This window comes from Schistocerca americana, chromosome 1, assembly GCF_021461395.2.
Source record: "Schistocerca americana isolate TAMUIC-IGC-003095 chromosome 1, iqSchAmer2.1, whole genome shotgun sequence".
Classification (NCBI taxonomy): Eukaryota; Metazoa; Arthropoda; class Insecta; order Orthoptera; family Acrididae; genus Schistocerca; species Schistocerca americana.
Window position 1 is genome coordinate 766,462,377 of NC_060119.1, and position 144,179 is coordinate 766,606,555.

Sequence of the window (144,179 nt, forward strand, 5' to 3'; positions counted from 1 at the left end):
CATCGCCTGGGCTAGGTTAGATGGGCCCAGACCGCCGAACGACTGGGGGACCGACCCACCACCTGAGTAGGAGTGGGTCCTTGGCCTTCAGGTGGAAACTCGGGCTAGTAGGCGGCGAAGGGCGAGGGGTGCATCCGCCTCTCCGGAGTGCGGGGTGCACTTGCCGAGGAGCGTCGAGTGAAATCGTCGACGACGAGGCCTTCGACGGGGACCAGTGCGCTGGCAACGGCGCGCTGAGCCCTGCAGCTCTGGAGTGCCCTTGACCTAGGGGCGAGGTCGGTGGGCGAGCTGCAAGAGTCCCCCCCCATGCCAGAGGAGCCGGTCCGGGGCAAGAGACGGGCTCCCACTTCTTTTTATCACTCGTATACAATGGCGACACCAGAAACGAGTGATATTAGTGCGCCTTCGAGAGTTTCTGTTGTGTCTGATCCCTCTCAACAGGACGAGCTGGGACAGGCTGAGGAGGATTATACAGTAATGAGGAGACATTCAAAAATTACGTTGCTCCTGGAGCAAAGTATTAAAAATGGGAAGATAAGCCAGGCAGCAATATTGCAAATTAAAAACGAACTGGCAGCATGGGCAATTGCTCATGCCAAATTGGAAGGTAGAGTGGAAGAGTTGGAGAAAGAAAATACCAGGCTAAGACAACAGCAACAACAACCAAGCAAGACCTGGGCGGCGGTGGCTGCACAACCCCCCACCAGACAAAATAACACAAAAGAAGCAATTGACAGGGCAACTAAGAAACAGGAGACGGCGGTCTTCCTTAGGACCTTGCCTGGGAAAGACACGAGTGTTAAAATGATTCAGGAACTCCTGACTACCACAATTGACCCTGTCAGAGATAGAATCAAGATAAAACGTGTCAAACCCAGCCGCAATTCAGTGATAGTAGAAGTTGCGTCTGAAGAAGACAAAACTAAATTGCTTGAAAATCCAAAATTAAACACAGTTGTCAAATGTGAACCCCCCAAGAAAAGGAACCCCTTAATCATGTTATATGATGTCCCTACTATAATGACAAACGAGGAACTGTCTGAAGCAATAAGGAAACAAAATTTTGAGAATATTGATGAAAACAAATTCCAAAGCAGCTTCAAACTAAGGTTTAAAACGGGTCCTCGGGACCGGGATGTCGTACATCACGTTGCTGAGGTCTCCGCAGCAATGTGGAGGAAAATAACATCACTGGGCAGACTATACGTGGGTTTCCACGCAATTAATACTAGAGACTACATTGTGGTACCTCGTTGCCATAACTGCGGCGACCTGGACCACATACTGAGGCATTGCACCAGGGGGTCGGCCTGCTCCAAATGCGGTGATAATGGACATATCAGAAAAGATTGTAAGGCCACAGGTGTCTGCATCCCCTGTAAGAATCGTGGCAAGAAGTCTTGTGGAGCCACAGGACGGAACTGCCCTACCTACAGGATGCTCGAACAAAGATTGATCTCACGAATAGACTATGGCTGAAGAAGGCATACCATGCAGGATGCCAAAGCATAAATCCCCGAGCAAAAGGAGGAGGGATGCAATGGGAGCAAGTAGGTTCAGGAGCTTCCTGAAGTCGCTCGTCAGCCCAGACGTTCAAGCAGTTGACAAATCCATACAGACAGAGTCCCCCACCAGGGACATTGGTATTCAAACTGAGTTCCCCTCAGAGATCAGAGCACCCTCCTCCCAATGCCGGGGCACGCTGCCGATTAAAGATCCACAACGGCAAGAGCATCCTGTGGTAGTGGCGGATAAAATCACAAAACCCATACAAGATAACATAATAACAAGCTCCACCGCCAACTCTGACGCCAAAGATAATCCAGTGGTCAGATTGCCACCCGTAGACCCGGTGAGGGTGTACCCAAATCTAGAGTACACCATGCAACTAGCAAGACTGGAGCAGCCGGCTACCTTGACCACTGCCTTACGTCATGTGGTCCGGGTGGGACATGAGTACGGACGAAGGGTAACCTTTTCGGTGATGGAGGCTGTGGATAGGATACAATTAAAGTCGGTGAACCTCCCCACTGACTTCGGAGCACTGCGGGACTTACTTAAAAAAGTCTTTGAAAGACGAGGTGAGAAATTCGACCTGGACGACATTTACAATCAATCAGTAATAGCAAACGGCCGACTGGCTTATGACTGGAACAAAACCTGGCCGCATGACCATATACATACTTATTTTCCATGACGACTAGAATAAAAATCGGACAACTTAACACTCACAACAGTCGACTAGTAATGCAGGAGCTCCGAAAGGAAGTGGTGGAAAAGAGACTGGATGTACTCTGTCTACAGGAGCCGTACTCTCTGGCTGGAAAAATTGCGTTCACTGCCGCAACATGGCAAACTGTCAGCAGTGGGGATATCCCCAGAGCGGCTATTATAATAACAAACACGGCACTGCGTGCAACCCCCTTGTCACAGTTCTCCAACAGTCACTGCAACGTCGTGGAGATACAATCTCCTGCTGGAATTGTTATCATCATTAATATGTACTTCCAGTACGGAGAGAGAATTGAACAATATATAGACCATCTAGTGAGTGTGGCCACGGCATTGCGGGGACGCAAAATCATTATAACTGCCGACATAAATGCTAAATCCCCCCTGTGGTACAGTGGCACTAGGGACGAAAATGGAGCCAAAGCTGAAGAAATGATAATGGCTCTCCAACTAGTGGTGGCAAACAGACCAGGAAATCCCCCCACCTACGTGGCTGGAGGAGGACAGGGTACCAACATTGACGTGACGCTGGTCACGCCAAATACAGTGAATATACTTCAGGAGTGGAAAGTGGAAGACAATGCCACCACTAGTGATCACAATCTGATTACCTTCATGGTTGGAGACAGAGAGTGCCGCTGGGCCATGGGGTGGGAGGTGCAAAGGAACTTCAGGAAAACAGACTGGGAACGTCTAGCCAGAGAGTGTGACATCCCTCCATTACCGGAAGGAGACGAAGGACAAGACATGAATGTGGACGACAGAGCAGAAGGACTGGTGCGCGCAGTAACAAGAGCGATTGAGGTAGCCGTACCAACCAGGAGGAGGGCCGTGGCGGCCACACCGGCACCATGGTCAGCCGAACTGCAAGAGCTACGTCAGTGTCAGGAGACTGAGGAAGCACTACCAGCGCAGTGTCGTCTGGTGGGAGAAGCAAAGATGGCTGCAGTTATACCGGGAGGCAAAAGAGAATTTTCAAAAAGAACTACAAAAGACAAGAACAACTAGCTGGGAAAATTTCGTAACCAGTCAACTGGCCCTCGATCCTTGGGGTGTGCCATATAGACTGGTAAGGGAAAAGATTCGTTCCCCAACAATGATTTCTACGCCCAGGCGCGGGGACGGGATGACGGAATCTTGGCAGGAAACTGCCGAGGTCCTCCTCCAGTCGCTGTTGCCTGACGATGATAGAAATGAAGACACTGAAGAGCAGCGTCAACTACGCGAAGAAGACCTTCATAGGTATGAAAACGACGTGGCGGTCCTCCCCTTCTCTGAAGAGGAAGTTGCTGCTCTTATTAAGTCCCTAAAAAAGGGAAAAGCCCCCGGGCCAGATGGCATTGTGGCGGAGGTAGTGCAGTTCTTAGCCCCACAGTTAGTTGCGCCACTCACACACACTTTCAATGCATGCCTTAGGCAAGGCAAATTCCCAAAAATTTGGAAAACTGCGAACGTGGTGATCATTAAAAAGGGCCCCGAGAAGGACCCTGCAGAGGCCAAATCCTACAGGCCCATTTGCCTGCTGGACGGCTTCGGCAAACTACTTGAAAAGCTACTAGCGGATAGATTGACTGCTCACCGCATGCTGCACGGGGTGAGCGACAGGCAATTCGGTTTTAGGCCGGGTCGATCGGCATCTGATGCAATCGCCCTAGCGGCCGAGGTCTGTGGCTCAGCCCCGTGTAAGTATGTAGTTGGCATCATGGTGGATATCAGTGGCTCCTTTGACAACCTGTGGTGGCCTTCGCTCTTCTCCTGCTTACGGGAGAAGGAGTGTCCAGGGCTGCTATATGGGTGTCTGAGGAGCTATTGTGAAGACCGGGAGGTATGGCTATCGTCCCCTAGCGGGAAAGTCCGGAAAACTATCACTAAAGGTTGCCCCCAGGGCTCCATGCTGGGTCCCCTATTTTGGGACATCCACATGGAGCCTCTTCTGGAAAGTTTACAACAGAGTGATGATGTGCTAGAGGTGATAGCTTACGCCGACGACCTCCTCCTGCTGGTTGGCGGCCGAAGTCGCGAGGACATAGAGCCAAAAATACAGAGAGCAATAGACATACTGCAACTATGGTGCCACAGGACCAAAATGACTATTTCACCAACCAAGTCGACTTACTTATTACTCAAAGGACAACTGATAAGAAACCCGACTGTGAGAATTGACGGCACACCTGTTCTTAGGAGACGAGAGACACGATACTTAGGAATCATCATCGATGAAAGGTGGAATTTCGCAAGGCACATAGAAACCGTGACCCAGAAAGCACTACAATCACTAAATAATCTGATTACCATAGGACACAAGAGATTTCACCTTCCGCCTCAATTAATTAAACTCTATCACAACAGCATACTGACGTCAATAGTGGGTTACGGGTCAGGAGTCTGGGCTCACAGGCTCACGAGGGTGGTGCCTGCTATGACGGTGAGGAGAATACAAAGAAATATGATACTAAGGTCCGTGGGAGCTTACAGAACATCCCCAGGAGGAGCCCTGTTAATCATAATGGGACTCTGTCCCCTAGACATAAAGATTAGGGAACAGGCAGCTTGGTACTGGGTAAAAAAGGGGGTTATTACCAAGGTAGAAGAAATTATAGGAGCACCAGTTAGGGACAAAGGTGAGATTAGGGAAAGAGGGGTAAACCTATGGCAGGAAATATGGGAATCGGATGAAACTGGTAGAAGAACCTTTCAGTTCCTACCAGATGTAAGGGAAAGGTTGAAAATGAAGTACTTTAAGCCAACTCGGGGATTGTTCCACTTTCTCACCGGTCATGGCCCCTATCCGACATATCTTTGTCGGTTTGGGAAAAAGGCTACGCCTGCGTGTGACTGTGGCGCACTGGAGGGTACTCCTGACCATGTGGTTTATGAGTGCCCCCTTTTCGATGATGTAGCCGGGACATTGAGACAACAATTACCTAGCACAGACACCTATGACCTTTTAAGACAGGAGGAGACATTTCACAGACTAAATACATTGGTAAACGAGGTATCACAGAAAGTTCTGAGAACTTTTTTGAGAGACCTTCATTAAGTAAATAGACAACACTGAATGCGACCACCGCCCCAATCCCATACCGCCGGTTCGTGGACAGGTCGACTTATAGTCGGAATCCGCCACGACCAGGACCAGGGGGACTGGGGCAAATCCTGATCAAGACAACGCACCGATTATGACATAGATTAGAAAGTAGACGTAGTAATTAGAATAGGATAGTAAAGTAGGAACCTGCAGCGATAATTTAACCCTTGCCCGCCCTGTGCCAGGGGCTCGCTCATAGGGATTAGCTCTATGAGCAGGGCATCAAGTAGGTTTATATCATTAACTGGCACAATGTAACGCTGCAGGCAGTTAGTATTAACTAGTAGTAGTAATTAGAAATTATGCTAGATAGTAAACTAAGAAGTAGTCTGCCTAGTTGAAATTGTTGAACTGTCTGTAGAAGTCAAGAAAAATGTATAGCTGCTATTGTAAATCTAGGAATGTAGGACCCACTAATCATTAAGGTGGTGGGTCATTATTGTATAACTATTATGAAAGGAAATAAAGATTTAAAAAAAAAAAAAATGTTATCCCACTGCCAACTGCAATTGGGAGCAACCTTCAGGCGGCTTTTGGCTATTATCTCATGGCTGGTTCAATGTTTAAAGTCCGTTATGAGACACTTACCCTGCCCTCACGGTATGGTGGTGTCGGGCTCGTCAATGTCCGTATGCGAGCTGCAACCTTGTACATGAGTACCATGAGAAAACAGTGGCTGGGCCAGGGTACATCTCTAACACGCAGCTTGCCTGAGGTCCTCCTTCCTGCTTCCACCTCACCACCGGTGTCTGTCGAACATATCGTGCCTCGTTTGTCCCATATTTCGACCTTTTTCGTCGGCTACAGTTGCATACATACCAGTCTCCCAGATACACGCCCACCCAGGACTAAGGAATTTCATAGCCTGTTGCTACGCTGTGTTCCCCGGAATGTGATGGAGATCAAACATCCCTCCATCCAGTGGCCCATAGTGTGGACTACCGTCCACCAGCCCCTCCTCCCTACGAACGTCCGGGCACTGTGGTATCACATAGTCAACAGGAAATTTGCCACGAAGCAGCGCCTGCACAACATTGGCTTGTCAGAATCCCCTCTTTGTCTCCTTTGCCAGCAACTGGACACTGATGAACACCGTCTAACATGCGCCTCATCGCAAGATGTATGGCGCTTCGTGCAGCAAATCATTGCCTGCTATCTCCGGGTGCCACCAGACACAATCGAACCTCGAATGTTCCTATACCCGGAGTACAGACGTTTTCCGCCGCCAAATGTCATGCTATTACGTGGGTCAAAGGGTGGGCGGTCGCTTATCTCTTTCATGAGGGACCTAAATCCCGCCTCGACTTCTAGACCTATTTACGAACAGCCCATGCAGCTCTCGAAAACACGCCACGTTACCGAACATCATTTGCTAACTATCTTCGAGCGGTCTTTGTTAGACCTCCACTGAGTTGGGGGGTGCCTGGCTCAGAGGGCACCTACCCCTCCTCCCCCGGCGGTGTCTGAGTTTCAACAGCCTACGATCTATTCTATTTCTGACCTCCGCGGATGGGAGAGCGCGTCGCAAATTGCTCGGATTTTATTTCTTTTTGCTTTTCCTTTTTCCTTTCTTTTTCTTTAACCAGAATTTATATTTCTTTTCTCTTTCGCCGATGTGTTCACATAATTTCATGATATTTGTGAATATGACAAAAACACATGCAAATAAATAAATAACAACGCCTTCCACTACTGTTGCTTCCTGTGTCTCCCATTTCCCTAAGCACCACAGGCTCGGTGGTGGTGAGGAGGACACTGTGGCCAGGCCTCGGGTTTCGACCGCTGCCCACTTTGCCCCCCGAGCCCCCACCGGTACACTAAAAAAAAAAAGAAAATAATAATAGTAATAATAATAATAATAAAAAGGAGGTTCCTTTGTGCGTTGCAGTGCTCGTACTTTATGACATAGCAGTTCCAATCTCGGTGGAAGCCGCTGACTACAACCTTTTATTTTCCATTTTAATTAATGGAGTTGCAAAAAAAAAAAAAAAAAAAAAAAAAATAAATAAATAAATAAATAAATAAATAAATAAAGAAACAAAAACAAAAAACATGGATAGACTAAAAAAAAGGATAGTAGAGCACTTGCCCGCGATAGGCAAAGGTCCCGAGTTCGAGTCTTGGTCTGGCACACAGTTTTAATCTGCCAGGAAGTTTCAGCTTACTAGCTTTTTTTTCCCATGTCACTCGTTTTCTTTTGCCTTCCCCTTATGTTTGGTAACATCGTGGCTCTTGAGCTTGTAATCCCACACAGAACTATTTCACCTTCGGTTCTTTAGAAACTTACTGGAATAAATTGTTGTCGAAAAATCTGGTTGAACTGGCTTTCATTATGGAATAGGCCATACTGAAAATCATAGAACAGAAACAGTTACAGCGGCAATAACAGCAGAATAATTTTAAAAAAAGCAGCAGCAGAACCAGCAGGAACTCCGGCTGCTAAAGGAACGGGAAGAATAACAACAGATACAACGTCAGCGACAGCTTTAGCTGCTACACAAGCTTATCCAATCACATGTATCGCGACCACGTCATATTCCCCGTTCCCATCTTGGACGCCATCAACCTTGAAGTGCCCTCGTAGACTGGAACTGCTATTCCATAGGCATCCAGTTCCCTCTCCCCACTGACCTACTTACCCGCGAAGCATTTTGGGAGTTTGCACTATTCTTATTTTTATACTCGAAGGCGATGCAGCACCAGCATCGACATATCCAGGAACTAGGACACAGAAGGCACAGTACTGTCTATGTAAAAACGGACAAATCTGCTGATGAGATAAACGGCATCTAATGAAAGGAGAAATTTAGACAGATCATAACAAAATACACTCTGATTTAATGCACAGCTCACAGACTAATCGAAATGGATGAAAAACGGGAAAGATGACGACATGAAGACAATTGGGACATGCAGAAGAAGACCCTGCAAGGCTCTACTCTTCGCAAAAACGTTGGACGAATAGCGTCGACAGAAAGAGACTTCGGCAAATACAGTACCTTTTTGGACCCAAAAATCATAGTCGCTACTAGGCTGAGGTATTATTGCCGTTTGTCCTTGTATATGGGATTGTAATAGGTTGGACAACGGCAGCACGAGGTAGAAATCAAAGGAGACAACATTAGCCAGCAGCACGATACGAAAGGATAACGACTAAGACAAGAGGAGAATATGTTCCTACAACATGGAATGTCTTGCTGGAGGCTGGTAGAGTCCTACCGTGCTGTAACCGTTAAATTTCCGTATAAGAGATATCCAACGGTTGTGCGTCCATCGGATTAGTATAGCATTGTTCCACTTTGTTAAGTATGAGAATAACAGCAGATGAAATGTTGAACGTTTCCGTGTCACGTAAGCGTCTTGTATGCTACTCTGCGGCTCCTCTGTAAAACAGCTATGCAGAAAGCGCCAGTTGTTGCCGAGTCACGGTTCACCTGTCTCCTGCGTCAACTTGCGGAGTGTACCGGGAACACTTGGCAGAATTTGCCGTATGCTTAAAAGCGAAAGTGCAAATAGTGACGCGCGAGGAAATAAGATGTCTTTGTTTGTCATTCTGTGCACTCCAGCAATTCGCTGAAATGAATGATTTCTGGATACTCAGTGAGGGGATTTTTGTTGCTGCAGAACACTGCCCTATAGAATACGTCCAATGAATTCTTGAAATATACGTGTGCTTCGACTTCTGGGAAGGGAGATATATAGCAACAGTCGGCTTGTTTGTATCAAAAATTTTATCACAATCACGCGTCATTTCGAAATGTACACAGTCACGTCCTTCTACTGTTGCAAATCACTATTTTACCACTAGAAGCGTAGTACGGCTATGTATACTTATTCATTTAACCCTCTATGCGCATGGTGTTTACATTCGGCAACAAATTTTAAATCTACGAATAATGTTAAGAAAACTAATCGTGTATGCATGGTATTGCCGTGCAGCAACGCATACAGTCTGGCTGCGTGAAGCTAGATTGGGTTTAGCGTCATTATGTTGGCGGAACCGCCAAAACTCGATCATCTTTACCGAAGGTCGACGGCACGTAAACGCACATAGATGCAGCTGAAAGAACGAATTATTTCTGCCACACAGATCCATCTAATAAAATTATATTTGTACAATATGTGAAATGAGTTTAAAGGAAGAAAAGATTATGTTTTCATGTTTCTAGATATGAAAGATAAATAAGAAATCAATATTTTCTGTTTTTTGCCGTATGACAGTACTATGATCCTGCTGCCGTGAACGTAACGTTTTCCAGAACATGTTCAGTGTAATACTATTTATTACTTTTAGGTTGTTGACATAAGCTTCCTGAAGAAAATGACTATTCGGAATTGGATGACAGTAATAGCGAAAAAGTATCTGCAGATGACTAAGAGGATGAGAGTGCTGGGCCCGATATTGTAAATTCCATTATACTTGTTTCTCGGAGTGATGACGATAATGAAGAAGAACTAGAAGTAGGGTAATAAGAAGAAGAACAAGTTGAAAATGTGTATTCCACTGAAATATCATTCTTGCCGCAGTATAAGTTAGTGCTTCGAAGACAAAATGCCTGAACTTTCATGCAGTTAGAAGACATGTCAGAATGGACTGGTATACTTGACACACCTTCTCACAAATACTGTCCAAAAGAGTATTTTCAAACGTTTCTTTGAAACGAAATATTGAACATTATTGTCAAGAAATCAGACAGGGTATATGTTAAAAAAATCCTGATGAGAAAATCACGCAATTCAAAGGACATCACTGAATGAAGCAATGAAATCCTATAGAAACCAAGAGATGGGGCTACAAAATGTTGTACTATCTGATGTGAAATGCTTAGTATAGATCTTTGAACTATATGCTGGCAGGAATAGCCAAAAGGATCGTATTCCTCACGTAGATGCCAATGGAAATGTGCTAAAAATCACTAGTGTTATACAACAGAAAAAAATTGTAAAATGTTTTTTGACAATTGGTTCGATAGCTTAGATTTGCAAATTGAACTAGCAGAAATGGAACCTACTATTCGATTCCACCGTCTAAAGGGAAGTATGTTCGACTGTGTGACTGATACGAAAAATCTAGAATTGGTTGCAAAACATGAAAGATAATCTTCTGCTGACATGAGAAGAGCTTTGTGACATTACCCAGAAATTTTGTACGAGGAAACCCAATGGCTGAAGGAAAGATATGACACGAAGTTGAAAAAATCAGTCAAGGTAACTAACCCCAGGATGATTGTACAACACAGGGTGTCCCACTCAAACTTCCCTGATTTCAAGGACCCAGGAGAGAAAAACTACAGTAGATACGACGATGAAAAATGCGCCACATTGTAGAGCTTCTCAAAGAATTTATACTCCCACGTCAGAAGTGTGAAGTATCGTCGCCAGAGTGCAGCATGGTCGCATAAAGTGAAAATGGCGACTCCACAGCAGCACACGCAAGCAGTAGTGTGGTTTGCAGAAACAAAATCGCCGATTACTGTGCAAAGAAATTATCGTCGTGTGTATGAATGTGATCCACCTGATGTGAAAACAATTAAGGAATGGTATAGGAAGTTTCTGGCAACAGGAAGTGTTCTGAAACATTCTGACGGTGCACATTATGGAGTTTCAGAAGAGACAGTGGAGGACATCAGACAAACGTTTCGCAGAAGCCCACGTAACTCAATTTGTCAAGCATCCAGGCAACTTGATGTACCTCAATCGACATTGCATCGTGCAGTTCACCAGCATCTTCGTGTGTGTACCTACAAAGTGCAAATTCTGCATCTGACGCCAAACGACAAACCATGCTGACAACAATTTGCTGCGGATATGCTGCAGCATATTGACACGGATGCCAGCTTCCTGGAAAGATGGTTATTCTCAGATGAGGCAACCTTTCGTCCATCAGGAAGGGTTAATAGGCATAATGTTCGGATTTGGGTTTCGCAAAATCCGCACATTGTGATTGAACGTGTTCGTGATAGCCCTAAACTAAACGTCTGGTGCGGGCTAATGCATGACAGGATTGCTGGACCATGAATGGGTCAGTGTATCTGGACATGTTGGAGCAGTTTGTGTACCCTCAGATACAAGACTTGCAACCCAACATTATTTTTCAACAAGATATAGCTCCGCCGCAATGGTCAACAGTTGTTCACAAGTTCCTGGATAGGAAATTTCTTACTCGTTGGATCGGACGTGGAGGACCCATTGCCTGGCCACCACTTTCACCCGACATTACTCCGCTTGATTTCTTTATGTGAGGATTCGTGAAGGACCCTGAGTATGCGACCAAAGTGGACGATATTCCTACATTGCGACATCGCATCACTAATGTGATTGCTACAATAACAGAGGAAATGTTACAAAGAACTTGGCAAGAAATTAAATATAGACTCGATAGTCTTCGTGCTACAAATGGTTCACTTGTAGAGGTGTATTGATGATAAATAAATAAATTCTTTGAGATGCTCTACTATGGTTTTTTTCCTGTGCCTTTGAAATCAGGGAGGTTTGAGTGGGACACCCTGTATAATCAATTCATGGGAGGTGTAGAACCTGTGCCTTCTGTAGGAGTCCAGATATGTTAAAAATGATGTATTAGAGAATATTTTTTTCATATTCTTGATACGATGGTAGTGAATGCTTAGTTTCTTTACAGAAGAGATGCAACACCATGTGTGATGCATTGCTAAACCACATTTGTCGTAGCCGAGTTCAAGAAGGACACAGGTGGAGCTTTGCTGTTCCAGAGTAAAAGTGAAGCAAGAAAACAAGGCAGTCCTAGATGTAATTCTACTGAGAGATCTTCCGTCACAAAAAAGGATAAAGATGGCGCTGTAGTAATGTATGGAAAAGATGTGCAACAGGATGGCATAGTACATTTTCTTGAATGGATATGAAAGGATGATGCGAGGTTCCATCATGCTATTGAATAATTAGTATGAAGTGTGTGAAATGGAAAGTGCATTTTTGTTTCTCTGCAAATAAGAAATGTTTCTTGAAATTACAGTGTAACTGATGAGATGAGGTATAACACTGTTCAAGATTATAACTAAAAAGTTTTAGAAAATTGTAGATAAAATGAAAGAAAGAATATTTTTTATATAAAACTTTTCCTCTGGGTATTTAGGCGTACATTATTTTACGTCTTTGATAAAATTGTTTATACATATAAGAAAATAAAAAAAAGTTGTCATACTTATGTTGTTGCCATATGGCAGCAGACCTAAAATAATGAATAAGTAAAAATTAAATCAACATTTCTAATTTATGTTTTCATACAATTACATTCTAATTTGTGTTTAAGACCCTACCAGAGCCGTGCAGTTGAGAGTTAATGAAGTTTTTGCATGTGTCTTTTAGTTTATTGTCTTGGAGCTGTCTTTGTGATGTGACTTTAATTTGTTGTGTATCTATAACATATCACACTGGATTAGATACATCCTTTTCTACACTGCTCATCATTCAAACTGCAACGATTTAAACATATCATGCAGGAAGTTGGGATCAAACGTATGTGGAAATGACAAACATTCCAATGTAACTGTACACAAAAGGGAGGAAGAGAGATTAGTGTGTAACATCCCTTTGACAACGAGGTCATTAGAGAGTGAGCACAACCTCAGATTAGGGCGGGATCGGGAAGGAATTCGGCCGTGTTCTTTCAGAGGAACCATCTCCGCATTTCTCTTAAGTGAATTAGGGAAATCACGGAAAACCTAAACCCGGATAACCAAATGGTGATCTGAGCAGGCGTCCTCCTGAATGCGAGTCCAGTTTGCTAACGACTGCGCTACCTCGCTCGGTCGTGCACAGTAGGTAGGAGTAAGGCGATCTACATTCCGAATACAAGGAAGATTATGCAATGGGATAATAAATTAGAGATCGCGTCTGAACGGTGCTTGTATGTGAGATGGTCGTGTTATGCCTCATATGAGGAGGAAAACCGTCTACCAACACGTGTCGGAAAACGACAGCGGCTGGATCACGGACTTTCAACACTGTAGTTTATAGTTCAGTGATACTGCTGCTCGTCTGGTCATTATCCCACGACTGTCATGTGAATATGGAATCATTGAGTTTAGGAGGCCGTACCTCAACGCCACGCAGGATCTCACCTGTCCCATGCGACTAGTGCCAGGGAGGATACACAGATTGCCGTGCATGACGTAAGAGTCGCGTCACGCAGTAAGACAGGTGCCCACATGGATAGTACGACGGTGTCTGAAGTACCACGGACTGTCAACACGATGGCCATTGATGCCGCATCCCTTGTTGCGACACCAAGGCAATGGCGTGCGGACAGCGTTGCACCCGGCAACAACACTAAACACGGGCAGCACGTTGTCTTTTCAGTCGAGTCCCGTTCTCCGTACAGCACCACGATGGACATATCCACATACAGAGGCTCCGAGGAGAACGAACCTATCCAGATAGCATTCGTCATCGTCACACGGGTCAAGCACCTGGTGTGATCGTATGTGGTACCACTGTTCTACAGCCACGGGGGTAAGTCAATTAGTATCCGCAATTTAGTTATATTTTGGTAGTACTGTCGTTTTACGTTGATGACACATGCTTTGTTTATTTGTTGTAATATCTTTGCAATTTCCAAGCTTCTAGGTTAGTTTCATTATCGCTGCCGTGCTGTTAATCATAGCTGCTCCGCCGTCTATTTGCACCAAAGATGAGTAACGTTCAGTGATCCGTTTCTTGTGGTCAGAAGGCGTATCAGCGGCCGAAATTCGTCCAAGACTTTCGGTACAGTACGGGAACAGTGTTTTGCCACAACGGAGTGTCTACAAATGGATTGAAAAATTCCGAAATGATCGCACAAGTGTTACGCACGATGAAGGAGCCGGACGACCGTTTACCGCCACAAATGGAGAAACCATTGAGCGTTCACGTGAAATGATTCTCTTAGACAGGCGATTAACTATTAACGAAGTGTCATATCGTCTGCAAATTAGTCACGGTTCTGCCTACGAAATCATCCACAACAGACTTGGGTTTCATAAAGTTTGTGCAATATGGGTCCCAAAACAACTCACATAGCTGCACAAACAAACGCCTATGGGCATCTGCAAAAAACATTTGGATCGCTATGGTAACGAAGCGGACAACTTCTTAGACAGGATCATTACTGTGACGAAACATGGGTCCATCATTACGAGCCGGAGAGTAAACGGCAGAGTGTGGACTTTTGCCTCGGACGAAGCAGTGAAAGAAGCGGTGCATTCCTGGCTCGCAGCTCAACCGAGAACCTTCTTTTATGAGGGCATCAGGAAGCTTGTACAACGATGGACCAAGTGCGTTGAAACGCAAGGAGACTATGTCGAAAAATGATGTTCTTGTAAGTTACCTATTTGATTACAATAAAATTTTATAACTACTTTGCGGATAATAATTGACTTGCCTGTGAAGTGCATGGCAGAGGGTACGCCCCCCCTGTACCAGCTATTAGAGCTTTTCCCTGTTCCATTCAGGTATGAAGCACTAGAAGATTGATTTTTTTAAACGACTCTGTGCTTGCTGAAATTAATCTAATCATGTCCTCACGTTCCTTATGGGAGCGATATGCAAGGGGTTGAGTATATTCATAGAACCGTCATTTAAATCTGATTCTTGCAACTTCGTCAGTAGACTTTCTCGGGATGGTTTCCGTCTATCTTCAAGAGTCTACCAGTTCAGTTCTTTCGTCATCTCTGTGACATTCTCCCGTGGGTCAAACAAACCTGTAACCATCATCCTGCCGCTGTCTGTATACGTTCTATATCCCCTGCTAGTCCTACACTGATGAGTCAAAAAATTATGACTACCAGCTTAACAGCTTGTTTGTAAGTCTTTGGAACAAAGTATGTAACTGATTCTGCGTATCAGAGATCTGACAGTTTATTGGTGGGTTTTTGGAGGTCCGTGGCATTAGATGTCTATGCATAGATCACGTAATTCGCTTAAATAACGGGCCGCTGACATGCGTACGCGGTGACGGCGCCCGATAGCGACCCAGGTGAGTTTGACAGGATTTACATCAGGCGAATTTGGTCGCCGAGGAATCTCCTTGAGTTCACTATATTGCTCCTCCAACCACTGGAGCACGGTTCTGGCTCCGAGACACGGACAGTTATACTGCTGAAACATGACATCGGTCGTCGGTGGACACATCACGCATTAAGGAATGCACATGGTTCGCAATTGTCAACGTGTCTTCGTCTACTACCATAGGTCCCATGCAAGCGCAGGAGAATGTCTCCCACAGCATAATATTGCTCCTACCAGCCTGCGTCCATGGCACTTTGCATATTTCGAGCCGCCGTTCACCTCGATGACGGCGTTTGTGGAGGTGACCATGGACCTGCTGTAGCAAAAATGTGATTCACCCGAAGAGTAACAGTAACTAAAATTTAACATTTTTATAGCGTATAAATTCAAAATTTTATATGTACTCATAGAGCATAGTCTGTATGAATTCACACGCTGAATCTGCATAAAACAGCATAGGAGCAATAAATGAGTCAGACAGGTCATAGACTGAGCAATGCTCTATCTCGTGTGTTTTATGTAACACTCTTCCGCGGAAGTTCCCACCAACGACGTTAAAACAATTGCCACTGTGGGTCGTCGATCTCAAGAACGCAATATCAGCTTCTGATTGGGCTGTAATATCGGTTTCTGGGAGAAGAAATTTTCTAGACCGTAACATTTTGGCTTATACAGATGGCCTTAGAGAAAAGGGGGGGGGGGAGGTGGTCAGAGGGAGAAGGAGCAGTTGATGGACGAGAAGGGGGGAGGGGGGAGAAGCAGATGGTCAGAGAAGCGGGAAGGAGGAGGTGGACTAAAAGAAGAGTGGAATAAATACATACCCAGGCAATGCCGGGTACTCGTCTAATATGACTGTAAAATCATATAGGTAAAAGTGAACAACGGAAGGCAACGATTCCGTGAAAGATGATGTCAGTTCAGATGGCTGACAAATCCCAGTTCGGGTGTCTGACAAATAGGCCGGAATGACAAATGCAGTGACGATTAGATTTTTTACTTTGTTATATTTATCGGCAGAACTACCAAAGAGAACTTGTTTGCGTAATGCACATTCCATAAGAATGAGAGTTTCATTATTTTGCATGGAATTTTCGAAGCTTCTTAAGGGACGTGCCCGTTCCCGGAAAATGCGATATGTGTGAGTTGATGATAATTTGTAAAATTCCTGTGATCCGAGAACTGCAAAAAATAACGTGACATTATCCATTGCTTTTTCAGTAACATCTAACGAACGAGGTACATCTGACGACAGGTTTATATTTCTAGACATAAGTTTACATGATACTTTGTCCCTCATTTCACTGTAACGATCCTGTACCCAAAGTTTGTCGAAGTCTTTGTTCTGAATAAAACTGGGGAGAAAAGAGTTTTATGGCACCACTTGAATAAAAGACGGAATTAGTTGATAGGACACTTCCTGAAGAAACAAGAAATAGTTAAATATGATAATGGAGGCGTGTTCGGGATAGTGTACAGTAGAGAGAGACTAAGTGAACGTCCAGTAATTACATTCAAATACATAGGCTGCAGTAGTTACATAGAAATGAAGAGACTTGCACAGGAGAGACTAACTTGGAGAGATGCGTCAAATCAGTCTTCAGACTGAAGATAACAACTGCAGCAACAACAACAACATATATTCGTCCATTTGACAACATTCATACGCTAAGAGCGTGTAACAGGATATCTTTTCCAACTTGTGTATTACGTAGTACCTGACAAGCACCTAACGTAAATGACTTAGCTCATTATGGTGTTTCGTAACGATGTTCACTGGAAAGTTCTCAGCCTTGTATCAAAGCAACTCAAATATCAACAGCAACCGTAATTTTTCTGTTGATGTCGAAATGAATCAAGGCAAGAAACGTAGAACAGAAGTATACATTCTTTGGGGATTTGTGAATTAATCATTAACATAAATGTCTTTACGTTGAAACAAAATGGTAGTTATGAAACTCATGACTCATGTCGTAGAAGATTACAAGGAAAGAAATATTCCCTTTATCGAAGCGAGGTTTGTGAAAGTATAAAAGATAGACAACAACCATTGGGCAAGAAGTCTGTATAAGGAAGGATCTTCTTCGCGCTATACTCTGATGACGGTTCACGAATCTGTGCCCGGACTAGGAAGGCAAGAACTGGGGAGGGGGGGACGAGAGTCTAAAACGGAAATTTTTGCTTCAAATTAGTTAGTCAATTTCGAGACGTGTTATGCTGCAAAAACTAAAGTTTATAGGAGACAAAAATAACTTATTATATCCCAGATAATTGTGTCTATGCACTGACTTGTACAAGTTTATGAGAACTTTGATGTGCATGAAAACTCATTACTCCAGGTTTCAGGAGGAGAGGGAAAAGGGGGAGACGAGGGCCCTCTCTTGCACCCCATCTCCCCGTCCCCATAGCAGAAAGCTATGCCGTCTTTTGTGACAAAAAAGTACGGCAGGTTTCGGTCTGTGGCAGAACAATCAGTTCAACAAAATATCAGGGAGAAAAATAGAAATAAGACTTCACATGTTGAGCGCACGTGTAGTTTACTTCCTCACAACGTCGTCCGCGTATACTGACACAGAAATTTTGGGAAAATTGTCAAGTTTCAAATGTAAGTTGCTTGACTATTCCACTTACAGCTGTTACTGGACTTTCAGTGGTTACCACCTCTTCAAGAAAGAAGAAAATGATTATTGTCGGCCGGCCGGTGTGGCGAGCGGTTCTAGGCGCTTCAGCCTGGAACCGCGCGACCGCTACGTTCGAGCTTAGAATCCTGCCTCGGGAATGGATGTGTGTGATGTCCTTAGGTTGGTTATGTTTAAGTAGTTATAAGTTCTAGGGGACTGATGACCTCAGATATTAAGTCCCATAGTGCTCAGAACCATTCGAACCAATTTTGATTACAGTGTAGAGCTTCGTCTATTATCAATAGCTTCAAAACGCCATCTAAGTACCACGATGGGCGTACACAGAACAGTGTCCAGTGCTGCGTTAGGCGCAAGAAAGTCACACAATATAAAGCTGAAGGAAGACTATTATTTAACGTTCATTCGACGACGCGGTCAAGAGACAGGACACAAGCTCGGAGGAGACAAAAGGAACCAATACAGCACTCGCCTTAATCGATTTATAGAGTATACAGAAAACAATCTGTGTGACTGAACGGAGATATGAACCCATTCCTTCTAGTTGCGTAGCCACATTCTTAAACAATGCGACACCTGGCTCAATGATATTATGTTGAGAATTAAGGTGAAACGTAAGAATGTTCTAGTCCAATTTTACGCAACTCACAGTGCATACACATAACTAGAAAGCCTCTCTTTGCAGATAAAAGCGCTATAACGAGATGAGTGGAGCTAGCGGTAGAAGGTGACGGAAATCATCAACGCAATTCGTTATTCAGTACTGGGAATAAAACCAACTTATAAAACTATGACACACGCAGATAACATGTACGTTAGAACAGGAAAACCATTTTCATTGAGGATGCCAGTTAATGTGAAGCTATACGTGACATGTTATGTAGATAAATACCGGGTGATCAAAAAGTCAGTATAAATTTGAAAACTGAATAAATCAGGGAATAATGTAGATAGAGAGGTACAAATTGACACACGTGCTTGGAATGACATGGGGTTTTATTAGAACCAAAACAAAAAAAACAAAAAAAAAAAAAATACAAAAGTTCAAAAAATGTCCGACAGATGAAGCTTCTTCTGGTCAGAATAGCAATAATTAGCATAACAAAGTAAGACGAAGCAAAGATGATGTTCTTTAGAGGAAATGCTCAATATGTCCACCATCATTCCTCAACAATAGCTGTGGTCGAGGAATAATGTTGCGAACAGCACTGTAAAGCATGTCAGGAGTTATGGTGAGTCATTGGCGTCGGATGTTGTCTTTCAGCATCCCTAGAGATGTCGCTCGATCACGATACTCTTGCGACTTCAGGTAACCCCAAAGCCTATAATTGCACGGACTGAGGTCTGGGGACCTGGGAGGCTAAGCATGACGAAAGTGGCGGCTGAGCACACGATCATCACCAAACGACGCGCGCAAGAGATCTTTCACGCGTCTAGCAATATGGGGTGGTTCTAATAAAACCCCATGTCATTCCAAGCACGTGTGTCAATTTTTACCTCTCTATCTACATTATTCCGTGGTTTATTAAGTTTTCAAATTTATACTGACTTTTTGATCACCCGGTACTTAGCGACTGTGCAGCAATTTGACTGTCGTGGCATGTGTCTTATGATAAAACCATCGGAGAGCTTCGAAATCGATAATAATAAGTGAACATTATCAAACAAAGCTGCTTGGAATTAATTTCAAAGTGAGCAGAATAAATAGCTATTCTACACAAGAGACTGTAAAATTCGCTGTTCAGTTCGACAACCGTGTCGACTGGAGAGGTGTTCGCTTCGCTTTTGAGGGGAATACGAACCAAAGATTTTTTATTGGCAGAACACTTACAAGATGAACAGGCTTGCTAAAAGACTGGCTACACAACACCTGCCGTCCTCTTCTGAAATATTGCTGCTCGGTATGGAATCCGTAAGGGATAGGATTGACGGAGGACATCGAAAAAGTTCAAAGAAGGGCAACACATTTTGTAGTATCGCCAAATATCGGAGAGAGTGTCACAGATATGACACGCTAGATGGAGTGACAATCAAACCAAAGCGTTTTCGTTGCGGCGACATCTTTTCACGAAATGTCAATTACCAACTTTCTCCTCTGAATGCGATAGTATTTTGTTGACGCCAACCAAGACAGGGAGAAATGATCATTGAAATAAAATAGTGAAATTCGAGCACGTACGAAAAGATTTCAGTGTTCCTTTCTCCCACACGCTGCTCGAGAATGAAACGGTAGAGAAATACCCTGAAGGCGGTTCGATGAACCGTCTGATAGCACTTAATTGTGAATGGTGCAGTACGCATATAGATGTACATGTAGATGTAGATGCAGACCCCAGACAGAAAAATCCAGTCTAAAACAACAGTTTGCTGTGCGATAAGCTACAGAAGACGTCCTTGACAAACTTTGACACTGTCGACATCCTCGGATGTTTCAATCCTCCTCTAAGGACATTATGGGGCTTTGTCCATCTTGGATCATACTGACACGTTAGATGTTGTCTTACGTCAGTAGAAAAATGTGATGGTACCCCATCACGCATGTATCAGTTTCCCCAGCTATTGGCCGTGGGTGAAATTTGAGCACGATTATATGGGGACTTAATCGAAAAGTTGAAATTACGGTTCCATCTGCAGTAACTACGATAATATTTCATAGAGAAGTTGTAACTGCACATTCGCAGTCACCTCGCAAAGGACTCGTAAGAGGAGCCAAATTTACTGGAACGTTTTCGGTTTTGTTATCGTTGCTGTATATTATTGTTTATTTTCACCGTGTCAGTTTTAGCTGTTGATTATGTTACACCGTGTCAATCATAGTAAAGTTATTTTTATAATGTCATAAGATTCAACCTTTCATTTCATGCTGCTCTTGAATCTAAGCCCACACACATTTGCAGATGTACGGAAGGTGTGAAAGACTGTCGGCCCGAGTGGCCGAGCGGTTCTAGGCGCTACAGTCTGGAACCTCGCGACCTCTACGGTCGCAGGTTCGAATCCAGCCTCTGGCATGGATGTGTGTGATGTCCTTAGGTCAGTTAGGTTTAAATAGTTCTAAGTTCTAGGGCACAGATGACCTCAGAAGTTAAGTCCCATAGTGCTCAGAGCCATCTGAACCATTTATTTTGTGAAAGACTTTTTGAGGTGTTTATGTGTTTTTAATTTTTACGATCGTTTCAAGAGTTCATACGCATTGCAAATATTGAACAAACGATGATGGTTCCAGCACGCATCTCATTACATTATCCCGGATTAGAACGAGGGACTAATGTTTGTCAGAACTGTACTGAAAACACTGGTCTCGGTGAAGTGAGGTAGTACGGGGCGGATCTATTTCTAAATCGACAGTGTTTAACAAAAAGGTATGGTCAGACCTTCAGGAAACATTCCTCACTCATAGAGGAATAAAACGTGATACACAGACATGGGTCCGGGAACACTTTATTTCCATGTTATTTGACGCCCTGTATTTGACGTCCTGTATTTGACGCCAGCCACTTTCAGAATGTGAAAGAGAGTATTCCAGTCAACATTGTCAAAAGCTTTCTCTAAGTCTACAAATGATTAACCTATCTTCTAAGATAAGTCGTAGGTTCAGTATTGCCCCACGTGTTCCAACATTTCTACTGAATCCAAACTGATCTTCCCCGAGGTCGGCTTCTACCAGTATTTCCATTCGTCTGTAAAGAATTCATGTTAGTATTTTGCAGCCGTAACTTATTAAACTGATATTTGGGTAATTTTCACATCTTTCAACACTTGCTTTCTTTGGGATTGGAATTATTATGTTCTTCTTGAAGTCTGTGGGTATTTCGCCTGTCTCATACACCTTGCTCACTAGATGGTAGAGTTTTGTCAGGGCTGGCTCTCCCAAGGCTATCAGTAGTTCTAACAGAACGTTGACTACCCTCGGGGCCTTGTTTCGACGTAGGTCATTCAACGCTTTGTCGAATTCTTCACGGAGTATCATATCTCCCTTCTCATCTTCCTCTACGTCTTCTTCCATTTCCATAATATTGCCCGCAATTACATCCCACTTGTATAGCCCTTCTATATACTCCTTCCACCTTTCTGCTTCCCCTTCTGTGCTTAGGGCTGGTTTTCCATCTGAGCTCGTGATATTCATGCAAGTGGTTCTCTTTTCTCCAAAGATCTCTTTAATTTTTCTCTAGGCAGTATCTATCTTACCCCTAGTGGTATATGCCTCTACATCCTTACATTTGTCCTCTAGCCATCCCTGTTTAGTCATTTTGCACTTCCTGTCGATCTCATTTCTGAGACGTTTGTATTCCATTTCGCCTGCTTCATTTACTGCATTTTTATATTTTCTCCTTTCATCAATTAAATTCAAATCTTTTCTGTTACCCAAGTATTTCTACTAGCCTTCGTCTCTTTACCTACTTGATCCTCTGCTGCCTTCACTATTTCATCTCTCAAAGCTACCCATTCTTTTTCTAATGTATTTGTTTCCCCCATTCTTGTCAATCGTTCCCTAATGCTCTCTCTAAAACTCTCTACAACCTAGAAAATTTTAACAATTTTGATCATTTTCGCGTACGTCTCCCTTAAGAAGTACCATCATCGTTCTTTCGGACATGCAGGGCCATTGCATCGTGCAGGCACTGCTGTTCCGCGTTTCGTTATAATTATCCAGCCTTTACGATTTCTCTGTAGACAATAGCGTCAACACAGGTAGTGAAAAGTCATGAGTGCCACTGTTGGTAACCAAACCGAAGTTACTCTCGAGATAGCCGTCATGTTTAGAGAGGCGACGCAGGGGTGAGTGGCCGACCCGCCGCTTTCTCCGGGGAGGCGACAGCGGCCGTGGTGAACGACCCGGGTGTTCCCGCCGCCTGCCCCCGTTTGCCGCCGGGATGGGGGCCCCCTCCCACGGCAGCCCGGCCGCCGCTATATGAGGCGCCCCCCGCGCTGCCGCCGTCGAGTCATCACCATGTCTGCTGAGGCTACGGCGCTGCTGCTGCTGCTCGCAGCTGCTGCACTATTCGCCGGCGACTACGCCGCGCCGCTGGAAGCCGATTCTGCAGGTGAGCGCCGGCCTCGTGTTGCTCTCGGCTGTGGTGGGCATAGGGTCACTGACAACCAGGTGCTCAGCAGCCAGACACCTGCTTATTCTACGGGTTTTGGCTGTCGTTATTGACAGCTTCAGAGAACTTAGGACTTGTACTCGCGTTTTAGCAAGACATCGGCGTCTATATAAACCTGTTCTCTTTACAGTGCGCTGCGGATGTTACTTTTTATTGCGCCCCCAATCTGTAGATATACCTCTATTTGTGGATGGAACGAATGGAAACTAGTACTTACTTAAGTACGTATTTGCCGACTATTATTACTACGATGTCGTTGTTGTTGTGGTCTTCAATCCTGAGACTGGTTTGATGCAGCTCTCAATGCTACTCTATCCTGTGCTAGCTTCTTCAGCTCCCCTACGATTTTTACCCTCCACGCTGCTCTCCAGTACTAAATTGGTGATCCCTTGATGCCTCAGAACATGTCCTACCAACCGATCCCTTCTTCTAGTCAAGTTGTGCCACAAACTCCTCCCCAATTCTATTCAATACATCCTCATTAGTTATGTGATCTACCCATCTAAGCTTCAGCATTCTTCTGTAGCACCACATTTCAAAAGCTTCTATTCTCTTCTTGTCCAAACGATTTATCGTCTACGTTTCACTTCCACGCATGGCTACACTCCATACAAATACTTTCAGAAACGACTTCCTGACACTTAAATCTATACTCGATGTTAACAAATTTCTCTTCTTCAGACACACTCAGCCTTGCCATTGCCAGTCTACATTTTATATTCTCTCTACTTCGACCATCATCAGTTATTTTGCTACTCAAATAGCAAAACTCATCTACTACTTTAAGTGTCTCATTTGCTAATCTAATACCCTCAGCATCACCCGATTTAATTCGATTACATTCCATTATCCTCGTTTTGCTTTTGTTGATGTTCAACTTATATCCTCCTTTCAAGACACTGTCCATTCCGTTCAACTGCTCTTCCAAGTCCTTTGCTGTCTCTGACAGAATTACAATGTCATCGGCGAACCTCGAAAGTTTTTATTTCTTCTCCACGGATTTTAATACCTACTCCGAATTTTTCTTTTGCTTCCTTTACTGCTTACTCAATATACAAATTGAATAACACCGAGGAGAGGCTACAACCCTGTCTCAGTCCCTTCCCAACCACTGCTTCCCTTTCATGTCCCTCGACTCTTATAACTGCCATCTGGTTTCTGTACAAATTGTAAATAGCCTTTTGAGTCGAAACAAGGCCCCGGGAGTAGACAACATTCCATTAGAACTACTGATGGCCTTGGGAGAGCCAGTCATGACAAAACTCTACCATCTGGTGAGCAAGATGTATGAGACATACGAAATACCCTCAGACTTCAAGAAGAATATAATAATTCCAATCCCAAAGAAAGCAGGCGTTGACAGATGTGAAAATTACCGAACTATCAGTTTAATAAGTCACAGCTGCAAAATACTAACGCGAATTCTTTACAGACGAATGGAAAAACTGGTAGAAGCCGACCTCGGGGAAGATCAGTTTGGATTCCGCAGAAATGTTGGAACACGTGAGGCAATACTAACCTTACGACTTATCTTACAAGAAAGGTTAAGGAAAGGCAAACCTACTTTTCTAGCATTTGTAGACTTAGAGAGAAAGCTTTTGACAACGTTAACTGGAATACTCTCTTTCAAATTCTGCAGGTGGTAGGGGTAAAATACAGGGAGCGAAAGGCTATTTACAATTTGTACAGAAACCAGATGGCAGTTATAAGAGTCGAGGGGCATGAAAGGGAAGCAGTGGTTGGGAAAGGAGTGAGACAAGGTTGTAGCCTCTCCCCGATGTTATTCAATCTGTATATTGAGCAAGCAGTAAAGGAAGCAAAAGAAAAATTCGGAGTAGGTATTAAAATTCATGGAGAAGCAGTAAAAACTTTGAGGTTTGCCGATGACGTTGTAATTCTGTCAGAGACAGCAAAGGACTTGGAAGAGCAGTTGAACGGAATGGACAGTGTCTTGAAAGGAGGATATAAGATGAACATCAACAAAAGCAAAACGAGGATAATGGAATATAGTCAAATTAAATCGGGTGATACTGAGGGAATTAGATTAGGAAATGAGACACTTAAAGTAGTAAAGGAGTTTTGCTATTTAGGGAGTAAAATAACTGATGACTGTCGAAGTAGAGAGGATATAAAATGTAGACTGGCAATGGCAAGGAAATCGTTTCTGAAGAAGAGAAATTTGTTAACGTCGAGTATAGACTTAAGTGTCAGGAAGTCGTATCTGAAAGTATTTGTATGGAGTGTAGCCATGTATGGAAGTGAAACATGGACGATAACTAGTTTGGACAAGAAGAGAATAGAAGCTTTCGAAATATGATGCTACAGAAGAATGCTGAAGATTAGATGGGTAGATCACATAACTAATGAGGAGGTGTTGAATAGGATTGGGGAGAAGAGAAGTTTGTGGCACAACTTGGCTAGAAGAAGGGATCGGTTGGTAGGACATGTTTTGAGGCATCAAGGGATCACAAATTTAGCATTGGAGGGCAGCGTGGAGGGTAAAAATCGTAGAGGGAGACCAAGAGATGAATACACTAAGCAGATTCAGAAGGATGTACGTTGCAGTAGGTACTGGGAGATGAAGAAGCTTGCGCAGGATAGATTAGCATGGAGAGCTGCATCAAACCAGTCACAGGACTGAAGACCACAACAACAACAACATTTTACCCCCGCCACCTTCAGAATTTGAAAGAGAGTATTCCAGTCAACATTGTCAAAAGCTTTCTCTAAGTCTACAAATACTAGAAACGTATGCTTGCCTTTCCTTAATCTATCTTCTAAGTTAAGTTTTAGAGTCAGTATTGCCTCACGTGTTCCAACATTTCTTCGGAATCCAAACTGATCTTCCCCGAGGTCGGCTTCTACCAGTATTTCCATTCGTCTGTAAAGAATTCGCGTTAGTATTTTGCAGCCGTGACTTATTAAACTGATAGTTCGGTAATTTTCACATCTGTCAACACCTGCTTTCTTTGGGATTGGAATTGTTATATTCTTCTTGAAGTCTGAAGGTATTTCGTCTGTCTCATACATCTTGCTCACCAGATGGTAGAGTTTTGTCAGGGCTGGCTCTCCCAAGGCTGTCAGTAGATACGATAGAACTTCAAAAGCCCTACAGGACTGGCGTGGAAGGAGCTGAACGAAAATCAAACAGTCTGGTCTGCGAATTCGATCTTGGAACTCATCATCAGTTTCACGTTACGAAATTACTCTTGACAAATCGTAACAATTTAAAAATTATGTTTCAGTCCAGTACTATAGAGGAATGGTAAGGCTACGTTACCAAGGAAAGTCTGCTTGTTACAGGTAAAATTCTCCTACTTTTCGACGTGACCTCCTTTTATGTACCCATTCGAGGTGGCACAATAGAGCATTGCATTCTCATTGTGGTGGTAGGGGCGCCACTCTCCACCTGATCACCGTAATTTGCGTTTCCCATCGTTACTCTAAATGACATACGGTGAATGCAGGGGTAGTTCTTTTGAAAATTACATTATGTATTTCATTTCTTACAGTTTCCCTACACGAGCTGCCGCTTCACCTCCAACGGCCATGTCGTCACGCGACGTAGATCCTCATCTTGCTTCCTTTCCTTCCTTTTGCACCTGCGCACTTTGTCGAACGGTTTTGCAATAACTAGATTCATCGCTGAAGTATAGTTCTACAACGCCTATGACATAACCAGCCAGTGACGCCTTAATCTCTTCATTGAAATTGGATAGCTGTGCGACCACTAATACCTTGCATGTGGTAATACCTGCATATCGAATATATACAGTGCCAAATCTGGTAAACAGGACGGATACTCGAATAATTCGTACATCAAATTGACCAGTTTTCCCAATGACAAAGCACGTTTTTAAGCTTATGAGTCGTTCTGATTTTTTTTTTTCTTTTGCAGTGCAGTCCCGGCACGTATCATTTCAAGATCCACAATGTCATGACGATTTGTGTGCTAACCTATTTATCCCTTGGAAGTTAATCAAAAATAACAGTCTTTGATATATTCCAGAAAACACTGCTCACAACTTTTCCAAGAGAAGAAGCCAAATTTTCCTATGGAGTTACAAATAAACGCACAAATACAGCTGTATCCACTTTAAAACTGCAAACATTGCAGAGATATTTTAATACTTCCATTTCGTCAACATTAAACGAATGCGGCAACAATATTCCACATAATGTTTTCGTAGTTAATTATTCATGCAGAACGAACTGTATTTTTCTGATATGCCTACGGCCTCAACAGTTTCGCAGTCTGTTAACTGCCCATCTTTCATGCTGTGCAGTTCAATAATATCTAATATCTTTGTCTGAAGTTTCGGAATGTTGTTCTTGTGGATCAGTTTCGAAAGCGGTGCGTCCTGTTTGAACGCAACCATTCATTTCTGAAATGCTGAAAATGAAGTAGAAAACAAGAGAGTTAATGATGATACGATATTCCATTTATCCGTACAACAAACCACACACAACACGAACTTTTTGAAACTTACTATAAACCAAACTAATCCGCTGATCAAGTTGACTGTTGATTTGCGCAATATATATCAACGTGAGGAAAAAATACATCAGTTTTGCCGGCCGCGGTGGTCTCGCGGTTCTAGGCGCGCAGTCCGGAACCGTGCGACTGCTACGGTCGCAGGTTCGAATCCTGCCTCGCGCATGGATGTGTGTGATGTCCTTAGGTTAGTTCGGTTTAAGTAGTTCTAAGTTCTAGGGGACTGATGACCACAGCTGTTAAGTCCCATAGTGCTCAGAGCCCTTTGAGCCCTACATCAGTTTTGCCAACCTTATCTCTGTGAGAGTCTGATTTTTCCCTTGTCTGATAAGTGAAGCTGTCCTGCTGTACAATTCGTAAATGGGACATGGAAAGTTTCATTACTTATATGCGATTATGTGGGATATTTGATTGGACCCCTTGCTCAAGGAAGTGATGTGATGAATATTCGCATGTAACAACTGGGATACAGTTTCACTATTTTGATTTTTTTATGTGCACCTAACTACTTCTAACGACTGGAAAATCCTCCGACTTCGCAATAGTAAGAAGAGACAAATAGTGTCCCTAAATTTCATCTCCATCCTCCGAGGCTACACTGCGCTTTCATCAGGTCATTTTGCATTAGTTTGCGTTCAGTTATTTTTAATCTACCGTCAAATAATGTCTCTGTCATAAATGACGTTGAAAACTCATTCACCACTGAATCTAATGGGTTTTTTTCCCACTTCATATAGAGAGGAAGTTAAAACTTCATTGTAAGAGTAAACATTAACACAGCAGGTATAGTCGCTGATGAGTTGTTATCAGGATTGATATGTCCCGAAAGCAATGCAATGTGTGGAATGTAACTCCTACTTGAATATTTCCTTTTTTATTATTTGAAAGAGTCTTATGAAATAGGAACCTTGTTCCGTACACTGGTGTAATTTCTTTAATATGAAATCTTAGTTGCAGACCATGGTTCAGCGTCTGACGTTATCAGCAGAGAAAGATCCATACAGCAGTACAATAGATGGAATGTGGCTCGTACAGAATATTTCTTTTGTTTATTTTATTAATCAAAAGAGTCGCATGAAAAAGGATCCTTGTTTCACACCCTGTTACAGTTTCCTTAACAAGAAATATTAGTAGTCAATCAAGGTTCAGCATTTAATGTCACTCTGAGCTTTGATCACAGCTGGAGCTACAATTCGATATTTGTCGCCTGTTGATACGAGCACAGAGGGGACTACATGGTGTTATAATAGCGTGTTCTCCGGTAGTTGCATAGGCGACACAGAAATGCTGTTCCATAAAAGTCGCTCCTCGACATCCAGCACCGAGGAGAATGTGCAAGTCGTACAGAAAATCTTCCCACGAAGTCTGCAGAAACCAACACGCCGAGCATCTAGAGAAAGTGGTTTAACGAGACACACGACTCAAACCACTCGGAAAGGGAATTAAATTTCAGTCTTCCCGTCACAGCGCCACATGTAGCTTTTTCTCTTACCTTGATGTTGAGGTCGACTTCTTCTGCTAGCGAGTGCAGCAGAGCCTTTGTATGTTAGCTAGGAATATTCTTCATACCCATGAGTGAGAACTGTTCTCCCACACATCGTCACCGTCTCAGCAGGTGTTCCACAGAGTATAATACTTTGTAATAGGACGTAATGCTCATGCAGACTTGAAAACTGAGCAATGGCCTGTAACTGATTTCTGAAATGGCACTTCCTGAAATACATTCGACCTAGGCAAGAAATTCAGTACTTTAGTTTACGAGCAAAATTCAATAGGGAGAACGTTATCGTTAGTCTGTTACGTCATCGTACAGGACTGTACCAGTTCCGATCACGTACCACGTGAACAAACGTTACCAGATACTCCACCGAAATTCTTCTGTGCCAGACTACCCATCTTGAGATTTATACATACAAGCGCAGAAGCAAAGAATCAACATCTGATGATATAAAGTCTCTGCAGAACGACTCAACGAAGGAATGAACTGAGTTCGAACAGAGTGTGATTCTGTGCATCCATCATGTTGGTTCATATGACACCGTTATATCGTGAAACAGTTGGAGGAAAGTTGAAAGGAGAGCTTTATCGTGGAACTTGATGTGACGACCAGATCGGTTGTATTGATCTGGTGGATACCTACAGATAGCGCTGACTTGAGAATATTGTACAGTTTAACATGCGATGCAAACCACTGTGAAGCTTCGATTTCTTTTATTTACTTCACTCTGTTTTGATACGAAACTTACAAAGTTTTCCGATTTATATCTTTGTTTATGGTCAAGGGCCTGCACAGGCTAAATTTGTAACACCGCTGGATGTATTGTAAATTTTTAAATTGCGTATCAATGCGCGAAACCCATTAGAACAAGCAATCTCAACATACGCTGAACAGAAAGAAAGAAACGATTTAATACGTCAGGAGATTTCAATTTACGCGTGTACATGTGGCTAATGGTTATCAGTATTTTAGGAAACTTTTTTATTGAATAGCGCACGAAGTTCCTTTTGTTCACGGCACTTCACCTGATTACCTCCTGCTGTGATTGTTTATTCTGTGCGTCAGGATGACTTCCACAATAAAAATTATTAGTAAATGATTTTTTAACGGGCAAGGAGTATATAGGGTATCTCAACTGAAAAATAGAACTTAGAGAGCGATTCAAGTAGAACAAATCAGGCATCTGTTCGCGTGTAATGACAGTAGAGGTCTTCTTCGATTTCTGTCTTATTCCGGACTGTAGACGATGCAGTTTTCACAATTTGAATGTGATGATGATGAATTTATACTTCTCTTTCCATTTTGGCCTTTGTCTGAAATATAGGCTAGTTATAATTACACTTTTGCTTCTTCAGAAGGCCCCATGAAAAACGAATGGTTTTAGGACGATAAAACATTTCGGAAACATCGGTAAGGACACCCGGCCGGTGTGGCCGAGCGGTTCTAAGCGCTTCAGTCTGCGATCGCTCCGGTCGCAGGTTCGAATCCTGCCTCGGGCATGGATGTTTGTGAAGTCCTTAGGTTAGTTAAGTTTAAGTAGTTCCAAGTTCTAGGGGACTGATGACCTCAGAAGTTAAGTCCCATAGTGCTCAGAGCCAGCCGGTAAGGACACGCGGAAGAGAATTATCGAATAAACAATTGAAAGAAATACATTTTAATTTCCACACGAGTGGGTAACATTTGTTAATTACGTACCACGTTTACTTTACACGTTACAGGCGTTGCTCAATCTGACGACCATCTGCATCGACGACAACGTGGAACCGCACTAGAGATACCATTTCCCAGTTGTTCGCAGCACTTGTCGAAAGCTGTCCTGACACAGCTCGTGGATCGCTTGAAGATCGCACATTGCGTCCAGCGTTCTCAGCCGTGGCAACAGCAACTTCGTCAGCAGTTTTTGGTGCAGTTGGCCGTTAGATTATTCCAGAGGCAACTCTCAAATCGCCACTCAATTATAACTTTCGAAACGTGTTCTTAAACCCCGTTGCGGAAAGAATACACGCGAATAGCAGCAGCACTATTGCTGTTGTTTTGATAAAGCAACTGTGCGAGTAAATCCACGCTCATCTACGTCGACTGCAACTATAATGCGCACTGATGCCTGTGTTTCAACCCTAAGTGCTGTACGGCCACCGACACCTAACGACAAGTCATGACACTATCGCTGCCAACAACGCAAATCCTACAGCGTAAGTCTGGACATCATTCCTATAAAGTTGGGTTCCTTTACCGTAAATAGTTTTCCGTCAACACTGGCTGAAGTAGTGAGAGTTTAATAGTAACTACCCTGTAAACGGTTAGTGTACTCTGCCGAAGTCAGTCACTTCTTCTCCTTATCAAATCACACATTGTTTTTGTTAACAGAAGCAAATTCTAGTCCTGTGTGTCGTTATCGTTATTCTTGTTGTTTTCCTTGTTATTTTCATTTTGGCATGCCACAGTATCATGATTTATTGTTTTCTTTCAATAAGTTTCATATATATTTATTTGCTCGATCAATTTCGTTTCCGTGTATTTGATTAATTTCTATAGCACTCCGTTCCTGACAAAAGTGTTGAACTGAGTAAAGATTAAATAAACTAAACATAATACAGGGGTTACTTTTGAATGCATTATGGGAACAGCAGTGATCAATAAAATTGTAAATAATTACTATTAAAAACAGTCTTGATCACAATTTATTTTATAAGGTGACCGGTTTCGACCACTGCTGTGGTCATCTTCAGACCATTGAGTGGAAACCCCTTTCTGTTGTGATTCTCCAACAGAAAGGGGTTTCCACTCAATGGTCTGAAGATGACCACAGCAGTGGTCGAAACCGGTCACCTTATAAAATAAATTGTGATCAAGACTGTTTTTAATAGTAATTATTTATAATACAGGGGGATAGTTTCTCTTCGTAGCCGCCCAGATCTCGTTAAGCCACACGTGTCAATGTCACACGTGTGTCCGAGGCCGTCGCATATTGACCGACTCTATGCCGCGCCACTCCGATACGGACGCCATCTCATTAGCTTATCGTGCGTTCGCTGTCGTTCAGCTGTCTCTGGAAAACTGTGTCTGATATTAGCAAGGTCAACGTGGCTAACGTTTGCGGCAGTATTGTTCTGTATGTGCTGCACGGTCTCATTTTTTTTATTTCCAGTCATAACTGACTAACAACGTGACACAGGCCGTGGTAGTGGGAACGTTGGAGGGGCATTCCACGAATTCAAAGGTCCACGACTAGAACGCTGTAGATTGTGGTTCTGAGATATCACATTGCGTACAACGGAACCTCTAAAAAAAATAAACTCCTCCCGCACAGACCGCCAAAAATACCGACTGGCCGCCGTGTCATCCTGAGCCCACAGGCGTCACTGAATGCCGATATGGAGGGGCATATGGTCAGCACACCGCTGTCCAGGCCGTATGTCAGTTTCCGAGACCGGAGCCGCTACTTCTCAATCAAGTAGCTCCTCAGTTTGCCTCACAAGGGCTGAGTGCACCCCGCTTGCCAACAGCGCTCGGTGGACCGGATGGTCACCCATCCAAGTGAATGTCCAGCCCGACAGCGCTTAACTTCGGTGATCTGATGGGAACAGGTGTTACCACTGCGGCAAGGTCGTTGGCCAACGGAACCTCTAGGACGAGAAAATTGCATTTCAGTATCATTTAGACAATGATCAGAGCAAAAGAATTTTAACTACACCAAACGTGAAGATAAATTGTACTTCTTCGAAGTGCTGGTCCCAGTAAGTTGTTTAACTTTATTCATTTCGATTACGGGATCGTATTATCACGCGAGCCAGTGGTGAACAATTCGCGGTCACTAAAATGATAGTGAAAGTCCTGTGACAAATTCAGAACTTGTCGGTAGCCTCATAGGGCGAGGACAACGTGGCGGCATCGAGTTTCATTCTCTCCTTTTCTTTCGTCTCGATATTTATCCTAATGAGAAAATAATTCTCAGAGTACGAAGGTCTACTACACACACACACACACACACACACACACACACACACACACACACAGAGAGAGAGAGAGAGAGAGAGAGAGAGAGAGAGAGAGACAGACAGATAGAAAGAATTTCTGTATGAGATCACGCATTGTGCGAAGGATCTAGTTGCTTTTGGGGTTGGCCGGCCGGGGTGACCGAGCGTTTCTACGGGCAACAGTCTGGAACCGTACGACAGCTACGGTCGCAGGTTCGAATCCTGCCTCGGGCATGGATGTGTGTGATGTCCTTAGATTAGTTAGGTTTAAGTAGTTCTAAGTTCTAGGGGACTGATAACCTCAGAAGTTAAGTCCCATAGTGCTCAGAGGCATTTGAACCATTTTTGCTTTTGGGTCGCTCCATAGAACGATAATAATCATACAGGAATTGTGCTCTTCCGACGTTTGTTGTAAATAATCCTACTGTAAATTCTGGGAAAGATTGTGTTGCAGTTATAAACTCAGACCTGTCTAATTTCGCTTCATTTGAGTATATTGCCATATTGAAAAATTTGCAATTCAAAACTTACTCAGGATACTCTATAAATTTAGGCAATAATCGTCATCAGTAGAAAAGTGAACGTTCAAGTGCAAAGCTCACCGGGATAACAGACAGAACAAATGGGTCAAAACTGCAACACTTCTTTTACAGCAGCGTGTTTATGTGATAAACTACGGTTATTGAGTGTTCTTGAATGTTGCCTAACAAAGTACGTGTCCTCCAACCCGAAAGCGCCTGACGTAGCGCCAACCATCGCTGCTGATGGTGACCCAGATTTACGATGCAGCGTCAAGGCTGTTCTCGCGTCAGCCCTTCTCAGAACGACGACGTGGAACGTGCTTGCGGCCTCTTTGTAACATGACTTCGGAACTCATTACCCTTGTGCGCCTCTGGTTGCTGTCATTTCCAATGTGGTGACTTCAACTATGGTCCTACCGTATCGGAAGCCTAACAATCCTTCCGCTTCCGTCATTAATCATCCGTTGTTTGTTCGCGAATTCCGCCACATAACATATTTCTTCTTATATTAATTCAGTTGCATCATATACGGTGAAATTATACATATGACTGTATGAGGGCAATGAATATCTTAAGACATGTCTGATGAGGGAACTAGTTATGTCTAATAGCCGACCTGTGGCGATTGATCTGTACAATAATTCCCAATAACCACTGTTCCCCTGCAGGGCGATGCCTGCGTTTGATGAAGATGTTATTTCTTGATTAACTTCATTGTATATTCACACAGATTTACTTTTACATTATTAAACATCCCGTAGCGGTCAGTTCTGAACATCTTCAGGTCACATAATAATTTATTGACAATATTATATAAGAAACTAGCTTCGCGCTCGTTGCTTCGCTCGAGTAGACTTATGGCTTGCAGAAATTTTTGCTTTGATTGTATTTAATCGAATTTTTATGTTGTTAATAATTGCAACACACTTTAGGCTTTTCATGTTAATGAAGGCTGCATAAGCATGGTCTTTTCCGAATGTACTTCTGATCAAAAAGCGATTCTGATAGCTGGAGTCCAAAGTTTGTGTTAATCATGCATTTTGCGTTCTTGTGGAGATATTTCCGTAGCAGCTTCCATCCCATAACAAATATTTCTTTATATCTAACCGAGTAGTGAAATACCACTTCTCACAAATTTAGCTTTAAAATTTTTTTTATGTAACGAAATATTTTCTAAAAAATTTTCAACCCCTATTGCACTTCATTAGGGGTTGAGTTTCCAGAAACGCTGAAACACATTTCTTTTTATTTCTAAGCCAGAAGTCAAATACCAGTCGTCATAGATGTAGCCTTACAAATCCTTTCAATAAAACTTTCACCCACTATTCCACCCCCTTAGTGGTTGAGTTTCTAAAAATGCTGAAACGTGCATTTTTATTTTCTGACTGAGAAGCCAACTACCAGTTTTCGTAGTTCTAGCTTCAAAATTCCGTTAATAGCGACTTACTTTCTAAAAGCCTTTAATCTCCTTCTTCATCCCCGAAGGAGTGGAATTTCGGACAATCCCTTCTTAAACGATGCCTACAGTATAAGATGCACACTCTCTCTAAACGTCAAGTTTCTGTCCTGAGCTCTTTGGACTGGGCGATGGTGAGCCAGTGAATCAATCTGACTATTTCACCCTCTTAGGGGTTTAGTTTCCAAAAACCGTAACAGAGAAGCCAAATACAAATTTTCATAGATTTAGCTTCAAAAATGCTTGCACAGTGAAATATTTCCATAAAAATATTTCAATAAAAATAAATAAAAATCTCCGTGTCTCCCCAGGGGGTTCAATTTACAAAAACTGAAACAGTGTTTTTTTATTTGTAAACGAGAAGTCGAATGTTTATAGATGTATCTTTAAAAATGTTTTATTAGTTCTTTAATAATGATATATTTTCAAAAAACTTTCACCCACTATTCCACTACCACTGGGTAAAATTTCCCAAAATGCTGGAACATGTATTTCTTTATTTCTGACCGAATGCCAATTACTGTAGGTCTAGCTTCTGAACTATCTTAATAGTGATATTTCTTTAAAAAAACCTTCTTCCCCTACTTCACCCCCTTAGGGTTGCAACTTCGTAAAATCCTCTTTTAAACGACGACTGCGGTATAAGATCCACACCTACTCCAAATTTTATGTTTCTATCCTTATCGATTTGGCCTGGGCTATGAGAGTCAGCCACGGGACATTGCGTTTTATATATAGAGATAATTAGCTGAGCATTATACGTGAAGCTGTTTTACAAAATCTCAATCACTCTATGGTATTATAAATAAAAAAACCTCGCAAAATTACGGATATGTTGTCTGATATGCAGATCTACTATTAGACACTACCCTATTCTGCATGCAGTCCTGAAAGAACTATCGTAGAGAAGTTTCTCAAATACCTTAGTCCCGTGAGCAACTACACAAAATCTTACATATTATTTCAGTTATTCTGAAATTCCTATAGTTGTGAACGATATACTCTTGATCAAACTGCAGGTATAATCAGGTGAGGCAGCATTAACAATACGCTAGCTACTGATAATTTAATACACGCAATTTTTTTCTGAATGTTCAACAAATCTGGTGTATTTAGATCAGAGAGCGGTCGCATTATTCGCAGACCTAGCGAAGAAGGCGAATAAATGTGAATTATTCTTATCTCTGGCATTTTCACTCCCGGCCTGTCTCCCCTCTATGGAACCTACATCACAGAGAACCCGTCAAACCGAGATGTCTAAAAACAGCGCAAGCACTTGTATGCACACCAAGGCTTGGGTGCCTCTGCGGACGTGATAGTTACTGACTTCTTCCCAGCAATAGCCGCCAGTCCTGAACGAGTTCTAAATTGCGAAGTCTCCGAATATGTCGCTGAATGTCTGTACGGCTAATTTTCACTCTTATGTCGCTGAATGTCTGTACGGCTAATTTTCAATCTATCACCTAATGCTTACAGCGCTGTGCACCATAAAACTCATAAAGACGTATTTTACGACGACCGTGTCGTAATAAGCACACAAAAATCTTTGTACTGCAGTAGGTGGCAAGAGTGAGAAATATGTGGAGAGGCAGGAGGTTCCAGAGGACTGATCTGTGGCAAGAATGTCTAAAAGATTAGCGCTCAGGACTGTATTGAAGTGACACAGAAAGCGGTCTGTCTGAGAAAAACGGTGAGAAGTCTGCAAAGTATCAAAGGATATCTGTCGTCAGTATTCGTACAGTCTTGCTGAGGTCCTAGGTGGAAGAAAATAGACGATTAAAGCGTAGTTTTCGGGTTATGCTGAATTGGTTACTGGAAGATGCTCACCCTATTCTACTTAAAACCACCTTTACCTAACGAATAAGTTGATGCTGTATTGTATCTTACGTGAGTACCGTATAATTTATCTTTTGCTCCTGGTCGATAGCAGATCTACAATGAAATTGCTAACGGCTGATTATTTCACCAGCACCATGCCGCTTGTATCTGCCGCGCGACACATGCATAACATGTACACACTGGTCTGACAGTTTCGTTGTTGTGCAGCTCAAGACTGACAAAGATGAATAGCTTGGTATGTGTTGAAACATCGAGCATTACGAAGTATATTACGCGGGAAGACTCACGCCTTACAAGGCGATAAAAGGCGCGCATGGCCGAGAATTCCCCCGGCTAGCAGTTAAGTCGTGATTCCCCGCTCGAGGCTGGGATGGCCAGCTGCCCTTGGAGCGCTGCCCTGTTACGTGTCCTGCGCACCGGCTGCCGCGAGAGTGCGCGTGAGCGTCAGCCGTAGCGTGACGTAGCAGCGAAAGTGCGCTTTCGCCTCGCCGCCTACGCAGAATTGGGGAGTCGCGCAACATATGTCAGAGCGCCCTAGCCCCGTGTCTCCGGTGGCCACATTCAAAGCTCATTGCTGTCTTCTTCGACAGGAATAGTGCTAGGATGTCAGTGATGTGCGTGTAGACACGATCGCTTCAAATAGGTTCCCAGAGACTGTTCAACAAAGTTGGGTGAAACCAGGGTCGCTGGTGTCTTTATTACTAACAAGGGAATTATTCTAGCTCGAAAAGCTAAAAACCGAATAAAATGACGTTAGTGTGTGGAAATGTGTTTGATGATGAAACCAGTGACAGTTACAACACTGACATGACACTGTCACACAAAACACACGTAACATAAACACAAAAAACATGCATTAACGTGAACATAAGTCAAAGATCGCAATTTATGTCTCCTAATGCATGAATGAGATTAAAAGAAGAAGTAATTAGAATAGTCCCTGAACAGATATTGTTCTAGAATCCACGTGAAAACCTGTGCACATCATTGTTAAGTAGTAATATAAATGAATACGAATGTAATATAAGATATGTAAGCAGTAATTCAAACAGTGTTAATATACAACAGTAACAGATCATATAAATTTATAAGTTATAGAGCGCACCAATCAGTCGTCCTTGTTTTGTAGGTTTTATTACGCAAATACAGATTTCGGCTATCAATGCAACATTTTCTAATCTCGATTCTTGTTAATTCCCTGTTGTTCGGGCGTCAGTCAACAACAGGGGACTAACATGCATCGAGATTAGAAAATGTTGCATTGATAATGGCCAGGCACTAGCCGAAATCTGGATTTGCGTAATAAAACCTACTAGAAAAGGACGACTGACTGCTGCGCTCTATAATTTACAAATCACATAACAGTCGATGAGTGCATCCACTTTCCAAATGGAAGGTAACCTGAGTAACAGATCATGCATATTATGCTATATATGCAAGATTAACAAGTGCATTACTCTCAGAAAGTAGCTGTGTCACACAAATATTTTGTTTCAAGGTTAATAACTGGGTTAGTTGTGGCTTGTTATTTCTGCTACAGCGGCATAAGATCTGTGTGTAACTTAACTGGAGTACATCGAGGCAGCATTTTATTCCAAAGCCATGTAAAATTTGTTTACTAACTAAACAAGTATTAGTAGTTGGTTCAAATGGCTCTGAGCACTATGGGACTTAACATCTATGGTCATCAGTCCCCTAGAACTTAGAACTACTTAAACCTAACTAACCTAAGGACATCACACAACACCCAGTCATTACGAGACAGAGAAAATCCCTGACCCCGCCGGGAATAGAACCCGGGAACCCGGGCGCGGGAAGCGAGAACGCTACCACACGACCAAGAGCTGCGGACTATTAGTAGTTGTTATGTCACAAAACAAACATTACCTCGCATAGCACCCCAACAAACGACTCCAAGCATATATCAGATTACATCTGCATGGATTGAACAAATCTAATTTTCCCGAGGAGAGATGTTCATGCTGATAATACTAAAATGGGTAACACCACACAGGCACACTGGACATGAAGTTCAGTACCAAGTCCCCTTCCCAAGTGGTGTTGGTGAAGGGACATTTATGTCTACTCTTTCCTGTCCTTTTATTCTCTTCTTAAATTATGCCATAAATTTACAGTTTCCCACTTCCAAATTCATGTATTTTTCTTTCAAAAATTAAGTTTAATTGCCGTAAGTAAATGAAATATAATACCAAAGAGCAGACAAAAGAACTCCAAGCAGCCCCACCTGCACGTGGTGCTGGCTGGGCAACAGTGCCCGTGGCCTCAACTGCGTAGCATGATTTTGCTGCGCGGTGGTGGCGGTGGGTACGGGCTAAAGGGGTCTGTACGAAGCACACGGCTTGCATAAAGTAACAAGATGGCGGGCAACAGCAGTCAAAATAAAGCTAAAAAGATCCCGCAATATACGCAATCTGTCTCAGGTTGCCACGCACAAAGCACAATGCTGTCTTCTTTGACAGAAGTACTGCCAGGATGTCAGTGGTCTGTGTGTAGAGATGACAGCTTCAGATAGTTTCCAGAGGCAGTTCAACGAAGTTGGATGAATCCAGAGCTGATGGCGCCTTATTACTAACAAGGGAAGCACTCTAGCTTGAAAACCTAAAATCGATTAAAATGACGTTAGAGTTTGGAGATGCGTTTGTTCCTCAATTCAGAAAGTTTACTTACATCTGCATCTAGATCTACACTCCGAAAGTCAAGTTATGGTGTTTAGTGGGTGTACCACTGTCACTTCCCCTCCGTTCTGTTCCATTCGCGAATGGTGCGTGAAAAGAACGATTGATGGTAAGTCTCTGTGTGAGCAAGACTAGTTTTACCATCAGTAGTTCGTGGTCTTATGGATAGCGTTGATGACTGTCGATGACGAGGCCGCCGGTTCGATTCTCGGCGGTGTTGGAGATTTCCTCCACTCGGGATTCGGTTTGTGTGTAATGATAATTAAATCAAGACCCTAAGCTGTCGACGGGCGTTGATATACATCAAAGGGGACAGTTGAAAATGTGCGCCCCAACCGGGAATCGAACCCGGAATCTCCTGCTTACATGCCAGACACTCTATCCATCTGAGCCACCGAGGGCACAGAGGATAGTGCTACTGCAGGGATTTATCCTTGCACGCTCCCCGTGAGACCCACATTCCCAACTTAATGTTCACACACTACATTCGTAGTGCCCCTGCCCACTACACTATAACATTACTCGCGGCAGACAATCTTACCGAGTCCCGTAAGAGTTCGGGCAATGCGCGTGCATCCGCACAGAAGAAGAAGGTCAATGGCCGGTTAGCCTTAACTATATGAGGATGGTATCTGTTTTTTCGGACATTTTCAAAAGAACAGATACCATCTTCATACGGTTTGTGTGTTGTCCTCCTCTTCCTCATCATCATTATCATCGACGCGGAAGTCGCCGAAGTGGCGACTTGCACCAGCCGGTCTCCTTTCTAATTTTACCTTTGTGGCCTTTTCGTGATATATAGGTAGGAGGAAGCGATGTATTGATTGACTTCAGGAACGGGACTGGGTGTTTTTCTAGTCCTCATCATTTCATCATCATCATCATCATCATCATCATCATTCGTGACAGTGGCTAGATTGGATTGTGTAAAAATTGGACTGAGTCAAAACTGGGACTTTTTATGGGCGCTGATGACCGCGCGGTTGAGCGCCCTACAAACCAAACATCATCAAACTTCAGGAACGCGTGTTCTAGGAATTTTAGCAGCAAACCACACCGTGGTTTATGACACCTCTTTTGTAGCGTCTGTCACTGAAGTTTGATGAGCATCTCTGAGGAGTTTTCGCACTTACTGAATGATCCTGTAACAGAACGAGCGATAGGTTTCGTGATTTCCTGTCTGGGAGGTCAGAGTTCGTAGTAACTGACGGAAAGTCACCGAGTAAAACAGAATTGATTTCTGGCGTTCTTCAATGTAGTGTTATAGGCCCTCTGTTGTTGATTTAGCAGAAAATCTGAGCAGCCGTCTTAGGTTGTATGCAGATTATGCTGTTGCTTATCTCCAGTAAAGTTATCAGAAGATAAAACAAATTGCGAAACGATTTAAAAAAAAGATATTTGAATGGTGCGAAAATTGTCAATTGACCTAAAATAATGAAAAGTGTGAGGTCATCCATTTGAGTGCTAAAACAATCTGCTACACTTCGGTTACGCGATGACTCAATCAAATCTAAAAGTCGTGAATTCAGTTAAATAACTAGGAATGACGAGTACAAACAACACAAATTGGAAAGCACAAACTGTAAATGCTGTGGGGGAGAGGAACCAAAGGCTGCATTTTATTGGATGAACGATTAAAAGATGCAAGATGTAAAGAGACTGCCTACACTACTCTTGTCCGTTCTCTTCTGGACTGCTGCTGCGCGGTGTGGGATACTTACCTGATAGAATTAACGGAGTAAATCGAGAAATTTCAAAGAAGGCAGCAGTTTGTGCATTATCGAAAAACAGGGGAGAAAGTGTTACAGACATGATGCAGGATTTGGGGTGACATCATCAAAACAATGGCGTTTCTCGTTGCGGCGCGATCTTCTCATGAAATTTCAATCACCAATTTTCTCCTCCGAACGCGAAAATATTTTGTTGACGGTGACCTACTCGCGGGGAAACAACCACCATAATAAAATAAGGGAAATCAGATCTCGCACGGAATGAAACAGGTGTTCTTTTTTCCGCGCGCTATTCGAGAGTGGAATAATAAAGGATTATTGTGAAGGCGGTTCGATGAACCCTCCGCCAGGACTTTAAGTTTGTTTTGCAGAATATCCATGTAAATGCAACTGTAGATTTCGGCAAATTAGCAGGGTCTACTAACCAGATATTGCCGTGCATTACCTACAACAGTAAATTGGAAGAGTGATTTTCAACAAGAAATCCTTAAAAATTTGTGTCTCTATGTGGATAAAATTATTTTAGAAGTGAATCAGAAACTTTAATTTTACACAACCTTCCACCTTTCATTTGAAGCAGACGACTGGATGATAGGCAACACACTGCATACGAACGCCACAGAGTGCCTTCACTCTGCCGTCTCTCAGGGGCATCACCAGCCTTAAACAACGCATAATGTCGCGTCGCTGGGATTCGTCAGCGAACATTTTGTGTTTAACAAAAGTTGTTCCCAATGACGTGATACATCACAAAAAGATGTTTCTTGCAAAGACTTTGAAACACCCTGTATATGCAAAAAAGAGATATGCTAATGTTCCTTCCACAGACCGCAAATGAAATTGTCCTTATGGATGCGGAACAAGACAAAAATCTTAAACAAATTTTAATTTGAGAGGTAAGACACTTATCACAAAATAAGTAAATGGAGGTGCATAAGACAATTCTTAGACTTTTGTAGCCACACACCATAAAAGAGAAATTCAATTTACGCTGATCACTTTACTGCACAACATTATATGGTTTGTGGAGTGTAGCTGTAGATGTTGATGGAGAAGATGAGGTGTGCAGAAGTCAGATTTTATATAACTTCACATTATTCGGTATTATTAGAAACGTATACGTTAACTGAGATACGTTAATGGTGTATGTGTTGGCTGTCATTAAATCCTTTAGGCTCCTATTAAACTGCAGTTTACTCGTATTAGTAGCTAAACATTTCGTGGCTGGTGGAAAGTTATGGAATATGTTTGTTCCTGAATAATGGACACCTTTTGGACCAAAGTAAATGTCTTTAAATCTCTTTGTAGCGTATTCTTATTCTTCTTCTTATTATTATTATCGAATCCACGAGCTGAGTTATCGCTTCGAAAAGTAGATAATCATAACAAATTTAATTCAGGAATAAACATATTGGAATGCAGTAACTAGCACCGCCTTTTTGTTGAATTGGCCTCAGCAGGACGTTCCTGAGTTTACACTGCAAATAATTCATACTGTATCCTTTAGGACCCGCAAAACTTTAATTAGGCTTGATAAAGTGACCCAAAAAAGGCATGATATTGTGGAATGAAAATAAATGAAGTATGCTAGCTTTTTTATATCACCTGTGTTGGACAACAACCGCATTACAAATAAAGATTTGTTTCGGTACTTCAGAAGTTCTGTGGTATTCCGCTTCCACTTGATTTTACTGTAAAATTGTAATCCGAGGAATTAAACTCTGTCAACCTCTTCTGTGTGGTTGTCGACATATTTTAAGCACATACTGAAAGGAAATATCTTACAACTGAACTGTGTATAGTGTGTTTTTTCGGGATTTAGTGACAGAGAATTCGAACCAAAACACATGTGTGGAACTAATGGGAACAGGTATTACGACACTTACAGCTGTATCTTAACGCTACATGAGTCAGAATTTGCTGTAGTTTACCAAAGAATGACACTACAATCAATACAGTGAATCATCATGCTAGCTGTAAATTCAACAGCAGACCTGTGAAGCGCCTGCTGAAGAACCATGTATGTAAATTGATATAAAATAGACTTCGCTAAGCTGATACGAAAATTTCATCCACAATGGATTCTTAAGTGAGACTATCATAACAGCTATTGCACGATGTATGATACATTTCATACCATCCCTTTTTCTGAAACGAAAATAAAGAAAGGAATATCCCGCCACAGTGTTCAGCTTCTTTAAGTCAAGGTTGGCCTACACTGTTGTTAGTATTCAGAAGTGTAAAGGCAGTGTCGTCTGACAGAGCCATGAAAATGAGACTGCTGGCGCCAGTTGGCTTTCGGAAGGCCAGTAAATCTTCGGCGATGGGGCGCTACTGTTCGCGTGCAACGCGATGATGGTTATTAAAATAAAACGTTTAGTCGGGAAAATTGATAGATCCACTACCAGCAAGGGTGGTAAATTACGGTGGATACGAGACAAATCGCTGAGAAATCCCGACAAAAAAGAGTGAAGTAAGCGGCGAATAAATTACTAACCCGGCGGCAGATTGGGTCGTCCGCGCTTACGGGCGCGCCGCCTTATTGGAATGTTTCGTATGAGAACGTCCTAATTCCCATACTCGGCTGAAAGCTCGTGCCGCGATTGCTACCCGTGTTGGGCTCATTTGCATGGGGAAACACACGGGCGGAGCGCTTCGCGTGACCGTCGGCGCTTGGCGGTCGGGGTGACGTAACGTGACTTGATGGGACGCGGCGGTACGGGATGCTGGGAATCAGGTCGTGCCCGGGAACAAAGCTTTGTTTGCAGCTTTGCAGTTTCTTCCCCTCACACTCACTGCGTTCGCTGTGACACACGTCAGCACTCGCGACGGACAACCACTATGCCAGATCACCGCAAGATTAGCAGCTGGATAACGCTGCTTGTTCCAACAAAAAATCCAAGAATTACGTTTAACCACCCGTCGATGACGAGGTCGTTAGAGATGGAGCACTCGCTTACATTGGGGAGGGATGGTGGCGTATCCTTTTCAAACGAACCATCCTGGCATTTGTCTTAAGCCATTTAGAAAAATCACGGAAAACTCGAATCTGGATGGCTTGACGGGGATTTGCACCGTCGGCGTCCCGAATGCGGGTCATGTCTTACTAGTGCGCCACGTCGCTCGGTCCCCTGCTCCAACGTCCATTGCTCTGGAACTACCAACAAGATGACACTTTGCACCCAGCTGAGACCGGAACAGCCGCGTGGGATTAGCCGAGCGGCCTAAGGCGCTGCAGTCATGGACTGTGCGGCTGGTCCCGGCGGAGGTTCGAGTCCTCCCTCGGGCATGGGTGTGTGTGTGTTTGTCCTTAGGATAATTTAGGTTAAGTAGTGCGTAAGCTTAGGGACTGATGACCTTAGCAGTTAAGTCCCATAAGATTTCACACACACGTATGAGACCGGAACTTCCCTATGAAAAGCATCTCTGTGGCGCCAAAGAAACCCATGGGCAAGGGCCCAGTTTTCCTCTTGAAAACTTCATGTCTCTTTTACTGACGGTAAGAACTAAATAAGCTGTCGGACAAGTGTTGGTAATTATGAAAAGAATTACTAAGACAGTATGCTGCTTGATGTTTTATTTTGTATACAGGATGGTCCATTGATGGTGACCGGGCCAAATATCTCACGAAATAAGCGTCAAACGAAAAAGCTACAAAGAATGAAACTTGTCTGGCTTGAAGGGGGAACCAGATGGTGCTATGGCTGGACCGCTCGATCGCGCTGCCATAGAACAAACGGATATCAACTGCGTTTTTTAAATAGGAGCCCTCATTTTTTATTACATATTCGTGTATTACGTTAAGAAATACGAATGTTTTAGTTGGACCATTTTTTTCGTTTTGTGACAGTTGGCGCTGTAATAGTCACAAACATATGGCTCACAATTTTAGACGACCAGTTGGTAACAGGTAGGTTTTTTAAATTGAAATACACAATGTAGATACGTTTGAACATTTTATTTCGGTTGTTCCAATGTGATACATGTACCTTTGGGAACTTACTATTTCTGAGAACGCATGCTGTTACAGTGTGATTACCTGTAAATACCACATTAATGCAATAAATGCTCAAAATTACATCCGTCATCCTCAATGCATTTGGCAATACGTGTAACGACATTCCTCTTAACAGCGAGTAGTTCGCCTTCCGTGATGTTCGCACATGCATTGACAATGCGCTGAAACATTTTGTCAGGCGTTGTCGGTGGATCACGATAGCAAATATCCCTCAACTTTCCCCACAGAAAGACATCCGGGGACGCCAGATCCAGTGAACGTCATCAAATATGCTATTCAATACCGCTTCAACCGCATGCGAGCTATGTGCCGGACATCCATCATGTTGGAAGTACATCGCCATTCTGTCATGCAGTGAAACATCTTGTAGTAACATCGGTAGAACATGACGTAGGAAATCAGCATACATTGCACTATTTAGATTGCCATCGATAAAATGGGGGCCAATTATCCTTCCTCCCATAATACCGCACCATACATTAACACTTGTCGCAGCCATCGTGGATTTTCCGTTGCCCAATAGTGCATATTATGCCGGTTTACGTTACAGCTGTTGCTGAATGACGCTTCGTCGCTAAATAGAACGCGTGCAAAAAATCTGTCATCGTCCCGTAACTTCTCTTCTGCCCAGTGGCAGAAATGTACACGACGTTAAAAGTCGTCGCCATGCAATTCTTGGTGCATAGAAATATGGTACGGGTGCAATCGATGTTGATGTAGCATTCCCAACACCGACGTTTTTGAGATTCCCAATTCTCGCGCAATTTGTCTGCTACAGCAGCTAAAACACCTACGTGGGCATCATCATTTGTTGCAGGTCGTGGATGACGTTTCACATGTGGCTGAACACTTCCTGTTTCCTTAAATAATGTAACTATCCGGCGAACGGTCCGGACACTTGGATGATGTCGTCCAGGATACCGAGCAACATATATAGCACACGCCCGTTGGGAATTTTGAACACAATAGCCATACATCAACACGATATCGATGTTTTCCGCAATTGGTAAACGGTCCATTTTAACACGGGTAATGTATCACGAAGCAAATACCGTCTGCACTGGCGGAATGTTACGTGATACCACCCACATATACGTTTGAGTGTATTACAGCGCCATCTATCACAAAGCGAAAAAAGTGGTCCAACTAAAACATTCATATTTCTTTACATATTACACGAATATGTAATAAAAATATGGGTTTCTATTTAAAAAACGGAGTTGATTTCCGTTTGACCTATGGCAGCGCTGGCTGGAGTGGCCTAGCGGTTCTAGGCGCTACAGTCTGGAACCGCGCGACCGCTACGGTCGCAGGTTCGAATCCTGCCTCGGGCATGGATGTGTGTGATGTCCTTAGGTTAGTTAGGTTTAAGTAGTTCTAAGTTCTAGGGGACTGATGACCAGAGCAGTTAAGTCCCATAGTGCTCAGAGCCATTTTTCGAACCTATGGCAGCGCCATCTACCGGGCGATCCATAGCGCCATCTGGTTTTCCCCTTCAAGCTAGACGAGTTTCGTTCTTTGTAGTTTTTTCGGTTGACGCTTATTTCGTGAGATATTTGGCCCGGTCACGATCAATGGACCACCCTGTATAAGCTTAATTCGGCTTCGTTGGCTTCATCGGTATATCTGCAAATAATCGTATTTATTTATATTTTACGTAATATATAGTTTATAAAGCCTTTTTATCCTCGGATATTCTACTCACGTCCTGACGTTGTAGACGGACATATGCCAACCTTGAGTTGCTGTCCGTAGTTGTTGGATGTAATAATGTAGTAACACTTTAAAGTTGTTCGATGATTTGATGTTTCACGTATATTATAACACGTTTTTTATTATTTTAACAGTCGTAGAAATTCAAGTTTGACAGATAGTTGTTTACTGTAGCATGTTTATGTTGTTGCGGGTCGTTATAAACAACTAACTGTCAAACGTGAATTTCTACAACTGTCAAAATAATAAAAAAAACGTAATACGCGTGCAACATCAAATCATCGAACAACTGTAAAATGGTAATAAAAAAAATATTACATCCAGGAACTAAGGGTAGCAGTAATAGTTTACTCAAGGCTGACATAATATATGTTGCTGGTCCCATAAAAAAGAAAGTGTTTGTAAGTTATGTTCTTCGGGCATTCTTGGTATGAATCCGAAGTTGTCAACACAACTATACTGATGTGCCGACTTAAGGATGGAAGTAACTTTAGCGTAATGTGTCTCTGCCAAACAACACAGTTCGATGAAACTTAGACCATACATAGAAACAACTGCTACGATATAGTATAGAAGGTAACTGAAAGAAATACGCAATGAGACGAACAGAAATGACACTTTTATCCAACCACAATAATTACACCTAAGTCACTGCGATTTATGATGGTCCCCTGGACATTACAAAAAGCAAGACTAGGTTCCTACCACGGTGATCATCAGGGACAGCAATAAATGCTGTGCATCGTAAGCCCATGCTGGCCACAAGGTTGGGAAGGAACTCTTCTAATAAGGCGTACTGTTCCTCTACCAGCGCGCTTGACAACTGCCAGATGGGTTGGGCTGGGTTGTTTGGGGGAAGAGACCAAACAGCGAAGTCATCGGTCTCATCGGATTAGGGAAGGAAGTCGGCCGTGCCCTTTCAAAGCAACTATCCCGGCATTTGCCTGGAGCGATTTAGGGGAATCACGGAAAACCTAAATCAGGATGGCCGGACGCGGGATTGAACCGTCGTCCTCCCGAATGCGAGTCCAGAGTGCTAACCACTGCGCCACCTCGCTCGGTCTGCTGGACGGTTCTTGGTGCACGTGAACGTACTGCAATACGTATGCCCAACGTACCCGACACGTACTCGATAGGATTTAAGTCGGGGGCAAGGATAGGTTCAGTCCGTTCACCAGTTCTTCTCTAGTTCCAAGAGCTGCCGCACCAGCGCTGTTCGATGCGGTCGCTCATTTTCATCCATAAAAGTTACGTCAGGGCCGAAGGTAACCTAAAAATATGCACAAGGAGGTGGAATACGTTGTCACAATAACGTTGAACTCTAGAATCACTACTCAGAATGAATCTGCACTCAGCCAAAAACGCAACCCAAATACTCGTTGGTGCAGTTTCTATGCTAGTGGCACCATCGCCAACGGGGCTGTCCTCATGTGAACACTTTGAGAATACTGTTCTTTGACTGAACACCTTCTTTGTTCCGAAGGTTAATGAAATTTTAAAAAAGAGAAAAACTTGTTTCATTAGTGATTACTTCTATTTTAATCATAAATAATGACGTAAAAATCATACTAAAATTTAAAAAAAAATTAGTGTCATCAAAAAGGTAAACAAAACCCTATGTTGTTAATAGTTTTTCACGGAACACTTATTCACTTCCTCCTCTACACAATATTGTTTAATTTCTTTATTAGTACCGTATTATCTCCAATGATAGCTTCTTTGTGGGGGGGGGGGGGGGGGGGGGAAATAAAGAATGTTCTTTGCTCTGTCGCTCCTTTTACCAGCTTCCAAGCAAATGTACAGCACCTAGAAACGGAAGGTGATGGCGGCAGCAAGGAAATGCAGTTGTGTAGTTATTTCATTGAAATGATCTAACAAGGGAAATGATCTGACACGGGGACATTGTTAAGTGTTAATAAACGACTTTGATGGAACTTGGCAGAGTATAGAGGGGGCAAAATAATGCAATAAGTATCTTTTTGTTTGTGTCCAGTTTCACTTTTAAGGGGTAAAACACACCCCGAAAGGTAATTCGCAATTTTAGATTTAGAGGGAATATCTTCGAAACGGTGATACATATAAAAATGTTTTTAACATGATAAATAATTAATGTTCTCTATTCCAATAATTTAAAATTTTGCAAAATATTCCACCACCATTAACTGATTTTGAAAAATAAAAACTTTAATTACAATATAAATTGAAGAAGCTTTCAAGCCACATACATCCCTGTGTAATAAAGATGGTTTCTGAAACACCATTTACGGAAAATAAATTGTACATAATGTGCTGGCGGAGTATTTTCAGCGTTCCTAATTAAAATATCTAATCATTTATTACTATTCTAATTATTTATTTTACTTACATTTGTTCTATGTTTTAATCGATTCTTTTTACGTTTTAAATTCATAGGTTTCTTGTTGTTTAGATCACCGTTTCACATACGTGTATTTTGATAACTGAAAATGATAAGTAACTCATTATTATGACAGAAAATAATTACGATAATGAAATGCTTAAATCAAAACGGTTTTTTGCGCTATGCACACAACACGAACGAAATTTCTTCACGTAATATACACAACAGCATTTAACGGAATTTCAAATCGTCACAGGTGAACCTGTAAATTTCCTGATTTGAATTAGGCACATTTCAGTACATTGGTAAGCTTTGGCGAAGAAAATTAACTATATACCAGTGACTGTAGGTTGACTGAATTGTTTCTGAAGTGTAGATTGACATCATAATCATTCAACGGAACTAGATCTGAAAGACTTCTCACAAAGTTCTTCCAAAAGCGATAGACATATTCATTCCACGGTTGTAGCTGCGCCATCGAGCCCTGTGGGATCACCATATGTTTCTCGTTCTCGGGTACGACCCTCAAAGCGTTTTAATTCACACTGATCGCCCACCTTTTCATAGTTTTAAGAAAAACTAATTGTGAATTTGGACCGAGAATCCAAGCTCTTTGTGAAGCCCCAAAAGTCCTTGTGACAATATCGAAATCTGCTAAACAAAACATCTGACCAGGTCAAAAGGTACACTCCTGGAAATTGAAATAAGAACACCGTGAATTCATTGTCCCAGGAAGGGGAAACTTTATTGACATATTCCTGGGGTCAGATACATCACATGATCACACTGACAGAACCACAGGCACATAGACACAGGCAACAGAGCATGCACAATGTCGGCACTAGTACAGTGTATATCCACCTTTCGCAGCAATGCAGGCTGCTATTCTCCCATGGAGACGATCGTAGAGATGCTGGATGTAGTCCTGTGGAACGGCTTGCCATGCCATTTCCACCTGGCGCCTCAGTTGGACCAGCGTTCGTGCTGGACGTGCAGACCGTGTGAGACGACGCTTCATCCAGTCCCAAACATGCTCAATGGGGGACAGATCCGGAGATCTTGCTGGCCAGGGTAGTTGACTTACACCTTCTAGAGCACGTTGGGTGGCACGGGATACATGCGGACGTGCATTGTCCTGTTGGAACAGCAAGTTCCCTTGCCGGTCTAGGAATGGTAGAACGATGGGTTCGATGACGGTTTGGATGTACCGTGCACTATTCAGTGTCCCCTCGACGATCACCAGTGGTGTACGGCCAGTGTAGGAGATCGCTCCCCACACCATGATGCCGGGTGTGGGCCCTGTGTGCCTCGGTCGTATGCAGTCCTGATTGTGGCGCTCACCTGCACGGCGCCAAACACGCATACGACCATCATTGGCACCAAGGCAGAAGCGACTCTCATCGCTGAAGACGACACGTCTCCATTCGTCCCACCATTCACGCCTGTCGCGACACCACTGGAGGCGGGCTGCACGATGATGGGGCGTGAGCGGAAGACGGCCTAACGGTGTGCGGGACCGTAGCCCAGCTTCATGGAGACGGTTGCGAATGGTCCTCGCCGATACCCCAGGAGCAACAGTGTCCCTAATTTGCTGGGAAGTGGCGGTGCGGTCCCCTACGGCACTGCGTAGGATCCTACGGTCTTGGCGTGCATCCGTGCGTCGCTGCCTTCCGGTCTCAGGTCGACGGGCACGTGCACCTTCCGCCGACCACTGGCGACAACATCGATGTACTGTGGAGACCTCACGCCCCACGTGTTGAGCAATTCGGCGGTACGTCTACCCGGCCTCCCGCATGCCCACTATACGCCCTCGCTCAAAGTCCGTCAACTGCACATACGGTTCACGTCCACGCTGTCGCGGCATGCTACCAGTGTTAAAGACTGCGATGGAGCTCCGTATGCCACGGCAAACTGGCTGACACTGACGGCGGCGGTGCACAAATGCTGCGCAGCTAGCGCCATTCGACGGCCAACACCGCGGTTCCTGGTGTGTCCGCTGTGCCGTGCGTGTGATCATTGCTTGTACAGCCCTCTCGCAGTGTCCGGAGCGAGTATGGTGGGTCTGACACACCGGTGTCAATGTGTTCTTTTTTCCATTTCCAGGAGTGTATTTGAAAGATGCTTTCTTGTCTGTATTATTGTTAGGTTCTTGAAGTGTCAATGTGAAAGAACCATTGAGGACAAGGAACTTGTTCATCTGGTGATCCCAAAGGACTCGACGGCACAGGTGCAGCCGTGGGACGTGTACGGCTTTCGATGTTGGAAGGACTTTGTGAGAACACCTTCAGATCTGGTTATGCTGAACGACTACGATGCGAATCTCCACTCGAGAAACAATACAGTCAAGCTGCAGTAGCTAGTACATAATCAATTCTCTTCACCAAGGCTTACCAATGTACTGAAATACTCCTGATACTAAATCAGGATAAGGATCACCTGTGAAATAAGAAATCTTGCTGAATTTTGTTTTATATTAGCTTCCCCGTCATGTATATTACGTGAAGAAATTTCATTCTTTTATGTGCATGCTTTAAGTATTTTCTTACAGATTATCGTTATTGTAATTATTTTGTACCGTAATAATGAATTGGGACTACTTATTCTTTTCAGTTAACAAAAACATGAATGTGAAATGGTAAATAATAAAACAAAAAGCAATAAATGTAAAACATAAAATAACAATTTACAACATACAACACATAAAAGTAAAACAAATAATTCGATAGTAATTAATTTTTATATATTTTAATTAGGTACGCAGAAAATACTCCGAAAACACACTGTGTACAGTTCATTTTCCAAAAATGGTGTTTCAGGAAACAGATTTATTATACAGAGATTTATGTGGCGTGAAAGCTTTTTTAATTCAAGTTGTAAGAAAAGTTTTCCTTTTTCAGGATTAAATAATGGTGGTGGGGTATTTTGCAAAATTTCAATAGTTGATTATACAGTTTTCAAGAACATTATTACATGTCAACTTTTATGTTAAAAACATTTTTTATACACATCACCGATTCAAAGATATTCCCTCTAAACCTAAAATGGCGGAGTGTGTTTCACCCCTCAAAAGGGAAATTGGGCACAAACAAAAAAATACGTATCGCACTACTCTGACCCCTCTACCCTCTCGCCAAGCTTAATCAATATCGTTTATGAAACTTGAGAATGTTCCCTTGTAAGTTACATCTTCTCTTAACTCAAATCCTGTATTCCACTCACAGTAACCCCGCAGCTATATATCAAGTTATTTCTTTCTTTGTTTACAGCGTAAGTCGTGTTGTTTTTCTTATTTTTCTAAAACAATCACTTCGCTGATTCGTGTGGAAAACTGTAGTCGTGCAGATTCTGAGAACTGAAGATAACCTTGACACAGTGCGCCTCTGCAGCCAATCTGTTTACACTGTAGAACAGGGCGGGTCACGTTATGCAAGTCACAGGAATCATGCAGCGACGTAATCTCTGAAGGTCTTAAGGTGAAGCCAGTGCAGCAGAAAGTTATCGCCAAGCATCGTTGTATAATCAGAATATCGTAATGGCGCGCAAATCTTAACTATGTATTGGTGATGCATGGTTGTCAACAGTTCAGCTGTGCCCATCGTCTACGTCAAATACAACACTGCTTCTTGAATTTTGAGTAAAAAGAAAATGAGTAAAAGAGGCCTCAAGAGGCGTCACTGTACATAATTTCGCTAATTTATTTCCGAGATGCCAATTCTGGACACGGAAAGGACATTTACCGCTCGCTGTACGATGTATTAAATTCTGGGTATGGCCGTTCAATCGGAAGTTTATTACAATGTAATTTTTCAATTGTAAAGGAACTATCTGCTTGACGACTAGTATTACCTAGTGTAATATGAAATTAATGTCTCCTGAGAAAACATTCTGACCTACTGTTAGGCACCTTCACAGGTAACACAGTTTATAACCATCTCAAAAGGACAAAATCGTTTACATGTATAGTATTTGAATACCTTCGATATTGTTCTTTTCCGGCCAGTTTTCTACACCGGCTTAATTGCCAAGATTTAGCGACATGTGTGGATTTGAAACTTTATGTTAAGCAGATACATTCTAAACAGGTAATACTATATTTAATTGTATATAATACCGAGTAAATCTTTGATAAAGTGAAGTTGAAATGAGATGTACATATTCTAAGCCACAGAAATATGATGGAGGCAGAAGATGATCACTAACGTCACTGTGAGACGGAGTAACTCTATGACATAGTACAACATCACTATATTGTTGTTTAATTATGAAACAATGACGGGAGGAATTAAAAAGAGACAGCCAATACGCAATCAGTAATTTAAACTCAGAAAACTTAGATCCGACAACCACATATGCTGTTTCGCTAGAACATTACAAGGTGTTGGCAAGGAAGGGCAGAATGAGAGATTCGCCGACAGTGATGTAGCGCGCATCATAAATGAGAAGGTATTAGAATGAAAAATAGTTAAGTGTAGAACATGCAGGGAAAGCCTAATTCTCTACGTAGAATAGTGTGCTACCAAGTTTTGCAGAAAGTTTTATTGCTTTGGTAAAAAGAAAAACGTTTACTCTTTCTTATGAAGAACATCCGCCCCCATGAACCGTCGACCTTGCCATTGGTGCAGAGGCTTGTGTGCCTCAGCTTTTCTCTGCCTCGTGATGACTGGGTGTTGTGTGATGTCCTTAGGTTAGTTAGGTTTAAGTAGTTCTAAGTTCTAGGGGACTGATGACCATAGATGTTAAGTCCCATAGTGCTCCGAGCCATTTTTTGTGCCTCAGCGATACAGACAGTCAAACCGCAGGTTCATCCACAACGGAGGGGTTTATGTTGAGAGGCCAGACGAACGTGTGGTTCCTGAAGAGGAACAACAGCCTTTTCAGTAGTTGCAGAGGAAACAGTCTGGATGATTGAGTGATCTGGCCTTGTAACATCAACCAAAGCGGCCTTGCTATGTTGGTACCGCTAACGGCCGAAAGCAAGGGGAAATTACAGTGGTAATTTTTCCCGACGGCATCCTCTTTGATAAAATATTCCGGAGGTGAAATATCCCCCCATTCGGATCACCGAACGGGGACACTCAGGAGGATGTCATTATCAGGAGAAAGAAAACTGGCGTTCTACGGATCGGAGCGTGGAATGTCAGATCCCTTAATCGGGCAGGTAGGTTAGGAAATTTAAAAAGGTAACTGGATAGGTTAAAGTTAGATATAGTAGGAATTAGTGAAATTCGGTGGCAGGAGGAACAGGACTTCTGATCAGATGAGTACAGAGTTATAAACACAAAATCAAATAAAGGTAATGTAGGAGTACGTTTAATAATGAGTAAAAAATATAGGAACGCGGACAAGCTACTATGAACAGCAAAGCGAACGCATTATTTTAGCCACGATAGACACGAAGCCCGCCCCTACAATAGTAATACCAAGTTTATATGCCAACTAGCTCCGCAGGTGAGGAGGAGATTGAGGGAATGTATGATGAGATAAAAGAAATTATTCAGCTGGTTAAGGGAGCCAAAAATTTAGTAGTCATGATGGACTGGAATTCGATAGAAGGAAAAGCAAGAGAGGGCAAAGTGGTAGGGGATTATGGATTGGGGGAAAGGAATGACAGAGAAAGCCGCCCGGTAGAATTGTGAACAGAGCATAATTTAATCATAGCTAACACTTGCTTTAAGAATCATTAGGGAAGGTTAAATACGTGGAAGAGACTTGGAGACACTGGAAGGTATCAGATTGATTATATAATGGTTAGACAGATTTCAAATTGTAAGACATTTCCAGGAGCAGATGTGGACTCTGACCACAATTTATTGGTTATGAACTGCAGATTAAGACTGAAGAAACTGCAAAGAGGAAGAAATTTAAGGAGGTGCGGCCTGGATAAACTGAAAGAACCAGAGGTTGTAGAGGGTTTCAGAGGTAGAATTAGGGAACGATTGACAAGAACAGGGGAAAAAGATACAATCGAAGAAGAATGGGTAACTTTGAGAGATGAAGTAGTGAAGGCAGCAGAGGATCAAGTAGGTAAAAAGACGAAGGCTAATACACAGGGTAACACAAGAGATATTGAATATAATCGAGGAAAGGAGAAAACATAAAAATACAGTAAATGAAGCAGGCGGAAATGAATACAAACGTCTAAAAAATGAGACCGAAAGGAAGCGCAAAATAGCTAAGCAGGAATGGCTAGAGGACAAATGTAAGGATGAAGAAGCATATATCACTAAGGGGTAAGACAGATACTGCCTATAGGAAAATTAAAGAGACCTTTGGAGAAAATAGAACCATCTGCATGAATATCAAGAGCTCATATGGAAAACCAGTCCTAAGCACAGAAGGGAGAGCAGAAAGGTGAAAGAAGTATATAGAGGGGCTATACAAGGGAGATACGCTTGCGGGCAATATTATGGAAATGGAAGATGAGAAGGGAGATATGATACTGCGTGAAGAATTTGACAGGGCACTGATAGACCTAAGTCGAAACTAGGTCCCGGGAGTAGACAACGTAGCGTTACAGCTACTGATAGCTTTGGGACAGCCAGCCATGACAAAACTCTTCCATATGATGAGCAAGATGTATGAGACAGGCGAAATACCTTCAGACTTCAAGAAGAGTATAATAATCCCAATACCAAAGAATGCAGGTGCTGACAGCTGTGAAAATTACCGAACTATCACTTTAATAAATCATGCCTGCAAAATACTAACACGAATCCTTTACAGAAGAATGGTAAAAGCGGTAGAAGCCGACCTTGGGGAAGATCAGTTTGGATTCCGGAGAAATGTAGCAACAAGCGAAGCAATACTGACCCTACGACTTATCTTAGAAAATAGATTAAGGAAAGGCAAACCTACGTTTCTAGCATTTGTGGACTTAGAGAAAGGTTTTGACAATGTTGACTAGAATACTCTCTTTCAAATTCTAAAGATGGCAGCGGTAAAATACAGGGCGCAAAAGGCTATTTACAATTTGTACAGAAACCTGATGGCAGTTATAAGAGTCGAGGGGCACGAAAGGGAAGCAGCAGTTGGGAAGGGAGTGAGACAGGGTTGTAGCCTCTCCCCAATGTTATTCAATCTGTATATTTGGCAAGCAGTAAAGGAAACAAAAGAAAAATTCGGAGTAGGAATTAAAATCCATGGAGAAGAAATAAAAACTTTGAGGTTTGCTGATGACATTGTGATTCTGTCAGAGACAGGTAAGGACCTGGAAGAGCAGTTGAACGGAATGCACAGTGTCTTGAAAGGAGGATATAAGAAGAACATGAACAAAACGAAACGAGGATAATGGAATGTAGTCGAATTAAATCAGGTGATGCTGAGGGAATTAGATTAGGAAATGAGACACTTAAAGTAGTAGATGAGTTTCTGCTATTTGGGAAGCAAAATAACTGATGATGGTCGAAGCAGGGAGGATAAAAAAAATGCTGATTGGCAATGGCAAGAAAAGCGTTTCTGAAGAAGAGAAATTTGTTAACATTGAGTGCAGGTTTACGTGTCAGGAAGTCTTTTCGGGAAGTATTTGTGTGGAGTGTAGTCACGTATGGAAGTGAAATTTGGACGCTAAGCAATTTAGACAAGAAGAGAATAGAAGCTTTTGTAATGTGGTGCTGCAGAAGAATGCTGACGATTAGGTGGGTAGATTACTTAACCAATGAGGAGTTACTGAGTAGAATTGGGGTGAAGAGAAATTTGTGGTAGGACACATTCTGAGACATAAAGGGGTCAGCAATTTAGTACTGGGTGAAGTGTGGGGGGTAAAATTGTTGAGGGAGACCAAGAGATGAATACAATAAGCAGATTCACAGGGATGTAGGTTGCAGTAGTTACTCGGAGATGAAGAGGCTTGCACAGGATAGAACAGCATATAGAGTTGCATCAAACCGGTCTTTGGAATGAAGACCACAACAATAACAACAAATAACGCGTGCATCTCCAAATATACGAAATTGCCTAACAGACATGCACCTGAACTTGTCTTCAAGTTTAGTGCCTATTCAGACAGAGAAGTCAAATTTCAACTCACAGGAATCAATAACTGCAAACATTCGCAAACGAAAGAAGAATTAATTCTGTTTACATCGCTGTAGTCATTATCACCACACTTTCTTTCCACAGATGTGAAACTTTTTTTTATTTTCAGGATCCAATTTGTGGGCCATGTTTGAAGATTTTTGATAGCTGTTGTGCTGTTATCTAAACGTCACTCCTTGAGAGACATTGTAAGACAGACTTACCAGATGCATAATACAGACAAAAATTCCTGTGCAGTAAACCATAAGACAGCCCCTCATCTGTCCATTGGAGGGTATGGTCTTGAAGGTGGAAGGGTTTTAAACACTGGCGTAATGTAACTTTTCAGTGTAGGTTGCATTCGAATATCGGCACGAAGCATTTCGCGAAGTTTATTACTGCGATAATGTGTATCGAGGCAGGGAGCGTGGAACCTAGTCCGCACGGAGGAAACAAAGGCATCTGTTCACGTCGACCTCAATATAAACAAAGCTCCATTGGACAAGAAAGTGAGAATGAATCGACTGTTTGTTGAAGTAACTATGTTCGAATTTGCTAGCAACAGTAAGGGAAATCAAGAAAAATCTACGGTCGGATCGTCTGATGGAAATTTGCACCACGTTTGTGTCGAGGAAGAGTCCTTTACCTAGACCATGACTGCACCATGACTGTCCCGTGGACGAACCAAGCTTAATAGTGCCTCATTATCGCTCTCCATGATCCTAGAGGACAGACGTTTGAATTTTTATCTGAGGAACGCTCTAATATATTGCCCCTGGTTCTCTGCCGAGGAGGTATTCATGAGCGCCTCTTAGCTACAGCTGGGGTGGGAGCAGGCAGTCTGCTACAAAGGGTCACAGCGTCCCCGCGTTTTAGCGTCTCAAGTCGCGAATGAGGCCGGCGAATGTATAGAGCTATACAAGCACGGGACGGACTGGTGGGGCTCAGTGAAAGCGCGGCCTAGACCCTCTTGGCGCAGCACGCATTGTGTTGGCGTCACGAGACCGAAGCTTCCAGCAGCGTGCGCTAGGACCTCAATCTGTCTCGCAAGAAACGATGTTAGGCACTTCACGCGAGTCTACAACAAATACGGACGTATCTGTCAGTATGTGTGCGAATTCCTAAGGGACCAAACTGCTGAGGTCATCGGTCCCTAGACTTACACACTACTTAAACTAACTCATGCTGAGAACAACACACACTCACATGCCCGGGGGAGGGCCCGAATCTCCGGCAGGAGGGGCCACTCAATCCGGGCGACATCTAAGAGTGATGCAGTCGCTGTACAGTATGTATTACTACTCTCCCAGATTCCTTTACATCGATACCCTCAACTTTAGCCGTATTAACCTCATCCTCCACAGTGAAATATGACTTTAAACGATGTTCCATCCAGTTCAGTTATGCATGTCCGTTGATCCACTGGCGGAAACGGAAGTGCTACACCATAATATACTAGTCTGTCATTTGTAGATATGTTTATCACGTGACGAATATTAATAGTTAAACTTCCAATCCGCAATCAACATTAATATGAGGAACAAATATACTCTTGTTTTCAGTGTGGCATGAGAACAGTCTCTGAATGTTATCTTGAACAATATATTCCTACGCCTGAAGCACATGCTGTGGCAAGTCGTGTAGATTGTTGGCTGGAGGATGTTACGACAATATACTCGTTACTTCTGTATCCCAGACATACTCTATAGATGGCAAATCAGGGTATCGAGCATCTCACTCAGTGATACGCACGTTCCTCGACGCGTTTGCGGAGTGAACTGCAGTGTACGGGTCTTGCATTATCCTGCTGTAATATGCCATTTGGTACCCTGGTCATGAAGAGAAGACATGAGGGCTTTACCATTCTTGTCACGTACTGTCGACCATTCAGCACTCTTCACCAACTACCAAAACAGTCCTGTTCTCAAATCATATAGATTCCAACATAATGATCCCAGGAGATGGAGAGGTGTAGGTCTCGAGGATCACTACTTTATTTGATCCTTCTCCAGGTCGTCTATGGGTACCTTGGTACCTGCTGACCACCACAGACAGAAACAGGAGTCATCGCTCAACGTCACAGGATGACACTCACTGTCCCAAAAGTGTCTGGGTCTACACAATGCAACCGTCTACTGTCTGCGGGGTAATATCAACGATAAACAACGCATGACACTTCGGAAATTCAACACAATTTCCAGTCACCTGATCGTTCGCGGTGCCACTTTACCCGTATTTCGACTGTTGTCATTCGTCTAATAGTTGCAGCTAGACGAACAACAGTACGATCTCCTAATGGTGAGGTCCATTTGGAAAGACCCGTGCCGCTCTTGCGACCACTCGACTTGAGTTCGTCTTGTCACCACTCCTTCTGTTCGCACTGGTCTGTCGGTGTGATGCTGCCATGTCCCACATGCGAAGGAGTCATTTGTAAATGGAACAAAAGAAACTTATTTTTTGTTGCTATGGTCTGTCTCAGTGACGTGGCGCCTCAAACCTCGCGGCCAATCCGCGCGGCATCTATTAGTGATGCAGTCGCTGTACAGTATGTATTACTACTCTCCCAGAGTTTTCGGATCCGCATATCCGTATAATGTGTCTATTGACACGTCGCCTCGTGACTCATAACAATTCGTTCCGCACAAATCTTAATACTGCTCTGTAAAGGGGAGAAAATTCTCACAAGAAACTGTCTCTGTAAGAGATAGTTACGCTGCAGTTCGTCACCAGTAGAAATTGTTACGGGATGCACTACAATTGGCTCCTCATAGGTATTATTAATAATAGTAACTACCGGTTGGCTTTCTACAGGACTGCAATAATGTCTGCGCAACGTCTGGACTGGCGTTGAAAGAGAGGCATGTCGTCCAAAAATACCCATCGAAAAGCAACAACGAGTGTCATGTTGTTTTCTCTCTTCTTGTAGCCCATTTGTGAGAAAAACTTCCACCTGTCCCTTACAAATGTTACAGGCAGTTTCCGGCGACGTGTTTACAATATTGACGATGAAGAAAACGTATTATTTGCAGTCCTATGTCAATCTTCTGGAAAAATGCTTGGATAAAGGTCGTCATCATCTCTTTGACTAACGAGGCAAGTTTAGATGGTCACAACTCCCAACAGTTTGTATGAACCCTGTCTGATTATGCATGAGAAACTCCAAGATCCAATCACTGGACCGCAAATCGTACATCGCGAAAAGTCTTCTTTTGATCTATCCTTCGGTTCCTTGCAAAGTCCTTTGCAACAAAAAATAAAAGTTCGTAATAATAGCCCCAGTTCAGATGTGAGAGAATCAAACTGTCACACGAAATCAAACATTTATGTTGCCAAGAAGACATTATGATTCACATCGGCTTCAACAAACGTCGCCGAGCACGATACGTTGACCAAGACTTTCTCCTGTTAGCTATTGGCTCTACAGCCTAGTACTGTGAAGTCGCTGAAAAATTACGCACCCCTGGACTGACTCATAATACGCCGAGTGATGGGATACGTCCTGGTATCGTGTCGGACCTCTTTTGTCCCGGCGTAGGGCAGCAACTGGACGTGGCACGGACTCAACAAGTCGTTGGAAGTTCACTACAGAAATATTGCGGCATGGTGCCTCTACAGCCGTCCGTAATTGTGAAAGTGGTCCGGTGCAGAGTTTGTGCACGTACTGACCTCTCAATTACGTCCCAAAAATGTTCGACGAGATTCACGTCGAGCGATCTGGGTGGTCAAATCATTCACCTGAGTTGTCCAGAATGTTCCTTAAACCAGTTGCGAACAATTGTGGACCGGTGACATAGAGCATTGCCATCCACAAAAATTTCATCGTTATTTGGAAACATGAAGTCCATGAATTGGTGCATATGATCAATGATAAGTTCAGCTGGACCACTTCGTTGTCCTTGGTGAGACGTAACGCCTGAGATTTTCGGCACACTCTTGACACTGTAGATCTCAGAACACTGAATTCCCTAACGATTTCCGAAATGCAATGTCCAATGCGCATAGCTCCAGCTACCATTTCGCGTTCAAGGACAATTAAGTCGCGTCGGAAACATTTTCACGTGAATCACCTGAGTACAAATAACAGCTCCGTCAATGCACAGCCTTTTTACACCTTATGTTCGAGATACTACCGCCTTCTTTATATGTGCTTATCACTGTCCTATGACTTCACCTCTGTGTGCTTGCCTTTGAGAATCACAATTTGATTCGTAATTTTGCCTGTCCCTATCAGTTTCATGTTTCGTCTTAACAACATGACAAACAGTTGAAAAATGAACATCTCCCTGCTGCTTGTGTGATCTGAGGTTTTCCCGGCGTACATAAATCTTGAAAATTTCTCGGGTATTCAGCCGGGTAGTGTCGTCCAAAAGGCGCGGTATTTCGGCAAGCCGACTTCTTGCCATCTGCAGGCGTTCTTGGTGTCTGACTCCATGCTGCTTCTCACAGGCTGTTGAAATGTGTCCTTTGTTGCCCTCGAGGAGTCGCAATCAGCTTCTAGATTTCGTGAGTTACGAGCAACTCTTAAAAATTGTTTAACATTTACGCGTGGAGCACATCTTGTAGCCATTTTAGATAACACCAGCATTTGCCCTGTTCTGAACAAAATGCGATATAAATCGAAACTGAATAAATCTGTGGTCGAATGAAAGACAGCATTATGTCCTTCGCGTAATTCTCTAGCTGTCTGGTATGCCACATGGACCGCTTTCCATTTGAAAATTACTAGTTGAACCCAAGATTGTTGCTTCCAAAATCATTTTGACGACATAGCAACGCGTTGTTTCCCCCTGTCGCATCTCGTACTACGTGATTCTGTTTATGCACCTGTTTTATAAATTCAATTCTACACCTATGGACCACCCTCTACATTGTAACAACAGCTTCTATAATGTGTACTACAAAATTTTATTGATTTGACACTATTAATCACAGAACAAAATATATGCTTCACAGAAATTATTTGGGTTTCCACCAGGCAGCTATACGGTTTCTGTATTCCCTGTTAACTTCCATAGTCCACTATTACCGTTTAGAGTTTCTTAAAATTCTTGCATCTTGGAGTCATTTTTACTTCTGCTTTTACAAGTTATATATGTCATGTAAGTCATAACAGTTATAATCAGTAAATCACCTTGAACCGAAACTATAAAAATTGCTGCGAATATCTAGTTCACAGACTGTCGCCACAGTCCCAGCATACAACACGAGTTTATATCGATGTAAAATTATGTAGAATGGAATGAAGACAGACACGAAATAGTGCTGTAAGACGTACCCTATTTCCATATACAAGTAATATACCACTTGATTGTTATTTGTGGCTTTAAAACGACCTACAACATTACCTTACGCATAACACTCACCAGAAGAAGTACTGGACAATTAAAAACTTTAAAAACTGAGCTCTCAGTTTATCAGGGAGTATATCATCAACGGCCACTCCGGCTGCTCTATATAACCTGCCTCGATGGTGGGATAAGCGTAATGACATCGACTAGTTAAATGCTTGTTAACAGCTATAGGTGCCCATCAATTGATGAGGTAGTTTCCACTGTCGCAGGTGTCAACTCAGGGCTAAGGGGGTGTAGAATGAAAACCAAGGGTCTCGAAAATGCCAATGAATCACAGAACACTTTCCACTTGCTTGCTGACGGCCTGCTCATATTTCATCCACAAGTGGAGCTGTTCAAGCAGTATCTTACTTTGTATACATGAATTATTACTGCACTGTTTACTTTTATTGAAATGATTTTATGTCTGCCATTTGACTTTAGATTTGTCTTACTTTACTCATTGTCCGTTCTTTCTCTTTTTTCCTGTGTTTTTCACTGCCTTCCAAGTCCCAAACGCTCCGACATCCGAGCCACGCTGTATCAGCGGCCTCGTCCCCGCACAACACACGGCTCCATAACCGCGCTGATTCCTGGGGCAGCATCTCATGGCCTAACTTACCCACCCACTATTATCATTCACTGTTCACATTTCCTCGCCCTTTAAAAAAGATTCCGGCTAGAACAACCGGGGAGAGCGGTCATGTGTGCGTGAGTTTTGTCTATGTTATTGTATGAATGTGTATGTGTGCTGTACTTCCTTTCCGAAGAATGCTTTGGCTGAAAATTTATGTGAACACTCTTTTCGTCGTGCCTGCTTTATGCTTGGCGTGTGAGTAGCAATCTATCAGTTTCACACTGTAGTTATTCACTCTTGAAGTTTGTTGTAAATAATCCACTGCACTTCAGCAGGAACAATTACAATACCAGGAGAAAAAATGTCATTCAATACGCCACGCTAAGGTTGTCTGTAGCACAAACAGGGGTTCACAGTGCTGCAACCAAAAGTGTTGATCACTTAGCCATTGATATAAAATGCCTGACACCCAGCAAAGTAAAATTAGAAACTGAACTGAAAACGTTTCTCTTTGATAACTTCTCCTATTTCGCGGAAGATTACTGTTATATGCAAATGGTGATGGGTAGGAATTACTGCCTAATGTATGTCTGTCATTAATTAGAAAATGTAAAACTAATAAATGATCAGCATGCAGGCATGTTAACAAACTAAATGATGTCAATATATAATTACTGGTTCCATATCATTACTATTTATCGTGCAAAAGATACATGGAACCTGAAACTAAGCAACTAACTATTGGTATATCACAAAGCAAAGTATACACTTATATGCTAAAATGAAGCAGATGATCAAAGTAGAAGCACATTCCAATTGTGCTATTCTTGAAAACTGACAGAGTTACAGGCGAGAAATATTTCGGAAAAAAGAAGCAAATTGGTTACTGTTGGCAAGGTAGGCCTACATCTTATGCATGCTAGGCTAGCATTACTAAAAGGCTATTGACAAACATGTTAAAGAAAACTATCCATTTTAAGAGGTCTTAAGCGTTTGCGACCATTCCCTTCATCACATTTATAGCATTCCACAATGCTGGAAGATGTTTAAAAAATTATGTCTGTTTTTACCTAGTAAATTTCTGTTATTGGCCACACACTAAATGACACGTCATAGGTAAGATTTCAAAGTGAGAAGATGGTTAAACTACAGGGAGACTAGTACAGTGGCAATATAATAAAACAATAACTCCATTCTGCATGGACCTATACCTCTATGCAGTCCTGTTTCTTTGACATTTCAATAATCATTCACTTTGTAGACGTGCCCAAGATACGATAGCATCGCTTGCTTCTTTAGTAATTGCACACGTTTATGAGCTAGCAAAGAACACTTAGGTAAGTTTTTTGCAAACGTGAACCCTAAAAATGTTGTGCATACGAGAACAGAAAACGTTCGAAATTGCCTTTCTTACACTATTTTGTTCATTAAGCACTGTAATTTTAGTATTTAAAATAGCTGTTGCGCGCACACAACAGAAATAATGAACAAGGAGCAATGATAAACAGTAGTCTGCTAATCTTTTGGGCTACTTAAAATGGCGGCAGGTCCAGACCACTCAGCTTTCAAAACAACGTACAGCCCTTCTTTTGTTTTATCTCCATACAGTAGATACAAAAGATACAAAAACTATGATGTATAGAGTGCTTGCAAAGGAAAGTATTACATTTCTTTAATATTACGCAGAAATAGTTTCGTTAACTAAAAAATAAAACAAAGTTCTTTTCCTTGTGCAGGTACGTTTAACTACTATTGAAAAATTAAGTTTCAGTTATACAAGTATTGGATTACTATTTAAATTCCACTCTATTTTTCAACACTTGTTAATTGTATCTGCAAATGAAAAAACTTTATGTTTTCACTTTTAGCTAGTGTAACTATTTTTGCGTAGTATTAAAAATTTAATACTTTCCTTTGTAAACACTTACATACACTGAAGCGCCAAAGAAACTGGTATAGGCATGCGTATTCAAATACAGAGATATGCAAACAAGCAGAATTCAGTGCTGCGGTCGGGAAAGACCATACACAGAAAGAGTCTGTCGCAGTTGTTTGATCGGTGACTGCTGCTACAATGGTAGGTTATCAAGATATAAGGGAGTTTGAACGTGATGCTACAGTCGGCGCACGAGCGATAGGAGACAGCACCTTCGAGGTAGCGATGAAATGGGGATTTTCCTGTACAACCATTTCACGAGTGTACCGCCAATATCGGGAATCCGGTAAAACATCAAATCTCCAACGTGGCTGTGGCCGGAAGAAGATCCAGCAAGAACCAGACCAACAATGTCTGAAGAGAATCGTTCAACGTGACAGAAGTGCAAACCTATCGCAAACTGCTGCAGATTTCAGTGCAGGGCCATCAGCAAGTGTGAGCGTGCGAACCATTCAACTAAACATCATCAATGTGGGCTTTCAGAGCCGAAAGCCCACTCGTGTACCCTTGATAATTGCACAACAAAAAGCTTTACGCCTCGACTTGTCCCGACAACGCCGACGTAGGACTGTTGATGACCTGAAACATGTTGGCGGGTCGGACGAGCCTCGATTCAAATTGTATCGAGCGAATGGACGTGTACGGGTGTGGAGACAACATCATGAATCCATGGACCCTGCATGTCAGCAGGGGACTGTTCAAGCTGGTGGAGGCTCCGTAATGGTGTGGGGCGTGTGCAGTTGGAGTGATACGGAACCTCTGATGCGTCTAGATACTACAGGTGACACGTTTGTAAGCATCCTGCCTGATCAGCTTCATACGTTCTTGTCCATAGTGAATTCCGACGGTCTTGGGGAGTTCCAGCAGGACAGTCCGACACCCCACACGCCCAGAATTGCTACAGAGTGGCTCTAGGACCACTGTTCTGAATTTAAACTCTTCCGCTGGCCACCGAACTCCACACACATGAACATTATTAAGGATCTCTGGGATGCCTTGCAACGTACTGTTCAGAAGAGATCTCGACCCCCTCGTAGTCTTACGGATTTATGGACAGCTGTGCAAGATTCATGGTGTCAGTTCCCTCCAGCACTACTTCAGACATTAGTCGAGTCCGCGACACGTCGTGTTGTGGAACTTCTGCATGCTCGCGGGGGCCCTACGTGATATTAGCCAGGTGTACCAGTTTCTTTGGCTCTTCAGTGTATAATTTATGTTTTGTTTCTTGTGTATAAATAATATCTGTGTAAGTCGCACGTCATTTTATCTGTGTTTGCGACATTCAGTTGGCTGACGATGGCCTAGGAAGCCGAAGCCGGTTCGTGCCAAAATAAAAATAATTTTCGGGACAATGAAAAGTGTTTGCCGTTTAATACTATTTTTGTGTTTGTTGTAGTAATAAGAAGTTATTCCAGAATGAGATTTTCACTCTGCAGTGGAGTGTATGCTGATATGAAACTTTCTGGCAGATTAAAACTGTGTGCCGGACCGAGACTCGAACTCGGGACCTTTGCCTTTCGCGGGCAAGTGCTCTACCAACTTCTTTTTTTTTTTTTTTTTTTTAACTAAAAAAAAACAAGTGCCACTGCCACTTTTCATCCTATAACAAAAAAATCTGGGCCACTTCAGGCGTTGGCTCCTGACTAAACCTACCCCAGAGAGCTGCCTATATACCAGGGGAAATATGGGAAATCAAGGTTAGGGCTATCCTTACAAACAAAACAAAATCTTCCTTTTTCTGAATTTAATTTTAATTTTTTTGTTTTATATTTATTTATTTATTTTATTTTTTTTATTTTTATTTTTTTTGTGTAATTGATCAGAGGCCTTCTGCGCCCCGCTGGTAATATGTTGAGTCACGTCTTCTCGAAATTGATGTGTTCCGTTCAATTGTTCAGAAATGTTCATTGGTTCAAACAGGAAACCTTCTTCTCTCTTGGCTTAACACATTCCAGCTGCGAGGCGGCTCGTGGAAAGCACTCCCAAGGAAGTTCGAGAAAAATTGTCTGTATTTTGGGTGACGGACAACGACATAATGACGGTCATTGAGGTATGTCCAAAAATCGAGTACAGAGTCTACAGTATGTCCAAATAAGTAGTGAATGGCATGTCCGCGAATCCAATTCACAGCATTGGTTTTTGTCCGAGGAAAATAGTCACGTTCCGGAAATAATAATGAAAGGGGAATAATCCGATCCGGAATGTCCCGCATTAGAAAAGCCACAATACGTCAAACCAAGTGCCAAACCTCCGCCGCCGGTCCGCAAACAAACCGATGTTCATCATTGTCTGGCACTCCACACGTGGAGCATAGAGGTGATTGGGCGAGGTGGATACGATGAAGGCGAAATTGGTTGATTTGCTTACCATTGACAGTTATGTACCAAACAGATTGAACATTCGTGTCAAGGTAACAGGCGAACACCGCGCGCCATACATGACGCCAGTCAACCTGGGGGAACTTTAGTTCAATCGGGTTAGGTGGACGACCTAATTGGAGGACATTGTATACTGCCTTTGTCTTGAGTAAAAGCTGTCTTGGTAAGGTGAGGCGTAGATAACTGAGTTCCAGAAAGAAGTACCGTATATTATGGAACTGGGCCGGAACATCCGAGATCATCACTGGGGCTGACAGTGAGACCGGCGAGTATGCCGACAGGAGGAGACCAGTGAGGCTCGTTGGGCAACGTGTCCATACCGTCATCTGGGAGCTGACAAATAGGGCGCGAGCTCTATCCGGCACGTGAAACAGACCTATCCCACCTCGTTCACGGGGAAGAGTAAAGGTCGCATAGTTAACTTTGAACAACATCCCAGAGCTGACGAAAGATGCCATCGCTGCCAACATGCGACGTGCCACAGTAAGCGGGAAAGGTAGAACTTACGCTACGTGGGGAACTCGGGATGCGATATATGTATTGACATATCGAGCTCGTTGGAGAATATCTAGGGATCGAAGGCGATGGTCCATAAGACCTGCTCTGATCATTAAAAGGAGGCGTCGGCAGTTGATGGTGGCTGAACGCCGGAGATCAGATGAAAAATCTATTCCCAAACAACGAATGGTATCAACGGTGGTGAGAGGTGTAACGCACTCCACGGGAAGTCCCGTGCCAATGAACATAACTTGTGACTTACGTACGTTTAAAGAGCTACCCGACGCCTCACCATAAGTCGCTACCCACGTCAAAACAGCTCGAACTTCGTCGGCATTACATAAACAGATGACGACATCGTCAGCATAGGCCGTGTAACAGAATCGGTAGCGATCTATGGACAACCCTACCAAACGTTGTCTTAGTCCACATAGCAAGGATTCCAAGGAAAAGGCGTACAAAATTGCTGATAGAGGGCAACCTTGACGTACGGATCGACCAATTACTATCGGTGGAGTGAGTCTGCCATTGTCCATAATCCTGGATGAGGCACCCCGCAGAAGGCGCATCACTACCGTGATAACGGCGACCGGGAAACCCATATGGTGGAGAACGGCCGTAAGGAACGAATGGTCAACCCTATCAAAAGCTTGACTAAAGTCCAAAGACGCAAGTGCCCCAGAGAGGCGTTGTGCCTGGGTAACGGCGATCATATCCCTGTAGCGGCATAAGGCCGTGCGAATATTGTTGTCTCCTCCCAAAGATGCTTGGTCTGGCGACACAACATATCGGGCAACGTTTTTAAGTCGTGCTGCCAAAAGGCGAGTGAAGATTTTCATATCACTGTTAAGGAGGGTGAGGGGCCGATAATCACTGATATTCTTGCCACCGTGCGGTTTATGTACAGGAATAATAATTCCTTCCATGAAAGCGTCCGGCACAGGTACTTCCGGAGACATCAGTTCCCGACAGATGGAGGTGAAGGTGGACTCTAACAAATCACGGAAGGTGCGATAAAATTCGAGGGGAAGACCGTCGGGTCCCGGGGAGCGATTGATGGTTCCTGCCCGGATCGCATCGCGGACTTCCTCATCAGTCACCTCCGACATCAAGTCAATCGCCGCATCTCCTGGGATACCACCGAAGTTGAGCTGTGAGACTTCCTCGATCAACTCTGGGGAATGTGGAATTGCGGCGTAGAGCTGCCGGCAGTGGGCGTGAAGCACATTCCCTATCGTAGATTGGGTTACGTAGTGACGCCCTTCTTGATCCGTTAGGACGTGAATCAATTTTCGGCGTCGATTTTGTCGTTCTTGGATGATATAGTACATCGACGGATGTTCATGAGGCATGCGATCAGCAGTACGAGATCGTACTATCGCCCCTTCCAAATGCCGTCGCATGAGATTGGAGATTTGGGCCTTAGCTTGGTTCATCCTTGTATGGCGCTCAGGGGAGGCTGGCATCGTGGAGCATTCTCGTAGGATCCTGTAGTAAAAGTCCATAGTGCTCTTCCTCCAGGCGACAACATCTTTGCCATACTGGATTAAAGTTTTTCGAAGAGCAGGTTTTGCACACTGGATCCACCAGGATATGGTAGACGGATACGTGGGTCGGCGTCTATTACATGTGATCCAAGTGTCTTCTATTAGAAGTCGACAGTCAGGTGAATTAAGAAGTGCCGTGTTCAGTTTCCATAAACCACGTCCGTGCCATACTGCCTGTCTTGTGAGAACAACATCACAAAAGTAAGCCTCATGGTCTGAGAAAGCAACAGGCCAGATTTCAGCCTGTCGAGTGTGTTGAATTAGGGATCGCGAGATGTAGATGCGATCCAGTCGGCTAGAGGAGTGCGCAGTGTGGTACGTAAAGCCCAAAAGATCACCGTGAACATGTCTCCACGTGTCGACAAATTATAGCCGCGTGACGACTGTTTCCAGAGCTGCGCATGGTGAGTGACGCGGCAATTGATCCTGAGGTCGCTGGGTGCAGTTGAAGTCTCCACCCATGATCCAGTCATCGTGTGGTCCCATAAAAAGGGGTGTGACTTCATTCGCGAAGAAGGCATTGCGTTCACGACGGTAGCTGGAGCCCGACGGCGCATAAATATTGATGATGCGTACACAAAAGAGAGTAAGGGCCATACCTCTGCCGCTGGGGAGGTATAGGACATCTTCGGCAGGAAGACCTTCGCGTAAGATGATGGCAACACCACTACCGGTGTCCGAAGCGGGAGAAAGATGCACCGTGAAGCCATGTGGTGGTGAAAAATCGGCGACATGCACTTCCTGAAAAAGAGCAATATCTATGTCCGCATCATAAATCATATCTCGGAGCAGCGCTAGTTTGTGGGGCGCACGAATGGTCACGAAGTTAATCGTTGCGACACGATAATGCTGGTGTTGGAGTCCCACAGGCACAGGCGGGGCTTCTTCTTCAGGAGCGAGAGGTCGTCGATCTTGCCGGTCCGCTGAAGAGGCTGCTATTGTGGAGAGTTTGCGGGCGCGGGCGCAACCGATGGGGGTGCCCCATCATCATCAGCGTCCACCCCAGTCCCTTCGATCTCCACGTCGTCTGCCCAGGAGACTGATACTGCGGTAGGGCATCGGCTGTGCACGTTATCCACGTGGAGAGGAGACGTAGTTTTCGTCTCATCGGATAGGTTCTCTTCGACGTCGACCTGTGGGGGCGACGGCGTCAGTAAGGAGGGGTGTTCGTTGCCAGTGGTCGCCTGTGGCGGGTCTTTCGCATCAGCCTTTCGGTCATCAAAGAGCGGTTTGTCGCCCATCTTCGGGTCTGCATCCCCGGTATCCATCCGTAGAATGGATTCATCAGGGGGTGTACGGCTACGTTTCTTTCTCTTTCGTGTCGACCCTTGTTTTCGAACAAGTCGTTCAGAGTCCGATTGCGGGTGGCTTTCGTCTGACTCCGGACCAGTCTGAAGGAAAGCAGAAGTAGGTACCACTCCCGGATCAACGTCCATCTCAGTAGCATTTTCAGTCACAGTGCTGCGATGATTCGGCAGGTTAGGATCTGGCGTCTGGGGCACCTCAGAAGGAATCTCAGGAGCGGTTGCATCTACCTGAGCAGACGACGTCAACGGAGCAGGAAGACTCTGTGTAGACGTGCTACCTTCCTGGGCAACCTTGGCGTATGTGACAGGGATCTGAGTCATCACCGCTGGGGACGCTTCCTCGCCGACCGGCGTCTGGATCAGGCGGCGTCGCATGCAGGCGGATCTGACGTGGCCTTCTTGTCCACAGCCCGCACATGTTCGGGGTTGGCCGTCGTACATGACAATGGCTCGCACCCCGCCAATGGTCAGGTATGATGGAATATGTTTTTTCAGTTCAATTTTGACCTGACGCACACCATTAAGGACATGGTAGGTCGTGAAGGTTTGCCATGTTTCCTCTACGTAACCGATGACGTTACCGTATGGTTGTAACGCAGAGACAACTTCGTCCTTCGGCACTTCAAAAGGTAGTTCAAACACCCTAATCGTGCGTTGACCGTACTCTGCGAGTTCAAGTGTTACAGTTCCGACGTGACCATCAGAGTATTTGAACTTAAGTCCATTGGCATGGCGGTGAATAACATCTTCACACACCTCGGTGTTTGTCATTTTAATATGAACGACACTACTCGTGATCGAAAAATGGATTCCGATAACGTGGTTAGGATCTAAACGAACTTCTTCACGTATGAACGTTTCAACTTCATGTGCACGAGGTCGCGCATGTTCAGCTGGGAAGGAAACTTTAAGGGTCGCACGGCGGTAAACGCTCGACATGTTGTTCACGGTGGAGGGACGCAAGCCTGAAAGCTACGACGCGGAAGTAAACAACGCCTGCAGCGGAGCACTGGCCGGCGCGCGGGGCCGTCCGCACGCTGCCACGGCTGAGAGCCGACTTACCAACTGAGCTACCCAAGCACGACTCACGCCCCGTCCCCGTAGGTTCGCAGGAGAGCTTCTGTAAAGTTTGGAAGGTAGGAGACGAGATACTGCCAGAAGTAAAGCTGTGAGGAGCCGGCACGGTAGCTCAGCGTGTTCGGTCAGAAGGTTAGCAGCCCTCTGTAATAAAAAAAACTGAGTTAATCGATCAACAACGAACTTAAACGGATGTCTTACGACGTCCGCCCCGAGCAGATGCAACGAACGAAAGCGAACAAAATGTGATTTTAAAAAAGCCAGCACGTTAGCTCAGAGTGCTCGTTCAGAGGGTTAGCTACCTGCTGTAATAAAAAAAAACTGAGTGAACGGATCAACAAAGAACCTGAACGGCTGTCATCGGACGTCCGCCAGGAACAGATTCATCGACCATTATAGAGAAAAATGAGGTAAGTCCGCAGCTCATGGTCTTGCGGTAGCGTTCTCGCGCACGGGGTCCCGCGTTCGATTCCCGACGGGGTCAGAGATTTTCTCTACCTCCAGATGACTGGGCGTCGTGTGTATTTCATCATCACCGAACTGGCGTCAGCTAAAAAGGACTTGCAATTTGCCGGCACGGTAGCTCAGCGTGTTCGGTCAGAGGGTCAGTCGCCCTCAGTAAAAAAAAAAAAAAAAAAAAAAAAAAAAAAAAAAAAAAAAAAAACCCTGAGTTAATCGATCAACAACGAACTTAAACGGATGTCTTACGACGTCCGCTCAGAGCAGACAAAGCGATCAAAATGAGATTAAAGAAAAAAAGCGGTCTAAAACGCAAAAAAAAAAAAAAAAAAAAATTGTAGAGCACTTGCCCGCGAAAGGCAAAGGTCCCGAGTTCGAGTCTCGGTCCGGCTCACAGTTTTAATCTGCCAGGAAGTTTCAAGAAATTATTATTATTATATCAAAACAAATATTATATTGTTTTTATTACCAAAATCTCATGCATCTGTAGTCGTTAAAAGTGGGTGTAACGGCGGGGCCGCTTGTTTATTTATGTGTGTGTGTGTGTGTGTGTGTGTGTGTGTGTGTGTATGTATGTGCGTGTGAGAACTGAATCCGTGATCGGCGCCTGTACTGACGCCGATATGAAGTGCACTTGAGCTGCGTGCAGAGTGTGTGAGACGTGGCTGTCGTGGTGTTCGCAGAGGCGACGCCACGCCCGGCGTCGGTGGCGACGGCGGCGACGTTCCGCCCCGAGGCGGCGTGCTCGCGCCAGGGCGGGCTGTGCGTGCTGGCCGCGGAGTGCCCGCCGGGCTCGCTGCACAACACCACCGGCCTCTGTCCGCAGCAGCAGCCGCAGGGCGTCGAGTGCTGCTACGGCCGTAAGTATACACCACTGTACGCGGTACACACTACGAGCCGCACCTCTTTCTCCGGCTACAATGCTGGCGCCCGACATGCGAACAGCTTAGCCCGAGGTTTTATGGAATTAACGGTATAAAAAACAGATGACTCACGCGTTATTTAGCAAAATGAGAGTACGTTGTTGTACTTCGTAGTTAATCAGCTGTAGACAGGAGAGGGGGGAGGGTGGGGGGGGGGGGGGGGGTTGGTAGCGATTAGTGGTGTTCCACACAAAAGATTTAATACGGGGTCTTCCAATTTATCACATATGTTAATCATCTTTGGGCAACGGCCTTGCCACAGTGCACACACCGGTTCCCGTGAGATCATCGAAGTTAAGCGCTGTCGGGCGTGGTCGGCACTTGGATGGGTGACCATCCACGCCACCATGCGCTGTTGTCATTTTTCGGGGTGCACTCAGCCTCGTGATGCCAATTGACGAGCTACTCGACCGAATAGTAGCGGCTTCGGTCAAGAATACCATCATAGCGACCGGGAGAGCGGCGTGCTGACCCCACGTCCTTCCTATCCGTATCCTCCTATGGAGATGACACGGCGGTCGGATGGTCCCGGTAGGCCACTCGTGGCCTGACGACGGAATGCTGTTTTAATCATCTTTCATTTCGTATAAATCAAGCCGAATTACAGGGGCAGGACATAAATATTACCGTTTCTAATAAGGAGTAGAAATAGCCGTTGGTATTCAAAACAGCTTCCTGTCTTCTCAGAAGACGTAAATACAGGTACCGGTACTCTATTGCTTTTAACGGAATCTTACACCACTCTTCCTGCAAAATAGTGGCAAGTTCAGGTAACGATGATGGAGATGGATAGCGATCACGCACCCTTCTTTTCAAAGAGGTTCAATAATATTCAGACGTAATTACTATGGCAGTCGGGGGAGATGCGGCAATTCATCCTCGTACTCACAAAAGCAGTGCTGGACGATGTGAGATTTGCGGCCGGCCGCAGTGGCCGAGCGGTTCTAGGCGCTACACTCTGGAGCCTCGCGACCGCTACGGTCGCAGGTTCGAATCCTGCCTCGGGCATGGATATGTGTGTGATGTCCTTAGGTTAGTTAGGTTTAAGTAGTTCTGAGTTCTAGGGGACTGATGACCACAGCAGCTAAGTCCCATAGTGCTCAGAGCCATTTGAACCATTTTGAACTGCTGCTACGGTCGCAGGTTCGAATCCTGCCTCGGGCATGGCTGTGTGTGATGTCCTTAGGTTAGATAGATTTAAGTAGTTCTAAGTCTAGGGGACTGATGACCTCAGATGCTAAGTCCCATAGTGCTCAGAGCCATTTGAATCATTTTTTGAGATTTGCGAACAGGTGAACAGGGGCCCTGTCGTTTCAGAACACCGTATCACCATTGGGGAATAAACACTGGCATGGACCTCATTGGCCAAAATGAGCACATAATTCTTGACAGTAATACGATCTTAAAGAGTAACAGTGAGGCCCATGGAATATCGCGATGTGGTTGCTCAAATCGTCACCGACCCCTCCCCTATCCGTCATGTCTAACTCTTGGGACGTAAACTCGGCCAAAATTTGTAAACAGTAGGTAAGAAGTCTCATCCGACCACATCATATTATTCTATTGCTCCATAGTCCACATTTTATGGCTTCGGTACGATGTTTTCCTGCTACGGACATTTGCATCCCTAATGACTGGTTTCACAATTCCAGCTCGGCCTGCTATTCCCAGCATATGTACACTATATAATCAAAAGCATCCGGAAACTCCCAAAACATACGTTTCTCATATTACGTGCATTGTGCTGCTATCTACTACCAGGTACTCCATATCAGCGACCTCAGTAGTCGTTAGACATCGTGACAGAACAGACTGTGGCGCTCCGCGGAACTCACGGACTTCGAACGTGGTCAGATGATTAGGTGTCATTTGTGTCATACGTCTGTACGAGAGATTTACTCACGCCTAAATATCCCTAAGGTCCACTGTTTCTGATGTGATAGTGAAGTGGAAACTTGAAGGGACGCGTACAGCACAAAAGCACACAGGCCGACTTCGTCTGTTGACTGATAGAAACCGCCGACAGTTGGAGAGGGTCGTAATGTGTAATAGGTAGACATCTATCCAGACCATCACACAGGAACTCCAGACTGCATCAAGATCCACTGCAAGTACTATGACACTTAGGCAGGAGGTGAGAAAACTTGAATTTCATGGCCGAGCAGCTATTCATAAGCCACACATCACGGCGGTAAAGGCCAAACGACGCCTCTCTTGGTGTAAGGAACGTAAACATTGGACGATTGAACAGTGGAAAAACGTTGTGTGGGGTGACGAATCACGGTACACAATGTGGCGATCCGATGGCAGGGTGTGGGTATGGCGAATGCCCGGTGAACGTCATCTGCCAGCGTGGGTAGTGCCAACAGTAAAATTCGGAGGCGGTGGTGCTATGGTTTGGTCGTGTTTTTGATGGAGGGGGCTTGCACCCCTTGTTGTTTTGCGTGGAACTGTCACAGCACAGGCCTACATCGATGTTTTAAGCACCTTGTTGCTCCCCACTGTTGAAGAGCAATTCGGGAATGGCGATTGCATCTTTCTACATTATCGAGCACCTGTTCATAATGCACGGCCTGTGGCGGAGTGGTTACACGACAGTAACATCCCGGCAATGGACTGGCCTGCACAGAGTCCTGATCTGAATCCTGTAGAACACCTTTGGGATATTTTTGAAACCCGACTTCGTGCCAGGCCTCACCGACCGAAATCGATACCTCTCCTCAGTGCAGCATTCCGTGAAGAATGGGCTGCCATTTCCCAAGAAACCTTCCAGTACCTGAGTGAACGTATGCCTGCGAGAGTGGAAGCTGTCACCAAGGCTGAGGGTGGACCAACACCGTAGTGAATTCCAGCATTACCGATGGAGGGCGGCACGAACTTGTAAGTCACTTTCAAACAGGTGTCCGGATATTTCTGATCACATAGTGTAGCTCCCTTCGTGTTAGTTTGGTGCTGACAAGTTTCACGAATCCGACATGCATTCCTGCAGTGACTTTTGCTGCTGTCGTCACAATCCTGTTTAATCACTCTCCGTCGTGATCACTCAACACACACTTTCACCTGCGTTGTGACTTGGCGAATGAGGTTTTCCTGTTTTCCCTGTATCTAGTGTAAAATAAAATAGGGCGCGTTTTGAACAAACACTTCGCCTATCTTGGTTACGGAAGCACACACCACAGCCGCACCAGCAACGTGCTCGCGTTCGAATTCACTTAGCTCCAACATAATGCACTCACAACTACGCAAATACTGGTCTGACTACGGCTGATACTTGCGACGTGCCGGCCGCGGTGGCCAATCGGTTCTAGGCGCTTCAGTCCGGAACCGCGCGACCGCTACGTTCGCAGGTTCGAATCCTGCCTCGGGCATGGATGTGTGTGATGTCCTTAGGTTAGTTAGGTTTAAGAAGTTCTAAGTTCTAGGGGACTGATGACCTCAGTTGTTAAGTCCCATAGTGCTCAGAGCCATCTGAACTTGCTACGTATTGAGGGCATTGCGCAGGTGTCGTTCGTGGTCAAATACAACAGCGCTACCTGGCCCGTCTGGCGTCTGCATTTATGTCCAAGTATGCGTTTGTCGCGTTGTTTCTAAGTTTTGTCAAACCCCTGCAGTTCTTTTTGCACCGGTGCAACCGTTATAATCGTTACTAATAGACATAAAGCAACATAGAAAAGTGTAGAAAACGTTTTTAGAAAAGCTGTTAAATATTGTCTGCAAGATACATCTCTCTTACCTTTAATTTTAAGAAAATACAGAATATTCCGTTCTGAACATCAGATCGTAATATGTTTACAGCATGAACAGCAGTGAACAAGGCAGAGTCTTGCAATTTTTTGAGGACACGTTTCGAACAGAATTAAGTTTAAAAAAATTGAGTTCCTTAAACAGCTCATTTCAGCTACTTTTGCACTTCATTTTACTGCACTCCTGGGAAAGATACACATTCGTAAGCTAACATACTTTGCTTATTCTCATTTCAGTAATATCATACGGAAAAGCATTCTGGGTTAATTCTTTTTTAAGGGACAGTATTCTGTTGTCAAAATCGTGCCATAGGAACAGTATACTGTGCTCACCCTCTATTATGTTTTAGACAACCATCTTATACAGGTAGATCGTCTTGATATCTCTCATTATGTTCTTAAATGATGCCATTTACACATTCTGATATCTGTCATTATGTTCCAAAAGCGTGCAGCGAGGACACCCGCGAAGAACTGAAAAACATAATTGATTTAAAAAATACCTACAACAGTTCCTAAATGTACGGTGCGATTTCCGTAACAAAAGATTTTCTGTAGCACTTTCTGACCTGTTATGATGTGTCTTCTTCTTCCTGTATTTTGTCTCATTCCTTTGCTGGCGTCTCGTTTTTCTGCCGCATTGCACTTTTTTAACAGTACCTTGGTTTATCAGTTCATTCTTAATGGCAGTTTAGTTACACTTACGACTGCCGTGTACTAGTTTACTAAGCGCTGATGGCGCCTGCATGAGGGCGTCATCTACTTGCTTCTAGTGCGCATCTAGCTTATATTCATCACTAGTTCAGCAACTTTTTTCTAGTTTTGACATTGAGAAGTCTTTCTCTTATGATTAATTTTTGTTCTGAATATTCTTAGTTATGAAGATGCGAGTTAGGAATTTCTTTGTCAGCTGTAGTCTTCAGCTCCAAGAATCAGGGCGCCATGTTATACCGTAAACTCCTCTTCGGGCCTCGTCAGCTGACGAGTTACAATATAACGTATTGAAGTGCACATGGTTGTATGTAGAACTTATTTTGATTTGAAATTAAGTTTCCTATTATTTTAGTGTATCCTTTTTTTCTTCCTCTTTAAACAGATCATTTGATGATAACTCGGTAATAAATGTGACGTGAAACTGATACAGAGAAAAATAGCAACTGTAATGGTTGGCGTTATTGTATGCAGCACGGTGGTCTGGACTTCCATCTATTAAGGGTAATCTGAACAGCACAGTTACATCGGTGAGGTGTTAGAGCTCGAGACATTTCGCCACATTCATGCAACTTCATAAGCCATATTTCAACAGTACGATGTCCAGCGTTAGTGGTGGATGTTGTAACCTTATTCATTGTCACTTAACCATACAGCATTTATCTATTATACGAGCATTTAATTTCCGTACGACAAATATTATACACATTTGAAAGAATAATTGAAAACATGTAATACAGTTAAATTTCCGCTTATCTGGTTTCTCTTGTTGATGACGTTAGCTTATTATAGGCAGTCGTTGAACAGCGTCCCAAGAAAAGTCGGGTCCCTTACTAAATTCACATCTGTCATAGTGAGAAAATATTTCACATTTAAATAACACAGTTTCTGATTAAATTCGCGGTAAATACAAAAATTGTTTCTATTCTTCACAATAAATTTATTCAACCTGCAATCCCATCTTCTAATCGGCTCCTAGCTAATCTGGTTCACTACTTGTACCGAACACAGAAGGTATGCCACTGACAAAGATGGCGTGGAATCCATAGCTATTGTAATTATAACATCTTTAACATTATTGTTTACGAGCACATTTTGGATTTCCCTCGAAATATTTTGTGTTGCAGACTCACCGGTAACAGTATAGATGCCCTACAATGTGACGAAATTATATATATTACCAAGAAAATAACTAGGATGCGTCAGAACAGTACATATTTGTAATTCCGACAAAATTTGCGTATAGAAAATACAAATAGAAAACTAACATTATCTGCGTCACTCCAAAATCACAAAATGAACTTACTGACGTTGCGTCAGCGAAAGCAAGTGAACTTACCAACACTCCGCGTAACGAAATCCTTTAGCTCTGAAAATATTACAGCGTTCAAAAAGCGTTATCGACAAATTAAGGTACCACTGCTTCTCTTCACTACACATTCATCCGATACGTCACTCAAGGAGTATATCTGTGTTACAATCCTCCAGAAACCACTGTCAGTGTTCTGTGAACCCGCATGCTCAAACCGCATGGGGAGGAATTACCTAGAAACGTCTCCAGGCCCTCTTCCATCATTTCATATAATGACGATTAGAGATCCTGAACGCAGTACGTGGGGGGGGGGGGGGGGGGTTACCACACACAGTGTCAAAAATCGTGTACTGTTCTACTGTTCTGTACGCAACTAGAAGCAGCACCAGTATCCTTCACTGAAATCAATACAATTATAAAAATTGTAAAAAACAAAAGCTCTTTTTTGGGGTTGATAGAATTTCAAACAGAATTGTGAAAAGTTGTTCCAGGTTAATGAGTAATGTCCTTCTTGATATGTGGAATGTATCTCACGCAATTATTAAATCACTTCATAAGTAAGGTGGCGAGACAGACTTAAACAATTATCGTGCAGTTTCCTTTATGAGATCTTTTCTCCAAGAAATATTCTAAAAAGAGATGTACTCTAGAGTAGTCGCAAACAATTTACTTAACATATCACAGTTTGGATTTTAGAAAGACTGTACCGCTGTGAATGCCAATTATACAACCGCTCATAAAATAGTACAATCCTTACGTTATAATATATTGCCAGTTGGTATTTTTTGTGATCTTCCCAAGGCGTTTGATTGTGTAGAGCACACAGCTGATTTCAATCATATTTGACAAGCAGAATGCAAAATGTTGTGCTGAATAATTCAGATAATGTTGGAAAGGTAGAAAATTTTAGTGACTGGGAAAAGAAGTCACAAAAATAGTCAGACGGGGTTCAATTTTGGGTCCACTTCTATTCCTTGTACCTGTGAATGACCTTCCACTTAACATCCAAGAAGCAAATTGGTACTTTTTGAGACAATACTTGTGTTATAACAAATTCCACTAAAGAGAAAGCAACAGAAGAGCTGGTAAATGATATTTTCCCAAGAATTATTAAGTGATTCTCTAAAAATTTACTCTCCCTAAATTTTGGAAGAACGCACTACAGGCAGTTCTGTAGAACAGATTGTGCGGTACCAGCAACCGATGCAGCACGTGAGCAGTACTCAGTAAGTAGGGTAGAATGCTCCAAATTTTTGGATGTACCTACTAATGAAAAACTGAACTTCTTAGACAATTAAGCTCAGCTACTTTTGCTCTTCGTATAATTGCTAATCTTGTAAACAAACGTATGAACCACCTGACATATTTTGTATATTTCCATTCAACAATGTATAGAATAATTTTGCGGTAACTCATCACATAGAAAGAAAGTATTGACTGTATAAAAGCGAGCAGTAAGAATAATACGTTGTGTTCACCCACTGACGTCATGTAGGTACCTGTTCAAGGAGATAGGCATTTTAGCTGCACCGTCACAGTACATATATTCGCTAGTAATATTCCTCATTAATAATCCATCACAATTTGAGAATAACAGTGATGTACATACCTACATCACCAGAGGAAAAAATGACCTTTGGTACCCATTGTGAGAGCTGCAATAGTTCAGAGAGGTGTTCAGTATGTAGCGACAAAAATGTTTTGATCATTTGCTCAGAAACATAAAATGTCTGACCGGTAGTGGAGAAAGTTGTAAATGTAATTTAAAATTATTTCTTCTGGACAGCTCCTTCTATTCCATTGACGAATTTCTACTTAAAGACGAGTAGTGTGAGTAAAAATAATAGTGTGGTAATTGATGCTAACACTAATCACATATACATATCGTGTAAATTGACTCGTTCCATGTCGTTTCGATAGAAGAATCGTTCAAATGATGTATGAAAGTTGTAACCAACTAACTAATGAATCGTAGCTGTTTGTGTCTTGTCACGTACGTGAGCTGTGACATGAAGATCGTTTAAGTCGGTGGTAATTTTCACAGCATTCGAACTATCTGCTAGATTTCTGAAGTCAGATGAACTGATGTGGTTCCTCGTGCCGTGTTCCAGTGTCGGTGCAGGAGCGGCGCTGCTCTGCGCGCGGGGGCGTGTGCCGGCCCAAACACAAGTGCGGCCGCCAGCTGTGGGAGGAGAGAGCTGAGGACTGCGGACCCACCGACACCTGTTGTATACTCGTCTCCTAGCAACGGGGACTCCCACCTGTCCAGCTGTACTCAGCACAGGCCGTCTATGACGCAGACTGCCTCTAGCAAAGCGAACAGTACTTTTGCTCTTCAGTACGAATACATTTGCTGTTTGCTGCAAAACGACCAAATCATTATCTGTACACCTAATCTTTGCAGAAATGTAGATGCCTTAGCATGTCTGCTACAACTAATGCCTGGGGCTCAGTTCACATTTATTTTAGAATTAGCAGTGTAACAGAGACTACGTCATTTTCTTTTCTTCTAGTATCCCCTAAACTAGCGAAGTTAGAGAACAGGGCAATGGTTCTATTTTGAAGCCACTTGAGATGCATTACTACCAGATGCCGTTCTTTCTTATTCATTTGCTTTCTGACCCAGGAGAAAATATCGTCTGTAAAAAAACTCTACCTAGTATTTCATTTTTCATGTGCCCTGAGTGTACAACTAATTCCTTTCAGAATTAATACTGCACAGTAGACAATTCTGTTCCTCTTGTCGCAAGCGATGCTTCAGACAGTCTTATGATCAATTTGAGAATCTCGCTAGCGGTATGTCTTACACAAAATTACAACCAATTGTAACCTTCGCCCTCATTTTGTACCACTGTGACGTTATTAGAAGCTCGGCGAAATAATAATGTTATTATTTAGAGATAAGAATATAATAGCTTTATTATTTACAATTTGTAATTAATTGTTATTTCGAAAATATAATATTCTTGTTACTTACATATTTATTTTCGTTTCTAGCTCCCGTTACTCCCATCCAACCTGAAGAGTATACATGTGCTTATAAAAATGACAAAAACCTAATTTTAAATTGTACTTCTTCCATTGAAATGTATTTTCATGGTCGGACTGGTCATGAACCACTCGCTCATGTCTCCTTTTCTACCCATTCTTTTGACAGCACTACAAAATATTATGCACATAGAGCAAACTCAGTTCCAAATTGCTGACGAAAGCTGTCTTCTGAGGCATTTGTGCGTTGTGAGTGTTTGAATGTTTTCATTCTGTTGCTGTACTGCTCTTTACGAGTCCATATTTGAAGCAGACACTGAAAAAATGAATCTTCAGTCTCTACATTACGAATCGTTGCTCTAATATGACAACACACGAATAATAATAAACATAAATGACGTGAGCATAATAGTAATTCTTTCAAATATGGCTACTCAGATGGTAAAACCCATCTGAATCCCTTCCAAAATATACAGCCTCGAAGTGGATTAGTTTTCAACGAGTAGAAAAGTTCAGTATTTTTTGATTCATACATACGTGTTTCATAAAGAAAATTTGACATACAAGAACAGCTACAAAAGATCCATCCATAATGAATGAATGTAATTACCTGTGTGAGAGCAAGAAACGCAGATAGAAAGGCCGAATATTTTTTATCCCTCCTTCAAAACTAGTTTTTTAAAGGTTTCCAACGCTACAATGACTAATGAATGGTGTTCTAAAAGATTTACAGAAGCTGCTTAACTGGCCAGAGAGAAAAATCAGCCGTACATAATACTAATGGCATGTGTTTGTAGCTACATCTATTCCTTCTTCCCTGCCATGCCCTCATTTCATATGTTCTATAGCGTAGAACGTAGCAACAGGAAACAGCAATTAGAAACGATATCAGCCAACCTATTCGATGTTTGCAAATGCTGTATTGGCTACTTGTAGGAGGATATAACTGAACCAGATACCAGTTTCCAATGATCTGCATGAAGATTTGTACTCCGCAAGCTATCTCATAGTGTATGTGGATGGCAAATCGTTAAGGACTCTCATAACGTTCCTGTTTCTCCATTCACAAATGGCGCGCGGAAAGAGCTAGTGATGGTTTGTTTCACTCTATATTAGCTACAAATTCTGTGGTTTTACCGTCGTGGCCATCTCTTGATATGTAAGAGGAAAGAAATTAATATTTCTCCACTATTCTTGAAAAGTTCTTCTACTTCTTCTGGTTCCTATCCGTTCCGGATTTTGGCAATCATCTTGGCATGATTTTCTGTCACCTGCAGCTCTAAATAGCTCTGCAGACGTTTTAGAGGTCCACGTTCTGATGTTCTTAAGCCAGGAATTTCTTCTCCGGCCAACGCTTCTCTTCCCTGGTACATTTCCTTGCGAGATAGACTGGAGGAGATGGTATCTGTTGTTGTTTCGCATGATGTGTCCCAGGTACTGGACCTTTCTTGCTTTCACTGTGGCCAGTACTTCTTTATCTTTCTTCATTCTTCGTAGAACCTCGACATTGCTGGCATGCGCTGTCCACGGCATTCTTAACGTTCTCCTGTACAGCCACATCTCAAAAGCCTCCAACAGCCACATCTCAAAAGCCTCCAACAGCTTATCCAATGATTCTGTCAGAGTCCATGTTTCAACACCATATAAGAGGGTGGAAAGCACGTAGCAGCGTAGAAGTCTGATCTCCGTCGTCACTGCTAAGCCATAATGCCTGAAAAGGTTACTCATCTTACAGAAGACAGCCCTGAATTTTCCAATTCGAGTTCTCGCCTCATCAGAAAGATCCCACTATGTACTTGCTCTATGTAATTTTGGCTTATCTTAATGTGACATGCAGGGACTCCGTTTTTACTGGTTATCATTGTTTTGGTTTTTTGAGGGTTGACATCTAGACCACATTCAGAGTTTTTTTGTGCAAGTCTGTCGACAAGGTACTGCAAACTATCCTCACTATCAGAAAATGTTACAGTGTCGTCAGCATATCGGATGTTATTGATATATTTTCCGTTTAACAGCACTCCCATCTCTACTTCATCAAGAGCTTCCTTAAAGATGTGTTCTGAATAGATGTTGAAAATCAGTGGGGATAATACACAACCCTACCTTACAACTCATAGAATGTCTATGTCTTCTGTATTTTCTCTGTCCCGCCTCACAGAAGCCGACTGGTTCCAATATAGGTTCACAATTATACGTAGGTCTTTATCATCCAAACCAATGCTTCTTAAAATGTCAACGATCTTCTGGTGTTTTACTCTGTCGAATGCCTTCTGATAATAAAGCAGGCATAAATGTCGCAATTCACGTCTCTGCACGTTTGAAATAGTGTCTGGATATTAAATAATGCTTCGCGCGTGCCAACTGCATTTCTGAAACCAAACTGTGTGGAAAAAATTTGTTCTTCACAGATCTTGTAAATTCTTTGATGAATGGCCCTCAGAAAAATCTTTAGCACGTGACTCATGAGGCTGATGGTCCTATATTCACCACAAGTCTTAACTCCGAGCATTTTGAGCAATGTAATAAATTCGTATTTAAGCCATTCCCGTGGAATGTTACCAGAGTCGTAGATGTCACTGAATATTGCAGTCAACCATTTTAAATTATCCTCACAGAGCAGCTTGATAATTTCGGCATTCACATTGTCGGGACCAGGTGATTTACCGTCTTTCATTCCATTTATCGCAGCTTGTACTTCTTCCAGCAGAATTCTAGGGCCTGTTTCGCAATACCTTTGAGGAAGTTCTGGCCGGTTGCCATAAAAGAGTTGTTCTATGTATGTTTTCCATGTTTCTTTAAGCTCATCTTGTCCAACTACTATTTTTCCTTCATTATTCACCAACCTGTTTCCTGTCCTTTTTCTGTAATTTCCTGCCACTTCCCTGACTTTTTTCATGAATATTGGAACTATCATGCTTCAATTGTCATTTCTCTGTTTCACTGCACTGTTCCTGTGTTTCCCTTTCCTTAGCTTCTCGTACCCGTTTCCTGATCTCCTTGTTGATATTCTTGTCTTCATCAGGATTAATTTTCACTTTCCTCCTTCTGGACAGAAGTATTCTTCAGTCATCCACGACTTCTTTTTGGTGACATTGGATTTTAGATGTTCTTCTTTAACTGACTCCACTATAGAGTTTATCTTTTTAATTTTCTCTTCGGTGCACAAGTTACCTGGCAGAGACTTTAGTTCATTATTAAAATGGACTCCTGCATTTTCTCTTGTGGAAGATTCTTTCAGTTTGCGGATATCATACATTTTGAATTTTTTCGTTTGAACTCTTTTCATTCTGGTTTTAAAGACACCAACTAGGGAATGTGGTCTGAGTTAATGTCGGCACCTGGGTAAGTTTTTATTGAGAGACAGCTGCTTCTATATCTTAGATTTATCAAGACATAATCAATCTGATTCCGGGTAATATTTTCGTCTGAATCTCTTGAGGACTTCCAGGTGCAGAAACGTCTGGGTGGTAGTGTGAAGAATGTGTTAGTTATTACGAATCCCCACTCTCCTGCAAATGCACTGAGTAGTTCGCCTCTCTCATTCCCTTCACTAAGTTCATAGTGACCTGTAATGTTGCCTTCGGATCTCCTTCTTATTTTTGCTTTAAAATCTCCCATAATTATTATAAGATCTTTCATCGGTAGTTGTTGCAAAACACCTGAGATCTGGGAGTAATATTCTGCAACTTCTTCATCACTATAGTCTGTTGTTGGAGCGTAGACCTGAATAATGTTCAGTTGTGCGGGTAGAGCACTTATTTAGAGTAACCACACTCTCTCTGAAACGTTTTTAGAATTCCCGTCCTTTTTTTAAATAACAGTTTTGATCTGCGTGTTTTTCAGTTGTTTGGGACACCCGTCACTTTAGCGACGTACGCTAAACTGTTCCTTGAAGTTATTAAGTTCTTACCCATAATCTGTACAGATTCGTATTAGTGTAGCATCATATTTAGTGGCTTCTCGTTTATTGGTCTATTTCAGTTGATTTTTAGTTCCTCGATTTCCTTTTATCTATCACCTTACCTTGCTACCTTCACAATGAGTGATCGAGGTACGATTTTCTTCGAAGAAACACTAACGCTTGACTGAATGACGTATTTAGGCCTTCTTTTCTCCGTGGTTTATGGTCTGAGAACCCCGTTAAACGATAAACTAAATCTTTTGAGCATTGATTGTAAATGAATTTTAGCATTCATTCAGTCCGAAACCACATTCGACTCGCAAAACCCCGCGTGTGTAAGTGAAGTTAGCTGAATCTGAGTTAATCGCGAAACTGCCATACCCTTGTGACTCAGTGCTGAATTTAGTGTACGCAACGGAGTTACTAACGCTGTAATTAATTTAAGCCCTAGCAGTGAATATGAAGGTGGGGAATTGACATAATATTTATCACTAAAAAGGATAGACTGTGATAATAAATTCAAGATTTAATTCCACTCTACAGTTTAGTATAAAAGACATATGGAAAAATAAAGCATTGAAAACAATTTTGAATATCGACGTTACAATGACATACTTTCCGATTAGAGTTGCAAAACTAAAACTATGAGTGGCCAAAGTTAGTCATTGACGTGGAATTGCTTAATCGTTTCGTATATGGGTCTGTGATATGCTTTGTAAAATGACTATAACGATCACCTGACCGCCTGTATGCAACAAGAACTTACGACTCCCAAAGATGTGAGGATGTGCTGATGAATATGAGACATTGAACTCTGTCATGAATTTGATGTGCAAACTCTTGTCTGTCCTAATACGCCAGAGCTGTAAGCGACATTTATCATAATCTTCTAAGCAATATGTACAGAGTACAGACAGCGCGCCTCTCTGGTATGAAATGCAGCGCTACGATCCTGCAGTTGACTCGAACACTTGCGTTCCAGCAGTTCCGCCAGTTGAGAGCGTAACCCGTAGAGCACCGATCTGTTCACCTCTAAGCTCCATAACTTCCACACTCCAACTTCTGCTCACCATCTGCCGCAACACATTTTCCAGAATCCAAAACACAGCTTGCTCGTTTATTTACGCCAACTAAATGAGTGCAACAGTCCACTGAAAAGTTAGTAAAGCCTGCCTGTGGAGTAAGTGTTTCCTTGACAAAATATCTTGCCAAAAAAAAAAAAAAAAAAAAAAAAAAAAAAAAAAAAAAAAAAAAAAAGGCGAAATGTCAACAGGACAGTTAACTGAGTTTCCTTCTCCCTTCCCCCCTCCAACGACAACAACAACAACAACAACTTCCCGCTAAGTGTTACGTCCTCGTGACATCTCTTCCATCTGGCCAATCAGTACTCATGCAGCCACCAGGTAGACTCACATACCAGGCCCTGTGAAACGTCCGTGCAGCTAGTCGCCGACTTTGCTGCAACTTCCGAACATTAGGTAGGTCGCAGCTGTTTGGCCAAGTTTTCTTAGGAAAGCCAGGAGATGTTTATCTGCTCAAGTATTTCTTTTAACATCCTCCTAGCGCCTACCACCCGCTGACAGAGTTCCATCCTCTGGAACAAAGGTTTTTATCCCGGCCGTCCCGCACACCGCGCTATTAAGTGCAGAACAGCCTGTCTGCCTGCTCACCGTTCAGCAGTGCGACTTTCACCCCTGCCATTGTTGAGTGTTAATTAAGTAAATAAATTAGTGAAATCAAAGTGAACTAAGAAATTAGAATATAAATGGAAAACTTGGTTTAGTTTAGAGAGTTACATACTGGCATTCAGCGGGCAGAACAGAAGAAACAATGACCGTGGAGTCAGCGAGTTCCACATAAGCGGGCGCTGTCGATTCAGCCGCCAGGGCATCGCCCGACCGGCTCACGTGTTTCTAAGTTGTCGCATGAGCAAAGGCCCTCGCCTACATTCCAAGAGCCAATGACCGACGTTAAGAAGATTCTTCGAGAAGCCTTTCAACGTGACGGAAGAAGCAATGACCGGCTCACGTGTTTCTCAGTCGTCACATGCGATCAGAGGCCCCCGCCTACATTCCAAGAGCCAATGACCGAGGTCAAGAAGATTCTTCGAGAAGCTTTTCAACGTGACAGAAGAGGCAATGGCCGTGAAGTCGTTCACCCCCAGTGAACTGAAGTGAATAAATACGCGAGACGCGGTGGGCCCGAGTTGAAGACAGATGAAGACAGAGGAAGACAGTTGAAGACAGATGAAGACAGAGGAAGACGGTTGAAGACAGATGAAGACAGGCGGAGACGAAGACGAGAGACGAAGGAAGAAAAGAAGAGTAGCAGTAGTTTTCAGTCAGTTTCGGTGCTGAAGACCGTCATGCAAGAAGAGACTGCATCATGCACAGACGCACCAAGTCCGCCGCTGTAATGGAATAGCAAGCAGCAGCCGCGGCGCCAGAAGACAGAAGTTAAAAGGTATTGAAAGTCTGGTTTTTACATACCCGGGTGACTCGTGAGGACGGGAAGGAGACGGCCTCACATCAGTAGTTACCTGTGAGCTGGGATGAAGACCTGACAGCCGAAGACTGGCAAGCGGGAGTCCGTGGTTCGAGTTCGGGACACTGGCCTTCCACCGCCGCGCCGCTCCGCTGGTCGACGCACAACACACGCGGCCGCTTAGAGAAGAGAAACACTGGGACGCCACATTCAAGGTATCACCATCCGATGCACGACGTCGCTCGCAATAATTAAACGGGCCACCTCGCGCTGCGCGTCTCCGGTCAGCTGGGCGAGACGGCGACACGAGATACACACCGCTACGCGTAATCAGACGCCGCCGCCGCCGCCGCCGCCGCCGCTGTCGCAGCAGAAGGCTACGCAAACGACACGGCTGCCGCTCTCCGAACCAGAACGTCCCAGTAAGATACAGTTGTACGAAACTTTCAATAAAATTTATCTTATGTAAAATGATGTTTCATTCGACCTCATACCCGAGCCAAGGGAGAACCCACCCTGCCCACATGTTGTAAGAGAGAAAAGTTAATTTATTTAATATTTTCACCCTGACAGAATGCTTTAGAATGCTCATCCTGACAATTGACAGCATCAAAAGAGAAAACCCAGTTACATTGAGTGACAGAACTGTCACATTTAGTAACACAAATGTTACATTTGGGTGTCAGAAGCCGTCATACTTGTTACACCATGGTGAGGCATCTGAACTCACTGCTCTCCTCCCTACAGTTCTGCAAAAGCCGGTGGGCCAAAGGTTCCTCGTGGCTTGTTTCGCCGTGCCTCGCTACAAGTTGCCTGACTCATATTCACAGCACTTCCAAAGCTTGCACATAAAGAAAATTGATACACCCAGAACCAGGTTAAATTACCGAACGTTAAGAAGAGGAAATGGAATCATCTCACGTAATCAGTGTGAGCTAATGACTCCTCTTGAACCAAATCAACACCCCTCCAATTTGTAATTAAAGATGCATAAATGGGAAGACAAGAACCGAAGCGTTTGCTGCTTTACTTCCTGCTTGCACAAAGCTTTTGTGCATGAGGTGTTCCTCTACAGAAAAATAGTGAGGCATCAACAAGCAGAAATTTACATAGAGCTTTATACATAGAGGTCAACAAGTTAATCTAGTAGACCACCAAAGTCAATGGCAGAGCGGAGGGTAAAGCGAAAGGTATCTTGGCCAACCAGAACAAAATTAAGATAAACGAAAACACATTCATCCGTAGGGAAACCATCTTGTCCACTTACCCTTACAGCTGGCCATTTTTCTGAAGGCAGTTAAGCGATCATCAATAATTTAACAATATGCATATCAGATGCCCAGCTGGTCAGACATTCACTAGTTTATTAAGACAAGAGTTGGAACCATGTTGCAAAAATGTTATCAACTGATTGGCCTTCTAAGTAGACAAATCATAACTGAAGGTCACTCATACTCATTAAATACTATGTTGATATCTATTCTGGATCAACGATTATAACAGATATAATTGTTTTACAATAAACACAATTATTAATACGAGGTATGTCCACAAAGTAAGTTCCGTTTGGTTATATAAAACAAACGTGTACAGAAATCTACAACTGTTAAACTACTTTACTACATAGCTTCCGAAATTTTGTAGGCACTTGTCATAGTGTGGCACAAGTTTTTGTATGCTTTCTTCATAGAAGGTTCAAATGGCTCTGAGCACTATGGGACTAAACATCTGTGGTCATCAGTCCCCTAGAACGTAGAACTACTTAAACCTAACTAAACTAAGGACGTCACACACATCCATGCCCTAGGCAGGATTCGAACCTGCGACCGTAGCAGTCACGCGGTTCTGGACTGAGCGTCTAGAACCGCTAGACCACCGCAGCCGGTACTTGTCATAGTGTGGCACAAATTTTTGTATGCTTTCTTCATAGAAGGTTGCCGCCTGTGTATTCAACCATGTGGTAACACGTACTTTCAGCTCGTCATCACCGTTGAATTGTTGACCACCAAGGACAGATTTTAGGTGCAAGAAGAGATGAAAGTCGCTAGGAGCGAGATCCGGACTGTATGGAGGGTGATCAAACGTGTCTCAGTGAAATTCCCGTAAGAGTCGTTTGGTCACTTTCGCCGTGTGAGGTCGGGCATTGTCGTGGAAAAAAACACCTTTCGACAGTAATCCTCGGCGCTTGTTCTGTATTGCGCGGCGCAATTTCTTAATGGTCTCGCAGTAACCATGTGCATTGATTGTTTGATCTCGTGATAAGAAATCAATCATCAAAACGCCTTTTCTGTCCCGAAAAACAGTGCACATGACTTTTCGAGATGTGAAGATTTGTTTAGGCTTAACCTTCATTGGGGCTGAAGTGTGCCCCCATTCCATTGATTGCCGTTTTGTTTCAGGACTGTCGTACGATACCCAAGTTTCATCCCCCGTGACTATCCGAGGAAGAACACCATCGCCTTCTCCATTGTAGCGTGTCAAAATCTGAGGTGCACTGCCTATCCGTTGTTTTTTGTGTTGTTCAGTAAGAATTTTGGGTACCCAACGTGAGCAAAGTTTTCGAAATTTCAGTAACAATTTCATGAATTAGTGACCGTGAGATATGCAGAACTTCCACAGTATGGGCACTAAGTATAAACTTACGGTTGTGCTTAATCTTCTCTTCAATTGTGTGAGCCAGTTCATCAGTAACCACAGACGGGCGTCCACTTTGTTCTTCATCATGTACTTGACCACGTCCTTCATTGAACAGTCTGACCCATGAATCACTCATAGCATTTTGTCCGTAAACCTCGCAGATATGCCAATGAATTTCCTTTTGTTTAACTTTCTTTACATTTAGAAAACGAATCACAGATCTGATTTCACACGCGGCGGCATTTTCAATTACGGCTGACATAAAGAAGCACTACAAAGCACACGTCGGCAGCAGCGAGCGGAAAACGGCGTACAGTCTTTGACAATAAAACTGACCGCCGGCCGGCCGCCACAGAGACTAAGTCCGAGTCATTCACTTAAGGTGGCCAATAAAACTGACCGCCCCTGACAACTCAAAGTCCGGCCATATGCACAATCTGGCAACACTGTAAGATGTGGAAGTGTTAGGAGGAAGTGTTGTCTACTTCCGAGACGTTCTCGGACTACGTGAGCCCGTGGTATAGTGGCAAGCGTCGTGCGTTCTAAGCTTATAGTCGCATGTTCGCGTCCAACTGCAATTTTTTTTTTTTTTTTACCACAGTCGGTTTAAAGTTATGAGTCTGACTGAACATCGAAGATAATTCGCTTAACATTCTACCCACCAGCAATAACAAGTATTCCAGAAACAATTCCGCAGAACAGCTCGTGGCTGCGTCGCAACAGCTTACGCTCGAGCGTTTCCTCGCGCTGAAGCAGCTACCGGCCACCGGCCAGACGCCACCCGCCGCCTGAAATCCGGCGCCGCCCAGGTGAACGCGGCGCGACGCTGTCAGTGTGTGTATCAACTGTCATTTTCGAATTTGAAGTTCTAGTTATCATCTTGCAGTTAAGCATTGGATTTTGCATACTTGAAAATCATGAACTACAGTTAAGCATGGTAAAATTGAGTCGCAAGTGGAAATAGGTGTAACATCTGCAACACAACGTTTACTTTTGGTATAACAGAGGGGTGAATGCAGAGGAGGCAGCTAGGAAGATTTGAATTGTGTATGGAGCGAGTGCTTTTGGGAAAAATACGCCAGAAAAAGATATTCTTGTTTCAACAAAGATTGTTCTGGCATGAATGATTTTCCACATTAAGGAAGTCTCGACTACTGATATATGTGATAGATTACCATTTTACCATCATGCGACATTTGCATTCAACAGGCAAAGTTCAGAAGTCTGGTGTAGGAGTACTGCATGCTCTAATTCGAAACAACAAAAATCAACGGAGTGACTATTACTGAACGTCATCAGGTCGCTCATTGAGCATTCGTATCCAGTACTGTTACTGGTGACGTGTTATGATGCCTTTATCGTTAACTTCCTAAGAAGAAATGAAAGGCTGAGCCCCTCCAAAAGACATAAACTCGAGCAAAGAGTAGTGTGCACATAATATTTTATCGGGAGGACGACGGTTCAATCCCGTCTCCAACCATCATGATTTAGGTTTTCCGTGGTTTCCCTAAATCGTTTCAGGCAAATGCCGGGATGGTTCCTTCGAAAGGGCACGGCCTCTTTCCTTCCCAATCCTTCCGTAACCCGGGCTTGCGCTCCGTCTCTAATGGCCTCGTTGTCGACGGGACGTTAAACATTAACCACCACCACCACCACCACCATAATATTTTACATCTGATAGCTCAAAAAGTGTGTTTTGGGCTACGAATTCTGCGCCAAGGGCAGTATGCAACACAGCTGGAAATTGTTGCCATCAACTGAGACACCTTTCGGTCTCAGCGTAAGAAAATCGAGCAACACAACTACATCACATGTGCTACTGCATGATAACGCACTTCTTGATTTGAGAAACAAAACTATCCAGGAGATTGTAATTAAAGTCGTCTCTCAGGCACTTGTAATGATAGAGAAGTCCTCTCTCAAGCACTTGTCCCTCTCGTCATATATTCGTAAAGATTTACCTTTCCCGCTCTTGATCGATCATTTCTAGACGAAAATACTCTTAAAACTACTCTGGTATAATGATATCGTTGGAACCAGTAGGTGTCTACTGGCGTAGAATTTGTAAACAACTTTAGCATTGTCAGATCGTTTTAGATATCGTGAAAGAAAATTCTTTTGCTGATTAATTTCTCTTTGATGATTACTGTTGCGTTTAGTAAACTAATGGAAAATTCAATTAAAATATTCACTGTACTAATACAAATTAAATTCAGCTTACTACAGAAACATCACGACGGCAGACTACCTTAACAAAGCATTAAGTATCTGTAAGACGATTGAGACTATTTTAATACGAATTAGTAGGACATTACCGACTTTTGACTTCGAAAAGATCCGTATTTACTTCATTTCCTGTATCATCCGCAATTATTATGAAAAGTGGCATTTCATAGATATAATTATGTATTCACAACAACAAAAAATATGTCGTCATTATGAATTTGGCAGTACCGTAAGGTTTTCGCTCTAACGCTAAGGGTTACTTAAAGTAGCAAGGCGCGTTGTCTTACGATTCCCTTATTGCGTTTGTATCTGCCTGCTTGTAGCTCTGCTACAAAAGAATTAAAAATCTGGCTTTCAGCGAGTCTCGAAAGGCGAACGAAAGCAGCTTGCTCCTGGTAGCCAACCATGTTTCTTGGGAACAGGCTACTTCCTAAAGTGTGAAGACATTCTTTTGTGGTTGAATTGTTGGCAAATGTCAGTCAGACGTGTGCCGTTGGTCTAAGCGTTTCGGTGTGTAGAATTTGTACCAATGATTTTTCTACAGGTTTTTTCTGTCCCAAATAGAGAGTTGAAGTCTCCCATTAGTATTTTCACGTCATCTCGGTGAATTTTGCTCGTAGTGAAACGTCCCCTTTGAAGAATTATACACGACTGTCCTTAACCTGACACACAATATTTTTAGCGCAACGCAATCTGACTTTCAAAATCCCTACAAAAGAATGGCCCTGACTAACATTAAACTATACCTTTCAGAAATTACTTACCTCACAAAAATCTTCATTACTCGAACTACTGCAATACAGCGAGCGCCACTACTGCCAGCTAAATAAAAGATTCAAACTACGGAAGGCACTAACTACTGATAGGGATAGTTAGCAAATGAAAGATATTAATAGAGAACAAACAATGTATTTACCTTAATAGTCATAATATATATAGCAGTTCATGACAAATTACAAAACTCCGCCATCTCTCTCCCCACATCCACCACTGCTGGCGGCTCACCTCCAACTGCGCAACGCTACGCGCTGTTCACATCCAGCTGCCGCTGCCCAACACTACAATGGCAGACAACAATGCAAACTAGACACAGACTGCACACAGCACAGCCAGTGATTTTCACACAGAGGTGGCGTTACCAATAAAAAACCTAAACAGCCTACTTACAATAGTATTTTCGAGTGTGTTCCACAATTTTTCGACGTTTTCGGTGTTTTCCTTATTTTCGATGTTGGTGGGGGCATGTGCATTTATGAGTGTATATTTTTTATAGGGGCTCTGAATGAGCATAGTCATAACTCGATTGTTGATGGGTGTGATTTCTTCGACAGAGTTGTTGATAGATCTGTGTTCGAGAAATGCAATGCCGAAAATTGGTGCGAGTTTCGCTACCTTTTGTTGTATTTTGAAGATGCCGTGGTTTCCGTAATGAAAGTTTTAATTGCCAATTAATCGTGGTTCTTGAAGAGCAAGGATGAGAATTTTTTGGCGGACGATTTCTTTTGTGAGATTATTTAGGTTTCTTGTTTGGATCAATGTATCGATGTTTAGTTTTCAAGTGAATGTTTTCTGCTTGTAGGGAAATTTGCCAGAGATCTTCGATATTCTCTGCCGTGCTAACCTGGACTGCCCAGAGTGCGAAAATCCAACTGCCGCCTATCGGTGGCCAAGTTGTGTACCACCTGGGGTAAAGTTAGCTTTGCTTGCATAGTTCATGTTTTCTTGTGTTTCATTGGTTTGGCCTGGGTGATCCCAGGACCGGACAGGACCAGAGGGTGTTGAAGCCTTTGGAAGCAAATATTTTCAGCCAAGCTCATTGAGCTAACAGACGGTGACCAGAGTAGCGGTGATTTTCACTCAGATGTGTCTGGATTTTAGGTTCAACGGATTGAGTAGCCGTTCAGGACTGTGTTAGTATTTGGTTCACCACAAGTATTTGATTTCCTCAGTACCACCCATATGGGGGAGGGTTTCCCCTATCGGCCACACGGGATTTTTATTATTATTATTATTGTCATTATGTCATCAGCAAATCCGATATGGTGTATCTTCCCTCCACTGAAATAGATGTGTATTGTTCGATTCAGTATTTCCATCACATTAATATGGGTTATAATCACGTTACATTGCTGCTAGTAGACATATTTCTCACTTTTTCTTAGACAGTTGCTAGCTGTTACTCCATCATAGGAATTTATGTGCGTAGCATTGTTGCAATACAGACGTTCAAATTATCCGATTTCTGTAATTTCATTTCGCCACAAGATCGTCCTAATCGGATTCAGCCAGTCAGTCTTAATGTGGCTATCCGACTACGACTCTCATCATATGATAGACTGGGTGAAGCACATTCTTAATCGGACTGTTGAATCCAGATCACTTATCTATGACAGGGAATGAATTCTTAAACACTGTGGAAAATAATAATCCAATGTGGTTATTACAAATACGTTATTTAAATATAAATATATGAACTAACGACATAAAAATGTATTTACGGGAGCGGAGACCCATCCATCATAGTAGAGCAGTGCGAGATTGGTTTCAGGGCCAAGAGAGGATAAAGCTGTTGCCGTTTGTTCCACGATCACCGAACATCAACCAGATAGAGAATATGTGGGCAGAGGTAACAAGGTCATTGCCATGTGTCCCTACAAATGCAAACGACCTTTGGACGAATATAGAAAACGTATGGTGGGAAGTAAACCATCACGCTACACTGTCGACGACTTAATGAAATCAATTCCCCTACGCCCTCGAGAAATCTTACGTAATAATTGTGGGTGGGTTGGTTACTGAAAGTATACTCGTCCGCAAAGCCCCTGTGGACAATTATCTGATAATCGGTCAAGTTTTGCTTTGTCGCAGCTCTTTAGCATACATCAAGTCCATTTACTTTCAGTCCCCTTGTTACAATTCTTACAGTGCAAGGAAATTGAAAAATCTCATCCACTCGACGCCAACTGAAGAACTGACTGGTGCATGTGTTGTTCAACACACAGTAGTTGTCACCCTCACTGGAATCAATGACTGTTTGTGTGGAGTGTGAGTGTGTGTGTTTTCGTGTTAACGCACGATGTGAATCAATACTATTAACATTAGAGAGACAACCAACAATAAATATTGCATCAAATATGACTGTAAAGTATTTTAATGCGATGGGAAGCTACAAACTGAATTTTTACCCATCCCACGTCCTGCGTATTACGTTAAGTAAGATGTATTAACTCCATAGTATCGTTAGCAGAAACAGTGCGCTCTTGTTGTCGAGGCTCGCGACAAGTGCAGCGATTAGCAGTGCCCAATGCCCCCGCGATTTGTTTATGTTGGCTGAGCGTGGACACTGCAGCAGACGCTTCGCCCTAAACAGAAAGAAATCACCTTGGCTCTGACTGCAGTGAGCGGATATCACTGCCTGCGTGTTCTTATAGAAACCAACGTGAGACTCTACTCACAGGTGCCATTGAGCAATTGCACGGGTATCATGTCTTTAGTCATCAGAATATTAACCAGTGATGAAACGTCCACTCTATTTGAATCCCAAGACAATAGGAACCTTCTCACAAAGGAATGTGAGGTGATATCAAAATTTATCCAACATACAAAAATTAACTGCAGGGCTTTCATGTATGCAGTAATAGCACACAAGGAAATATTATGTCTTGGAAGCGTATAATTCATTTCCTCTTCTCATATTAACGTCCTTGTTTTAATATGAAGTGAGAAAATAAACACGAAAAACTAAAGTTCCTGAGAAGCATATAAGTCATTTCCTCTTCTCATATCACAACTTTTGTTTTAGTATGAAGTAAAAAAATAAACAGTTTAGAGTTCTGAAGCATAATATGACACCAGATTCTTATCGTAGGCGCTATCGGAAACGCCAAAAGCAGGGAGCTGTCCATTCTTTTGTCCAACAGTCTGTTTCCTTTCATGTATTTATTACTCCCGCTAGGAGATTCTTATTTAAGGACTTGTGGGCATCAAGTTCTTCAGCAGAACAAGCCTTATGTTATTGTGCTAATTACGGTATGGAAAAAATGCAACAAAGACGAGTTCCGCTAGAGCAGTGAGGATATGTGCACATGTGTGTATTCAGCAATGACTGCCAGCTGCCACAACACTTCACAGAATCCTTGCGGCAGGCAACACAACTGTGCGTGCACTTCAGACTTCATTCAGTGAGACGTCAGGAGATGGATGAAAACGCCAAATTAACGTCGCTTTCCGAGTCGTATTCAATCCAGAATGAGGTGTTATTAAGGCAGTTGAGCGTTCTAGCAATTCCACTTTTATGATTCCCATATGAGTATTTCGACAGCCAAAAGAACCCGTTAGTGTGAAACTATCAGGAACTGCATTATATCAAACTGCAAGAACTTGAGACAATACGTGGACTCTTCTCTTCGCTGGGTGACCTATTACTGTTATTTAGCATTCTCTCCGTCCTAGTCGTAATGCAAATGGAACTTCATAGGCGCTTTCCGCTATTCTTGACAAACATCAGTAACCTGTAATCACTGAGAGTCACAACTGCGTGATGATAATGGTTCAGGTTGTCAGTAGTTGTGGTGGTGTTATGCTGTCAAAAAATTTTACAAATTGTTTTGGGGAGCATGGTGGCTATGTAAGTAGGTTGTTTAGGTTCTTATATTGGTAACGCCGCCGCCACGTAGCGCTCTCTGTATGAAAATCACTGGCTGTGCTGTGTGCAGTCTGTGGCTAGTTTCCATTGTTGTCTGCCATTGTAGTGTTGGGCAGCTGGACGTGAACAGCGCGTAGCGTTGCGCAGTTGGAGGTGAGCCGCCAGCAGTGGTGGATGTGAGGAGAGAGATGGCGGAGTTTTGAAATTTGCAATACTGGATACCATGAACTGCTATATACATTATGACTTTTGAACACTATTGAGGTAAATACATTGTTACTTACACAGTGAGGTGGCAGCGGTTCCATCGATAGCTGAATAGTTTACAGTTGTTGAGTAGCATGAACAAGTAAGTCCAGGTGGCTGTGGAAGGGAGGGCGACTGCCCCACACGAGTACCACCCTTGTGTATGGGGTAGTACCAACGCATCAGCTGGAATATATAGTACAGCTTTGTATGTGGACGCGTTTTTGGACGGGACAATACAGCGCGACATCGACACAGTAGAGTAGGAGGCTGTAGCTGAACTCGGCTTCGGACGGTGTGGTATAGCGCACTATTCGTACCGTGGAGTATAGCACTGTATCAGGACATATTTTCGGTGGGATGGTACAGCGCAATAGCTGGACGAACTAATGTACCGTAGTGTCCGAGCATCATACGAGGGTTGTTTTTTAAGTAAGGGCCGTTCGCGCGTATAGTCCCGTAGTTCGCGCTGACGCCGCAACAAGCCATCACGCTACTTGCCGGCATCCTTCCCGTTCACACTGATGCAAGTTGCAGCTCTGTAGCTGACGTGTACGCGTAGCTGTGCTACTTTATAATGTTTACGATTATTGAATCGCCCGCCGCGTGTGAGATACGGTCAGTGATACGTTTTTTGGCCGCGAGAAGCCTATCAGCTGCAGAAATTCATCGTCAGTTAACAGAAGTTTATGGCTTGAATGCAATGAGTGAAGGTAAAGTGCGTCAATGGGTTAGAGAGTTTAAAAATGGCCGTCAAAACGTCCATGACGAAGAACGCTCAGGCCGGCCCTGTGTGATCACTGATGATTTGGTGGCTGCAGTCGAAACTCAGGACAGAAGATTCACAATTTCCACTCTTTCTTTGGAATTTCCACAAGTCTGAAAACTTAAACTTTAAGAAACTGTGTTCTCGGTGGTACCCAGACTCCTCACAGAGGACCATAAAGGGAAGAGATTTGCCACTTCATTGGACTTTTTGATTTGTTACGAGGAAGAAGGGGATGACATGTTGAGTCAAATTGTCACTGGAGATGAAACATGGGTATCCCATATCACTCCCAAAAGCAAGCGACAATCGATGGAATGGCGACACACAACCTCACCCGTCAAGGTCAAAGCCAAACAGACACTGTCAAAGCGCAAGATTATGGCAACTGTGTTCTGGGACAGGCGCGGTGTTTTGCTAGTGGACTTTGTGCCACGAGGAATGACAATCAACTCAGATGCCTACTGTGCAACTCTAAAGAAGCTCCACAGAGCAATTCAAAACAAAAGGCGTGGCATGCTGGCAAAAGGAGTTTTGCTCCTGCACGATAACACTAGGCCTCACACCTCGCAAAAGACTCGGGATTTGATTGATTCTTTTGGCTGGGAAGTTTTGGACCATGCACCATACAGCCCCGACCTTGCTCCCAGCGATTTTCACCTTTTCCGGTACCTGAAACGCCATCTTGGCGGGCAGCGCTTCAATGACGACGATGAAATGAAAGCGGCCGTGAACTCTTGGCTGTCGGAGCAGGCGGCCGTATTCTTTGAAGAGGGAATTAAAAACTTAGTTGTACGGTATGACAAGTGCTTAAATAAACAAGGCAACTATGTAGAAAAATAGGCAAAAGTGTGTAGAATCAGAAAATAAAAGTTTTTTTACAAAAGTATTTGTATCTTTTTTTAAAAATGAAAACGGCCCTTACTTAATAAACAACCCTCGTAGATGCATAGTGCGGCGAAGGTGGTATCGCGAGGAGCAGGAGCCCTCCCTCACCCCCGGACACCTTGCTCACAACATAGCGGAATTCGGCTTCGAGCTAATTGGATTGCAAGTAAAATCATATTTAGAATGTATGACAGGAAGGTCAGTTTTAATAATCTACGTGGAGATTCTTAACTCTGGTTCCAACAAAGACAATATAGGTATTACACAGAAGTGTTATGTTAGAGCAGGAGAAACACATCTTTCTCAGTGTAGAACACTGTTCTCCATAATATCGTCCGAAATAGATACCGCCGAATTGGGACTGGTTCCTACAAATAATATTATACCATAAGTCTTAAGAAAAAGAACCAATGCATTAAATAGACTTAAACCATTCCCCAATAAAGAAATTATTCCTTTAAGTTTAGTTAATGTACTAAGTGTACGGAAAAAAAACTGGAAATGGAGGATGTCGAAGTAAAGAAAAGAAAACTGGAGTATATGGAGAAGAAAGCTGCGATAAAAGAAGAACATAAGCTGCAACTGGAAAAGGAAGAAGCTACTGCGGGTGTGCAGGCCAGGTTTACATATGGTTTTAAACACACTGTATGGAGAAATCTGATTACGAAGGTGGAATATAAAATATTGGCATTTATAGTAAACAGCAACGAAAACTGCTCATATGTTGGAGTTCTGGCAGAAGTCAATGGAATCGAGAATGTTTACTATATTAATGGATACACAAAAACTGTGTTTATTAAGTTCTGTTCCCATTTGGATCGGTTTAAAAAGGGTGGTTGTATTCCAAGTGTGGTGAGCTGGATGTTGTCCACTTAGCAACAGAACAGCCATGATGGAATAACTAAATTTAAGGAACATTTGTTTGCAAAAGTTGTAGACTTAAAGCTATTTACAGAAATCTCGCAAGAATGTGGAGCAAAAGAATAGCCGACATACACATTGGAAGATATGGAACGCTTAACAATAGCGCTATGGTGGAAATAAGAGGAAAAATTAAAATCCCCGAATGCTGTTGCCTAGAAGAGTTTCACGAAGGAACTGATTTAATATTTAAAGCCATAAAAATATTCTACAGGAAGAAAATTAGATACATATTAGAATTCGAGAACATACCTCCTCTGTATTTGACACATTATTGATTGGAGAAAGAAATACACTCCTGGAAATTGAAATAAGAACACCGTGAATTCATTGTCCCAGGAAGGGGAAACTTTATTGACACATTCCTGGGGTCAGATACATCACATGATCACACTGACAGAACCACAGGCACATAGACACAGGCAACAGAGCATGCACAATGTCGGCACTAGTACAGTGTATATCCACCTTTCGCAGCAATGCAGGCTTCTATTCTCCCATGGAGACGATCGTAGAGATGCTGGATGTAGTCATGTGGAACGGCTTGCCATGCCATTTCCACCTGGCGCCTCAGTTGGACCAGCGTTCGTGCTGGACGTGCAGACCGCGTGAGACGACGCTTCATCCAGTCCCAAACATGCTCAATGGGGGACACATCCGGAGATCTTGCTGGCCAGGGTAGTTGACTTACACCTTCTAGAGCACGTTGGGTGGCACGGGATACATGCGGACGTGCATTGTCCTGTTGGAACAGCAAGTTCCCTGGCCGGTCTAGGAATGGTAGAACGATGGGTTCGATGACGGTTTGGATGTACCGTGCACTATTCAGTGTCCTCTCGACGATCACCAGTGGTGTACGGCCAGTGTAGGAGATCGCTCCCCACACCATGATGCCGGGTGTTGGCCCTGTGTGCCTCGGTCGTATGCAGTCCTGATTGTGGCACTCACCTGCACGGCGCCAAACACGCATACGACCATCATTGGCACCAAGGCAGAAGCGACTCTCATCGCTGAAGACGACACGTCTCCATTCGTCCCTCCATTCACGCCTGTCGCGACACCACTGGAGGCGGGCTGCACGATGTTGGGGCGTGAGCGGAAGACGGCCTAACGGTGTGCGAGACCGTAGCCCAGCTTCATGGAGACGGTTGCGAATGGTCCTCGCCGATACCCCAGGAGCAACAGTGTCCCTAATTTGCTGGGAAGTGGCGGTGCGGTCCCCTACGGCACTGCGTAGGATCCTACGGTCTTGGCGTGCATCCGTGCGTCGCTGCGGTCCGGTCCCAGGTCGACGGGCACGTGCACCTTCCGCCGACCACTGGCGACAACATCGATGTACTGTGGAGACCTCACGTCCCAAGTGTTGAGCAATTCGGCGGTACGTCCACCCGGCCTCCCGCATGCCGACTAGACGCCCTCGCTCAAAGTCCGTCAACTGCACATACGGTTCACGTCCACGCTGTCGCGGCATGCTACCAGTGTTAGAGACTGCGATGGAGCTCCGTATGCCACGGCAAACTGGCTGACACTGACGGCGGCGGTGCACAAATGCTGCGCAGCTAGCGCCATTCGACGGCCAACACCGCGGTTCCTGGTGTGTCCGCTGTGCCGTGCGTGTGATCATTGCTTGTACAGCCCTCTCGCAGTGTCCGGAGCAAGTATGGTGGGTCTGACACACCGGTGTCAACGTGTTCTTTTTTCCATTTCCAGGAGTGTAGATAATTTAGATGTGGATTTATGTTTGAATTTGAAAATTAAGTTGGACATCATTAAAACTACACCTAAAAAAATAGAAAGAGTTGTTTTCCATGTGTAAATGTATATGCAAAACTTAATAAAGGTTTCGCACGAGAATATTTACCTGTCTTATTCGTTAACCTACCAAAAATCCTAAGACACTTCCTATACACAATGATCTATGTGAAGGTATTTTGGATGTGGAAGAGGGTGGTTGGATGGCCTTGAAAAGTAGTTGAAACTAGGTAGGTAGCTGAAAGCGTAGCGACCCTCTTTTATTACTTATAGGAAGAGAACAGTAGTTGTGCACAGGGCTTAATTGGTATCTTCTCATCCACTACATCATCACTTTGTCCATGCAGTATAATTGTAATATTCTGCGATGGCGCGTATGGTGGGGTCCAGTACCGACCCGCGTCATACTGATTGGGATCCCCGGTGCACTTCAGCGAGTCAGGGGCTGGCTGGATGTCTCCAACCGACAATAACAGCTGATTGCCCTGCTCCATGAAGCTGACCAGGTGTGCGACAGGATCCTGCTGCCGCTGCCGGAGGTCTCGACGGGCTGGGACACGTCACTGTTGCAGACCCGACATGCTGCAGGACGTCGCATCCACTCGCGAGCAAAGAAGGAAAACCGTTACAAGCACAAAAACTTTACCTTCCTCCCACGGCAGTAAACACAGACATTAAGCAAGCGGTACTTACTCATCCGCGGCTTCTTGTTAATCTGCTGCTGCCGCGGCTGGGCAGTGCTGGACGATCTCGGCTGGCGCTTCGTGCTGACTGACTGCAACTGAGGCTGCAGAGCTCCTGTCCCGATGTCATCGGATGCTGCTCTCCTATTGGCTACTGCCAATTTCAAGCGCTTCTGGTGGTATAATTGTGTTGATACTCCCTCCATTTCTGTTATATTCCTAATATTATTATATAGTTTGTTGATACTCCCTCCATTTCTGTTATATTCCTAATATTATTATATAGTTATGAAGGTCCATTGAAATTGTGTTCGCGCTCTCCATTTCTTTCCTTAACATTTTACTCATTGAAACCGAATTCAAATTCATGCAGTGTGTTCTTAAGTGCACAATCAGATTTTCCACAAAGAATAAATTGCAACAAAAAGTAATCCATGATGTAAATATCTCCAAGAGCTCCTACAGTAAATCAAGAATATGCAAACTCAAATGCGATACATGCCCAAAATTATACATTGGACAGACAGCCAGAAGTGCCGAGTTCGAGGCCCCATCCGGCACACTGTTTTAATCTGCCAGGAAATTTCATATCAGCGCATACTCCGCTGTAGAGTGAAAATTTCATTCTAGAAACATCCCCCAGGCTGTGGCAACCCATGTCTCCGCAATATCCTTTCTTCCAGGAGTGCTAGTTCTGGAAGATTCGCAGAAGAGCTTCTGTAAAGTTTGGAAGGTAGGAGACGAGGTAATGGCGGAATTAAAGCTGTGAGGACGGGGCGTGAGTCGTGCTTGGGTAGCTCAGTTGGTAGAGCACATGCCCGCGAAAGGCAAAGGTCCCGAGTTCGAGTCTCGGTCCGGAACACAGTTTTAATCTGCCAGGAAGTTTCAAATAATGTACTGTCTTACCTCTAAAAATACTGAACAACTATATAATTAATGTAACAGTATTCACTCTAAAGCTCACAAATCAATGTATCTCTGTACTAGTGTAAAAGGCGTTTCAGTTTCAAAAGTGAATATATGATCTTTTTCCAAACATGGGACATTTTCATAATGTTACGATACATCATAGCATCTGTGACACTCATATGTTTGTAAGCACTTTGTATGTATCAAAACACGTGGTGCGCGTTAGAAATCTCGCCTGTGACAAACCTAAAGTGTTCAGTGAGAAAAATTTACGTGTGTAACGATAAGAATGCGGTGGGAATGTTTTCACATATGTTGGACGAATTAATGAAAACAAACGCTCCAAACCGACATTTCACGTAGGTCACATCCAATGAAAATCCGTAACGCAACCATCTGTGTGGCGTGCTTATAATTACACACTCCTGGAAATGGAAAAAAGAACACATTGACACCGGTGTGTCAGACCCACCATACTTGCTCCGGACACTGCGAGAGGGCTGTACAAGCAATGATCACACGCACGGCACAGCGGACACACCAGGAACCGTGGTGTTGGCCGTCGAATGGCGCTAGCTGCGCAGCATTTGTGCACCGCCGCCGTCAGTGTCAGCCAGTTTGCCGTGGCATACGGAGCTCCATCGCAGTCTTTAACACTGGTAGCATGCCGAGACAGCGTGGACGTGAACCGTATGTGCAGTTGACGGACTTTGAGCGAGGGCGTATAGTGGGCATGCGGGAGGCCGGGTGCCCGTACCGCCGAATTGCTCAACACGTGGGGCGTGAGGTCTCCACAGTACATCGATGTTGTCACCAGTGGTCGGCGGAAGGTGCACGTGCCCGTCGACCTGGGACCGGACCGCAGCGACGCACGGATGCACGCCAAGACCGTAGGATCCTACGCAGTGCCGTAGGGGACCGCACCGCCACTTCCCAGCAAATTAGGGACACTGTTGCTCGTGGGGTATCGGCGAGGACCATTCGCAACCGTCTCCATGAAGCTGGGCTACGGTCCCGCACACCGTTAGGCCGTCTTCCGCTCACGCCCCAACATCGTGCAGCCCGCCTCCAGTGGTGTCGCGACAGGCGTGAATGGAGGGACGAATGGAGACGTGTCGTCTTCAGCGATGAGAGTCGCTTCTGCCTTGGTGCCAATGATGGTCGTATGCGTGTTTGGCGCCGTGCAGGTGAGCGCCACAATCAGGACTGCATACGACCGAGGCACACAGGGGCAACACCCGGCATCATGGTGTGGGGAGCGATCTCCTACACTGGCCGTACACCACTGGTGATCGTCGAGGGGACACTGAATAGTGCACGGTACATCCAAACCGTCATCGAACCCATCGTTCTACCATTCCTAGACCGGCCAGGGAACTTGCTGTTCCAACAGGACAATGCACGTCCGCATGTATCCCGTGCCACCCAACGTGCTCTAGAAGGTGTAAGTCAACTACCCTGGCCAGCAAGATCTCCGGATGTGTCCCCCATTGAGCATGTTTGGGACTGGATGAAGCGTCGTCTCACGCGGTCTGCACGTCCAGCACGAACGCTGGTCCAACTGAGGCGCCAGGTGGAAATGGCATGGCAAGCCGTTCCACAGGACTACATCCAGCATCTCTACGATCGTCTCCATGGGAGAATAGCAGCCTGCATTGCTGCGAAAGGTGGATATACACTGTACTAGTGCCGACATTGTGCATGCTCTGTTGCCTGTGTCTATGTGCCTGTGGTTCTGTCAGTGTGATCATGTGATGTATCTGACCCCAGGAATGTGTCAATAAAGTTTCCCCTTCCTGGGACAATGAATTCACGGTGTTCTTATTTCAATTTCCAGGAGTGTATATTGTTTATATTTTAGGACAATTAATCTGTAAAAAAAACGCACCACATGTAAAGAAAGTATGAAAACCGTCTGAAGATGAATCATAACTATTCGAAACCGGTAACGGTACCCTTTGAATAAAAAACTGAAAATAAATTTGTGGCTGGTTTCTGTCTCAACACCATCAACATTTGTCTTCTGTATCTTCATTCAGTCGTCCTGCTAGTTGCTGTTGGTAATTCTTCCGCAGTTTCATGTAGTAGTACCGAATGATTTCGCCTGCGCTAGAAGGAATGCCTGAGAATTAATTCTTTCTCATCAAAGCTTCAAAGGACAGCACTGGATTCTTGCATCTGATGCTATTACATTTTGCACATTATCATTTTGTGCTTAAAACGTTGTTGCACTTCTCAAACCAGTAATTCATGAGGAAAGCGTCTCTAATTTCACGATATGAGGTACAAATGGTAGCTATGCTCTTCATATTCTCTGCTGTTGCTCCTTCAATATGTGCGCAAACGAACTCTAATTTATATAACAAAGACCAAGAAGGTGGTAAAGATACATAAAAATCTGCAATTAAAGTTTTATGGTGACGCATTTTCCATTTTCTTGCTAATTTTGGAACTTTTGGACTGAGATAACGTTATTACGATCGACTGTCTCATGTTCTATTACACACTGCCTAAGATCCGTTTTTAATGTTCATATTTGTTCACATTGGAACTCTCCGTAAAAGTTTTCACTGTTGTTGTGTTCAGAATCGTTCGTTTCTGCTCAGTGGTATACAGTTATGTGTTTCGCTTGACTCTGTTTTCACTCATACCGCTAGTGAAACTGTCCTTTGAACTTTGCTGTGAATTTTCTCCAAATCCTTGTTTCTTCTCTACTGCTGTTCATTTATCCTTTCCTTTTGTTCTGAAACACAAGAAGCGACTGTACCTCCCGGCTCTCTCCTGCTGATACTGGGTTAGTAATGGCTGCGCCTACTCCCACTTTCTGTACGTCTTCTGCTGTTATTCTGAACTTGTAATTAGTTTGTGGCTTCTTCGATCTTTCGGACCTCGTAGGTAGGTAAGCAGGGCACAGGGGTTGCTGGAGAAGAAACACTGAGTTTCATTCCAAAAGACACAAAACAAGCTTCGCTGGTATTAACATAAACATTGACTAACTTATTCGGGTTAAATCATCATTAAATAAAGCGGCAAAGCAGCAACCTTACAAGAGGCTGCACTCTTAAAAAATTATTGCTCTCCTTCTTTTTCTAAAATTAAGTTTAACAGCATTTAAACAACAATATTATTTGTTTCTCTCTTTTCTTTGCTCCATTAGCCTTTAGATAGATAAAATTTTTGCCCAGTTTTATAAAAATAGTTTCAGAGAACTATTAGCACCCAATTACCAGATAACAGCAACAAAGATTATTATTGATAAGTCAATTTAATGAATTATTCGTTCTGAAAGATTTGTGCACGACAACTAGTAATAAAGGAAAATCTCCACACAAACACTGCCTTGCCCTGATCTCAATCTCAATAAGGTCAAATTCAGAAGCAGGGTAGTAGTCATTTTACAGCTAGACTCAGACTTAATTACACAAACCTTTCTAATTAATCCACCACTTGGTGTAACTTAAAAACTATAAACCCCTTTCCACTTCTACAAATTTTCACCTTATGGTCAAACTGCAATAACTACTACTACCAACAACAGAAAAAAATTCGTTAAAAAAATAATCAAGAGATCAGAGGCTTGTTATGCCTGGCTGGTTACGACAGCGCAAGCCACTTAGCCAGCCTGGTCACACAACCAGACATTGCGCCCTAGGCAGGACATTTAATCTATGATCAGCTAGATCTAAAACACACAAAAGTTGCCTCAACAGCTAAACCTTGCTATATCAACCTTTATATAATGCACAAGCTTGGACACTGTCGTGAACAAGGGCACTAGTGGTTAAATTAACTGCGCAATTATAGTTAGTGTCCCTAGTCCAAAGTGTTTTCAAAAGGAAGAGAAAAGCACGACCCTTAAACGTGCCACCGAATACAAATTTTACACCTCCAATTTTCAAATATGGTATTATCTTAACAGCACCTTTTAAACATGACTTAAATAACCACTATAAATGTTAACCCACCAAACAGTTCTGGTCTGCTTCAGCAGCATTTGTTTAACATGTTAACTGGGACAGTTTTTTACAACTCTCATCAGGGGTCTCACAGAAAGAAATACTATTACTCTTAACACTACGCTCAGAACAGCCAGGGTACAGTCAGAACCAAACAATGGGCTTGGACGAGGTAAAAAATCGATACAACTGTTAATGCTGAACACAACGGTGTTAACGGCCTAACCGCGTTCAGCAACCAGGAAGACATCGAGCCACGTTTTCCCACAGAGCCGTGCTGACAAACTGATCGCCAAGCCACTCACTGCTCAATGCTCGGTACCGGGTACATCTCTCATGAGGCGGCGCGCCCACCCTTTTAGCCGGCACCAACCAACCACAGCGGTTGCCAGCAAACTTCTACAGACTTGCAGATAAAGACGATATCGAGGGGAGCTACAGCTCAACCTCTCCGTCTTAAAGCGGAAAGGGAGGGAGGGAGCAAATCTCTTGTCCTAGCGCCCATCTCTCGAAGGTTTAGGTGCACGCCCATTTAGCCATTCCTGATTTGGCTCAGGTGCACTCTTGCCAGACTGGGCATCGCGGAGCATTGAGCTCACCGGTGAGAGCCTTTTAGACGTTACCTAAGGTCCCACGAATCTGGACAACAACTTCTCAGCAATTCCTACCCTGACTGAGAGCTGGTTTCTCAGGATGGGGCAGGATACGGTTACGATTGTGGATGGGGCCGTAATTAGTTACTCTCGCTTGCACAACAAATACGTTAACTTTATTTAAAGAAATTAAAATTTTAAAACAATCTCTTAGAAAAGACAACTGGCTGTATGATGCCTGAAGGCCTTATCATGGAAAAAAAAATCCACAATTTTAGGGCCGAAGGCCACCAACAATAACCTCAAACAACAAACGGCCGAAGGCCTGAATTGGAAGTCAGAAGAACAATTCCAAAGAGCACATATTAAGATAAATACTTCGTTTTAAAACAACTGTAACACGGCTGAAGGCCTTATAATAAAAGAAGTGAAATTATCACGCGGCTGAAGACCACAAACAATTTCAAATAACAAACGGCTTAAGGCCTGGGTTGGAAGCCCGGAAAACAGTTCCAAATACCACACATCTCAACAAATACCTTACTTTTATAGCAAGTTTGCTTTAAAAAAACTTATTGTACCATGGCTGAAGGCCTTATTATGAAAGAAATTATTGCTTGGCTAAAGGCCACACACAACTTCAGTCACAAAAGGCTGAAGGCCTGAATTAGAGGTCAGAAGAACAATTCCAAATAGCACTTTTAAAATAAATACCTTGCTTTTAAAAAAAAGTTTGCTTTAAAAAAATTTACTGTAACACGGCTGAAGGCCTTATGACCAAAGAAGTGAAACTATTGCTTCGCTGAAGGTCACATCAACAATAATTAGAAAATTACAAATATCCTTAAAACAAACATCACAATCCAAGGAATCAGGCCAAGCAGTCCTCAGCAAGTGTTCCAAAGGTCGGCCTGGGAAGGTATTTCAAACATAAGGTAAGGTGAGACAGGCAGCCAAGAGTTGTACTCACGTAACAGGATGGCAACTCAAACTCGGGGCAGCTTAAGCTCCGACCGACCGACTAACTAATCCGCCTAACGTCCGATCACCGTTACCACGATGGAATATTTTTAGGCAAGGGCGAAGAGACAGACAGCACTACGTCTTCAGAAAACACCTAACGCCGAAGGAAACACTAGAACCAAGGAAGATTTCTAAAAAAAAAAAAAATATGCACAGTACAATACAAGAGGTTGTCGAACAACACGCCATGTTGGACAGCATCAACACGACGAGGAAAGGTACGCTGCCGGAACAGTACACTAATCTCCAGGGCAGGTAACTGCGGCGTTAGCGGCCACAAGGCAGAAAATACGGCTGGTTGCACTTCACTGATAAGAATAATACTAAATTCAATGATGAATAACAAATAGAGAAAGACGACTGCAATATTTCACCGCCTCAAAACACTTCGCGTTGCCGCCAGGCTCAGCGGCCCTGGGTGCAACAACCCACTGGCCAAAGGCGAGATGTGAGAATAGTCGAGGTTGCATTAGCAATTAACTCTTCACTCAACTTAAACGTCCAGCTTAGGGTGTGCAACGAAGTCGTCGCTCTCGCAGCTCCCCCTCCTCGATCCGGCAGTGGCAGCACGCCGCCATGCCAGCGGCCCCGGCTTGCCCAGGCGCTGCACGGACCTGCTCGCTGCTGCGCCCCCAACTGACCTATGTCGGTTCGCAACTACCCACTCCACATAACGTGGCCCGGAAATACTGGCTGTCGCTCCTAACAAGGGTACCTCCCCATCGCACCCCCCTCAGATTTAGTTATAAGTTGGCACAGTGGATAGGCCTTGAAAAACTGAACACAGATCAGTCGAGAAAACAGGAAGAGGTTGTACGGAACTATGAAAAAAAAAGTAAAATATACAAACTGAGTAGTCCATGCGCAACATAGGCAACATCAAGTAGAGAATGAGCTCAGCAGCGCCGTGGTCCCGTGGTTAGCGTGAGCAGCTGCGGAACGAGAGGTCATTGGTTCAAGTATTCCCTCGACTGAGAAGTTTAATTTTTTATTTTCAGACAATTATTATCTGTCCGTCCGTCCGTCCGATGCGAGGTAACTGCGCCGTAGTACGGGGACGCTACACCTAAACAAACATCGAAACACACGACGTCAGTCGACTACAGCGCACAGAAGAGAGAGTATTCCTGCTAACGAGGCTCCCTGGCTGGCAGTTGACTGTTCGCTACTTTGGACGAGAGTGCATTAAATACGTGAGATGTATTCCGTGGGCAATATGAATCCAGCAAATATAGCTTGCGACTTCAGTAACAAGGTCAATTAATATTTTCCGAACTGTAAGTTTGCGGTGCGGTCGCAAAACACAGACACTTAACTTATTTCAGTGAACAGAGACGTCAATGAACGAACGGACAGATCATAACTTTGCGAAAACAAAGAAAGTAAACTTTTCAGTCGAGGGAAGACTTGAATACGAGCCGCGCACGGCTCACTGACTCTGCCGCAATATATTAAATGTATTTAGGTAGTGAATGTGGGCAATCATTAGCTGCATAGTGGAATGACGACAATGAAATTTTGTGCAGGACTGGGGCTCGAAACCGGTTTTCCTGCTTATCACGAGCAGTCGCCGTACAATGTGTATGTTCCTCTACAGAGGAGAAATTTTAATTGAAAGTCTTTTGCCCGGAGACGGCGAATAAATACGATATTTTCACTGTATTGTTATTCCGCATTTGGTGCAATGTCTCTTTGGACATGCATATATGTCTGAAAGAACGGGCACTGCGATGACTACAACCGTTATGAAATACATTAAATGTATTCGCAGTTGCGAATATGGACAACCATCAGCTTTGTAATGGAATAACAATGAAAATTTATGCTGGAACGGGACTTCAAACTGGATTTCCTGCTTATTGCGAGTGATTGCGTCACTATTTGTCTATCCGAGCGCAACTCACGGCCAGACCCAAACATCCATACGTCGTCATCTGTGTGTCTACAACCTTGGCTCTTACATCCATTATGTATATTTCCGTGCAGGGGAGACATATTACTCGAAAGTCGCTTGCCCAGTGTCGACGGATAAATACAATGTTTCAGTGCCGGTGTTACTCCGAATTACGATGCAATGTTCCTTCAGACTGCAGGCATGGCCGAAGGAACATCGCATCGTAATTCAGAATAACTGCGTAACCTTCTTTTTCTTCTTTCTTTAAGTTCTGCAGCTAACCTCCCCACACCTAACTTTTGCTGCCGCTTCTCACTCACATAACTGCTGAAAAATCTTACGCTCAGAGCCCACAAGCAACTCCTCATGCAGTAGATTTGGCAACTGGACCACAGAATGCTGTAACATGTTAGAATTACAGTTGCTATTCTAAATGGATTAGATTCGCATCCTGGACACGAAAAGCTCAATTGCGATGGTACTTAATGGTTACTGCACAGTGGTTGCTCTTCTAAACAGACGAAGCCTTTGGCACAATTGTTTTATTAATCTCCATTGCATGATGTAATTTTAGATTTTTTACTTCTGATGAAGGTATATTTATATATGCCGAAACCTCGGTCAATAATTTTAATAAATTTTTATCCTGCAACTGTTTTGGCTGTCATTCTTTATCGTGAAGCTTCTAAACAGCATTTCATATTGTGGTGAACTGAGATTTCTTCTCTGCTGTCGGACATGAAATAACGAGTAGATGACTAATGAGATTTCCCCCGTTATGACCTAACAACTAATTGATGTCAATAATTAAATAAAATCAAAGAATAAGGGTACGAAATTAAGAGGAGCAGGTATGAATGTAAAAGATTGTTTATATTATCAAAACATGAAAGAAATGTAATTATTTTAGTGCTGTTTACACAAATTAACACACGCAATACATAGAATAGTAACTGATACTCTGTCCTCAGTTTCTTAACACAATCGGAAGAAGTTAGTCCTATTCTAGAGCACTCTCAAAATATAGCGCCCCTTCAAAAGTTAGAGTATTGTAGCGGCCTTTCACCGTCCAGAACGCATCACTTATACGATTGAATCGCGCACGTTATTCTAGACAGGTCTGCCTTCTTTCAGAAATCGCCGCAAAGTGTCCAAAACCACTCGCTTTAGCGCTTCATTCTGGAAGTCCCAGTTTCTACTCGACTCCAGCGTTGTGCCGCCATTGTCCAACTCTCATTGGCCGAAGGCCAACCCCACCCAAAAATACATCGTTCTTAACCACTACAGACAAGATTTGACTCCTCATGGCCACTTTTTTAATCTATTTACATATTTTACACTCACATGGAGCACTTTATTCAATCCATATACATTTAAGTCTTAATACTAGTTGTAGATTTGACTTTCCTCTTCTGCTCCCAAAACTTTTTCATCCTTTCCGACCTGGCTGTCCTTTCTTCATCAGTTATGGCGTATTTTTTCGTGTAAATGTCTTTAGTTTAAACCTCGTGTCACTGTGTTTCAGGACCTTCTTTCTCCTCTGCCTTCAATTTGTTGCATTGTCAAGCCTAACTCGTCTAAATCATCCTGAACTTCTTTGAACCAATTGTTCTTGGTCTTCCTTTTCCAAAAGTAGGTGAACAGTTGTTTCAGTTGCCTAGTTTCTGGCAGTCTGGAAATGTGGCAGAAAAAAGCAACCCTCCTTTTCCGCACTGTGTCAATTATTGACTCGGTTTCTTGGTACACAACTTCGTCAGGTAATAGCCGCCACTGTCCCTCTACTTGGTTAATTTTTGTCTGTAATTGTTCTAAGAATTCTTTCGTCTGCCTTCTGTAGTTTGTGGTTGATTTGGTGTTCATCTTGAACAGTGTTTCACTAGCATAGCTTGCTTCAGGTTTAATAGCAGAGTGGTAGTGTATGAGTTTTGCATTTATCGAGAGACATTTCTTCTTTTATGTTGACCAAGTGACGCGTTGCTCTTGTTTCAGTTTAGTTGTTCTGCATTCTACTGACATTTTCTCGTTTGAATTCCATCTTATAACCTCCCCAAGATATTTGAATTTATTTACAAAAAAATGGCTCTGAGCACTATGAGACTTAACTTCTGAGGTCATCAGTCCCCTAGACTCAGAACTACTTAAACCTAACTAACTTAAGGACATCACACACAACCATGCCCGAGGCAGGATTCGAACCTGCGACCGTATCGGTCGCGCGGTTCCAGACTGTAGCGCCTAGAACCGCTCGGCCACACTGGCCGGCGAATTTATTTACAATTTTAATTTGTTATCGTTCAGTGCAATACCTAGTGTTTCAACCTTGAAGGATGGCATCATTTCTGTCTTTTCAAACGAGATCTGTAGTCCGACTTTTGCTGCTATTTTTTTGAGGTCTTCAGTTTGGTGTTTAGCCTCTTCCACACTATTTGCGAGCAGCGCTAGATCATCAGGATAGGCCAGGCAATTGTGTTTGATATTTCTGCCAATCTTGATGTTTGGTTGGTATTTCTTATTCCACTCTCGCATGACTTTCTCCAGTGCCCTGTTAAATAGTAGTGGTGAGAGACCATCCCCCTGTCGAAGTCCCGTCCGGATTTCAAATGATTCAGATACTTCCCCTCTGAATTTAACTTTTGATTTAGTATTCTTAAGGGTAAATCCAATAAGATTAACGAGCTTCAGGTGCAATCCAAATGCCGCAGGGATTTTAAGTAATGACTCACGATGGATACTGTCATATGCTTTCCTGAAGTCAAAAAAGTGGTGACCAACTTCTTGTTTCTCACTCTTTGATGTTTCATGATCCACTTACGGCTGATAATTTGGTCTGGACGGCTTCTTCCAGGACGAAATCCTCCTTGATATTATTCAAGTTCGTGTTCGAGTTGTTCCTGAATTCTTGTAAAGATAATTCTAGACAAGATCTTATAAGTGACATCAAGCATCCGATCTATCACCCTTTTTGAGTATTGGGTGGATTATAGCTGTATTCCACACTTCTGGCATTTTTTCAGAATTCCAGATGTCTACTATGTGCTTATGGAGTTTCTGGAGTGTTTGTTTATTTTCATTCTTCCACATCTCTGCGACCAGTTGATGCTCCCCTGCTGCTTTGTAATTCTTGAGCCACTTAGCTGTATCGATCACTTCACTGAGATCTGCTGGTGTAATCTTCTCTGCATGTATTTTTTTTATGTGGTTCGAAATCTAGGTATTCTTTTGGTTCTTCGGCATTTTGTAATTCTTTGAAGTGATCAGCTAGAATGTTGACGTTGTCTTGATTATTGTGCGCTGGTTTCCCATTTTTATTTTAGGTGGAGTATGCTTTGACTGATATTTTCTGAGTGTCTTATAGCAGTCCCTTGTTTTATGTTGTTCGAATGATTCCTCTATGAGGTTTAGCGTTTCTTTTTGATGATCTCTTTTGATTCTTCTTATTTCCTTGGCCATTTCTCTTCTGGCAATGGTTAGCTCTTCTCGAGATATTTCAGTTTTCTTTTTCTGGTCATTCAGCCATGCCTTGTGCCTTTTCTGTATTGCTTTACCACATTCTTCATTCCACCAGGCACGTTTCTTTCGTCTTCTGACAGGGGCAATCTCTTCAGCAATGTTTTTAAGTTTATCAATAATCGTTCCCAGTTCGTCTCTTGGAAGTGTTTTGGATCTCTCTGAATACAACACATTATTTATCCTAGTGGATTTTGATGGCTTGTTTTTCTTTCTTGGGGTTAACTTAATTTTTATCTTTCGAGTGTAATGATCTGAATCGATGTTCACCCCACGAAGGGCTTTTGACGTTATAGAATTCCTTGTGGTATTTTTGGCCCATTGCGATATGGTCTATTTGACACTCCCCAATTTTAACATTAGGGCATTTCCAGGTCATTAACTGGTGCGGTCTTCTCTTAAATTTTGTAGTTTCGAGAATAAGTCCATGATCTACGCAAAGTTCAATTAGTCTTTGACCATTCTTGTTTGTCAGTTTATGTACTGGCCATTTACCAACAACAGTGCGATATTTTCTTCCGTTCCCAATTTTTCCACTGAAATCTTCAAGCATGATTTTAATATGGATGTCAGGGATGTTTGATATCAGTTGGCCCAGTTCTTCCCAAAATATTTCCGTTCCTTTCTTATCTTTCATGATGTCCGTGGTAATAATAATGTGGAGGAACACGAGGTTGCTTCACGACATTCGAAGCCATAGTGATAATTCGAAATTACGAGATAGAAGATAGCGGTAGGTCAGATACGCTGATGAGGTGATATGCTCAGATGAGTTCACACACCTCTTCTCCAAATAGAAGATAGTAATCAGCCAAGGTAATTTTGGAATAGTTGAATTTTTAAACAAAATGGATGAGAATTCACAGAAGAGTGCAGATGAGCTAAGGAAATGGACAGACGACATAGAAAAACACATAAAAGAAACACAGAAACAGACAGATGAAATACAAAGATAGATAGATGAAAAACAATAGGAAGTATAGGAACCTATGAAAGAAGTGAGAAAATACTGGGTTAATGGAAGGGCGAGCAAGAAACGAAGGAAGCCAAGAAAACAGCAAAAGAATGCATCATCGTTACTGGAAAACAAATGAAGGAATCATGGGAAGAGGTGAAGAAAGTAATCAGTAGAATCGAAAACGTTGAGCAAGTACAAAAGCAGTTCACGGTATTGAAACAAGATCAAAAGAAGAAACATGAACGGCACGAAAAGGCCGAGAAGCGAGCAGAAAAAGACATAAGAGTGAGTTTTGAGCCGTAGCGGTCACCGAGGTTCGCGCTAGTTTATCTGCGCGAGCGCAGAATTTTGTTGCGGCTGGTTGGCGGCGGCTAAAAGAGAGGGCGCGGCGGCTCGCGAGAATGGCGGTCGGTACGAAGCATTGGACACTGAGTGGCACGCCGGTTGGTGTGGCAGCACGGCTCTGCAGGACGACATGGTTTGGCGTCTTCCTAATAGCAGAACTGGTGTACAGCTAGGGGTGTGAAGCAGAGGTGGTTGTTACCGAGGACTGTCAGTGTTTGTCTGCGGCCGCCGTAGCCAGTCCAGGGAAGAGGCGGAGTTCCTGCCTTGCTGCGCTGATCGAATTGATATCAAACGGAACCACATTCATTGTTCCACTTCTGTCTAGTGGTTCAAAATGGTTCAAGTTGCTCCGAGCACAATGGGACTTAACTTCTGAGGTCATCAGTCCCCTAGAACTTAAAACTACGTAAACCTCACTAACTGAAGGACAGCACACTCATCCATGCCCGAGGGAGGAATCAAACCTGCGACCTTAGCGGTCGCGAGGTTCCAGACTGAAGGGCCTAGAACCGCTCGGCCACCCCGGCCGGCTCTGTCTAGTGGGCTCGTGCTGTACGCTGTTAGGATGTTAACGCCGTTGTGTCTAGTATTAACAGTTGTATCGATTTGATGCCTCATCCGAGCTCATTGTTTGGTTCTGACTGTGCCCTGCCTGTTCTGTACGCAGCGTTAATAATATAGAAAGGACTGTTCTATGTTTTAGATCTAGCTAGTCGTCGTCTACGTGTCATGCCTAGGTCGCAGTGTCCGGTTGTGTGACAGAATTGGCTAAACAGGTTGTGCTGTCGTAACCAGCCTTGCACAACAAACCTGTGATCTCTTGATTGTTTTTTCTTTAAGGAAGGTTTTTGCTATTGCTGGTAGTATTTGTAACTGCAGGTTGTCCATAAAATGAAAAATTGTAAAAGGGGAAAGGGGTTCATTGTTTTTAACTAACACGAAGTGGTGGGGTAACCAAAAAATGTCTCTGAGCACTATGGGACTTAACATCTTAGGTCATCAGTCCCCTAGAACTTAGAACTACTTAAACCTAACTAACCTAAGGACATCACACACATCCATGCCCGAGGCAGGATTCGAACCTGCGACCGTAGCAGCCCCGCGGTTCCGGACTGCAGCGCTAGAACCGCACGGCCACCGCGGCCGGCTGGGGTAGCCAGAAAGCTTTTTGGAACTAAGTTTGTGTCTAGTTGTAAAATGATTGCTTCCCTACTTCTTAATTTGATCTTATTGAGATTGAGATCAGGGCAACGCAATGCCTGTGAGAGAATTTTCCTCTATTATTATTTTCCATGTTCAAATCTTTCAGAATGAATGCCTCGCTAAATTGAGCAATCAACAGAAATCTTTTTGTTGTTAGTTGATACTTTGGTGCTAACAGCTACCTGAAATTATTTTTATAAAATTGAGCAACAACTGTATCTAGCTAAAGGGTAATGGAGCAAAGAAAAGGGTGAAACAATAATATTGTTGTTTAACTGCTGTTAAAGTTTTTTTTTTTAAAAAAAAAGGGGAGAAAATATTTTAAGAGTGCAGCCTCTTGTAAGATTATTGCCTTGTCACTTTATTTAATGTTGATTTAATTGTAATAAGTTAATCATGTTAGATGTTAGCCCATTTTTATGGCAACACCAGTGAAGCTTGTTTTATGTCTTTTGGAATAAATTAAAGCACTTATTCTCTACTGGACTCTGTGTTTCTACTCCAGCAGCCCCTGTGCCCTCCTTACCTAGCTACCAATGGTAGCAAAGAGCGTGGTTCCGTTTCATGGCGCTGAGGATACAAAATTCTGCAGTCATATCGGTACAACATTGGTGTAGTTGTTATTGTATTTTATATCAGCTCTTCTCTTGCTGAGCTCTGGTTCTGTTATGTTTCAGTGAAGGTACCTTTGGAGCAAGGAAATTCATTGGTATGGCCAGCCCCAGAAAGCCATGTTTCCAGTATGAGCTGCGTATACCTAAAAAGGATGAGCAAGGCAGCGTTGGTGAACTCGGTCAGCGCTTGAGAGCTGCCTTGATCTTGCGAGTAAACATTTCGGTCGAATCAGTGAAAGAGGTGTAAAAATTTGTTAGGGGTCTGCAGGATGATGTGCGCATTCGAAGTTGCCTCTCCGTCTTGTAAGAAAACTTGCCGAGTACAGGCCCTCCTTGACCATTTGACTACCAGTATCCATGATGCTTGGTGTTAAGTGAAATTCAAAAATTGCAGTATTTAGTTTTCTCCTTACAACAAGACATGTTATCCTCTAGTTGGTACGATGATGAACCGAATACTGATACTGATTTCAGAGAGGATAAACATGAACCGAAACTTGAGAGTCTGTTCGATAGGTTACCTAATCCTCTAATGGCTACTCTCAAAGGAGAAATGAGCTTATCCGTTGACAGTACTGATCAATTAATGGAACTTTCGTGGTTACTGGTTAAGTTGCATGAACAGGTGAACGTGTTGCGGAGTGGTCCTTGTGTTGTGTTGAGACTTGTTTATCTGTTACCCATGAGTCGTTTGGCCAGGACTATTACAGAAGCAGTAGAGAGTGAGGAATCGTTGTGGGATTTCTGGAAGTCGCTTTTAAATAAATGCCTTGGGAGTCGCGAGAAGAAAGAATTGATAAAAAAACATTAGTACCACGTGCAAGGCAAAAATGAATCCTTAGCTCTTTATATCAATGAAGCACGTTTTGCCATCTTAGCCTTGTGTGTAGAAGTTTCTGAAGCTGAGGGGATGGCTAATAACATCGAAGGGGCAAGACCAGAAGACAGATCAAAGGTTCTCTTTTCTGACAAGCTGTTGTGTTTCACTGACTTAGACAAATTACTGGTTGGCATTGAAGATATTCGTTTTGGTAACAGTAAGCGGGGAGAGTTTGAAGTAGGTTTTTGTTGGCAAAGGGTGAATGATATTAATGTTCTACCTGGTAGGTCTTCCTTGGCTACTAAAGGTATGTGTTATCGCTGGAGCAAACCAGGTCATTTTGTTAACGAATGTCCAGTCCCTAAGAATAGACAAAGAAGCAGCTGAAGCCAAAAGAAAGGGGCGTCTTCGGCGTTGTGTCGGAGGCTTTATGGCGGGCTGTCATAGGGTACGAGCGGTAAAGTGTGGGACGCTACCATACGTGTGTATCTTACTGGGTGTGAAACTTGTCTGTGCCCTACCGGAATCCGGCAGTGGTGTATCTCTTCTTAATTATGCCTGGTATAAAAGATATAGGCGAATCGCCAGGTTGTCGGGGCTAAAATCAGAGGATCATTTGTGTATCGCTGCTGATGGGCGGCCTCTGGAGATAGTAGGTCAGTCTCGCTTAAGCTAAGAATTCAGAGTTTTACATGTCCTCTCAAGTGTTGGGTTGTCAAGAGGTTGTCGGCTAAACATATTGTAGGATGCGATTTTTTGCAGTTGACTAAGTGTTTGGTGGACTACGCTGATGATCAGTTTTCCTTTAATTTCAGGCCTGGGGAAAGTTTTTAAATGTGTTCCCATGGGGCAGGTATCAAGGTGCGTAAAGTGGGCGTTCAAACTGCTAAGGTGTGCGTTTGTAATTTACCGAAAGCCCAAGCCTCCCAGCTGCTCCATCTGTTGGGCACGTTTCCAGGAGTATTTACCAATCGTTAAGGCGTGACAAATAAAATTAAGTATCATATAAGACTTACTGAAAAGAACACCGTGTGTCAGACCCTGTATCAATTGTCCCACGTAAAATGGAGAAACTGTGCAAGATTATTAATCAATTGCTGCTAGACGATGCAATTCGACCTTCAGTTTCATCCTATGCAGTCCAATGTTTTTATACTCCCTAAACCTCCTGACGAAGGAGTTTGGCCTGTGGTTAATTACCGTGCCTAAAAACCAGAAGATTGTTTTGATGTCTGTTCCGCTACCGGAGGTACATCATTGTTTTACCTGGTTTGCGATAGCCAAAGTTTTCTAGGTCCTGGATTTAAACCAGGCATACTACCAGATTTCCCTTTCAGAAGAGTCTAAACCGATTACTGCATTCTGTAGAGATTATAATCTTTTTGAGTTTAATAGAGTCCTCTTTGAATTGGCCACAGGTGCGAACATTCTGTTCTAGGCGACTATCAAGTCAAGTTCCTGTGTAACAATTTAGTCGATGTAGTTATGTAGAGCGCCAGGTTTAATGAGCATCTTGATCACCTACGCCAAGTTTCTGAACGGCTTAGAGAGGCTGGTTTGATGTAAAGCCTACCAAGATCACCTTGGCTCAGAGGGAGATTTCAGCCTAAGGACATTGCTCGCGAAAGGGAGCCGTCGGTGATCAAAGCCGGATTGAGGCTATCAAACAGTTTCTGGTGCCGCCGGATAACAAAGCCATTGCTGATTTTATTGGCATGATAAATTTTTTTACTCTCACCCAGTTGGTGACACTAATTAACCAGCTGCATAGGAAGGGCCTCAAGCCTGTGTGGGTGGAGTCACGACAGGCAGTGTTCGAAGGGTTGAAGCAGGGCGTAAGCGCGGCTCTGGTGTTAGAGATTCCCGATTTCAACATTCTCCCCCTTACGCGTCCAACACAGGGATGGTAGCAATGGTAGTACAAGAAAGGGATGACGAAAGATGGGCTCATGCGTATGTGTCGAGGGTGCTATCGTGGGCTGACTCTAAATGTTTTGTATATGAGTTAGAAGCTTTGGCTGTTCTTTTTGCCATATAAAGGCACAAATTTTATTTGGAACATTGCGTGTTTCGCCTCGAAAAGGACTAACAGGCGTCGAGTTGGATCTGCGCTCGCAAGACCGGACGGATAGCGCAGTGAGCTGTCAGGATTTCCGCCTTTCAGTTTGATGTCTTCCATGTTAGAGATGGACAAAACCAAGTTCCGATGCCTTAAGCCACATGTTCCAAGCGGTTGAGGCCGAGCAAGAGCCGGAGCCACAGAGGGAAGTGAAGTGCAAGATAGCGATACCATCCTTGCTTGCCAGGAGGAGCAGCGACGTGGTAAGGAATTACAGTTCATCTATAATGAGTCAGATGAGGGTAAAACCATTGGGGGCTACTCTGTGCAGAAGGGTTTGCTACGTTTTGAGCCTCGTGATAGCAAGAGACCTCAGCTGTTTGTACCCAGTAGTTTAACGCTCAGCATGATCATCAAGTTCTTCCTTCAGTCCATGTGTGGCGGGGGGGGGGGGGGGGGCATTTGGGGTATCATAAATCACGGATGAGAATATAACTGACTTGGAACGGTCGGTATGGACCATGGCATTCGTAGATTGGTAGCGGAATGTGAGTCAGGTAAGAAGGTGAAACTTGATACCAGCCCTTAGCGAGGTTCACTGCAGTCCATCCGTGAATGTTGACCCACGACCTGTGGAAAAATTGTTTGACGATTATGGAAGTCCTTTGCCCGTACACAGAGAGACAGTCGCTACATTTTGGTTGAGTTCGAGTCTGCAGCGGCCACGGCAACGCGGTCCACCGGCGGGGCTTAGAGTTTATTGGCTGCATCTACACCGTCCGAAACAGCATTACAGCAGAAGCAGTCAGCATGACGCACAAGTTAAGTACGTGCGCAGATAGTGTTAACATACGTGAAACCGCAGGGTCGTCGTTAGTGATGGAGTCTCAAATGGTTCAAATCGCTCTAAGCCCTATGGGACTTAACAACTGAGGTCATCAGTCCCTTAAACTTAGAACTACTTAAACCTAACTAACCTAAGGACATCACACACATCCATGCCCGAGGCAGGATTCGAACCTGCGACCGTAGCAGCCGCGTGGTTCCGGACTGAAGCGCCTAGAACCGCTCGACCACCGCGGCTGGCATGGAGTTTCCATCGACTGAACTGTCACCCAGTCTGTGTAGTTCAGATAATGTTAGTGGGCCAGTTAGTCCAAAATCTGACCGTTTTGGTGTTGACAGGGACGATATTAATGGAGCACATAGTCTGAAATCAGAGAAAGGATATGTAACTGCGAATGATTCAGTGGCGTGATTAAGGGAAGTTCTGACGAAATTGAACTCTAGAATGGGGATACAGTGAAACCAGTAATAGCGAGCATAATTTCCTCTAAAATATTACTCGTAGTGCGAAACACTCCTTAAACGAAAAAGTTTATCCCTTATAAATTAATGTAAAATGCGATAATGTATTCCAATCAGAAAAAGTACTAAAAGTTTTATCTTATTCACGTCATTTATTCAAAGAAAATTACACATACAGTATTACGTACTTTATTATTCATGATACATGCTCTTAGCCAAAGACACAATCTCTGCAGGTACTGACTCAAATGGTTCAGAGTCAGATTCGACAACTCAGCCTGGCCAAAGTTTCTTCCAAGCAGAAATGAGAGTTCTTGTGGTAACCTGTTCCCACATCTTTCCGATCATCTTGACGCAGGGAACGATGTTGAAGCGATATTTCCAAAACTCTCTGAGGGTGAGATTGGTAGCTTCAGTCAGCTCAAAGCAACGCTCGAAGAGTGCTTTAGTGTAGAGCTTCTTAAAATTAGAAATAATCTGCTGGTCCATAGGCTGGAGTAATGGTGTGGTGTTGGGAGGCAGAAATTGAATCTCGGTGAATCGAAATTTTTCAAGGTGGTGGTATAGTAGGTAAGTTGGGTGTTTGGTTTGGGGGAGGGGACCAAACAGCCAGGTCATCGGTTCCATCGGATTAGAGAAAGGTGGGGAAGTAAGTCGGGGGTGACCTTCCAAAGGGATCATTCCGGCATTTGCCTGAAGCGATGTAGGGAAATTACGGAAAACCTAAATCAGGATGGCCGGAAGCGGGTTTGAACCATCGTCCTCCTGAATGCGAATCCAGTGTACTAACCACTGTGCCACCTCGCACGGTGGTCTTGAAGGCTTGGAGAATGGCAGGAGGGTTGTTCATAACAAGCAAGACATGGAGTAACATTTTCATTTCAAATGTTTTTTCACCGTAGGACCAGACACTTCATTGATCCAATCACAAAAAGATCACGTGTCACCCAAGTCTTGTTGTTGGACCTCCACATTAAATTTAACCTGCTCTTCTCGACTTTACACTTCTTGAAGGCTCGTGGAGTTTCTGAGTGGTAAGCAAGCAGAAATTTAATTTTCAAATCACCGCTAGCGTTGGCACAGAATAGCAGGGTGACACGGTCTTTCATTGGCTTGTGATCGGTCAATTCATTCTCCTCTGCTGTTACAAAGATACGCTTCGGCATCATTTTCGAGAATAGACCTGTATCGTCACAATTAAAAACCTGTTGCGGCTGATAACCCTCAGAATCTACGAGCATCTTGAAGTTGTTAGTGAAACTCTCTGCTGCCTTTGTGTCGGACCTGGCTGCTTCTCCGTGCCTCACAACGCAGTGGATGCCGGTCCTTCTCTTAAACTTCTCGAACCACCCACGGCTTCCCTTAAAGACTACTTCGGCAGCTGATGATCGAAAATCATTATCGCCTTGTCACAAATGATGTTCTCGTTAAGAGTGTCACTTTGCAGTTGCTTTTCAATCATCCATTTAAAGAGCAACCTTTCGACATCTTCCAGGATACGAAACAGTTGTTTAGATGCTCTTGTCACTTCCTTTGAAGCTTATGTCTCCTTAATCTTGGCCTTTTTCTTGAGGATAGCGCAAACAGTCGATGAAGAGCGACTGTATGTGCGTGCTAAATCAGTAACGCTCACACCACGTTTCGTGATTTTGCGTTTCATTGCTAGGGTCATTTTCTTTCTGTTATGGTTATCTTGCTGCTTTACCTTCGGGGACATTTCTACGAAGGTTATTAAAATTTGTACACAAATAACACTGTGTGAACACAAGTTTAGAAAAAGTGAGATCGCAAGCTGCTCTGATAATGTAGCAGAAAGAGCACTGAACCCATCCTGCAGTACATACTAAAGACATTGTCCACAGACCGCTGCGGCTGCAGTGAGAGGTGTTCATATTGTTGAACGTTTCCCCGCCGCTCGGTAACGGCTGGTGACGTCGCACTAAATCGTTGTCACTAGTTATACGAAACACCACTCGTTTAAAAGCGAGTTCTTTTTTTTTTTTACAGTTTGTTCTGCTCGTTATGCAAATTGTGCGTTATGGGAGGTGCTCGTTATGCGAGGTTGCACTGTATTGGATACAGAGATGGTACAATAATAACAAAGATAGGTTCTGTAGAGACAAGTGTAGCAGGAAATGTATAATGTGAGGTGAAGAAAATTAAATCCGTCACAGAGGGGATGATAGCTCCAAATTAGAAACTACAAGAGCAGATGTAGGCAAAATTTGTGAAGAGGTTGGCAACACAGTGGAAAAAAGATTTCGTGGACAAGCTGGAAAAGATACAGGACGGACTGGGCGACGAAGTGAAAATGTGTGTAGAGGCAAAATGAGCTTGAGGACGTGACCAATAAGTCTCTTTAACAATTTGCCAGGTAGAGTACGAGAAAGTGAAAAGGAGGTGCTTAAAAATAGGGAACCTCTTGAATCGAGATTAAATAAAGAAGTTGTGCAGCACGAACAGCAGTTTAGACATGAGGACAGGATTAAATTCTGTAATAGCGAATCAGCTTACTACTGTGATGAAAATTATCATCCAGTTGATTTCCTTACTACACGTAAAGATGGTTTTGTGAGAGGAATGTCGGAAGAGGCAAAGATTATGTTCGCTATAAGACATCTCGAGGGCAATGCGTAACCATGTGCAAATTTATTGAGTGGTTCAGTCGGGTTGTTTGGGGGAAGAGACCAAACAGCGAGGTAATCGGTCTCATTGGATTAGGGAAGGACGGAGAGGGAAGTCGGCCGTGCCCTTTCACGGGAACCATCCCGGCATTTGCCTGAGTGCTTCAGTTACTTCCTATGAATTGTTTAAGAATTGTTCCCTGAACAAATTCTGGAGTGAAGCGAAGCAAATACGACTTCAGGATGAATTCCTGGACGTACCAAATTTTAGACACGGAAGTAGGTCGATGCGGGATTTTTGTGTCCGTGTGCTCACTAAGTTGACGAATGTGAATCGTTCGCTGGGAGTGATGACTGACGACGCTCAGGAGAACTTATCGAAATATTTAAAATTGGATCTTGTCCGCAACCCGATAAATTCCATTGACGAGTTTTTAGATTTTATAAAGAAACCTGAACAGGCGTTGAAATTCAAGCCACGTAATGGGAACAGTAAACAGGGAAATGGGTACCAGAACGTGAATTATAGAATTCACCAAAACAGTTATCACGGTAATAATAAGTTTCACAGGGGAAACGGAAAACAGGAACTTTCACAACGAAAATAAAATTCGGTAACGAAGATTTGAGGGTCAGGAGCGTCACGAAATGCAACGCCAGAATACGAGGTAGGGAAATTAGAGATCACGTCAAAGGTAGCGAAATAAACAGGCGTTCAAAATGACATGTTATTTTAAAAATTCTGTGGGTGTAAAAAATGTCGAAATGGAGGTGGTAACAAGTAAGAATAATATTGGGAATAATTTTAAGCAACGCAACCGTAAAGACGGCACGAGAAAGCTTATAAAATATGTAAAGAAATTTGATAATTAGGCTGTGGGGATGACAAATTTATTCTATGACTGGAAAATGAATGATGGAATGAATGTATGTTTGTTAAAAGACTGATCAAAAGAGAAGCAGATGTGAAACTGAATTTGGTGGAGGTGAAATGTATCATGAGTTCTAATGAGGCACTAGTCAGCAGCATCAGTTATAGTAACGTAGATGAAAGCAACAGAGATGATTTTGTATTGGCGACAATATATCAGGATATATGCGAAGGCGGCTAATCGGTGGTCTCCTCTGCTGGAGATAAATTTTGTGGTGCATCGACGGAAGTTTGTGAAGGTATTTGTGAAGGCGGCGTAGCAATAGTCCCGTCAACTGGTGCTGGTAAGTTCCTATGGGATCAAACTGTTGAGGTCATCGGTCCCTCGGCTTACACACCACTTAGTGTAGCTTACACTAAGGAGGACACACACCCCATGCCCGACGGGATGCCCGAGGGGGGACTCGAGCCTCCGACGGGAGGAGCCGCGCGGACCGTGACAAGGCGCCTAAGACCGCGGCACAGCAGCTGCTGGTGAGTTTTATTATGTATCGGCAAAAGTAAGTGATCTACTTTTAAAGGGAAGCAAAGGTGATGTTTTAGAGGCTGACGTTGCGGAAGTTGAGGCTACTGACTGAGATACCTCGGAGGATATTTGCATTTCTGTTGATGAAAATGAACCACTGACTCTCGGTGAAAGCATGAGTTACGAGACGATGTGGAAGGATGAATGTGACAGTAAAGTGTTAGGCAATGAATCAGAATCTAAAATGTCAGAGGAATCTGAGGAGGGGGGGGGGGGGGGGGGGAGAAAATGTCATGGAGACAGAGACAGTTCAGGCTCTGGAGGAATTCGAGAGCACTGTGAATTATGATTTGGTGCGGTGCAGTAACGGAAAATTGAGTGGCGTATCGGATGAGGCTGACGAAATACTTGGTAGAGATTTCTAAAATGTATCGACGGATGTAACAGATGTTTTAAGTAATGAATCTTATGAGTTATCTGAAGATGTTAATGGAATTACTTCTGCTAAAATTTGTAGTTATTCGGCGGAAATAAGCGAGGTTTTCTGTAAGACAGACGAAGTTTTAAGTTGTGTGGTTAGTTGTGAGAACATTACAACTACTGATATAGTAATTCGGAGGAAGAGGACGGTATATTTGATGCTTATGAGGATGATGAAGGATTTGAGGGTGGTTTAAAACCCACAGATGATTTCGAGGAGGCTTATGGGAATATAGAATTGGATAATGGGGAAAGTATTTGTTTAGGAGACTATATTAGTACTGGATGGTACGTGAAGGAAGAAATTGACTACTCTATAAATGATTGAAGATGGTATGCAAGAATATTGAAGTCAATTACTGTCTCACTAGTGGGCACAGGAAAAATATAAAGTAGCAAGAGGCCTTGAACGGAGGAAAGACGAAACCAGGGCGAAGGAAGTGTTTAATGAATTGTTTGATGGTGATAATGAAATTGAAGGTTGGTCTGATGTTGTAATGGTTGCAATAGATATGAAGGAGAAAGGAAGGGACATTAAAAAAGATCTTTCGTGGGAACAGTGTTTAGAGAGGAGTGAAATTAAAAATGTGCAGCCCGTTAGCGAAATAAAAGATACTGATGAAAAAAGGGAGCGTTTCTCGAACTGAAAAGTGGTTTGCCAACAGTAGTCACAAATTTTATTGGTAAAAGTAAGAGCCCCTTGTTGAACGAGGAAGGAGCGCTTGAATTTGTGTAGGTGAAAAAACACAAGAAAGTGAGATTCAAAAAGTACTCACATTGGGGGGAGGATGGGTGGTAAGTGTAAGCGGCAACGGCGTCAGAATTGCACATGAAGAGGGTCATGTGTCTTAATACTGTGTAGATAAGAGTAATTTCATGTGTAGTTTTAAGAATTCTGGGGTCTATTTCTGTTTGGTGTAAAGGATAAACTTGATGATTTTAAGATGTATGTAAGATGTATGGAAGCAAGAGTGTTGACAGAACATAATTAATTTCGTTATAAATTGTACTGTAAGCAAGATTTGGGGGGAAAATTCAAGGGGTTAGTTAAATGTGTTACTTCCACTATTTTTTATCGAATTCTCGTGTAATATGTGCAGTTTATTTTAATTTCTGTCTGCACAAAATTTGGTGTGTGATCATCGCACCTCATCAAAGCTTTAACTGCTTGTGGGAGTTGAACTTGAAGTTACGTACAAAGTATAAGAAAAGTTTTGGGGTATATTTTGTGGAGTAAATCTATAATATACGTTATTTTGGAAGGGTTTTGAATAGATTTATGTACATAAAATTACGGGGACAACTTCGTAACATGTTTAAGAGACTAATTCTATGGATAAGTGTTTCCTTCCGCAAATAGTATACTGATGAATTTAGAATGCAATTATCAGTTGAATTGAAATGGAAGTTAAATGGGTGATTTCTGCAGAAGTTAGTATTAGATTTAAATTTTCTTCTAAGACTCTGTAAAATTGTAGAGAAATGGTAAAATGTTAATTGGTTCATGGCGTCGAACAAATTTCATAGCACGAAAGACGTGTTTTCTAGTGGGTACATGGACAGTGTGTTTGAAATGTCGAGCTAAATGAAACGTGTTTCAACCAGCAATCGTTCTTCAGCACTGTCGGTGACTGCGAACTGTCGTATGTTTGAAACTACGACGTGAAATCAATTAGCAGTATAGATATAACTTCATTAGTGGGTAGACATACAACTCAGCTAACACATGGCTCAACAGGAACTGATGGATGGATAGATTGATGGATGGATGGATTTAAAATAATTGTTTGGCGCTAAAGAGTGTGGTCATTAGCGCTCTTTCTCAAGTTCGTGGTACGGGTGCATGAGTAGTTACTTTTGTTAAAACATAAAGCAAAGGACATTTAACTATAGCCACTGTATTAAAAAGTATCACATACAGTCTCCAGGGTATTTATTCGTACTGTTGTCATACCGATACATAAACAAAAGCAATGAATTATTAAAGGAAATGACTCCTGCATGATTCCGCGATCATTGTGAATATTTTGTGACTAAAGCTTTCTAGGGCACTGGTACAATATTCTTTAACTATAACGCCGATTCGGCTACCGCCGTCGCCAGACATCAAAAAGCTTTGAATTTGCAGAAAAACGTTCATGACAGCGGAAACTGTGTCATAAATAAAGAACTTTTCAATAGCGATCTAGACGATTTTATTCGCAAAAAAGGCTGTCCATTTTTTGCAGAGTTTATATTTATTTGTACATCTATACCCAGCAACCATCCTGCGGTGTGTGACGGACTATACTTCTGGTACACATACACACACTTTCCCTCTTTCGTTGCTCCATTGCGAATGCCGTGTGGGAAGGATGATTGTCAATAAACTTTAGTTCAAAATGGTTCAAATGGCTCTGAGCACTTTGGGACTTTACATCTATGGTCATCAGTCCCCTAGAACTTAGAACTACTTAAACCTAACTAACCTAAGGACAGCACACGACACCCAGCCATCACGAGGCAAATAAACTTTAGTATTACCTTCTATTTCTCGAATTTTCTTATTGTGATCGTTTCCCAAGACGTAATGTGGGAGAAAGTAATATGTTGCCTCCTTCTTCCCAGGGCATACGCTCTCGAAAATTCCCCACGATACACAACGCCTGCGGTGGAGTTTGTTGAACGTCTCTGCAATGATCTAGTGCCGAACAAGCGATCCAGTGACGTAACGTGTCGTTCTTCCTTAGCTCTTCTGTCTCTTCAGTTAATCCAAGCTGGTAATGGTCCCAGACTGTGAGTGACGAACGATATTTAAGAGCGATGGAACAGGTGATTTGTAACCCATTTCTTTCGTGGATGATTTACATTTCGTTAAAATTTTTCCAATGACTCTCAGCCTAGCATCTGTTTTGTGCGATCATTGCACGTTAGGTGTCTCCAGACGGTTAAGCTTACGTTTTTACGACGTTTACTGTTTACAATCAGCTGTTGCCAATAATGCAATCGAACAGTAGTGGATTTCCTTACTTTCTTGTGCACAGTACGTTACATTCATTTAAGTTCAGGGGGAATTGAGAGTATCTACAAGGCCAAGCTGAAAAGTAATGCCTCCGAACTTTTTATGTGAAAACTCTAACCTTTTTTAGTAAAACAAACTTTATTACCATTCTACATTTTTATTCTTCTAGTCTACATATTTATTTCTCGTCGTAATCACTCTTTCGACGAAAACATTTCTTCCAACAAGAGATCAGTTTGTTGATACCGTCACTGTAGAATGTTGCACTTCGTTGGCGGAGCCACAACCTCACCTCTGCTTACAGACTTCATCACTGTCGAAGTTAAGTCTTCTAAGGCGTTCTTTAAGTTTTGGAAACAGATGAACGTCGGATGCCAATTCATCTCTGCACGCAGAATGATCGGTGACAGTCAACCCAAGGCGTCGGGTTGTTTTAGATGTCTCAGCGCTCTACTGTGGTCAGGCATTGTCATGCTGAAGGAAATGGTGTTACATGTGTGGAAGATGTCTCCCGCAGTTAGAAACTAGATTACAGCTCGTTGTCTTCGCACGCACCTACAAACACTATGTGATGAAAAGTATCCGGACTCCTCCAAAAACATACGTTTTTCATATTAGGTGCATTGTGCTGCCACCTACTGCCAGGTACTCCGTATCATCGACCTCAGTAGCATTAGACATCGTGAGAGAGCAGAATGGGGCCCTCTGCAGAACTCACGGACTTCGAACGTGGTCAGGTGATTGGGTGTCATCCGTGTAATACGACTGTACGCGAGATTTGCACACTCCTACACATCCCTAGGTCCACTGTTTCCGATGTGATAGTGAAGTGGAAATGTGAAGGGACACGTACAGCACAAAAGCGTACTGACCGACCTCGTCTGTTGACTGACAGAGACCACCGGCAGTTGAAGAGGTTCGTAATGTGTAATAGGCAGACATCTATCCAGACCATCACACAGAAATTCCAAAATGCATCAGGATCTACTGCAAGTACTATGACAGTTAAGCGGGAGGTGAGAAAACTTGAATTTCATGGTCGAGCGGCTGACAAACACACATCACGACGGTAAATGCCGAACGACGCCCGCGTTGCTGTAAGGAGCGTAAACACTGGACTATTGAACAGAGAAAAAACCTTGTGTGGTGTGATGAATCACTGTACACAATGTCGCGATCCGATTTCAGGGTGTGGGTATGACGAATGCCTGGGGAACATCATCTGCCAGCGTGTGTAGTGCCAACAATAAAATACGGAGGCGTGGTGTTATGGTGTGTTCGTGTTTTTCATGGAGGGGGCTTGCACCCCTTGTTGTTTTGTGTAACACTATCACAGCACAGGCTTACATTGATGTTTTAAGCACCTCCTTGCTTCCCACTGTTGAAAAGCAGTTCGGAGTGGCGATTGCATTTTTCAACACGATCGAGCATCTGTTCATAATACACGGCTTGTGGCGGAGTAGTTACACGACAATAACATCCCTGCAATGGACTGCCCTGAACAGAGCCTGACCTGAATTCTCTAGAACACCTCTGGAATGTTTTGGAACGCCGACTTTGTGCCAGGCCTCACCGAAGGACATCGATACCTCTCCTCAGTGCAGCACTTCGTGAAGAATGGGCTGCCGTTCCCCAAGAAACCTTCCGTCACCTGATTGAACGTATGCCTGCGAGAGTGGAAGCTGTCATCAAGGCCAAGGGTGGGCCAACACGTATTGAATTCCATCATTACCGATTGAGCGCGCCACGAACTTGTAAGTCATTTTCAGCCACGTGTCCGGGTACTTTTGATCACATAGTGTAGTTACGTCACAAACCGCCATATAGACGTTACAATTCAGAAGTCTGTAGTGGCAGAGTATTGCAACATGCGTCAGCGAAGCGGGAAAGTCGACCGAGTAATGTGCATTACTTTTAATGCCCCAACCGATATTTAGGTCAGAATAAAAAAATTCGGAGGCATTACTGAGCCGTACCCTGTCGATGGTTCGCGGTACGTCTTCTGCATGCCATCTTTGCCTCTGGCGCAGAGGGAGCCGTTTTGACGCAAACAAGTGGCAGGGCCACATGGGAGCAGGACGGCGGCAGGCAGCAGAACAGGAAGGGCTCTTCAGGCACGGCGTGTTGCGAGTTGAGCCGTGCAGTTTCTCTATTGTATGACTGGGCTTCAGTATTCCGCATGGGGCCGCGTGGCCGAGAATGTTTTCATTCTGGCGGTCTGGAGGTCACGAGGCAGCCGACGTTACTCCTGTGGAAGTCTGTAGCTGTGATGCCTCGATTAAGATGGAAGCGTGGCGTCTTAGAACTATGGTGTGGTACCTAACTTCTATTGAGTGATTTTTGTGACGGCGTGAGGTTCGCAGAGTGTTCCTTTCTGTTGTCTTCTCCTGTGCGTCGCCGTCTGCTTATGAACCTTACTCGCCTTCACGACTATTAGAACTCTAAAAATACCGGCTCAGTCTTCCTGTTTACTTAAGCTCCGGTCGTAGGTAAGTTTAGTGCGAGTTCAAGAGGGCTACACGTGTCTGTACAAACTGCTCGTTGTATCACCAGTAAATTTGTGATTTTCTGTAATTAAGACATACTGTGTTTTGCCTTCTTATACATGATAGCTTTGTCGACTTTAAGTTACCTCATTTATTGCTGTGAATGGCTTTGATGATTGGTAGTTAACTTGTTAATTCTGAGAGAACAGGATTCGTTCCAATTGCTTGGTATTTAAGGTACCGTCTGCTAATGTAATATAAGTTCGTTGACCAGCCGTGTGCATCCATTCAAATCTTGTTGATTTTCCGTCCCGCATGGCGGCCCCTTGCTACCGTTACGCCATCGGGCGTTGTTGTGAAATAGAATTGAGATTGGCGTGCGAATCTTATCTCCTTATTGAGATTTTGCTGTGTTAATACTGGAGGGCTTGGTTTCGGCCCCTTTGTTGGTACGCAGGTGTGTAATTACGCTCTTAGTCATATTATGTTCAGTTTCATGACTGAAGGGTTAAAGATCATTTATAATTTAATTATTTGTCGAACTTCAAGATCCTTTCTCTTGCGCAGAAATGTATCGATTATCCGTGAGGTGTCCATATCTGATTTACGCTGAGTAACTACCTGGGTGCAGTCGGTTGGATTCTGAGGCCGTGTGTGCTTCGGGGGAAATGAATGTAAATTCTAAGGTTATTGTTTTAATATGGTTTTATTTCTTTGGCGAGTGGTGTTGTGGAACATTCTGTTATACCAAGCAAATTGTAAATCAGTAAAATGGCTGTCAGAAAATACGATAAGCTAAACTATTAAGTTGTTTGCCACACTAATTCTCCTTGTTGTAGCTGTTGTGTTGAAGTATGGGTACTGTACGAAATTTTTGCATCGTTCTTCTGCACTAAAATTTTTCGATGACCTAATAATTATATATTACCTCATTATAGGAACTGAAAATTAGTTATAAGCAATTAATTCTCAATGAAATACAACAAATTTCCTTGCCTCTGTAATGTGCGTTGTTGGAAGTATTGGCTTCCACAATTGTGATTGTTAAGTGCAAAGCTTATTTGTTGTCTATGAAAATAGATATTTTCATAACAATATACAAAATTTTGGGTTTCCTATGTTTTAAAGGAATAATATGGGACGTTGTGACAGTGTATTAAAGTCTTATTTAAATGCAAAGTAAGTACTTCCGCACATGTTGGGGAAGTACATATTTATGAAATTCATTTGAGACTTTTTCTTGCTGTTCTTAACGTGTTTTTTAATCAAATGGTGCAAGCTTACAAGTAATTTTTTCTTTATTGGTTTGATTGATCCTTTAAGCACAAAATGTTAAACAAATATTTTGGTTACGAATGATGTTCAACCATTACTTAGGCCTAGTCCTTCCCCTCCTAGACAACCCCATACAGTTACTGTGTAACAATTACTTGATTATCTTCTTTTGTGCGGATGCACAAACAGTGCCCGAACTCTTAAGGGAATCGGCAAAAAGCCGCGAGTAATGAGTACAATGCGCAGGGGCACTATTAACATAGTGCGGGACAATAAGTAGGGAATGTGGGTCTCACTGGAGGTGTGGCAGAGATAAGCCCTGCAGTCGCACTCTCCTCTGTATCCACGGTGGCTCAGAGGGATAGAGCGTCTGCCATGTAAGCAGGAGATCCCGGGTTCGAGTCCCAGTCGGATCACACATTTTCAACCGTCCCCGTTGACTTACATCAACGCCTGTATGCAGCTAGAGGTATTCATTTCATTGTAATTTCTCTGTATTATCTTTATAAACACTGTGATCAAAGTATCCGTACACCTTCTAAAGGACGTTAATATGGGGTGTGTACACCCTCCGCCTTTATAACTGCTTGAACTTTCTTGGAACACTTTCAAAGAGATGTCTCAATGTCTGTGAGAATGATAGCCCATTCTTCGTCAAGAGCTGAAACCAGAGGAGGTAGTTCCAGTGGGTGCATATCGGAAAACTCTAGGGAGGCCAGTACAGGAATGTCATTGTCTGTAAACCATTGTCTCGCACATGCCTTTATGAGAGGGTGCGTTGTCATGCTGATACAGTCATCGTCTCCGAACTATTGCTTTACTGTACACACTAAACAATGCTGTAAAGTGTGTTCATATTCTTCTGCATTTAGCGTTTTTTTGAGCGCAATAAGGGGACCACACTAACCACAACAAACACCTCCATACTGTAAGGCAACCCCTTGAACTTTACGGTTGGCTCTACACGTGGTATTGTGTAAAGTTATCCGGGGACTCGCCTAACTCGAATCCTTCCATCGGATTGCCACGGGGTATAGAGTAACTCATCACTCCTCACCGCTCGTTTGCATTCAGCCACTGTCATCGCTCTTTACACCACCTCAGCTCTCACTTGGCACAGACTGCAGAAACGTGAGACTTACGAGGAGCTGCACGACCATTGTACCCCACAATGCTTAACCCCCTACACACAGTCGACGTGCTAGCTGAACTCTCGGTAGTCTTTTCGAGGTCACGAGCGATTCCTTCCGTTGGTTTTCTGTGATTTTTTTACAACCACCATCCGCAATGTTTGATAGTCCTTGTCCATCAGTACATGCGGTGTGCCCGAATTTGTTTTAGCTGTGGTTGTTCCTTCTCGTTCCCACTTCTCAGACGTGTCACAAACAGTCGGCAGCTTTAGATAGGTTGAAATGTCTGATGGACTTATCACTCAGGTGACATCCAGTGACTAGTTCTCGTTCGAAGCCACTGAGCTCTCCTGATCTGACATACATTCTGCCGTTACCGCTTCTCTGCCCACAATACAATTCTGCCACCCTTCTTATACACTGGCGGGTCAGCCTCTCGTGACATCTAATGGTCAGTTCCACATTAAATATATGTGCCCACATACATTTGATCTGACAGTGTATGTCTGAGCCTCGAAAACTCAGCAGTTTGCAGAATGCTTTGTATATTGCCATTTGATACAATAAATGTGTTTTTTTTATGAAATAAGGTGTATCATTTGAGTGGAAATAAGAGAAAGAGCACTAAACATTCGCCTTATAAATTTACTGGCGACATTCTTTCTTTACAAGAACAAACTAACATCGAAAACTATTTTTCTCTTTCAATAGGATAGACTTTTTCAATGTTGAAATTACTTTCTATAAAAAACGTTTATCTATTTACCTTCTCATATGAGCATTATGTCTAAATCTTCAAACCGATTGCCCTGGGCAGCAAGAGCAAGGTCATCAGCATATATGAAACTTTTACAGCCTCAAGGATGCAAAAGTTTCATATATGCTGATGATGACCTTGCTCTTGCTTCCCAGGGTAATCGGTTTGAAGATGTAGAGATAATGCTTACACACGGTCTACAACAGCTTGGTACTTACTGTGAAAAGAATCAACTCGCACCCAATCCTAAGAAAACGCAAGTGTGTTCATTGCATCTTAAATATAAAGAAGCTGACAGGAAACTTGACATATTCTGGAATGGAGTTGCACTAGAATATTATTCCCACCCAGATATTTGGGTGTCATTCTCGACCGCATACTGACCGACAAGGAACATCGTCTGAAGCTCATGCAGTAAGTATCCTCCAGAAACTGTCTTCTTCGGAAACTGGCGGGATCGAACTGGGGTACACATCCACAAACATTAAGAACAACAGCTCTTGCCTTATGCTGTTCTGCAGGAGGGTATGCTAGCCCAGTGTGGTACAATTCAGTACATGCAAAGCAGGTTGAAGTAGCCTTAAATGACAGCTGTAGGATTGCTATCGGCTGCCTAAGGCCAAACCCCATGGACAAAGTTGAATGTCTCACTGGGACTGTTCCATGTGACATCAGAAGAGAAGCCGCCACTAACATCGAGAGGCATAAATCAAATACAGTGACCTCACATCCACTCTTCGGACATCAACCTGCCAAGCCAAGACTGAAGTCCAGGAAGAGTTTCCTAACAACTTCACAGCCCTTAGAAGGATCAGCTGCGGCTACCCAACTCACCAAGTGGAAAGAAAGATGCCAACATCTGTCAAACTGGATGACACCACAAGAGTCCCTGCCGCCTGGACACATGGAGAAGTGGGTCATCTGGAAGTCCTTGAACAGACTACGGACCGAAGTCGCAAGATCGAGGGACAATCTCCTTAAATGGAACTTCCAACTGCCAAATGCCAACACAACACTGTGCGAATGCGGTGAATTGCAGACAACCCGGCATCTCTTCAAATGTAACTCATGCCCAACCAGCTGTATCATGAAGGACTTAACGTCTCCAGCACCCAATGCTATCAAAGTTGCCCAATTCTGGGTGAATACTGTATAATTTTTTTGTATGTATTGTATATGTGTACATTTTATTGTACCTCTGACACGAATAAAGAAGACCTTCTCATTTATTCATCGTATAGGCTTTTTATCTAAATTTTGTGAAAACCAAATGTCTTTTCCAGTTCAGATGTTTGGTATCTATTATGGGAGGACAGTAAAAGTATAAAATAAGTACATGCTGTGTGTCCGAAAAAACACTGTATCGTTCTTTTTAACAATGAAGACACTGCAATATCGTATTTATCCGCCAATACCAAGCTTCGACTTTCAATTAAAATGTCTTCCCCTGTACGGGAATTACATAATGTGTGTGTAAGAGTACAGGCTGTGACGCAGAAAAGACGACATATTGATGTTTATTTCTGGTCGTGAGTAGTGCATTGGTGGCTAAAGCAGTCAAGGCGACTGCTCGCGTAAAGCAGGAAATAGTGGTTCGTGTCCCGGTTCGGCACAAACTTTTATCGCCGTCATTCACTTACGCAGCTGATAGTTGTTCGTATTCGCAATTGCGAATACATTTCATGTACTACAAAACAAGGATTAAGAAGACGGAAAATGACAAAATTCACTACTACAGTAGGAGTGAGCACGGTGAGAATGCGTTTAACTTACGACGTTAGCAGACGTTGTCATGGTCCCCCGTCTTTAGAACACGCTCGGTAAAATCAATTGATCACTGACATTACTGATTCACTCGCAGCGTAGGTGGCAGGAGAGACGTGAGGCGCGCCCACCGTAAGTAGTCGATTTTGACCAGAAAGTCGATCGGGTAGAACGGGATTCAGATGCTATCGAGCGCTCGTCGGGAAACAGTGTGGTAAGCGTGCTGGCGGACGGAGTTGGCGCAGCTGAGACTTAGATTGTAGAGCGCCGTCAGCTGCGGGCGTCCAGGGGCACGTGGCGGTGGCCGGTGATGGCCAACTCACAAGTCTGCCGGCGCGGCGTGCCGCTCGTCAGCCGCAGGCGCTGCCCGCCTCCCTCCTCCAGCCTCCAGCCGCCCACTTCCCACCTTCCACTTCCCGGCAGCTCAGCGCCCGGGGCGACGTGGGCTGGCGGCGGACGTCCACGGGAGGATCAGGTGCAGCCCAACAAATCAGGTGCCTCACCTCTTCTCTGCCAGTGCTGTAGCGGAGACTGCTAGTTAAAGCTGAGAACGGTCTCACGTAAACTGCACGCAGTGAAATCTGCACCCAGAAAACGTCTAGGAAGGGTTGACTAATACCCCCGTCCCAATTCCATGAGTTGCCCGACAGGTAGAACAGCTGAGGACCCCCCACTTCCTGCCCTTACGTGGTGTGCTATTGAAGAGGACTGGAGATGCTCTAACGAGAACTGTATTGTCTAACCAAGTTGTGTAATACACTACTGCCATTAAAATTGCTACACCAAGAAGAAATACAGATGATAAACGGGTATTCATTGGACAAATATATTATACTACAACTGATATGTGATTACATTTTCACGCAATTTGGGTGCATAGATCCTAAGAAATCAGTACCCGGAACAACCACCTCTGGCCGTAATAACGGCCTTGATACGCCTGGGCATTGAGTCAAACAGAGCTTCGATGGTGTGTACAGGTGCAGCTGCCCATGCAGCTTCAACACGATACCACAGTTCATCAAGAGTAGTGACTGGCGTATTGTGACGAGCCAGTTGCTCGGCCATCATTGACCAGACGTTTTCAATTGGTGAGAGATCTGGAGAATGTACTGGCCAGGGCAGCAGTCCAACATTTCCTGTATCCAGAAAGGCCCGTACAGGACCTGCAACATGCGGTCGTGTATTATCCTGCTGAAATGTAGGGTTTTGCAGGGATCGAATGAAGGGTAGAGCCACGGGTCAGAACACATCTGAAATGTAACGTCCACTGTTCAAAGTGCCGTCAATGCGAACAAGAGGTGACCGAGACGTTTAACCAATGGCACCCCATACCATCACTCCAGGTGATACGCCAGTATGGCGATGACGAATACACGCTTCCAATGTGCGTTCACCGCGATGTCGCCAAACAAGGATGCGACCATCATGATGCTGTAAACAGAACCTGGATTCATCCGAAAAAATGACGTTTTGCCATTCGTGCACCCAGGTTCGTCATGGAGTACACCATCGCAGTCGCTCCTGTCTGTGATGCCGCGTCAAGCGTAACCGCAGCCATGGTCTCCGAGCTGATAGTCCATGCTGCTGCAAACGTCGTCGAACTGTTCGTGCTGATGGTTGTTGTCTTGCAAACGTCCCCATCTGTTGACTCAGCGATCGAGAGGTGGCTGCACGATCCGTTACAGCCATACGGATAAGATGCCAGTCATCTCGACTGCTAGTGATACGAGGCCGTTAGCATCCTGCACGGCGTTCCGTATTACCATCCTGAACCCACCGATTCCACATTCTGCTAACAGTCATTGGGTCTCGACCAACGCGAGCAGCAGTGTCACGATACGATAAACCGCAATCGCGATAGGCTACAATCCGACCTTTATCAAAGTCGGAACCGTGATGGTACGCATTACTCCTCCTTACATGAGGCATCACAACAACGTTTCACCAGGCAGCGCCGGTCAACTGCTGTTTGTGTGTGAGAAATCGGTTGGAACCTTTCCTCGTGTCAGCACGTTGTAGGTGTCGCCACCGGCGCCAACCTTGTGTGAATGCTCTGAAAAGCTAATCATTTGCATATCTTCTTCCTGTCGGTTAAATTTCGCGTCTGTAACACGTCATCTTCGTGGTGTAGCAGTTTTAATGGCCAGTAGTGTAATTTGCAGAGAACTGTCCAAGTTCCAATATTACTTACTTTTTTACTTGATGACTAGTTTCGAGACTAAGCTCTTCATCAAGTCATCCACTAAGCTACGCAACAAGATCAATCACACAGCCACGTGGCTATACACTTCTAGTTAAACGCATCTTGTAAATTAGTGCAGGGCCGAACTTCATTCTTTAGTTAGACAGGTGAATGAAGTTAAGCCCTGCACAGATTTACAAGATGAGTTTTACTGGAATGTACACACATTTGGCTGTCGTAATTGATCTTGTTGCGTAGCTCAATGGATGATTTGATAACGAGATTGGGCTCGAAACTAGTCATCATGTAATAAAGAAAAGTAAAATTGCAACTTCGATGGTTCCCTGCAATTTGTTACATAATTTGGTAAATCATTTAGCTGCTGACATTATGCCGTCCAGACTCCTGGAAATTAGCATGCATTGCCTAAATTTCCACAATCGAAAGGGATTATAATTTTTTCTAATTTTCTGTCGAACCCAATAATAAATTTTTACTTATGACCAGATCTTCAGAAAATGCAAGGAGAAACGTTAAAACCTAATTATGAATACAGATTTTAAAATCTATATTTCTTCTTCTCGATAGAGGACACTTTAAAATAAAATGTGGCCTGTACTCGTTGAATAGCGTATTGTACATGTAATGTACATAAGATGCGTTGTCATTATGACGAAAAGGCTATTATGCATGTCCACGGGATAAAACAGAGCTCCTACGACAAACTTTCGGATGTCGTCCAGGAATATTTCCAGAATATTTTGGCATAAGAGACGCGTCCGCTCCTCTGCCTCGTTAGAGAGTAATTACATTTCGTTTGATTTTTTACCCCTTGCTATTGCATTGGAACCATCTGCACAATAATGAAAATATCGACGGCATGCGAAGTGTGTCTCGTTTGGAAACAAACACGTTCCATTTAGTCACGGTACTTGCTGTTGACAGCACAAGGCCTGCTTCACCCTTACAACTAAACCTCGAGATGTCAGACACTCAGTGCGGTACCCAACGTCGTATGTCGATAGAGTATGAACCAAAACATCGATTTAGTTCTTACTGTGTGCAGTCGTCCAGTAGAACGTGCGTAAACCGTAATTAAAAGTAGCACGAGAGCTACGGAGCACAAGAAAAGAGTATCTGTGAGTGACTGAATTGTAATCTCGCGTGGGTGGGGAGGAAGAGCGTTCTGTCGTCGGACGAAAGGTCTTGCGTTCAAACACCACAGATTTTTTAAACTGTTTACGCGTGGAACTGTTGTACAGGAAAATATTTTTCTGTCCCGTAAAATGACTTTTCGGAGTTTGTAGCTATGTTCTTTTGGCAGTCTGCTTTCGCTTCGTTAGTTGAACGTTGTGTACTTATTATTTATCTTATTATTTTGTATTATTAATTATTATTACTATTACTTCCACCCGCGTGATGCAATTGTTCCTTTATTTTTCTGTTCTGATTGTATATTCTGTGAAACCACAAATGTCCTCTACAGTTTTACTATTTTAAAAGAAACGAAGCGGTAGCAGACTGCCAAGAGAACATTTCTGTAAAGTCCAAAAAGCCCTTTCTAATGTCATACACACTTTGTCCCATATAACACTCATGCATAATACTGTAAAAAAATTGTCGTCATTGGGGTTTTGAACTCGGGCTCTTGGTACGACGATCTTATGCTCTACCAGCTTCCCCACGGGAGCAAAGTAAGTGACTGATTCACAGTTATGCTTTTGATGTTCTCCGTTGCTCTGGTGTTACCATTAATTAACGTTTACTCCCGTTCTGCTGGACGACAGCACATAGTACGAACTAATTCTGAATTTTGGTTGGTACTCTATCGACATACCGATCTGAGTGTCTGACATCTGAAGTGTTAGGTGTTAGCCCTGAAACTAGCATTCATTACTGCTCGGTCCTTTCTCGGGTTGGTTTCTCCGGCAGTGTTAGTTCCACGTTAACAATGATACACAACAGTATGGTTAGCTTTACTGATGAAGAAAGGGCCGACGTGCTTTTCGTCTATGAGTTCATTGAATGCAATGGAAAAACTCTACGCTCAGCTGTTTCTACAGGGGCGGCAGCCACGTAACAATAGTTTTGCCTCTGTACGCAGACGCCCAGAAATAACTGGATTCATTCATGTTACTACGTTTTGGTGGTCGAGCATTACAGAATTTTTCCACTGTTGCGAAAGTATATTCACAGAAGCAAACATAATTCTGGTAACAAAGTCAAATAAATCGCAATTACATCATTAGTGTGTAACAAGCCAAAGGATGTCCCTCATACCAAAATAGTCGGAAAATATTCCTCATCAACCTTAGAAATTTTCTCGATGGGGTTTTCGTTCATCCTGTAGATGATATGAGTTTACGTAGCTTTTTCTCCCACTCATAGCTCTTAGCGCTATGTGTAAGCATCCTCTATATGGGACTTGAAACAAAAAACGATTTTCTTGATAACAGTAATTCTGCATCTAAAACTATTTCCATACTGTGCAAATCACTGTGAAATACATGGCAGGCGATACTTTGCATTGTACCAGTTATTTAAGTTTCTTTGTTCCGTTCACATATAGCTTAAAGGCCTCAGTGGGAGAAGTGTTTAATTTAAACTTGTCCTCAGGACCCATATGTGAGCGATAAGAAGTGGGTTGTAGCACATTCATAGAATCATAACTTAGAGATGGTTCTCGAAGCTTCCTAAGTAATCTTTCTCGGGATAGTTTGCCTCGATCTTCAAGCGTCTGGCTGTTCATTTACATCAGCATTTCTGTGACACACTCTCACTGGTCAAGTTCCACCTTTCTGCTGCAAGACAGAGTCCAGCTGACTGTAATGAGAAGCAGTAAACACCACACACTTAAAACACATTCCATTCTGTAGTAGTTGTTGTCACGTTTAGACGTCTGAGATCGCTGAAACACTCTTACATCCCTCGTACCCATAGCACAATACCCACACGCTGCTGTGGACACGCATCTCCGTCATTATACTAGGCCTACAGCTGGACTCAGCCCATCCGAGAGGACTGCCCAGCCATGGAGGGTGTCCAGGATGACTGGAGTGGTAGGAATTCGGATGTTATCAATAAATCCAGCTCCAGCACTTTTCAGTGATGGATACTGAATCTTCTCAAATGTCCACCTAAAAAATTGGAGAATATTCACAACACATGTGATCGTGAAGGCTACCCAATACATACTGAGTATTAGTTCGTTATTCACCTGCCCAGAGGGCGACGCAGTTAGGTCAGGTGCATGCGTGCACGCCGCCTGACTACTTCAGGAGGCTCTGCAGTAGCTCGCATCTTAAGCCAGAAATATCCATTTGTTCCAGTCGCTGGCTATCTCCGCCACACATTCGGAATCCAGGCAATGTCGTCCTAGGAACACAGCCACATATTTGTGAGTGTAATTACAATTAAATATGATTGTAGCGCCAATCTGGTGAGATTTAACAATGAGCGAAGTATCTGAAACACCTTCTCTTGACGACTTTGGCTCTGGAAATCTCAATACCTATACCATTATTATGACTGGACATAATAATTTTCCACGTAAAATGTTTCATTCCCTTTATGGCTATCTATGTGTTGAAATCGCAATTTTCCACATGAATATTATGCCGGCCTCATGACCGGACATAGTGATTTTCTTTGCACATGTCGGAACACTGACCACAGTAACTTTACACTTTGACACACACACATTTACGATTATTAAAAAATTATGATATGTCCACACACACAGTTGTAGGAAATTATTTGACATTTAAGTCTTGCAGCCAGTCAGATTCGAGAACAGATTGCTGGTATTATCAGTCAGCGCTTTTGGAAGGTGCTGCATCTCGCCAAAACACTCTGAAACAAATATTGTAAAGCACTGATGTCGGCACTATGTGATATTCAACAGCGATCACAGGGACGAAAGGGCTAGAAAGTCATCACCGATAAGGGCTGGTGTACTGTAATAAACATTGTAGTCGATAGTGCAACAAAGAACATATGATGATCTGCTTAGGGAAGCCGATGACAGGATGTTCTGTGTATCCATTTTGTTCAGCCGTATTGCCGACCCGTTTGTAAACTGTAGCAGATCCAGTTGAACCCACACATTGGAATTTTATGCAGCTGTTTGTGAAATGAATCTGTCACCCTTTACAGTCGGATATACTCCTCAATGCGTTGAAATCAGAGTTACGCACGTCAAATCTATCCTTTCCTTACGACTAGACATACGAATTACATTTAAATTACCATATGTCCATACTCGCACAACCTGGGTGCCGTTATGCACTTCCCAGTAGCATGCACCCCGCCTCCCTCCCCCACCGCCACATATTCGTTGTCGTCCATCTACTCATTGATGACTAACTGTGTAACTCCATTTAAAAAAAGCCATTGTCTTTAATTTGTCAATTTTGCCACTTCCAAGAAACCCTTTCGTATTTTTAAAAATTGTAAATCCAGCCAACATAGTGGCATCTTATATATTCGGACTGGAAAGCTGCAGTTCACATTAGTGCATTAGAGACTTATGCCATGTTTAAATGCTTAACTATCATAAAC

General features: G+C 43.3%; 1 protein-coding gene and 1 pseudogene across 1 annotated transcript; both read left to right on the plus strand.

Moving 5' to 3' along the window:
* Positions 1–22,927: 22,927 nt before the first annotated feature.
* On the plus strand, positions 22,928–82,170 carry LOC124545441 (U-scoloptoxin(19)-Sm1a). Its single transcript, XM_047124368.1, has 3 exons — positions 22,928–23,021; positions 73,189–73,365; positions 81,306–82,170. Exons 1-3 carry the CDS (start codon positions 22,928–22,930, stop codon positions 81,437–81,439), a joined length of 405 nt encoding a protein of 134 aa, XP_046980324.1. The 3' UTR covers positions 81,440–82,170.
* Positions 73,672–73,789, plus strand: LOC124555722 (annotated as a pseudogene).
* Positions 82,171–144,179: the final 62,009 nt, after the last annotated feature.

What these genes read in the sequence shown, in the direction of transcription:
- LOC124545441 (XM_047124368.1), top strand. Translation starts at nt 22,928, where the DNA reads ATGTCTGCTGAGGCTACGGCGCTGCTGCTGCTGCTCGCAGCTGCTGCA. An exon ending in GCTGGAAGCCGATTCTGCAG is followed by an intron (nt 23,022 to 73,188) that starts GTGAGCGCCGGC and finishes TGGTGTTCGCAG; the next exon opens with AGGCGACGCCACGCCCGGCG. An exon ending in CGTCGAGTGCTGCTACGGCC is followed by an intron (nt 73,366 to 81,305) that starts GTAAGTATACAC and finishes GCCGTGTTCCAG; the next exon opens with TGTCGGTGCAGGAGCGGCGC.